This window comes from Muntiacus reevesi, chromosome 12 (genome assembly GCF_963930625.1).
Source record: "Muntiacus reevesi chromosome 12, mMunRee1.1, whole genome shotgun sequence".
NCBI classification, from domain to species: domain Eukaryota; kingdom Metazoa; phylum Chordata; class Mammalia; order Artiodactyla; family Cervidae; genus Muntiacus; species Muntiacus reevesi.
In genome coordinates, this window is record NC_089260.1 from 78481248 (window position 1) to 78625426 (window position 144179).

The window sequence follows — 144179 nt, forward strand, 5'->3', positions numbered from 1 at the left end:
TGCTTTAGTTCTCTTAACCTACCTAGATTGCACATCCTTATATATATCTATTTTCCCCTAAATATTCCTCTAGAAATGCTATACATTTTCTAATTTTAGTGCAGGAGGAAAGCGCCATATAAAATGCAGACAAGATTAGTAAATTGTGAGGAAAAAAGGAATATTTATACAAGTTTGTATGGCTATCTCTGTGTATTTTATATTTCTGTGGTATCATTTTGAGACATTAAGTTGTTTTGCTTTTGTTTGGGGACGGGTTTTTCATGACTTTCTGTGTTTTGTTTTAGTTTGGAAGGTAGTAAGGGAATGGAATGTGGAGTGATTGTGAGCATGGGAGCCTGGATATGGGTTCATAATCTGCCTCCAGGTAAAACTGCCTGGTTTGGAGCAAGTTAGTTCACCTCTCTGAGCCTCAGTTTCCTTATTTGAAAAGCAGAAATAATACCTGTACTCTCTAGGTGGGCACTAATATTATTGCCATTGCCATTTTATACATGTGAAAATCAGAGCTTAGAGAGGTAGAGTAATGTGACCACGATCCCATAGCTAATGTATGATAGAGTCAGGTTTAAACCTCAGTTAGAGATGAGTAAGAATTACTCTTGATTTTAGCATCATGGAAGGCTTCATGAAGGAAAGCATTTATGTTAGTCTATGGCAGTCAGATACTAACTTAACAGATAAAATAGAAGTGGCATTCCCAGTGGAAGAAATACTGTGAGCTAAAAGATGAGAAGCAAAAAGTGTAAGTAAAGCTGTTTAGTAAAATAGTCTTAAGCTGACTATTAGGAATTTAAGATTTGTGACATTTAGGATTTACAAGGAAAAATCCTCGAAGAAGGCACTCTTTGAACTGGCAGATAGAAATGGTGTTCGTTCATAGTACCCACCCTCACCAGGTTGTCATGAGATTTAAATAGAATAATACGTGCATAAAGCCCTTTGCACTGTGCTGATGTGAAACAAGTCGAGTAAGTGTAGCCTATTGACAGCGCTGCCGTGTCAGTGTGTGTGTGTCAGGTTCTGCCTTGATAGTTGTCTAAGGTTTATTTTCTGATGGGACTGTTCATTTGTTTACTTTTTCTTGACTGAAGTACAGTTGATTTACAGTGTCGTATTGATTTCTGCTTATATCTGTCAGCAATTTAGTTTCCACTTCTAGACTATAGATCCCTTTGACTGCTCATGATTAGTCTGACTCATCTTGGTGTTCTCCATGTCATCAAGAAGTGTTTTGCATCCTTAATTTTAGATAAATTAAACTTTCATCTGCTGTGAAGTTTCATTTAATCCTTAGTCTTATTTCATACATAGTAGTGCATAGCCACATCTGTGTTGGCTATTGGAACAGATACAATAACAGCTGAAATGTAATAAACATTACTGTGTCAAACACTGTTCTGAGCACTTTACATACATTCACTCATTTAATCTCATTTGAACCTGTGGGGAACGTATTATTATCACGACCCAGTTTACAGATAAGGAGGGCCTTGAGGCACAGAAGAGTGGTGTAACATACTCAAGGTCACTCGAGGAGTTACGAATCTTCCTTCAGGATGTACATTCTTAACTGTTGTTGTTCAGTCGTTCAGACGTGACTCTGTGACCCTGTGGACTGCAGCACGCCAGGCTTCCCTGTCCTTCACTCTCTCCCAGTTCAGCTCCGTCGCTCAGTCGTGTCCGACTCTTTGCGACCCCATGGACTGCCCAGAGTTTGCTCACATTCATGTCCATTGAGTCGATGATGTTACCTAACCATCTCATCCTCTGCCACCTTCTTCTCTTCCCACCTTCAATCTTTCCCAGCATCAGGGTCTTTTCCAGTGAGTCGGCTCTTCACATCAGGTGTCCAAAATATTGGAGCTTTAACTTCAGCATCAATCCTTCCAATGAATATTCAGGGTTGATTTCCTTTAGCACTGACTGGTTGGATCTCCTTGCAGTCCAAGGGACTCAAGAATCTTCTCCAGCACAGTTCGAAAGCATCAGTTTTTTGGCACTCAGCCCTCTTTATGGTCCAAGTCTCACATCTGTACATGACTACTGGAAAAACCATAGTTTTGACTCTACAGACCTTTGTCAGCAAAGTGAAGTTTTTGCTATTTAATATGTTGTCTAGGTTTGTCATAGCTTTTCTTCCAAGGAGCAAGCATCTTTTAATTTCATGGCTGCAGTCACCATCCACAGTGATTAACTATTATGCTATCCTGCTGCTAAGTCACTTCAGTCCTGTCCGACCCTGTGCGACCCCATAGACGGCGGCCCACCAGGCTCCCCCGTCCCTGGGATCTCAAGGCAAGAACACTGGAGTAGGTTGCCGTTTTCTTCTCCAAAATGGATGATGCCATACCACATATATTCAAGAGCAAAACTACCAACCAGTGTGGTAATTTTATTCGCCCAGTAGGTTGTGTACTAACTTAAAGCATTTATCTCATCATAAATGCCTTTATCATTTTTCTACGACTGAACAGGAAATTTTCCTTTATTGTCTCGCTTCTTGTATTTGAGAATGGTTATCCTATATGTAATTCGTTGAGAGTTCTCCAGCTTTCAGTAATTCAGTATTGGTTACAAATCATGTAATTACTAAAATACTGTATCGAATTTTTCCTTCTGAATAACTATTGTGTATATGGATAAGGCTCTTGTGAAGATCAGTTGTAAACTTGAATTTTGAGGATCATGTGATTCTGTGTAACAGTATGAAATACATTTTCCAAAAAGTTGAAATGTGGTAATATTATTCTTAAATTTATCATGTGCTGTCATTTGTATGAAAGCAAGTCCTTATAGAATCAATACAGAAGAATTATTACATGTCATTTATCATAAAACATAGTCAGTCAGTGGTACTCAGTGAGGACTGAATCACTGCCATAAAGAGACTCGTGTCCTTAATGCATAAACACAAAGACCCTGTCAGTGCAGCGGCTTCACTTTTCTGACATTTATTTTACTTTTGGTTACGTCAGGATCCTCACTGCAGCCTGTGGGCTTCTCTCTAGTTGGGGCGCTCAGGCTCAGGTCCCATGGCCTATGGGATCCCAGTTCCTGGGCTAGGGATCAGCCCTCATTCCCTGCATTGGAAGGCGGATTCTTAGCCACTAGGCTGCTAGGAAAGTCCCTCTACAGTTTTAATAGCAAAAAATTGCAAATAATCCAACTTTCCATTAGTAGTAGATGGATAAATTAAGGTGTATTCAGTATTTGCCAACAGAGTAGTGAGAATTAGTGAATTTTATCTACAAAAAATACTGCAGATGAATACCAGGAAAATAATGTCAGGTTTAAAAAAAAAAAAAGTCACAGAATATATATCATATGATTCTATTAATATAAAAGTTCAAAATAAACAGTATTTAGAGTTACAAGTGTTGTATAACTGAGAAAAAGCAAGGAAATGATCATAAAATTCTAGAGTGATTAGAGAGCAGGAAGGGAAGATTATGGTATCTAGCAGGGGCAGGATTTTAAAGGTATGTTATGTTACTTAAACTGGGCAGTGGCTACATGGATTTCATTGTACTATGATACTTGATACCTTACACATACCTTATAAATCTTATTTTATATTAGCTCAACGTTTAATTTAAAAACAAAATCAAACTCATATGTGTGTGTATATTCTTTATTGACATAGGAAAAAACCTTCACATTTGTAGATGATCTGGAGACAAAGAAGATCCAAGGTTGGTTGGATTGCTCGAGGTTCAAGCCAAGTATGTTCAGAGCTGATATTCCACACAACAGTGACCTCCCTCTCCAGAATGTTACAGATATAAATATATTTAAACATCTAAAGACCAAACACTGTCTAATGTTTCTGTTAACAGACCAAGTTTATTTTACCTGAGGTGGTATGGCTCTTATTTAAAGAAAAGGCAGATAGCAAAATACTTCTTAGAAAAGAATCTAAAAAAGTAAGCACGTCACATAACAAACTTATCTAAATAACTGGATAGAAATTTTGAGAAAGTAAGATGTACATGATTCCTATTAAAGATAAACATTGGTTAATTAATATGTCTCAGTTTATATTTGTGTTAGTATCTGTTTATTCTAAGGAATTAGAAACTAAGTTTAATACAGCTTTTCAAAATTAAATAAGATATTTTGAATGAAGAAAGAAAAGCAGTGGATGACTCTGATCAGCTACAATTTTCTAGATCTTAGAGATATGTAATATTTTGTGCTACAGATAGAATGAGAAAAGAGCAACATATGATAACTTAGAGAATATAAAGAAATGAAAAAGTGCTGAGAAAGCAAAAATGGCTATGCCAGGAAGGTTAAATATACAATGGTGTCTAGGAAGTAAGATTATTAATTCTCATAACTTTATGTTCTAGGATTCTCTGCATCTGCAAGTCCCCAATTTTAATGTACATATGAAACAACCAGGAATCTTGTTGAAATGCAGGTTTTGTATGATCTAAGACTCTGCATTTCTAGCAAGATCCCAGGTAATATCAATGCTACAGGCCTATAACCCACAGCTGAAATTGCAAAGTTTTACAGTGGTGTCAGTTCAATTCAGTCGCTCAGTCATGTCTGACTCTGCGACCCCATGGACTGCAGCACACCAGGCCTCCCTGTCCATCTCTTTTGTTTCTTTAGGTAGATATACTCCTAAGTATTTTATTCTTTTTGTTGCAATGGTGAATGGTATTGTTTCCTTAATTTCTCTTTCTATTTTTTCATTGTTAGTATATAGGAATGCAAGAGATTTCTGTTGTTAATTTTATATCCTGCAACTTTACTATATTCATTGATTAGCTCTAGTACTTTTCTGGAAGAGTCTTCAGGGTTTTCTGTGTAGAGGATCATGTCATCTGCAAACAGTGAGAGTTTCACTTCTTCTTTTCCAATCTGGATCCCTTTTACTTCCTTTTCTGCTCTGATTGCTGTGACCAAAACTTCCAACACTATGTTGAATAGTAGTGGTGAGAGTGGGCACCCTTGTCTTGTTCCTGATTTTAGGGGAAATGCTTTCAATTTTTCACCATTGAGGGTGATGCTTGCTATGGGTTTGTCATATATAGCTTTTATTATGTTGAGGTATGTTCCTTCTATTCCTGCTTTCTTGAGAGTTTTAATCATAAATGAGTGTTGAATTTTGTCAAAGGCTTTCTCTGCATCTATTGAGATAATCATATGGTTTTTATCTTTCAATTTGTTAATGTGGTGTATTACATTGATTGATTTGTGGATATTAAAGAATCCTTGCATTCCTGGGATAAAACCCACTTGGTCATGGTGTATGATTTTTTAAATATGTTGTTGGATTCTGCTTGCTAAAATTTTGTTAAGGATTTTTGCATCTATGTTCATCAGTGATATTGGCCTGTAGTTTTCTTTTTTTGTGGCATCTTTGTCTGGTTTTGGAATTAGGGTGATGGTGGCCTCATAGAATGAGTTTGGAAGTTTGCCTTCTGCAATTTTCTGGAAGAGTTTGAGTAAGATAGGTGTTAGCTCTTCTCTAAATCTTTGGTAGAATTCAGCTGTGAAGCCATCTGGTCCTGGGCTTTTGTTTGCTGGAAGATTTCTGATTACAGTTTCGATTTCCGTGCTTGTGATGGGTCTGTTAAGATCTTCTATTTCTTCCTGGTTCAGTTTTGGAAAGTTATACTTTTCTAAGAATTTGTCCATTTCTTCCAAGTTGTCCATTTTATTGGCATAGAGCTGCTGGTACTAGTCTCTTATGACCCTTTGTATTTCAGTGTTGTCTGTTGTGATCTCTCCATTTTCTTTTTTTTTTTTTATCTCTCCATTTTCATTTCTAATTTTGTTGATTTGGTTCTTCTCCCTTTGTTTCTTGATGAGTCTGGCTAACGGTTTGTCAATTTTGTTTACCTTTTCAAAAAACCAGCTTTTAGCTTTGTTGATTTTTTCTATGGTCTCTTTTGTTTCTTTTGCATTTATTTCTGCCCTAAGTTTTAAGATTTCTTTCCTTCTACTAACCCTGGGGTTCTTCATTTCTTCCTTCTCTAGTTGCTTTAGGTGTAGAGTTAGGTTAGTTATTTGACTTTTTTCTTGTTTCTTGAGGTAAGCTTGTAATGCTATGAACCTTCCCCTTAGCACTGCTTTTACAGTGTCCCATAAGTTTTGGGTTGTTGTGTTTTCATTTTCATTCGTTTCTATATCAAGAGGCCTTTTAGTTCCTCCCTGCTTTCTGCCATAAGGGTGGTGTCATCTGCATATCTGAGGTTATTGATATTTCTCCCAGCAATCTTGATTCCAGCTTGTGCTTCATCCACCCCAGCAATTCTCATGATGTACTCTGCATATAAGTTAATAAGCACAGTGACAAAATACAGCCTTGACATAGTCCTTTCCCTATTTGGAACCAGTCTGTTGTTCCATGTGTAGTTCTAACTGTTGCTTCCTGATCTGCATACAGATTTCTCAAGAGGCAGGTCAGGTGGTCTGGTATTCCCATCTCTTTCAGAATTTTCCACAGTTTATTGTTATCCACACAGTCAAAGGCTTTGGCATAGTCAATTACAATGGTGTAGGCTACATCATTCATACCTCTGAACAAATTAACATAATTTGGGGTTTTTGTTGTTGTTGTTTTGTCTTTTGGAAGACAGCTCACATGTGTGCTTGTGGCTTTAAGAGTTCTCAGCTTTTAATATTTGGCAGCACCATGATATGGTATGCTGGTATGCATAGGTGCTGAGTTGGTGTCCATCTCTTTGCAACCCCATGGGCTGTAGCCTACCAGGCTTCTCTGTCCAAGGGATTTTCCAGGCAAGAATACTGGAGTGGGTTGCCATTTCCTTCTCCAGTGCGTGAAAGTGAAAAGTGAAAGTGAAATTGCTCAGTCGTGTCCGACTCAGCGACCCCATGGACTGCAGCCTACCAGGCTCCTCTGTCCATGGGATTTTCCAGGCAAGAGTACTGGAGTGGGGTGCCATTGCCTTCTCCGAGTACTAAGTGCATTTAGGAGCAATTCATATTCTGAAAAGAGGAAGAAAAAAGACAGTGGGGCGGATGAAAAGGGGGAGAGGAATATATGAAAAAAAGGGAAATCAGGTGATAAGAAACAATGGAGAATATAGCAAGCAAGACAAACATGAGTCTATGAGCACATGTCTTGCCCAAAAAATCTTGAGAAAGCAGCTTCTCTGAGATAACATCTCGATCAATTTCACTGGCAAGATGGTGAGTCTTTCAAGAAGTTCCAGGTAGTCAGCTAGAAGAGAAGGTAGTAAAAAAGAAATTAAGAAATGGAAGGAATGTGCCTTAATCTGAATTTAAATTTGTCTCCATCTCACTTTAAACAGTTAGCCTTTCTGGATCTCCTTTCATTTCAATTATGTTGCCCTGTAACTCTCTCATAAGAGCCTATTCTTTTCCTTCATGGCACTTAACTATAATATACTACGTCTTTAGTATATCTCCCCTATATCTAAGCCTGCAGTCTTTGTGACTAGGATTATTTTGTGTAACAGTATCTGTCTAGAACATGTATGTACTTAAATATTGAGTTTAAACAGTAGAAAGTGAACAGGCAGCCTTGAATTGTTAACTCATGGAAGGAGGAAACCATTGCATGAATTTCTTTACAATTCTCTTCAATGTTTAGAGCACAACTGTATTCTTGAAAGTAAGTTGCATTAGGGCAGAATCTCTGTTCTCTGCTTGAACCTAGCACCTAATGTAACTAGATGTGGATCTCATTCTAGGTGCTGAGTGAAGGTTGTTACAAGGAAATTGGACTTACAAGATAAAGTATACTCTACTCCCAGTTTTTACCTTATACATATACAGGGTCTCCACAGTGGTATACATTCTATAAAGATTGACGAATTAAATTCATGAAGGGCCTAAATGAACAATGTCTTCTGTAGATTTCAGATATGCTCTCTTAGGGAGGCCGTGTACCTGATCTACTGTCAGCTCCTCTGGTAGACACTGTGAGCTGTGGGGTCTGCCTGCTCCTCCTGCTAACAGAGCTCTGCTTTTTACAGAGTAGGAACAGGCCAGACAAAAGTGAAACACCAAAGCTGGCATAGACTCTTGGATCCCGACCTGCTGCATATTAGAGTTGTGGAAATGTTTAAAACTCCTGATATCTGCACCCTACTCTAGCCAAATAAATATGAATCTCTGAAGATGGGGCCCAGGTTCTGAAGCCTCCCAAACCATAATGGGCAGCATGCTTGGCCTAGTCTCAGCAGGCCATGACAATCCAGCTCTCCTTTGCCTATGTTTGATTGAGGAATACATATTTGTGTAAACCCAGCTCTAGTCAGTGAGATCTAGGAGGAAGTCTGCTAAGAGATCTCGAGAGAGATTGTCCAAACTGAAAAAAAAAGAAAGTTCATAAGACATACAGGGTCTTTAGCCTCTATATCTTCTTCCTTCTTGGTATGTTGTGATAGGAGATGAGAGCCATGGCTGCTGTGATCATGAAGTAGGATTACCAGAGCCATCAAAGAAAAAGGTAAAGCATGCAATGATATATGTGTATTAAAACATGCAAGCATGTCAAAAAAATATGTATATAAGCAGAGTAGGTGCAATTGTTTGAAAATTTAGGGTATTGAATGTAATTTCTTTAATGATTATCCATATGTTACTATTAATCTTTAGAGGTTTCTATTGAATTTTCATCACACAACCATGATCCTTATGGTTTTGCAGATGATTTTAAAATACGTGCAGAGAGATCTGAGAGTTGTTTGGAAGAAATTTTGTATTGTTTTGTTAGAATATATGCATTTGCTATAGTTTAAAAGAACGCTTTATCGTGGGTTGTTTTTCTGGACCAACAGCTCTTATCTTACCTCCCAGTCTTTGCCAAGCTGTAGCTAAGCCAACATTGATCCTCTGCAACTACTTTGAGGTCAGGTTGACCAGTCAATACTGTAGCACTTAGGGAAAGAGAACTTTCTAAAAGGATTTCTACGTAGTGGAATAATACAAAATTTAATCCAAAACACCACCTGCTTTCCTAAGGCAGTTTGTAGGCCCAACCTAAATTTAAATTTGAAAAAAAAAAAATCTTGAAGTGGTTTGTATTAAAATTCACTCATTATAATTTTACTTAGCTTTTTTAAAGCCAAGTTTATTTAGCTACAGCTATAAATGAAATGAACTACATCTAACTTGTGTTCATAAAAATTCATTTCCATATTTGTTTATTCAGGAGGAATAATCTCCTGTAAGATTGCTCGAACCATAAAATTTATCACAGGGAACAGTTCTGAAAGTAGAAGAGAGCAGAGGAACAGCTAAGAGTATAATAGATGAATACTTTAACTTTTACTGATGGAGGCTGAAATTATGTGCCTCTTCCTAGGGCATCATCATTCTAAGAATTGTGATTTCTCTGCTTCTTTTCTGGGTCCTTTGTCTTAATAATTTCCTGCCTCTTAGCCTTGTCTTTGTACCATAGATTGTCTTTTCTGCCTGAAAAATTATAGTATTGCATCAGGGGATATAAAATTAATCACAATAATCTAGACATGGATTGTGTCTCTTCCCATATCACAGTAGGATCATTTGGATCCTGAAAGATTATCCATCACAGTCCCCATGCTCTGCAAAGATTAGGCAGATGATTGGTCTAACTGGGCCAATCAGACTCTCCATCTCTGCCGGGAGTGTGAATCTTGGGCAGGCGACACTGCTTGAATGAAGGTACTTAGAGTTAAATCCTCCCCGTTTCACACCAAAAGAGAACACCCATAAATGTCTTCTATAAAGATCTCCAAAGTTGCCCTTGTTTGTGATCTTCCCAAGATGAAGTGGTTCTTTTTTCTTCTGATTTTGTGAATCACCCGATATTCTTCCCATATTGCAGTCGGGGAGTAGTAGGGAGCCCTTAAGTTAGTTGAAGTTAGTTTCTGTAGCTTGCAACCGAAGATCCCCAATTAATGCAAACTAAAATATGTTTATACACAGAATCAAATAAACTGTATAAGACAATAAATGGTATTTGCCAAATGAATGATACAGACAGTGTTGTAATAGCTCAGAGGAGTTAGATGTATCTGTAGTCTGATAAAGTCAAGGAATTGAGACATGCATCATTGAGTTGCTGCCACCCACCCATTGGGCAGCACCCGTGAAGATCAGTTAACAGTGTAACCTGAGCTGAGAGTTCAGACTCTGAAGTTAGCACAGGCCTCACACCCTGCCTCTCTCGGGCTGTCTGATCTTGTGCAGGTAAGTTAGTTCTGGGCCTCAGGATCCTAATTTGTAAAAGGGAAAGAGTAGTGCTTCTCTCATAGGTTCATTGTAAGGATTAAATCAGATGGTGTTTGTAAAATGTTTAGCACGGTGCTAATAAGCATTCAATTTTAAGAAGAAATGGATCAACGACGCATTTCTGAGCAACGGTTGAGCAATCATACTCTGCTCTCCAGGGTGAGTGGATGAAATGGAGCAACATCCTTGGGCCGAAAGATGACAACAGCTTACTGGGGTCCATTCCTCACCCTGACCCAGTCACCCACCAGGCAGGCGCACCTGCGTTTTCCCAGGACAGAGGAAGTCTCTCCAGGCCTTTGTCTGCGAAGCCATTACCCACAAAGTCCTTAGAAACTTGCTAATGTTGTTTCATTAGCCTTTCCAAATCCTGTGAGGCAAAGCAGAGAAGAAGGCTTCAAGCCTCAACCAGCCTTCTGAGAAATGTTAATAAGGTTAATATCTTAGACATCTTCAACAAATTCTGCTAAATGACCTGGGAAAGAACCTCATTCACTGAACCTGAAAACTAGATATGAACTGGGTCCTGTTTCTTACTCATAACACCAGTAATCTATTCACTAGGTTGGTTTGTCTCGTCCTTCATTTTAATCAGACTGCCAACGTTATGTCTTTTTTAATTTAGAATTATGTTACTAATTTTTAAAACATTGACAAATCCAAATGATCAATCAGCGCAGTTCATTTCACTTGAGCACATTAGATAGCAGAGTATGTATTGACTATGCTTTATAACATATCGAAAGTAAAGTAAGCCATGAAAATTCTCGGCATTACTGCTACGAGATCAGATAGTCATGTAAAAACACAAAAGCCTTGATGAATTGCCTTGTCATCATCCAAACTTCTCATTCTGTTACTCAGTAGAAGGTTCCTGAAGCATCATGGGAAGCATTTGAAAGAAAACTGTAGACAAAGCATCATAATTAAATCACTATTATATTTGAATCACATGTAATCCTATGAAGAAAGTCCGAAATGTAACTAAGGTAGCCTCTTAACAAGTTTACATAACAATATATTTTAAAGATATTTCATTTACTTACATCATTTGGTAATTCATTATTCATTCATTTCTTCATTCATCAAATGCTAATCACCTGTGGGGCTACAAAGACAAGATCAAAAACTTATTGTGTAATGGTAGAGATGGGCAAGTAAAAATATCCAGCCAAAACGCTTACAGTCATTGTTTTTAGAGAAAAGTGTAAAATAGCAGAACAGAAGAAATGAAATTTTAAAATTTTTATTGGGACTTTTCTATTTGTAATCTCCTATACATTTTGAATTCCTCTACAAGCAAATACTAGTTGATAACTTTGAAAAATGGTAAAATGAAATGTTAATAAGGTTAATATCTTAGACATTATCAGCATAATTTTTCTCTTTTGCTTTTCCTAGCACATATTCTTCTATGTGTTGGCCAAAGACATCAACCAGTCTCAGGATAATAAAAGATCTATTACAGAATGAGAATATTGATTGCTTACCGGGCATCAGGCACTGCTCTAGGCAATTTACATGGAATGCAAAGAGAAAGACATAATTAACACTCAGTTTCTGACCTTAAGGGGAGTCCCAGGTGGCACTGGTGATGAAGAACCCACCAGCCATTGCAGGAGACGTAAGAGACGCCTGTTCGATCCCTGCATCGGGAAGATCCCCTGAAGAAGGAAATGGCAACCCACTCCAATATTCTTGCCTGGAGAATCCCACGGACGGAAGAGCACAGGGTCGCAAAGAGTCAGACACAACTGAAGCGACTTAGCGTGCGTGCACAACCTTCAAAATAAGATTGTGCAGCTAAATAATAGTTTAAAAGCCAGGCTATTATATTGGGAGGGGATTTTCTAAATTATTTTATCTGCTTTCATCCTCCATTCATTCGATACTAAGCCTAGATGACATGGCTCAGTCATTTCTCTCCTGGAGTGGAAGTGAGGTGTGTTACAGAAGAACAGAGAGGAAAGCCATTAATCTTCAGCCCCAGGACTGTGGGATGGAAAGAGCAACAGAGGAACAGAGCTGCCAGACACAGCCTGGGCACGTGATATGAAATTGGGGAAGACATCTAAGGTGGAAGGAAGTTCTTATCTCCACTCCCCATTTGAGACTCTGAGAAGAGGCCTCATTCTAGGCTGCTTCATATCAACCCTAGAGGGTCCAGCATGACCAGAGAGAGGGAGGTCATAAGGTTTAACTTTAGAATCGCCTATACTCTCTTCACTGGGTCCAGTGACCGAGACTCTGAGAATCTGGTGGGGATCCCCTGTGCCAGTGAGGTGGGTGAGGGCCTGTAGGAAGGGCTGGGATGAGGTGGGAGTCACAGCCAGAAGTCAGAGGAACAGGTTGTTTTGGGAGAAGCCCTGAGGAGGCAGAGAGAGTCAGAGAGGGCCAACTAGGAACAGAAAGAGACCCAGACATCACACCAGACCCAGGCGTCAGCTGCAGTGCCAGAGACACCAGGAACAGCCAGGCAGGCCTAGAAGAGGCTCCTGTGGAGCGCAGTCTTCCCTCAGCTACGAGGCCAGGCGGCCTTCCATCCCCACATGCACACATCCTGTTCCCATCGCAGAGCCCCGGGTGAGAAGTCTGACAGACTGTGCTCTTATCTTCCGAGACATTCTAACACCCCTCATGAAATGTATTTCAACCACTCGGTTAGATTTAGTTATTTGTTTTTACTTCTTACCAGCAGGTAGGGATGGGGGAAGAAGGCTGGACTAGTTAACAGTGGACCACACTTGCTCCAAACTTCTGAGGTATGATGTGAGTTAAACTCGCAGTCCTGCTAAGTAAGTCTAAAAATCAATTATAATTCAGCTCCCTATGGGAGCTCTGTGCACAGAAAAAATTAATGTATCAGATCAGACCCACAGAGTAGCCCCCCAGGACTTGGTCCTCCCAGTGAAATCAACGCATGTGTGCTGAGGGGCTGAGAGAGAGAGCATGGTTGATTTTGACTGGGCATTTCATCAACTGGAGACTTAAGGGTATTCCTTAAAATATCACTGGTTTGGCTTCCATTGATTTATAAGACTCTCCTTGAGCAGTTTTTCCCTTGACCATTTTTATACATCAAAAGAAATCTGAGCACTGAAGAATTGATGCTTTCAATCTGTGGTGCTAAAGAAGACTCTTGCGAGTCCCTTGGACAGCAAAGAGATTCAGTCAGTCAATCCTAAAGGAAATCAACCCTGAATGTTCATTGGAAAGACTGATGCTGAAGCTGAAACTCCAATACTTTGGCCACTTAATGCGAAGAACCAACTCATTGGAAAAGACTTTGATACTGGAAAGAATGAGGATAGGAGGAAAAGGAGAAGGGGACAGAGGAGAAGGGGGCGAAGAGGGTGAGATGGTTGGATGGCATCATTAACTCAATGGACGTAAACGTGAAAGTTGCTCAGTGGTGTTTGACTCTTTGCAACCCCATGGACTATATATAGAGAACCCCATGGGGTTCTCCAGGTCAGAATACTGGAGTGGGTAGCCATTCCCCTCTCCTGGGGATTTTCCCAACCCAGGGATCAAACCCAGATCTCCAGCATTGCAGGTGGATTCTTTTCCATCTGAGCCACCAGGGAAGCCCAGGAATACTGGAGTGGGTACCTTATCCCTCTCCAGAGGATCTTCCCCACCCAAGAATTGAACTGCAGTCTCCTGCATTGCAAGTGGATTCTTTATCATCTGAGCTACCAGGGAAGCCATGAGTTTGAGTAAACTCCAAGAGACAGTGAAGGACAGGAAAGCCTGGCATGCTGCAGTCCATGGGGCCGTGAAGAGTTGGACAGGACTTAGCAACTGAACAACAACAGTAACGCTTCTTTGAGGCCCTAAATCTCTGTAGAGGATATTCCTGAAAGTTCTGTTCACTATCACCCAATTTTGGTGAGTTAGGAAGAGTGAGGTAAGGCAGGTTCTCTGTGAATGAGAAACTTCCTCTTCACATGATTTTTCCTGGCTTTGAGGGGAAAAAAGCCAAAAGAAGTCGCCATGCTTATTTATATCAGAGGTTTAGATAAGAAGTATATAGTTTGCTCCAAGGGGTCAAAATATGTGTTATTTCCTCACATTCAGTTCTTCTTCTTGCCCCTGGATAATAACTGAGGCAGAACCCATGGCTTTTTTGCTGTCTGTGAAGTGGAATAAGTCCTTGGGCAGCCACTGAAATGCCTCTGGCCGTTCCCTGTCATAAGCAGAGCCCGGAACATGGCTCAGAAGTCAGTGTTCTCACTCTTTCCAGCGTGGGCTCAATGTGGGCAGAGAAAGAAGGAGAAGTGACCCTTGCTTTCTCTTTTTCCAGGCCCACTTCAACTCCTCCTCTTCCCAAACTGCCAAGGAGGGAGAGGAGGGAAGAGGCTGGGACGTTCTTATCTGATCAGCCTTTCTGGGCGCCAGCATCTGCTCTCAGGTATTTAGACCTGACTCTTTGTTGGAGACACTCCTCCCTTCCCTGAGTGCCTGTCACCTGCAGCTCGCCTGCCAGGAGTCAATGCATCTCACTGGTCTGAGCCACCAGGGAAGCCCTGTGTGGAAAAGTTTCCACAATGTCTGAGAGGGAACCCTTAACTGAGGGTTCTCTCCTTTGTTCAGAGGACACAAATTTATGTCTTTGCTCTCTTGATTTGAGATGGAGAGAGTTCTCCAAAAATTCATGGATCACTTCTAACACCTGTTCATAGAACCCTAGCTTGGTGTGAGACCACGTCACAACCGACTCACGCTTCTTTGCCAGAGACTGCTCTAGGTTGGGCCTGGAGCCCGGTTCTGGGCCATAAAGGAAACCCCACCAGTCGCTGCTGGGAGACATTTCTCTTTGATGAGAAAGAGGCCTGTGAGGAAAAAACCTTGTCATGAAATCCCTGTTGCCAGCCCTCACTTCTGGTTTTGGGCGCTGATACATGCAGACCCGTTTCTTAGACTTGCGGCAGCCATCTTGTGACCAGGGGGCAAAAGGTCCCAGGATGAAAGTCACCTCCGGGGAAGCAAGAATGGGAGCATGACGGCCGTCGGGTCCTGGATGGCTCCATGGAACTGCAAACCACACCAGGACTGGCTGCTCTGTTAAACTATCCTCGCTACTGTACAAAATGCTGTAGGTGTTTTTTTAAGTGGGCTTCCCTGGTGTCTCAGACGGTAAAGCGTCTGTCTGCAACGTGGGAGACCTGGGCTCAATCCCTAGGTCTGGAAGATCCCCTGGAGAAGGAAATGGCAACCCACTCCAGTATTCTTGCCTGGAGAATTCCATGGACAGAGGAGCCTTGTAGGCTACAGTCCATGTAGCAAAGAGTCAGACACGACTGAGCGACTTCACTTCACTTCACTTCATTTTGTCAAGCAAGACCACGAAATGCTTTTATTACCTAACCACTTCTTAGTCAGGCATTTTGACCCTTAGTCAAATGCATGTTGACTGGTGAAAAGTGAAAGTGTTAGTCACTCAGTCATGTTTGACTCTTTGTGACCCCACAAACTAATAGCCCACCAGTCTCCCCTGTCCATGGAATTTCCCAGGCAAGAATCCTAGAGTGGGTTGCCGTTCCATTCTCCAGGAGATCTTCCTAACCCAGGGGCCAAACCCTGGTCCCCTGGACTGAAGGCAGATTCTTTACTTTCTGAGCCTCCAGGGAAGCCCCTATTGATTGGTACTCAGGCTGAATCCCTGGAAGCGATGAGAGGTGACAGAGTGACAAAGAGACAGAGAGAAAGAGAGACAGATTTGGAGTCCAAGTCAGCAAGTGAGTATTTCACGTTTCTGCACAGTCAGGACTTTCCAAGCAAGTTTTACCAGAACCTGGGCTTAACAAGCATTGGAAGTTAAGTTATGACTATGACAGAATAGTTAGTGAGACGACTCTAGAAAGATTTACCTCCCTGGAGATAAGTGTTTACATTTCAAATGGGGGAAAAATCTGGAGTCAGGACCTGTAGACCAGAGAGGCTTCACTTGTCTTCCTTCCCCCAGAGACATCTATTTATATTCCAGAAGGTAAGAGCACCGGACCTTTCCCTTATCTTCCCAAGAAAATTAGTGTTAATTAGGCAGAAGAGCTTTCCCTCCCTTTCTCGTGAGATGAAGAAGGGAGCTCTTCCTCTCATGTATAAATTCTGAGGTGCTTATTGGGATAGAGACTCTGTACTCTCCTGCAGTACAGAGTCGGGAACATACAGGGGAGCATCTGATTCCATTCAGCTTACCCTGGGCAAAGAGAGCAACTGATGTAATAAAAACTGATCTCCGCTCCAGAAACCCCATATTTGCATTCAGGATAATATAAATAAATATAGATATTAAAAACCAACCAGCTGTAGAAAGAGGCTCATGCATGGTTCTTCACTGGAGACTGTGACTCAGTGATACTAGGACACATTGTAATAGGTTGAAAGTACTGTGCAGATATAGCAAAGGAGACAGATATATCTCTGGCCTCAGTCCTAATCTGATTCAATCATTTCTGGGTACATTTCAATAAGAAAACTGAGAAATTAGAGTATTTCTAATCTCAAGGAGATAGCTGGAGAAGTGATGGACTTGGAAACCATATCATGTGAGCAAAGGTGGAAGAATCTGAGTACGCTGGTAGGTCATCCCACAGATAACCGGAGATTCACTTCCTTTTGACTGCTCACATACAAGAAGAGGCATATTTTAGCATCATATAAAGAAGACTTTTTCTAACAGAGATTTCAGCAACACAATGAGCTGCTTTGAAAAGTCGTGAGTCCTCTTGTCATTGGAAATAGTCAGGTGGCAGCTGCGATGGCCATCTGTTGAAGGATTTGCAGAAGAAATTTGCATTTGATTTAGAAAGTTGGTCTGTTTGAGATTTTAGGACCCTGACAATTTTATATATCCACCAAGTTTAACTGATCATCATCTGAATATTCTTTTTCTAGCCATTATCCTGTAGACTTCTCTTCCTTGATAGTCTGCCAAATTCAGAGTTGTTTTAACTTCTGGAGTTGAAGTCAAGACTTTATCACTTACATTGTGATTTCTAGTAAATTATTTAATCTTGTCTGTAAAAGGTGGATATCAATACCTCCTATTTTATTGGGTCATTATGGTGATTAAATTAAACAATGCCTGTAAAGCATGCATAGCACTTGGAACAGAACCTAGCAAGCACTCAATACCCAATGGTTACTAGTTTATTAGCCTCTTCACTTGTCTTACTCCATCTTTCATTTAGCTACCTACTCATCCTTCACATGTCTATTGGTTTAATTTATATCTCTTACTTTCAGTGAGTCTCTCTTGTCACATGATTAAAGAACCACTTGAGCAATTGAATTTTCATACCTTTCCCATTTAAAAATTGTTTTGCTGATAAGTCTATCATGTTAGTCATTTTACTATCAATTTATAGGAGTTTTTTATATATTAGATCTATGGAAATAGTTGTAACATTTCCCCCAGCTTATCCTTTGTCTTTTGGCCATAGAACTATTGAAGATTCTTTTGAAAGTTAGAGCATGTAGAATATTTTCAAAATATATAATGTTTATCAATCTTTTTGTTCATGCAGAGCCCCCACTTTTATCTTTACTCTTACTCCAAAAGAGAATTTTTAAGTATATATATATATTTTATATTGTAGTTGACTTACAATGCTTCAGGTTCACAGCAAGGTGATTCAGTTATACAAATACACATTTACTATTTTTTAAATTATTTTCCATCATAGGTTATTACAAGATATTGACTATAGTTCCCTATGCTATACAATAAACCTTTGTTGCTTGATGCATATCTACAAAAGGGGATTAAAAGAAGTAGCTCCTTGCATTAACATTATGAAATGAGCATTCTGATGTCTTTGTAGATACATAAAATAAAGTATTCCATCATCAAGATGCTTCGGCATCATGCTTTTAAAAGGGACTCACACTTCTTGACAGTAATTTTCCCAGTGTCTCTGCTGCTAAAGAATAGCTTTTCTTAACATTCTGTAGCTAAGTCACTACAGAGGCTCACTGCAAGTCTCCAGACAGACTGGAACTATCGTAACCATTATCCTTCAGTTCAGATCAGTTGCTCAGTCGTGTCGAACTCTTTGTGATCCCATGGACTGCAGAACCCAAGGCCTCCCTGTCCATTACCAACTCCTGGAGTTTACTCAAACTCATATGCATTGAGTCAGTGATGCCATCCAACCATCTCACCCTCTGTTGCCCACTTCTCCTCCTCGCTTCAGTCTTTCCCAGCATCAGGGTCTTTTCTAATGAGTCCATTCTTTGCATCAGGTGGCCAAAGTATTGGAGTTTCAGCATCAGTTCTTCCAATGAATATTCAGGACTGATTTCCTTTAGGATTGACTGGTTTAATCTCCTTGCAGTCCAAGGAACTCTCAAGAGTCTTCTCCAACACCACAGTTCAAAAGCATCAATTCTTTGGCACTCAGCTTTCTTTGTGGTCCAACATTCACATTCATACATGTCTACTGGAAAAACCATAGCTTTGACTATATGGACCTTTGTCAACAAAGTAATATCTCTGCTTTTTAATATGCTGTCTAGGTTGGTCATAATTTTTCTTCCAAGGAGCAAGCGTCTTTTAATTTTATGGCTGCAGTCACCATGTGCAGTGATTTTGCAGACCAGAAAATTAAAGTCTCTCACTGTTTCCATTGTTCTTCCATCTATGTGCCATGAAGTGATGGGACTGGATGCCATAATCTTCATTTTTTGAATGCTGAGTTTTAAGCCAGCTTTTTCACTCTCCTCTTTCACCTTCATCAAGAGGCTCTTTAGTTCCTCTTTGCTTTTTGCCATAAGGGTGGTATCGTGTGCATATCTGAGGTTATTGACATTTCTTGTTAAATACCATTATCCTTAACTGCCAGGAAATGATCAGATTGCCAGCCAAACCTACACTTGTGGCAACAGGAAAATTAAGTCCCTGCTGTTTAAACAAAAGGACCTGAATTAGTTGGCAGCAATGCTGATATTTTTAGCCCCATCTTCAGGCCAGTCCCTGAAAGGAGGCAGCCATGCTAAATGCTGGACTTGTATCGAGGCCAGGTTCACCCAGTTCCATTCAGTTCTGTTCAATTCAATTCATAATTCCTGATCTCTCATTAGGTGCCAGACACTCTGCCTGAGTTACGGACGCAAAGAAGAACCCGTTAGTCTTCTGTATACTGTCAGGAGCCCACAGTCTAAAAGGGGAAACAGAATAATCCGTGACAACATTAGAGTCAGCAACATCCAGATATATAGAACATGTTTCGAACATATAGAGCAGAAACCTGAAAGAGAAGCCTCAGTTTACTTCTAGATTTCTCCTTAATGTTACCTGCATACAGCCAACTCTTTCCTGGTGAGTTATCTTTACTCACAACATTTTAAACACCAAATGCAACTTTGTTTTTTGGGTTTTTTTTCTCCTCCTAACATCCAAATACATGGTATCTTTTCCAAAACCACATCTCCAACTCTCTGGACACCAACTGGTCCAAAATTCAATGTCAATTTTGACATTAACTACTTGGAGTTAGTACAGACTCCACAGGTTAAGGGCTCAGTCCTACATGACAGTCCTACTTCAGATGCCTGTCACAAGTTTTGGGGCCCACATACCTCTTACTGACTAGCTATAAATTGGGGGTTCCCATAACCCCCTCAGGTTAGACAATTTATTAGAACAGAACTCAGGAAGACACATTCCTTACTATACCAGTTCATTAGCAAGGATACACTTCAGGAACAGCCAAAATGGGAAAGATGGCAAGGAAGGAGGGAAGGGGCAGGGAGAGCCCAAGGCCTCTCCAGCTCCACCCTTCCTGTTCCTGGTGTGTTCACCAACCTAGAGGCCTTCTGATTCCCGAAGTGTTGGGTTGCTACAGATTTCCAGCAGACAGGCATGATTGCTTAAATCGCTGGCTCTTGGTGGTTAAATCACTCTCCAGCCCCTCTCTCACTTTTAGAGACTAGGGGTGGTGCTGAAAATTCCAAGCGTCTAATCAAGTCTTGGCCGTTCTGGTGGTCAGCCCCATCCTGCAGCTATGGAGGGTCCTGCTGGAGTCATCTCATTCAAACAAAGTTGCTCCTGTTACCCTGTCACTCAAGAAGTTCTAAGAATTTTAGATGTCCTGTTCCAGGACTGAGGACAAAGACCAAGCATCTTCCTTATTGTGCCATGCCAGGACATTTTTTGCAATACATTGAGCCTCTTACATCCCAGACCACACTTACTATCCACCTCTTACCTCTTTCCTGCCCCAACACATTTCTTTTTATTTTTCTAAAAGATTTATTGATTTTATTTTATTTATTTTTCTTGGCTGTGGTATGTCCTTGCTGCATGAGGACTTTCTCTAGATGAGGCGAGTCAAGGCTACTCCTCATTGCAGTGGCTTCTGCTGTTGCAGCTCACGGGCTCAGAGGTTGTGGCGCACCGGCCTTGTTTGTTGCCCCACAACATTTGGGATCTTCCCAGACCAGGGAATCTAAACTGTGTGCCTTGCATTGCAAGGCAGATTCTTAACCACTAAACCACCAAGGAAGCCCCCCATCACATTTCAAGGTGGCCTCCTGACTCTGCACCCAGGGGGCTGCACAACAGCACATTCTTCAGGCTCTGAAACTCAAAACCTTAACATTTGCCTGGATTCTTTCCACTACTTCTCTTCGAGACGCTGACCCCTCACTGTGCCCTGAACGCTCTTTCTTTGTAGTATTTCTCACTTTTCCCTCAGGCCTTAATCTCATCATTAAAATAACCTCTTGTCATATTGGAAATAAAAGCAAAAATAAACAAATGGGACCTAATGAAAATTAAAAGCTTTTGCACAACAAAGGAAACTATAAGTAAGGTGAAAAGACAGCCCTCAGATTGGGAGAAAATAATAGCAAATGAAGAAACAGATAAAGGATTAATCTCAAAAATATACAAGCAACTCCTGAAGCTCAATTCCAGAAAAATAAACGACCCAATCAAAAAATGGGCCAAAGAACTAAACAGACATTTCTCCAAAGAAGACATACAGATGGCTAACAAACACATGAAAAGATGCTCAGCATCACTCATTATCAGAGAAATGCAAATCAAAACCACAATGAGGTACCATTACACACCAGTCAGGATGGCTGCTATCCAAAAGTCTACAAGCAATAAATGCTGGAGAGGGTGTGGAGAAAAGGGAACCCTCTTACACTGTTGGTGGGAATGCAAACTAGTACAGCCACTATGGAAAACAGTGTGGAGATTTCTTTAAAAGCTGGAAATAGAACAGCCATGTGACCCAGCAATACCAGTTCTGGGCATACACACTGAGGAATCCAGATCTGAAAGACACACGTGCACCCCAATATTCATCGCAGCACGGTTTATAATAGCCAGGACATGGAAGCAACCTAGATGCCCATCAGCAGATGAAGGGATAAGGAAGCTGTGGTACATATACACCATGGAATATTACTCAGCCGTTAAAAAGAATTCATTTGAATCAGTTCTAATGAGATGGATGAAACTGGAGCCCATTATACAGAGTGAAGTAAGCCTGAAAGATAAAGAACATTACAGCATACTAACACATATATATGGAATTTTGAAAGATGGTAACGATAACCCTATATGCAAAAAAGAAAAAGAGACACAGAAGTACAGAACAGACTTTTGAACTCTGTGGGAGAAGGTGAGGGTGGGATGTTTTGAAAGAACAGCATGTATATTATCTATAGTGAAACAGATCACCAGCCCAGGTGGGATGCATGAGTCAAGTGCTCGGGCCTGGTGGGCTGGGAAGACCCAGAGGAATCGGGTGGAGAGGGAGGTGGGAGGGGGGATCGGGATGGGGAATACGTGTAACTCTATGGCTGATTCATATCAATGTATGACAAAACCCACTGAAAAAAAATAATAAAAAATAATAATAATAAAAATAAATAAATAAATAAATAAAATAACCTCTTGTCCTCGATAATATTGTTCTCTGCACCATTCACCCTTCAATTTTTCTACTACTCAGATTCACTTTCCCCAGACTAATTTCATCTTGCAATTTTCAGTTTAAAACATGTTATATAATTCTCCACTGTATTCTGGATAAAATTCAAGCTCTGAAATCCATCCACAACAGTGAAATGGACAGGAAAGGTAGGAAGAATTCCATATGGATGGAGAGGAAGGGAAGCCTAAGGAAAGTACTGGCAGTCTCTGCTTTTCCATTCAGAATGGATGGAGCTGGGCCACTCGTGGCACTAAGACAGGAAGGGTGTTTAAAATATGTGTAATAGTGAAAAGATGCTTATAATGGACACCTGAACATGTATGTCCTCTAGGCTCTGTAGGACATCCTCATGGTTGATCCCAAGTGGAGCAGAGGACGGCCTCACCCAGATGGGAAGAGATGGGCTCCACCTTCAGGTAAAGGGCCCTGAGCCCCAATCCTGAGTGACCTGGTCACAGGCGGCTCACCGCACAGCTCGCCCCTTATTCTCTACAGCATCCCACCACTCTCCTGGTCCCACATGAAAATCACCTTTGGTCTGGGCTTCAGATTTTTGCTTTGCTTTGTTTTTTTTTTTTTTAACATTAAGATAGAGAGTATTTGGGGGTACACTGGAGCAAGAATGGATATTCTGTGCTAAATTCACCGGATTCTCTAATTTTGCAGTGTCCAGGGATTTTGGTTTTAAGCACTGGCAAGCACTCTCTTTGGAATTTTCATTCTGGCCAAATGACTATCCAGCATTACAGCACCTCTCTGCCAGTCTCCCACTCAGAAAGGTGACAGGGTGAGAGCTTTGGCTTTGTTTTGTTTTAATGAAAATATAGTTGATTTACAATATTTTGTTAGCTTCAGGTATACACCAAAGTTATCTGTTTTTATATATATATGAATCCACATTTCCCTAATTCTTTTGCACTATAGTTTGTTACAAGATATTGAATATAGTTCCCTGTGTTACACAATAAACCCTGCTGTTTATTTTATATATGGTAGTTAGCATCTACCAATCCCATGCTCCCAATTTATCCCCCCCCCCCCCACCTTTCCTCTTTGGTAACCGGAAGTTTCCTTTCTATGTCTGTGAGTCTGTTTCTGCTATGTAAATAAATTCATTTTTTACTATTGTTTAGATCCTGCATGTAAGTGATATTAGGGAGTGTTTGTCTCTGACTTACTTCACTTAGTATGATCATCTCTAGGTCCATCCATGTTGCTGAAAATGGAATGATTGCATTCTTTTTCATGGCTGAGTCAGGATGAGAGTTTAAATACCCCCAGGAAATGTGTTTCCGCTTAGTAACACTTTCCACGGGGGGGCATTCATATGGAATAATTTGTCAGGGCCGCACCCCAGACTGTCTGAATCGAGCCTCAAAAGACTCCTAAATCCAATCTGTGTCAGAAGAGATCCATCTCCAGAACCAGCCGAGAGGGAGGAATTTAAACTCCAGAGTTTGGGGAAGTGACATGAATGATTACTTGAAAAACCAAGAATGTGTCAGTCATCCTCAGAATCTTCAGTAAGAAGCGTCTGTGAGAGGGACTGCTTCAAGCAACTCCAATACTAGATGGAGAAGCCGGAACTAGAACCAGAAATGCCCCCAGGGTAGAAGCATTCTGAAGAACCATGACCCAACAGCTTCAAGATCTGATTTTGTCTTTTATTAAAAAGTGAGAGGAAAAATAAATAAATAAATAAAAAGTGAAAGGCAAGGGATGGGGGCGTATAATCACACTCTCTTCAAAATCCAGATAGAAATTACCCTCTTAAAGAAACAATGCTTCTTTAAAAAAAAAAAAAAATTTCTTTATTTGGCCGTGCCAGGTCTTCATTGCAGCATGTGGCATGTGAACCCTTAGTTTCAGCATGAAGCCACATGTGGAATCTCGTTCTCTGACCAGGAATTGAACCCTGGGCCCCTGTATTGGGAGTGCAAAGTCTTAGCCAATGGACCACCAGGGAAGTCCCTTAAATTTTGTGTTTTTCAATTTTTTGGCCTCACTGTGCAGCATATGGGATCTTTAGTTCCCTGACCAGGAATCCAACCCTTACCCTCTGCGTTGGAAGGACAGAGTCTTAAGCACTCAATGCTTCTTTTTTATACTTCATTTATTATCAAAGTATCGTTGAACCACAATGTATTAATTACTGTTGTACAGAAAAGTAACTCAGTCACACACACATATTCTTTCTCATATTCTTTTCCATTATGGTTTATCACAGGATATTGAATACAGTTCCCTGTGCTATACAGTAGGACTGTATTGTCCATTCATTCTATGTTTACCAGTCCTCATCTTCTAATCCCAAACTCCTACTTCTCCCCTCTCTCACCCACTTCCTCCTTGGAAACCACCAGTCTATTCTCTATGTTCTTGACTCTACTTCTCTTTCACAGACAGATTCATTTGGATCATAGTTTAGAGTTCTCATGTATGTGACATCCTAGGGTATTTGTCTTTCTCTTTCTGACTTACTTCAAAACAATGCTTCTTTAAAACAAACGCTAGCCTCTCCCAGATGTCACAGTGGGTAAGTGATTAGGTTTCACAGATTAATAAGTAGCTATGCATATGCATGCAGTCCAGAAATGCACCAGGAAGGGGAAGTTCCAAACCAGATAGAGAAAGGCAGTGGACCTTTTCTCTAAAAGGGAATGCAAACAGCCAAGACTCTTGATACCCCATGAAGCATCAGAGATGGGGAGAATGGAAAAAGATTTTCTTTCTGGGATTTGCTGCCAACACAATGAGCCCCTGACACCAGCTGCTTTGATTCAAAGCAGACATTCATTCTGCACTAGATAAACTTTGGACTTTGGGGGGAAGCCGCCAGAGCTAGCAGCCTGCTTTCTAATGGAAATGTTTGAACTGGGACAGTAAATTCTGAGAGTCCCCAAAAGCTGGTAACCCAAACAGCAAAAATAGAAAGACTATCTATTCATTTGAAAGTGCTTTAAAGATGAATTCCTGACTTGTGGAAGTTACTTTTCTTTCTTTTTTTCTTATTTTAATAAGCTGCTTCAGCAGCAGTGTTTCTTTCTTTCTTTTTTTTAGTAGCTCAGTCATGTCCGACTCTTTGTGACCCCATGGATTGGCTCCTCCGTCCACGGGATTTTCCAGGCAAGAGTACTGGAGTGGGTTGCCATTTCCTTCTCCAAGCAGTGTTTCTTATTCAAGTATTTTCTAAAGCAAGCAAGGCTATAGATAAGGCTACTATGGTAGAAGAAGCAGAGCGTCAATCCAAACAGAAGTGTCCATCTTTAGGATGTCTGAAGTCTCTAAAAACTTGGTTGGTCATGGGAGCCAGAAATACAGGAGACATACACTAAGAATGTGTTGAAACGACAGGCCTCATCTAAGTTTCTCTTGAGAATGAAGAACATATTTTCCCCAGGAAGTCCAAGGCAAGGAGGACCCACAGCGTTAACCTGCATACTGGATTTAAAGAAGCAATCAAGCACAGACAGTCATTTCTAATTCCCAGATGTTCCCTACTTTTTTGAGAAGTGGTTTCTCAGATGGGAGCACCGGCTCAAGATTGTTTAAGCTAGTGTGGCTGGAGGGACGACGTACCCAGCATTGATTCTGGTGGGGATCTGAATTCCAGATACTCTCATCTATTTTACCTGATTCTGAACTGTGAACTCTTCTTCAGCCCAGTAACCTAATAGCTAATTCGCATTTTCTCCCTCTGCATGACAATCCTGACCCCAGTTAAATCAGCGTTAGTGCTTCAGGTGTGGTGGTGCTCGGTCACTCATTGTGTCCCACCCTGTGTAAGCCCATGGACTGCAGCCCACCAGGCTCCTCTGTCCATGGGGCTTCCCAGGCAAGCATACTGGAGCGGTTGGCCGTGCTCTTCTCCCGGGGATCTCCCTGACACAGGGATCAAGCCCACGCCTCCAGTGTTTCCTGCACTGGCAGGTGGATTCTCCACCCCTGAACCACCAGGAAAGCCTGCTTCTTGTGCCTTCATATTGTCTTTTCTCTGCATGTGTCTGTTTCTCTTCACATAGTGTATTTTTTTTTCATCAGTACACCAGGCATACTGAATTAGGGGTCCATCCTATACCAAGGTGGCTTCATCTTAATCAGTGACACCTGCAATGACTCTATTTCCAAATAAGATCACACTCTGAGGGGCTTGGACTTCAACGGATGAATTTCGGGGAGGACCTAATTCAACCCATAACACTACATAGAGTTCTATCATAAAGCACTCATTTAAATTCATTGAAATGCTCTCAGCAAAGAACTATAAAAATAAGAAGAAAGGAAAAACACAATTTGAATAATCTGGGCGGTTTTGCCCACTATTTTACAATACATTATGCTACTCAGGGGAGACTGAGATGGAAGATGAGATTCTGCTGTTCACTCAGTCAGATGCAATTTCCTTTAACCTCTTGGGAACTCAGCATGAAGTCACTCAGAATATGATCTAGTGTTTAAAAATACGTATTTGATAATATGTGATATTTTTCCTAGAGGCTGGCTTTATTATTTCACTTTGGATGAGAGGCTATTTCGTATTTTGCTGGGCTGCTCTAGTTTGCTCTACAGGGATGGTAGGAAAATGCTTTTAAACTTCATTGGATTCTTTCACTTTTACCTAGACTGCCCCCTCCATCCCTCTCTCACTGCAGCCATAACTAAACAAACAAGCAAAGGTGGAAAGCTCTCAGCTTTTCAGTGAGACAAAGAGGGAGTGAAGATGGAAAAAAAGGATACAAAAAATGAAAAACCTTAATGCAAGTGTAAGGCTCTATAGGCTATATGACACAGTCTTTTGTCTTCCTGCTTACCCAGACTAAATAAAAATGTCAAAAACTAGGGGAATGTGGTGGGGTGAATGGTCGCCCCCCCCACCCCCCCACCCCTGCCAAGAGATAGGTCCACATCCTAATCCCCAGAACAAGTAAATGTTACCTTATTTGGAAAAAGGATCTTAGTAGATGTAATTAAATTAAAGACCTTGAGGTGAAGAGAGTACCTGGATTATCTGGGTGGGTCCTAAATCCAGTGATAAGTGTCTTTATAAATACCACCATTATGGCAGAAAGCAAAGAAGAACTAAAGAGCCTCTTGATGAAAGCGAAAGGTGAAAAAACTGGTTTAAAACTCAACATTCAGAAAACTAAGATCATGGCATCCGGTCCCATCAACTTCATGACAAATACATGGGGAAACAACGGAAACAGTGATAGACTTTATTTTTCTGGGCTCCAAAATCACTGCCCATGGTGACTACAGCCATGAAATTAAAAGATGCTTTCTCCTTGGAAGAAAAGCTATGACCAACCTAGACAGCATATTGAAAAGGACAGACATTACTTTGCCGATGAAGTTCTATCTAGTCAAAGCTATGGTTTTTCCAGTAGTCATGTATGGATGTGAGAGTTGGACCATAAAGAATTGATGCTGAAGAACTGATGCTTTTGAATTGTGGCGTTGGAGAAGACTCTTGAGAGTCCCTTGGACTGCAAGGAGTTTCAACCAGTCCATCCTAAAGGAAATCAGTCCTGAATATTCATTGGAAGGACTGATGATGAAGCTGAAACTCCAAAGCTGAAACTTCAGTCACCTGATGTGAAGAACTGACTCATTGGAAAAGACCCTGATGCTGGGAAAGACTGAAGGTATGAAGAGAAGGGGATGGCAGAGGATGAGATGGTTGGATGGCATCACCAACTTGATGGACATGAGTTTGAGCAATCTCATGGGAGTTGGTGATGGACAGGGAAGCCTGGCAAGCTGCAGTCCATGGGGTGGCAAAGAGTCAGACACGACTGAGCGACAAAACTAACAGAGGATTTCCCTGATGGTCCAGTGGTTAAAACTGAGCCTTCCGATGCAAGGAGTGCAGGTTCGAGCCCTGGCTGGGGAACTAAGATCCCACATGCCTCAGGGCCAAAAAACCAAAACAGAAAACAGAAACAATATTGTAACAAATTCGATAAAGACTTTAAAAATTGTCCACATCAAAAAAATTTTTTTAATCTTCTTAAAAAAAAAAAAGACACGCGGGAGATTGGAAGATACAGAGAAGAAAAGGTGGAGGCAGAAATGCGAGTGAGGTTGTCACAAACCAAGGAAGCCAGAGAATGCCAACAGCCACCATGAACTGGACGAGGGAGGGAAGGACTCCCCTCCAGAACCTCTAGAGGGAGCACACACAGCCCTGACAACATGCTGATTTCAGACATCTGCTCTCCAGACCCCTGAGAGGCTGCATTTCTGTTGTGGTAAGTCAGCTAGTTTGTGATCGTGTATGAGGGCAGCCATGGGCTTCCCAGGTGGTGCTGATGGTAAAGAAACCGCCTGCCGATGCAGGAGACACAGGAGACGTGGGTTCGATCCCTGGGTAGGGAAGATCCCCTGGAGGAGAGCGTGGCAACTCATCCAGTATTCTTGTCTGGAGAATCTCACGGGCAGAGGAGCCCGGTGAGCTACAATCCATAGAGTTGCAAAAAGTCAGACACGACTGAAGTGACTTAGCACGCTCGCATGCACATAACGGCAGCTGAGGAAGCTAATACAGGGAGTAAAAGTATGGAAGGGACAAAATGGACTTAATAGAATCAGTGTCAAAGCCCAGAGTCTAGGAAATCCCTATCTTCCACACCCCACACACCAAGCCAGCAAGAGCCATACACACCAAGCGTGTGCATCCCGTGTCTAGAAGTTTTCTCAGCCATCTTTCTCCTTACTACTTGGAGAGGCTCACAGTCAGTAAATAACTTGCTGATGTCCAGTATGAATAACGCCTGTTTGTTTTACACACAGAGTTTGCTTAGCCTGCAACTGATCCGTCCTGCTGGCAGAACGGTAATGAAGTAAGAAAGGTCAGGACGCAAAGCGTCTGCTCCAGGAGGAGGTGAAACCACACAAAAGCAGCTCCGGACGGTCTAGGGAGCAAGACAGCTGGAAGCATTCTACCAAAAACAGCTGTGCTGCTGTTAGCTCCAGCAGGGTACCCGGTGCCACCAGGCCCTGGGCCTTTGAGGTTTCTGCAGAATAGTTAGGTGGCTTCTTCACTTTCCCCACTGCTGGTTGGGATTCAAGATTTTCAAGGCTGAGAAGTCAGTTTCCTGCTGCCCATCTTCTTGCCAGCCCTGAAACTTTATTGATCTCGTCTCTACTGCTGTTCTGTTTGTTCTAAAGCCTTTTAAAAAAGTATCTCTAAAATTCCTTTATCATCATTCTAGAAGGATGAAGGAGGGAGGGATAGAGAGAAGGAAGCAATGAGGGAGGGAGGAAGGGAGAGAGGTTAAAGTTAATGTATACGTTTAATCTTCCATCTTTAACTAGAATGATGCAAATTTTTCATCTGAAGATGTGTACCTTGATTCAGTTCTGGAAGATTCTTAGCTATTATCTCTTCAAATCTTGCTTCTCTGCTGAGTTGTTTTTTCTCTTCCTACAGTAATAAGTCACATAAACATAGCAGCTTAAGACAATGCAAATTTATTATCTCATAGTTCTGTAGGTTGGAAGTCCAAGCGGGCTCTGCTGTCAAAAGCAAGGTGTCAGCAGTCTGAGTTTTTACCTGGAGGGAAGAAAACAGAGGAAGAGATCTGCTTCCTCGTCCATCCCAGTTGTCGGCAGGCACTCAGCTCCCCGTTCCTGGGGCTGAGGCTCACGGGTCCCTGCGGGCTGTTAGCCTCCTTCAGCTCTCCTGGGACCCCCGCACTCATCGCATGCACCCACCAGCCTCAGACCCCCAGCAGCTGTCAAGCCCTGTTCACATCTGTTTGCTTTTAAGGGTTTGTGCAAATACATTGGGCCCACCTGAAAAATTCAGGACAATCTGCCTATTCTTAGGCTTTTAACGACCTTAATTACATCTGTAAATTCCCCCCTGCCAAGTAATATAACATATTCATTGGTACCAGAAATTTGGGTGTGGACATCTTTGGAGGAGAGGTCTGCCTGCCATAGCTGCTATTCCCTTCTGTGCCTCTTTAGAGTCTCTCAAGCTACTATTTGTATTTCTTAATTGTGTTCTAAATGTACTTGTCTGCAAAGAAATGGGTTCTAGGTAAATTCTCTGATTCTTTTAACTATAATCTACGTTTCATTCCACTTAATAATGTAAAGTTTTTGATGACTATAATTTTAATTTCCAGATTAAAACTAATTAAATCCAAATCCAGACTGGTTCCCTCTCATATGCATCTGTTCTTGTTTCATTTAACAATTCTTGTTCTTTCTAATGGAAGTTACTTCTTCCGTCTATCTAGACCAGTGGCTCTCAACCGGGAGTGGTTTTGCCTACCAGGGGACAGTCGGCAGTATTTGGAGAGATCTTTGATTGTCACAACTTGGTGGGTGGTACTGGCATCTCGTGCACGGAAGCCAGGAATGCTACTCGACATTTCTACAGCACCTAGGACAGGCCCTCTGAAACAAAGAATTTTTCAGCCCTAAACATCCAAAAGGCCAACGTTGCAAAACTTTGATCCAGATCACCTTACACATATGCATTTTTAAAGCTTCATCAGCCTCTTCCGTCTAGAGAGAATTCATGGGTTTTTGAATTTTTATTTGTTTATTGTTGGCTATGCTGGGTCTTTGCTGCCGCGCAGACTTTTCTCTAGTTGCGGCGAGTGAGGGCTGCTCTCTAGCTGCTGTTTGCGCTTCTCGCTCAGGTGGCTTCTCCTGCTGGGGAGCACGGGCTCCAGGACACGCAGGCTTCAACAGCCAGGCACACGGGCTCAGCGGTTGCATCTCCCAGGCTCCCGAGCACAGGCTCAGCGGTTGTTGCGCGTGGGCTTAGCTGCTCTGGGGTGTGTGGAATCTCCCTGGATCGGGGACTGAACCACGTCTCCTGCCCTGGCAGGCAGATTCTTCACCACTGAGCTACCAGGGAAACCCAAGAATTCATGTTCTGATGTTTTATTGTGTTGGCTTTGTTAGCATCAGATTTCTTGATTGTTTTTGGTTTGCAAGCTCATTTTCAGTGAAAGGTTCTTTTTCTCTGGGGCTTCCCTGGTAGCTCAGCTGGTAAAGAATCCACCTGCAATGCAGGAGACTGACTCCCTCTGGATTCCTGGGTCAGGAAGTTTCCCCAGAGAAGGGATAGGCTGCCCACTCCAGTATTCATGGGCTTCCCTGGTGGCTCAGATGGCAAAGAATCTGCCTGCAATTCAGGTCCCATCTAGCTCTACCTCCTCCTAATTATCAATTTTGAGGGTAGGCCTACCAGGATTGACCCCCAATTCAGGACTCCCGTCCCCTGGTGATTTGGGGAGAGCCCAGAGCAAGCTCAGTTTCTACTTTCTTCTGCTTCCCTAGCCCTGCTGCTCCCCTAAAGCCTAGGACCTGGGTGGCAAACAGCAACAACTTTGGGTGTGCACCGGGGACCCTGACCTCAGTCCAACAGTGAACTTGCTCTGGTCTTCCATGTTACCTGGAGCAAAACTGGCCTATAACTTCAGTATCCCACTTACCTTTTAAAATTTCTTTGACTTTGATTCTTACATTTTCTAACTGCTATGCATTTGGGACAGAGTTATCTGGACTGGATGGCCACTGCATAGTCATTTTGGTGTGATTTAAAAAAAAATATTTGTTGTTCAGGAAAAAAAAAATGTATTTAAAGGTACATCTTCAAGACTACAAAAGCCATCTACAGAACCTAACTCACTTCCTCTTAGAAATGCCACAAAACAACTTTTAAAGCAGCCGGAAGGCAGACAAGACACAACGGAAACGGCTAAAACAATACATGAATGGGTACAAAGTATTCACAACCCACAAAGCAGTCAGGTAGCATGCAAAGACAATACCTTTTCAGAATGAAAGTCCTACTTGCCAGAGCAGTAATCAGAAAGGAGAAAATGAGCTCGTCTCTGATCATCTAGAAGTTTTCACGCAAGAAATAGAATTCTACAATTTGACCATGTGTTTTCGGTTTATGAACAAACTCTCTAAACCGAGTTGATTTGGATTTAATTCCATTCACAAATGTTTATTGCGGTTAGTGCCAGAGAAACATAACTGAGTAAAATAATCTCTGACTTCAAGAATTCACAACTGGGGACGGCAGGGAGAGACATACAAACAAATAATTACGTTTTGACGGGATGAGTTGTAACTCACGGGATCAAAACATCATGATGTTATATCATCATAGCGGACTGAGTATTTTATAAGGGTCTACACATCTGGGCATGGGTGTGGGAGCAACAGTTAACTGTGTTAGGGGGCTGACACGGAAAGTTGCAATTGCGCCTGTCGTTGGAGATCAGGCGAAGGCGTCCCCCGAACGGGTGAAGGCAGGCTAATCCGCGGCAGGGACCAGGGCTGGGCGGGATTTTGACCCCGCGCCGAGAAGGTCAAGCAAGGCGCGCGATCGACTTGGAGGACTCCTACCGCCGGCAGCCGCTGAGGTTAGGGGCTCGCCGGCCGCCAGGGGGCGCCGCGGCCTCGCGCCGTGCGGGCCGTTGCGTTTCCGGGCACCGGGGCCCAGCGCCGCCATCCCGGTCGGGCGCGTCCCCGCTGCGCGCGGCGAAACGTCGGCCGCTCCCGTTACCGAGGCAACCGCGGCACCTCCTCCGCGCCGGCCCTGATCGTCTCTCCGCGCCATTTTCAAACTGTCCCAGCGCTGGAGCCGGTGTCTGGGCGGAAGGAGCCAGCGAGGGAGGCGAGGCGCGAGGGGAGATGCGACCGCAGGCGGAGGGAGCGGCGGCCGGGGCTGCGGCTGAGCGCGGCGCGGGGCGGGAGGGCTGGGCAGGGCGGCGCCTCCGCCTCCAGGGCCGTCCCCGCGGGCCGGGCCCGGCAGCTGCCGGGAGGGAGGCCGCGCGGCCTCGGGAGGAAGCGGGCCCCGGGCGGCCGGGGCGCGGAGCCCTGTCGCCTCGCCGCGGACACCCCCTTCCCTTCAGCGCCCGACCGCGGAACTGCGGCCCGGAGGTCGGCCTGGGGTTGCCAGGGCTCCCGGTTCCTCCGGCCCCGCTCGCCGCGCGTCTGTGCGGTTCCAGCAGATCCGCCTCCTACCGACTGATGGGTTGATTTGAAAGTTAAAACACCCTTTCGTATAAGAATCATACAGGCTCTTTGTAAAACAAAAGTGCCCCAAAGCCTAGGACGAGTCATTTATTAACCTTTGTCCGGCACCTTAGTAAACATCCCCTCTTCCACTCTCTACTGTTTTTAGTTCAGTGAGGGAGGATTCGCGAGATAACCTAGTTAATGATGGTTTGGGGTGTTTTGTTTGTCTAGCCCTTGTGCATATTTATTATATACACAGGAGATTATACACACACACGCACAGGATACTTTTGTAAAAATAAGATGCACCGGCTTTCAGACGTGAGCTCCCTAAAGTTAAGGAAGTGGGTGGTTCCAAACACGTACGCGTGGAGGACCTCCAAACCTTCCCTTTTGTGTTGTTCTGCTGGAAAACTTTCAGTATGGCCGCAGTGTTCGGATGATGTAGACGGGCGCGTTGTGGTGGTGGTGAAGGACAGCAGCCCATGCTTGGGTGGGGGAAGCCTAATGTGTTTTTGTCCTTCCTGAGAGGATTTTAATCTTTTTCATCTGTCGTATGTGTTGATGATTTTTCTTTTTTAGTACTTACTCATACTGTCTCTCAGAAGGATGTGAGGATGTATTCTTTCCGGGTAACCAAAGTTGATACCAGACGAAAAGGAGGCATGTATGAATTGTGAGGCCCTGCTGGTTCTTGTTCTGACAGGTGCACTTCTGACTTCTTCAGGACTTTTTCTAGAACACCTGCATCAGTCAGGTCCCTCTTGTGGAAGGAACCTACAAAGAACCTAGCATAGAATGGGGACGTCATTCAGAGAAAAGGCTAACGAGAATGTGGAGAGGGAGAGATTTGTAGGAAGGAGTTATCAAGGAGTAGTCCTCACTTAGGAGTCATCTAGTAAGTTATCAAGGAGTAGTACTCACTTAGGAGTCACCTAGTAAGTTATCAAGGAGTAGTCCTCACTTAGGAGTCACCTAGTAAGTTATCAAGGAGTAGTACTCACTTAGGAGTCACCTAGTAAGTTATCAAGGAGTAGTCCTCACTTAGGAGTCACCTAGTAAGTTATCAAGGAGTAGTCCTCACTTAGGAGTCACCTAGTAAGTTATCAAGGAGTAGTCCTCACTTAGGAGTCACCTAGTAAGTTATCAAGGAGTAGTACTCACTTAGGAGTCACCTAGTAACTTATCAAGGAGTAGTCCTCACTTAGGAGTCACCTAGTAAGTTATCAAGGAGTAGTCCTCACTTAGGAGTCACATAGTAAGTTATCAAGGAGTAGTACTCACTTAGGAGTCATCTAGTAAGTTATCAAGGAGTAGTCCTCACTTAGGAGTCACCTAGTAAGTTATCAAGGAGTAGTCCTCACTTAGGAGTCATCTAGTAAGTTATCAAGGAGTAGTACTCACTTAGGAGTCACCTAGTAAGTTATCAAGGAGTAGTCCTCACTTAGGAGTCACCTAGTAAGTTATCAAGGAGTAGTACTCACTTAGGAGTCACCTAGTAAGTTATCAAGGAGTAGTACTCACTTAGGAGTCACCTAGTAAGTTATCAAGTAGTAGTACTCACTTAGGAGTCACCTAGTAAGTTATCAAGGAGTAGTCCTCACTTAGGAGTCACCTAGTAAGTTATCAAGGAGTAGTACTCACTTAGGAGTCATCTAGTAAGTTATCAAGGAGTAGTACTCACTTAGGAGTCACCTAGTAAGTTATCAAGGAGTAGTACTCACTTAGGAGTCACCTAGTAAGTTATCAAGGAGTAGTACTCACTTAGGAGTCATCTAGTACGTTGAGGCGGCATAATGCAGAAACCTGAGCGCTGGGTCAGGACTCAGGAGACCTGACTGCCCACCTGCTTGGTGACCTTGTGATTTAGAAAAAGTTCCTGTCTCTAGGCAGCCTTTCCTCATCTTTGAATGTGGAGGGTGTCCTTGACCCTTTTTCCCTCATAGTAGTTGTGAGGATCCAATTTTGCATATATCCATATCCATGCATGTTTTATATAAATTGTGAAAAGCAATACAGATGTAAAACAAAAATATTGAGTACTAGGACCACATTTACCTGGCAAAGGTTAGAAAAGAGAGCATGTTTTTTTTAAAGAAGTGATCTTTGGATAACTCCATTTTAGGGCAGTTTGATAGATGATATATTCATAGATATTTAAAAAGACAAGGATAAAAAGATGTCCAGAGTTACTTACATGTTGGGGTCTTTCTTTTTTAATCTCAGTAAACTTTACATATGCTATTTGAAAAGCTTTGATAAATGTATACATTGGTGTGATGTCTGTCCCCATTGCCACAATATTTTCATTACCTGAGAAAACTCCCTCATGCCCTTCCAGTCAGGCTCCAACTACCCCCATCACCCTAGGTGACAGCTGTTATGATTTCTATGTACATGGTTTAATTTTGCCTGTTTTGAACTTCATATAATCATGGCTTCTATTGCTCAGATGTTTTTAAATTCATCCATACTGTTGACAGGTACCAGTTCTGTTTTATTCTTGAGTGATATTACATTGTTTAAGTATAGTGTCCTTATCCTTCTTCTGTATAGGTTGTTTCCAGTTTGAAGCTATCATGAATAAAGATGCTTCAAATATTCTTGTAGAGTCTCTTTATAGATGTTTATTTTCATGTTCTTGAGTAAGTACCTTGGAGTAGAATTACACAGTCATAGGCTAGAAGTATTTTTAAATTTATGAGAAACTGCCACACTTTTTAATTTATTTTTAATTGGGGGATAATTGCTTTACGAGTTGTGTTGGCTTTGCTGTACTACAGCGTGACTCAGTTATGAGGACTTATATATCCTGTCCCTCTTGAGCCTCCCTCCCACAAACTTTTTCCACAGTGATTTCACACTCCGGTAGCAATATGAAAATTCCTGTTACTCCAAGTCCTTGAAGACATTTAGTATTGTACCTTCAATTTTAGCCATTCTAGTATGAACAAAATTATATTTCATTGTGGTTTTAATTTGTATTTCTCTGATGTCTAGTGGTGTTAAGCATCTTTTCATATGATTATTCTCATTTAAATATCTTTTGCAAATCTTAGCCTTGCATTTCTTATTGGGTTATCTTTATTATTGAATTGTAAGGGTTCTTTCTGTATTTTGTATACAAATCCTTTGTTAGATATTATGCATATGTTTCTCCTACTCTTCTAAGTTTTTGTTTTGTCAAATAAAAGGATATATTTTGATAAGCAGACATTTTTAATTTGAAGAAATCCAATTTATCAAGTTTCTCTTTTATATTTAAAAGAAAAACTTAAAAGAGGCTTCTCTAAGTATTCTCTGCCTGTCTCAGGTTTGAAAAAATATTCTTCTTTCTTTTGTCTAGAGGTTTTATTGTTTTAACTTCTGTGTATTAAGTTTATGAGGGGATATTTATTTTAATGCAGCAACATGGATATCTTTAGCATTGGATTTAAATAAATCTAAATATTCTAGAGAGCTGTCTGCCTGAAAAGAAATAAAAAAAAAATAATTGCTTCATAATAAAAGAATCCTTTTTTAAAACATTAAACAATAATAATAACTGATAATAGAATGATGTTTCACTCTTTTCTTATAGGATTTTAATTTTTGGAAGTGAATAAACCTAGTTTGGAACACAAGATGACTACAGCTGCAGAAAGAAAGTATCTTAATATTAGGAAAAGATTGGATCCGTTGGGATACCGCCAGACTTTGACAGTGGACTGTTTACCTTTGGTGGAGAAACTTTTCAGGTAAAGATGGGAACACTACTGCAAACTTGTGTGACCCTGAATCCCCTTTATCTAGTTTCTTGTTGAGCTTTGTGCTTTAGTGCAGAAATGGGTAGACTTTTAAAGTCCTTAAATCGTCTGAAGCTTCTCTCTTCTCCACGTCGCAAAACTCCAGGGTCACCGTGCAGTCTATACTGTTTAGAGTAAATGTTTCTGAGGGTTTTGTCTGTGAGTAAAATACAGTTTTTAATGTGATTTTCTGATCTAGTTAGGAGTTCTGTAGCTGCTTTATTCACTGGTTTTTATTTTATTGAAATGCAGTTGACATGATATTATGTTAGTCACTGGTCTCTAATTGCTACGCATTTATAATGCCGATCTAAGGTGGTTGATCATGACTTTAGCTGTGAACATGTTAATTTAGCTGAAAGATTCTTTGTGATTTTTACTCTTTTCCACATGAATCTTATTACTGTGATTTGAGACTAATTAGAGCAGAGAAATGGTCTAGGAAGTTTTTGCAGTAGGACTATAAGTGATAATGATGAAAAGAAGAGAGTGGATGAAAGATACTTTGTGGTCTCTAGTATGGCCTCCAGAATCCTTCATGATCTAGTTCTAGGTCAGCAATTCAGAATTATAGGGTGGGAGTATGTTTAACTTTCCAAGAAACTGACACACATTTTCCCCAGTGATTTTACATTCCCTTCATCTTCCCTGCACCAACCACCTAAGCTCCTGAAAACATGTTCGCTCTCGCCCTTGGTCTCTCCATGTGCTGTTCTGTCTGCCTGTAAAGTCTCTTTCTCCTCTCCTTCCTGCTTTGTCTTTACGCTCAGTTAGCTATATGGCCTGCAGCTCTCTGTCACATATACTGCACGTTACCTTAGCTGTTATTGTTGTTGGAAATTTGTTTTACCTTCCCATTAGAATGCAGACTTCCAAGAAACTAGAGACTGACTGTTTCACCGCCATACCTAGGACAGGCTGAACACAAGGTCGGCACTGAAATATTTATTGAGTTTATCACATAGTACCGTAACTTTTGACAAATTGTTAGTAGGATATAAGCTCCATGTCAGTGGGTTCCTTACCATGTTCCCTGCCCAGTAAATGTTGATGTAGTGAATATTCTGTTCATCTGTGTTCTTAGAGGTAGGTAACTGATCCGTGTTTGTTGCATCCCTGACACTTAACATGTAGCAGGCATTCAGTAAATGTTAAATGACCAAGTAAGATTCACAGATTCCACAGGATCAGGTGACTAATTAGACATGGGGGGTGAGTGAGATCAGGTTTAAAGATGGTTCTGCCTATATGTATATGTTTTATAACTTAATTACGACAGGAAAGTTTTGAGACCTTCTTAGTACCTTGAAAGACCTCTAGTGTTTGTTTTTGTATGTTTGATTTTCGATTTGATAGCATGTTAGTATTAACATTTAAGTCCTTTTAGAAGTCTGCTTTTAGTTATTAAAAGTTAATAGAATGTTTCCTTGTATTTGCATTTTCCATTCTTTAATGTTGGTGATCTAGTTCATACAACAGAAAGTCTTCGGAAATCAAAATTATCTGCTGTGAAAGCTGAAAAAGAGAGTGCCAATTTTGATTTTGTATTGGAACCTTATAAACTTGAAAATGCAAGGTTGAGTAAAGAAAATAATGAATTATACCTGGAATTAATGAAACTGAGAGAACAATCAGGTCAACATATTAAAGGTAAATTTTTGTGACTTTTGAAATTTTTGCCCTTTTCATTTTATATGTGGGAAATCCTACTCTACCTTTGAAACTATTGATTAGAAAATGTGATAGTCTTCCTACTGATAGTTCCTGAAATATTGTAGGGTGTGTTGAAGAATTTCCACAAGAAAAATAAATTTGCATTCCACAACTATATTCATCTTCACTGAATGTGGATTACATTTTTAGAATTAAAATTGCTGTAATGGTTGTGGTGTGCGCTCAGTTGTGTTTGACTCTTTGTGAACCTGTGAACTGTAACCCACCAATCTCCTCTGTCCATGGAATTTTCCAGGCAAGAATACTGGAGTGGGTTGCCTTTTACTTCACCAGGGGATCTTCCCAACCCAGGGATTGAACCCGCATCTCTTGTGTCTCCTGCATTGGCAGGCAGATTCTTTACCAACTGTGGCATCTGGGAAGCCCAGAAGTTGCTGTAGAAAATATTAAATGCTGGTACTGAAGAAAAATTTCCTTGTAACAACTTCTGTGTTTCTGAGAAAAAGTTGTGTGTCTATTGTTCTGATTCTTTTATACCCTGTTTTTGACCTGGAAGATAGAATGATTTCAGAGGTACTAGGCAAAGGGTAAATTATGTGGCTAACTTATTATAAAATCTTCTTGTATTTAGTAGAAAGCCCTGGCTAATGCTTGGCATGAATTGATAATCCCTTAGCTTCATATCCAATTTACTGGATCAAAAGCTCATATTAGTCTCATCACAGAAGAAAAATATAATTCCTTTTTGTGCTTAGTGACTTGTTTGCAGTTTTGTTAATCGTGGTAGAAAAGTTACAACCTTCTAACAAAGCATATAAGAATCAGGTGGAGCCTTTCAAATTATTGTGATTATTTTGTTTTATGAAATGGGAGAACTTCTTGATGTATAAAATGCTCTTTAAATCTTTTTCATTTTAAGAGTTGAAAACCACATTGAAAAAGTGCGCACATGAAACAGCTGATCTGAAATTTCTAAATAATCAATATATTCATAAACTCAAACTTATGGAGAAAGAAAGTAAAGCTAAGAATGGAAAAATTCAACAGCTTCAAGAAAAGAGTTTGCAAGCTGTAGTTCAAACTCCAGGTGAATCTGTTCCCTCTCAAAACAAATTATATACATCTAATCTTTTAAAGATGTTAAAACTGTTGACTGAAATGGGACTTTGGGTATTCATGCTTTAGACTTTAGTATTTGAAAAAATGTATTTGGATAGTCACAGAACCTTTAAAATTGATTTCTGGAGACCCAGCTTATATTCTATACATGTGCTTAGAAACTTATATAACAGTAAACTTCTTAGGTGTAAGGAGTCTATCCTCAGTGCCTAGGGTTTTCTTTCATTATTAATTTGAATTCTTTTTTCTATTATTATCACCATCATTATTAATTATAAAAATAATTCATACTCTAAAGACTTTGAAAATGATATACTTTGTTATTTCTTAGTTTATTTTAGTCTTCTTAGCCTAATGCTCAGTAGTTATCAGAGAAGGAAAAAGAAATGATGGGGCATATGCAGCGTTAGTGGTTGTCCAGGCTCAAAGTTGATGGAAGAACCCCCAGTAGTAGTAACCAGACCATGGAGGTGTCTGAACCATGAGATTAAGGTCACGGAAGTAAATGAGGGGAAGGGAGGTGCTGAATTATGAGACTTGGTAGAGACTGAGGGATTAAAGAACACGGCGAGGACCAGCAGTAATTTGGTCAGAATGAAGGCTGCCTCAGAAGAGAGCTGAAGATCTGGAAGCTGGCTCAGTTCTGTCTGGTAACACAGTCCAGGCTTAATCATGTTACTCTGTGCCTGGAGCTGAGTGAAGAGGAGACTCTAAGAACTGAAGAATTGCAAACTGGGAGGCCAGGATCAGGGAGGAATCCGTGGCAGAAAATAAGCTGGGAGAGCGAGGACCCTGAGCCAAGGGCAGAAGAGATGCCGAAATGTGGGGGAACATCTCAGAAGAAACTAAAAGATTAAGAAAACTAAAAAAGGAGGATAATTAGATTTTCTGAGAAAAGAGTGGGCCTAAATCAAGGGTGATTTAGAGGTGTAATCTCTAAAATTTAGGGATGGATAAATTTAGTAAACTTGGGATGTAGAGGAATTTCCAAATTTCTGTTTGAAGTGAATGAGTGGATGAATGAGGATATTAATACTATTTCTTTCTCTTTTTTTTTTTTGGCTGCACCATGGGGCATGTGGGATGTTAGTTCCTTAACCAGGGATCAAACCTGCGCCCCTAGTCTTAACCACAAGACCACCAAGGATGTCCTGGTACTATTTCTTAAGATAGGGAATATGGAAAACAGAACAGAAGTCCACCGTCTACAAAGGGTTCGTTGAATATGTTGTATCCACAGGACATTCACATTGAAACTCCTAGTATGCAGTGGAATATGTAGATCTGTCCTCAGAAATATGGTCCTAGATGGAGAGTCACATTTGGAAATCATTGGAATATCCTGAGAACTGAAGCTTTGACTGTGGTAGGAGTTACTAGTGAGATTATGTAGATTGGAAAGAGAGGAGAACCAAAGACAGACCCTAGGAAATTGTCTTTTAAGGCACAGATGGAAGAAGAGGGTCTCTGAGAGAAACTGAGAAGGACCAGCCGAGGAGGAAAACCAGGAGATGAGGGAAGAAGAAAGTGGTTTGCATGTTCAGGTGTGTAACTACAAGCAGGTCACCTAAATACTCTTGACCTGGTTTCTTCATCCTCAAAACAAGAGGGTAGGAGTATAGAAAACTTGTTAGGATTCTGAGGAAGACAGAGTTATGGGTTGTGTTTGTTCTTTGTGAGGTTCAGTTAGTTTTTCAAGTACGTGTCTAATCTTGACCAGGTACTGGAAAAGCTGAATTATCCTTGTGGTTTGGACCAACATGGGATATATCTAGCCATTAAAAGAAATTACTCCTGCTGGTTTTAAGGATAATTAAGAAAATTCCCCATTAATTCAGGATACATATTCTGCTATATACTGATTTTGATTCTTAAAGTTTCAGTTATCTTCTCCTTTGGCCTTGCTTAATAAACATGTTTATTTTAGTTATCATTGCCTTGAAGCTTCTCATTTGACAGTTTTCTGCTGGCGATGACTTCTTGGGCTCTGTTATGTACCACAAGGCACACTCAACTTTTAGTCTTGCCAGAGTTTGGTCCCCATCTCATGAAGGGACAGATTAAATCTGGGCATATATACCAAGCATGCAGAAAATAAAGGTTGCTTTCTAACCATGTGTTGTTGAGGTTTGCAGAAATGAGTTGTTCAGTTAAAGATCAGGTAGGTATTTATATGTAAGGGAGAAAACATTTGACCTGGCTCTTATGTAATAAGACCCAGAGACATAGTTTATAACAAAAAGGCTAGCCTTCTGAACTATTTAATTCTAAGACAGTGTTTTGTTTTCAGTTTTTTGAAATACACATTTGCTTTTTTTTTTTAGGTGGCAAGAAAAGAAATATTGCTTTCAGGCGCCAGCGCATGCAGATTGATGAACCAGTCCCTCCCTCTGAAATCAGTTCATATCCGGTTCCTCAGCCGGATGGCCCTTACATCGCAGACCTCCTGCACGTGGCTGATGACAGGTGCATTAAAGAATCCTCTGTTGGCTTTAGTTACCTCATCACTTGGTTAGCCCTAAATTTCTTGATAGTACGGTTTTGTCTTCTTAACTAGCCTATCTCTGGTGTGTAGCATAGAACTTTGCATAAGCATCCAGTAAATGCTTTCTGAATATATTCTGAATATTGAAGGTTTTCACTTGTTTTGAAATTTGATTTCAAGTAAATCATATATCTGAGGTTTCTGTCCATATTTGCTTTGAAACAGTTTAGTGCCACCTAGAGCCTATTTCAGTAGAGTTGCTTTGACATTCAGCTTTATCACCCAAGTAAATCTTCCACAGATTCTCTGTTAGTTGAGATTTTTCTCAAATGCCAGTAGCATGAGTAGACTTGTAACTGGCTGTGAAAGTCTTGCTTCATGATTCTCTAGCTCTGTATGTTGGTGTTTCCTTAACTTGGAATCAGGTGTAAATTCTATTTTAATTATAATTTCAATAAACTCTTTGGAAAAGGCTATGTAAGTGTTCTCGGGCTGTAAAGATGCAACTTTTGAGAAACTTACAACCCGGTAAGAAGGTGAGACAAGGGGAAATACACAGAATGCCATTAAGAACATGTTAGAAGGTGCAGAGGAGCAGGAGAGCGCGAGTGACAGCCTCTCAGGTCTCGGCTGCAGACGCGGTTTAGGTGCAGAACACACTAGTGGGAATGGCTAGTGCAGCCGGCTTTTTACTTGTAGATCATGTAGACAATATGAGAGAGTTTTCTACTTTATTATTAATGTCTGTAGCAATTTAAAAAAAGGACATTGATTGGGGGACTAATTAGGGTCTTCAGCTCAGTTATTCTCACACAATATTATGTACCTGTATTTATACACTTACTTGACTTTACCCATGAAATATTTTGTGTTTTTCTGGTACTTATAAATTAGGACTTAGACAATATGTTAGTATTATTTACCGAGTTTTAGACGGCTCCATATGTATTCGATTCAATGGACATGAACTTGGGCAAATTCTGGGAGATGGTGAGGAACAGTGAGGCCTGGGATGCTGCAGTCCATGGGGTCGCAGAGTTGGACACAGCTTAGTAACTGAACAACAACATGTGTATCTTTTCTGTCTCTTTCTTTGCCTTAGCATTCTTCTTTTCTGTCAAGCCATGGTAGGTAGCATCAGTCTCTTGATTATCTTACTTGTTTCACTTTGCACATGCACTGTGTTCAGTCACTCATGCGTGTGTGAGTGCGGTTGCGTGCGTGCTGCGCTCCTGCTCCTAGGTCAGTGGGCGGTGTTGGCTCTGGTAGTACTAGCAGCAGGTACACGCAGTGTTCAGTGGTGCTGTGCCGACCCTATGGAAAATCTCTCTCAAAATTAAACCTGGCTTCAGGCTTTATTTTTCCAGTATGAAAGTGATTATGTCCTGTTTTGTTAATGCTTGGCAAAGTTTGATGTAGTACAGTACATTTAGGCATTCATACAATTCAGATGATTTAGACAAATCTTGATTTTCTTGGAATTAACAAGTTCCAGGAAAGAGTAGGTTTTTTTTGCTGTAGTTACCTGGAAAATTGGTATTTCTTAGTATTTTTCTTCTCTCTAAGATTGCAAGATAATTTGTTAGAAAATACAGGGTCATGTGGGGTCAGAAAACATTTAGTCCCTTATTTCACTTAATAGTATTGTGAGTTTTAGATTTGATGCTTAGTTCCCTGAACCTAAGAATTGGCAACAGTACCCAGAAGAATTTGTCTTAAGACTCAAAATGCAGTAGGAGACATAATGATTCTGAGTTTCAGATTATTTACCACTCAGTTTTGTATCTGTTCTTATAAAATTAAATCTCTAAGATAATGTACTCTGTGCTGTGGCCTGGGAACCCTTTGGCCCAGCACCTCCTACCTCACTGAGAAACAAAAAGTTCAGGGTTTTTAAAAGAAGGCATCTAATTTCACTTTTGTAATTTTGTATTTCTTATCAAAAATATATTGAAATTACTTATAAATATGTTTCAGAATTCAAGAACTTCAACAGGAAGTGTGCCAGTTACAAGAGAAGTTAGCAGTGATGGAAAGTGGACTGAGATTATAACAAGCAGGTAGGATTTTTTATTTATCTAGTTGGGATTGAGGTGAGTGCGCTGTGACTGTAAATAGAATTGGGTTATGTTTAATATTTCTGATACCTGAGTTTTTAATACAGCTTTTCTTTTTAGTAAATTCGTTAATAGAATTAATAGATGGAATGGCTTAGATGGCTTCAGAGCCTTCAGTTCATTCCCTGCACTATGCATTGAGGTGAGTAGTAGTTTGTTTTTTTTTTAAGGTGAGTCATATATCTCCCCAAATATTATGACCATATTAACTGTTTCCATCTCAAGAGATATTTTATTGAAGTGTATTATGCTTTATGATAGTCTTTTTAAAAACTTGTTTTACCCTTTCTGTAGATTTTATCATTTTGAGTATGTCTTTGAAAGTTACTCTTCCGAGTGGCCATGCTTGTTGAATGTTTTCTCTAAAAGCACTGGTGCTCTGTAAAGAAGCAAGGGAGTGAACAGATTTGGGGTTACGTGAAAACTTTCTCTATAAGCACTGGTGCCCCATAAGATGGTTTTCTAAAGAAGCAAGGGAGTAAATAGACTCGGGGTTACATGAAAACTTTGAACAACCTTTGTTCTTTTATACTTTCTTTTTGTGTCTTGGATAAATTCTGATTTGGGTAATTATAGGCTTTCTTTCTTAATATGCTTACTGAAGTTTAAATCAGGTAGCACGTTTTTCATATTCTGCACATAACTACGTTTTTTTGGAGTAAAGAAATCTGCACATACCAGTATAGATATAACCTGTGTATTGGTATAAGTGTTAAGTTTATAAAGTACTTTGAAGATCACTTGGATAGATGGAGTTAAAAGGAATTGTAGTAATGTCATCCAAAAAACTTACTTTATGGAGAGATGTTGAACATATCAAATATGCATATGAGATGAATATTAATTGATATTTTTCAATTTATATTCAGTCATTCTTTCATCACATTTTTTTTCTAAGTACTTTATGAACATAAACTGATCAGTCTTTATTGTCTCCATGAGGTGGCTGAGGCGTTTGAAGAAAATAGCCTGACCGTTCTGATTGAAATCACCAATTTCATGTGGTTATCAGTCTTGATTGAGTCTGCTCTATCAGTTTTTTTTTTTTTTGGTGGGAGTTTGTTCTGTTCTCAGCATATATTCCAGATTTTACTGTTCTCTTCAAGCTCTTTCCATGGCCTGTAACACCCTCCTTCTTAGGACATCATCTTCTTTTTCATTTTCCTATCTCTGCCTTTAAAATGAGCAATATTCACAGGTTCTCCTTAAGACTTAATGGGTAGGATGGTATTCTTCCTGTTTTGTGTGCTTGGCCCCATTCCCTCTCTTCTCCTTAGGATATTGCTTTAATCAGTTATTCTTTAGCAAACTTATATGGCCATTTTAATGAGTATACATTTTTTCAGTACTGTGAGGAGATGCTTTTATCATCATCACTAATACCCCTTAAAAAATCTTTTAATTACCTTTCCCCTCTTGCTAACTAAGGCCTTCTTCTCCCTCATGCCTACTTCTCTGAAAGTGAAAGTGAAGTTGCTCAGTCATGTCCGACTCTTTGTGACCCCATCGTGTCTGACTCTTTGCGACCCCACGGATGGTAGCCTACCAGGCTCCGCGGTCCTTGGGATTTTCCAGGCAAGAATACTGGAGTGGGCTGCCATTTCCTTCTCCAGGGGATCTTCCCAACCCAGGGATCGAACCCGGGTCTCCTGCATTGCAGACAGATGCTTTACCGTCTGAGCCAGTCTAAAGGGTGTCTTATTCTTCTTTCTCTACTTCTTCACTTCCTGTTCACTTCTTAACCTTCTGTTGGCCTCTGTCCCCCACTGTATAAGTTGGTCTAGTTACTGTTACCATTGACATTAGTTGCCGCATCCGGAAGGATACTTTAAGTCTTCATTTTCCTGACTCACTCTGCAGTATTTGACATTATTGATCATTTCTCTTTGAAACTCTTCTGTGGCTTCATTTTCTTTTTGTTTTCCTTTTCTTGCCTTTTTTTTTTTAGCCTCTTATAATATCGTCTTTGCTCTTTTGTCTGCCTCCTCCCTAAAATATCACCAAACCCCAGGATTCTTTGACTTCTCCTCTCCATGTTTTCTCAGATAGTCTCATCTACTCTCTTAGTTTATTACCTGAATATTGGTGACTCCCCAGCCTCTCAGGCTGACACTTCTCTGCTGAGTTCTGTTCTGATATGCCCAGCTTGACACTGGCATTTCCATTTGGATGAAGGCTGTGTGTTCACATATGCCTAGTGCTGAACTTTCAGCTTCTGTCTCACATTCGTTTCTCCTTCTATATGCTCAACTTTGGTTGGAAGCTTCAGCATCCACCCAAGCCAGCATTCTGGAGTCTTTATACGTCTCATTCTCTGCCTGTCACATACCACTTGCCGAGTTCTATCAGTTCTTAAACTTACATATTCTGTTCTGTCCTGTCCCACTGTTTCTTAGGCTCTAATCATCTCTCATATGTTCCTACAGTAGGTCTCCTTGCTTCTGGCCCTATTCTTATCACATTCACCCTTTAGTCCTGAGTAATATTTCTCCCTAGTGAAGTATACAGAGCTTATCATAATTAGTTCCTGCCTAATTCTTTGGCCTCATCTCCAACTGTTAATTCCCCTTGCGTGTTGTAATTCAGTCACACTGAGTCACTTCTGCTCCTTTAAACATAGCGTGTTGCCTGTGCTTCTTTGTCACTGCCTAGAATATCCCTCCTTTCTTCTCTGCCTGGCATATTTTATAACTTTTTTGGACTTATTTGTTCCCTTGACTATTTTGGTACTATATACCTATTTCTATTATTGTATCATTGAACAACATATTAAAGCAATTATTGGTTTACTTTATTGCTTTTCCTGTAAAGCTGTGTGTTCCTGAAAGTAAGGGATCATGTTTTATTCATATTTGTATATTTAGAACTATGCTCAATAATTGTTTGTTAAATTGAATACTTGGTTTTTGTTTTCAATTTTTTTTTTGAAAACCAAAGTTTGAAAGTGTGTGTGTTTTTGTAGATTCTTGCATGTGAATTCATGGTTGGTAGGGATGTTTTTGATTGTATGTCTGTTTTTTTCTACATAATAGATAGTAAAGCAAATTCATTCCGGCCTTATATCCTTTTTAATAATGAGTTTCAATAGCAAATCACTTTCCTTTTTGTTTTATATTCATTTGTTTATCTCCCATTTATTTCACCAGGCACTGAAGTAGTTCAAACTCAGTTCCGGGACTTAGTTTCTTTTTGTATAAACATTGCCTAATCTTAGAGGAGGGAAAAAACAAAACATAAAATTAGAAAGAATCTCTTCAATAAAAATACATATGAAACCTGTGTTGACAATTCTTAGGTTGAGATTTTCTGTGTATATTTTTGCTCTGCTTAAATGGATCTCATAATACCATTTATGTGTCAGTAACATATATGAATGCTAATCTTTTGTGTACATTGTGGGACATAAGAAAAATGGAAGTATATTCAAATAAACATTTGTGCAGTGTTAATCATTTCAGTTCAAAACCATATCTTTAAAAATGATAGCACAACTTTATGTTTTCAGATTGAACTTAGAGAACGAGAGATAGAACGACTGTCGATTGCATTGGATGGGGGTCGCTCCTCTGATATCCTTTCTCTGGAGACTAGAAATAAAGCCAATGAAAAGCTTATTGCTCATTTTAATATTCAGGTAACGACTTTTATGATTATTTCACTGAGCGTATAAAGTTGTAAGTGTTTTTAACAGTCTTTGGGTTTGTAAAGGTGGAAGGGTTTTTTATTTGGGTATTATCTACAGCAGAAAAAATTACATAGAGTCAGAGTATCCAAAATTGGGTACAGCTGTTGAAAAATCCTGTTTTTATATTTAATGAGGTGTAGGAATTGATAATACCACAGTATTAGGTGTTTAAAAGAAGAGAATAAACTACAGGTAAAAAGTAATCCTCAATTTGCTTTAAAAATTGTATATGTACTTTCAGAGAGAGAAAACACTAGAACTACGCCAAAATACACTAATAAAGGTTTATCTTTGTGTGGTGAGATAGTCTTCTTTATGATTTTCTCCATTTTCAAAATTTTTATTTCTTTTATAATATTACAAATATTATTTTTAAAAATAAATATAAAAAGTAAACATAGTTTTTATTTAACTATGTAGTAGTTTGCCTTGCCATGCGTTTGACCTAAGAGTGAAAGAACAAGAGATTTCTTGAAACATGACAAATGGCCTTTAGAAATTTTTTTTAACTGAAGCACAGCTGAGTCACTGTGTGTTACTCTCTGGCGTGCAGCAAGTGACTCAGTTATCCGTATTGTATCAGTGTTGTTTTTCATATTCTTTTCCGTTGTGGCTCTTCGTTTTTAACTGCACTGGGGCTCCTGTGCTGCACGTGGGCTTTGGTTCCCACGGCCGGGGCGACTGTAGGCAGCGCACAGGCGTCTTGCGGAGGCGGCTTCTCTTCTTGCCAAGCTTGAGCTCCAGGGCCCAGTCTTTAGCAGTTGCAGCGGGCGGGCTCGGGAGTTGCATTTTTCAGGCTTAGTTGCCCCGTGGCCTGCGGGATCCTAGTTTCTGGATGAGGGTTGCGCTAGTGTCCCCTGCTTTGGCAGCTGGGATTCCTAACTACTGGACCACTAGGGAAGTCCTTCCATTATGTTTTATTACATGTTATTGAATATAGTTCCCTGTGCTATATGGTAGGACCTTGTGTATTTTATATACAACAGTTTGTATCTGCTGATCCCAGACTCCTAATTTATCCCTCCCCAATCCCCTCTCCCCTTTGGTACCCATAAATTTGTTTTCTGTGTCTTCGAGTCTGTTTCTGCTTTGTAAGTAAGTTCATTTGTATTTTTTTATTCCACACATAAGGGATATCACCTGGTATTTGTCTTCTTTCTGACTTCATTTAGTGTGATAATCTCTAGGTTTGCCCATGTGTCTGTAAATGGCTTTATTCCCTTCTTTTTATGGCTGAATAATACTCTTGTGCACGCGCGCACACACACACACACACACACACACACACACACACACACACACACACACACACACACACACACACACACACACACACACACACACACACACACACACACACACACTACATCATCTTTATCCACTCACCTGTCAAGGACATTAGGTTGTTTCCATAGGATCTTTAGAAATATAGATATCACTGCTGCCTGGACTGCAGCCAGAGTAGATTAAGTCCCAAATATTAGCATAGCTCTTGAGCAGTGCTGTTCAGTAGAAATAGGGTATGAGCCACATATGTCATTTAAAATTTCCTAGTAGTCTGATTAAAAAAAGTAAAAACAAGTGAAATTAATTTTAATAGTGTATCTACTTACATATATCCAAAATGTTATCATTTCAACATGTAGTTGGTGTTGTCAGATATCTTTGGCATATTGTACTATTTTTTTGTACTGAGTCTTTGGACTCCTCTTTGTATTTATAGCACACCTCTGGACTAGCCACATTTTAAGTGCTCAGCAGCCATATGCAGATGCTAGTGGCTACTGTATGGGACTGCACTCCAGACTAATATCATCATAGTGGTAATCTTGTCATATATTTAGAACTCTATATTGGGAAAAGGCTCACACAAATTTCTTACTTATCCTTTCCTTCCATGCTTGAAAACTGAAGACATATATATATTTTTACAAAACCACTCATCAGCAGTTTTACAAATCAAAACTATAAATTTGAAAATGTAGAATAGCTGGAGTTTTAAGTTTCAGTATTTTAAAAAACACAGTGTTTTGAAGTATTTTGAAAGTTCAGTATTTGATAATTTTCCGATTTATTGATTTATGAATTAGAAATTCCATTTAGGTTGACTTTCTTCAGCAAGCTAATAAAGACCTGGAAAAGCATATACAAGAGCTTATGGAAACCAAGGAAACAGTAACATCTGAAGTTGTTAATTTAAGTAACAAAAATGAAAAACTCTGCCAGGAATTAACTGAAATAGACCAGTTAGCACAGCAGTTGGAAAGACATAAAGAAGAAGTGCTCAAGACTGCCGACAAAGAACTTGAGGAAGCAAAGGTACGTCTCAGCTGTGGGGGCGCTCGTTAATTCTCCTGGAGTGGAGTGAGCTTGAGTTCTTTTGATATCCCATCCAGGTCTTTTGGTTTGTTTTGTAATTCAAGCTTTTTTAAAGTGTTATTTACATGCTCTAAATGTTGGCACTTTCTCCAGTTGTTCACGCATCTTTCTGAAGCACATCTATTCTTATGGCAATTCTCCAGATTCCTTCCTCTTTTCACTCAAGATTTTCATCTGTCCTTTCTCTGCATTATGAGCAGGCTTCTGAAGTTTGTCCTCTAGGTCATTATGTGCTCATGAACCCTTTAAAGGTATTTTTTGAAACTGTATATGTCCTTGTACATTTTTAAGTTGGTAGCTAACATTTTTCATCTTTAAATAGATGCAAAGGATGTAATTTCTAATCAGTTGTAAACATTGATCTCTTAAAGTTGTCATATTGTTCTTATAAATATAGCCAGTAGAATCCAAATGACCCTTCTTGAAATCCCCACAAAATTGTATCTTATTGTAACATATTTTATGCTTGAATATCTTTTTATGATAACTATCAAATGTCTGTGCAATTAAAAACACACATGAATTGAAATTTTTTTAATTTAAAAATGGCCTGTGATTGTAAGGTTCAGAATGTTAGCATTTTCCTGTAAAAAGTGTTATCATTATAATTATTAGTAGTCAATGGATCAAAGTGACAGATGTAGCACAAATGTTGGTACTTATCAGCTAAAAAAGTAAAATTGTACTGAAAAGACATCTTTTAGTAAGATATAATGGGAGAAAATAGCATCTTAATAAAAGGCTTTGACCAGCCCCAACATTTCAGGTGTTGTCTGGTACTTCAGAAGTTTTTTATATGTAGAGATATAGTATGAAATTAGAAGCTTGCTTTTCTTTTGAAAAGTGGGCAAAAGGCAATTGTGGGAGGGTAGATGAGAAAGAAGAATTCACATGATACCTAGACCACAGGTTTTCAGGTAGATAATTTTTAAGAAGGATATTTGCAAATTAGGAATCCAGATATTGATTTTGTAAAACTGTATGTATATGATAGTTTTGCATAATACTTGGATAATCTTTATATTATCCCAAGTATGAGTATAACCTATTGATAGTTTTAAGGTCACTACTTTACATCAAACTAAAATGAATTAATCTTATACAGTGTCATCTCCATTAATTAGTAGAATAGAAAGAAACTGCGTCAATAAAGGCCATATGTGAAAAGCCCACAGCTAACATCATACCCAGTGGTGAAATACTGAAACCTTTCCCTCTAAGATGAGAAACAAGACTAGGATGTCCATTCTCTCTACTTCTGTTCAACATAGTACTGGAAGTCTTGACCAGAGGAATTAGGCAAGAAAAAGAAGTAAAAGGCATTCAAATTGGAAATAAAGAAGTAAAATTTTGTTTCCAGATGAGATGATATTATGTACAGAAAACCCTAAAGATGCCAATAAAAAAAAAAGAACTAATAAATTCAGCAAACTTGCAGGATACAAAATCATTGCATAGGAATCTGGATGCATTTCTATATTAAAATCCAAAAAGAAAATTAAGAAAATAATCCTGTTTATAGTAGCGTCAAAAAGAATGAAGATCTTAGGGATAAACTTAACCAAGGAGGCAAAAGACTTATATACTGAAAACTATAGAACACTGCTGAAAGAATTTAGAGACAGAAATAAATGGAAAGATATCCTATGTTCATGGATTGGAAGACTTTATTGTTTGAATGTCCCCACTACCCAAAATAATCTGCAGATTCAGTGTGATCCCTCTCCAAATCCCAGGGATAGTTTTTTTTACAAAAATAGGAAAAAATCCAAAAATTCATATGGATCTCAAGGGACCCAGAATAGCCAAAACAACCTTGAAAATGAAGAAAACATAATTAGTGCAATTTTAAAAAATTGTTTATTTTACCAGTCTTAGTTGGCACGTGGGATCAAGTTCCCTGACCAGGGATCAAACCTGGGCCCCCTGTGTTGGGAGCATGGAGTCTTAGCCATTGAACCACCAGGGAAGTCTCGATTAGTGCAGTTTTAATTTTGCTTTTGTGACTTTGGTTTCTTTGCAGTATTTCTGTTATCTCATTGCTCTCCTTTTCTACTTTCTTTGCATATTCTCTCATGTGTGCACAACATACTGAACAGTTTCACATGTCACATGGGCAGTAGTTGAGAATGACAACTTGGCTGAGTAAAAGATTCCTGTTAGGTCATAATATTTTAACCTTGGCATTCAGCACTCTTAGTTGCCATTTAGAGGATCCAGGTTGATCGTCTCCTGGATGAGGGCATGGCAGCCCTCTTCAGTATTCTTGCCTGGAGAATTCAATGGACAGAGGAGCATGGTGGGCTGCAGTCCTCGGGGTAGCCAAGAGTTGGACACAGCTGAGCACTGAGCACAAGCCCAGGTTGATAGTAGTGGGTGGTGGAAAAGCAAATAGGGTAGGAAAGTCAGGAAATGACAGGGCCGTAAGAGGAATTCTAAACATCAAGGCTTGAGGAAAGTCCTACAAGTACACAGACAGAAGATTTTCAAGTGGCTCTCTTGTTGCACGTGTTACAAATAGGTCCCTATAAGCATTCAGGATACCAGAAATTAAAGAGAAAGCTAAACTTTGCGTCCTCTTCATGGAAACTGAGGCCTAGAGCTGGCTGAAGCTTTGGCTCTCACTGATGGCAGGGAACATGAATTACTCAAAAATGACTTGGCCTCATCTTCACTGTCACCTAGCATTAAGTATTCTTGACTTTTAGGTATGTACCTAATAAGCTTTTCATTCCTAGAAAGAGATTAAAAAAAACCTTTCTGAAATGTGGAATCTTGAAGAAACAATGGGAAAACTTCAACTGGTGAGTAGGTTTTGTATTGAATTGCTAGAATTTTCATTAAAAATTTTATGTTTTATTTTACATTTTTTTGCTAAATATAATTTACCTATCATATTTACTGTTTTAAGTGTACAGCGGTTTTGGTATAGATACAAAGTAGTACAGCCATCACTACTAATTCCAGGACATTTTAATCACTCCAGAAAGAAACCTCGTACCCATTAGCAGTCAATCCTCGTTTTCCTCTGCTCAACCTCTGACAGTTGCTAATCTGCTTTCTGTCTCTGTAATCTATAATTTGCCTATTCTAGATATTCTATGTAAATGAAATTATACAATATGTAAACCTTTTATGTGTGATTTACACTTAACCCATTGTTTTCAATGTTCATGCATATCATAGCATGTATCATTACTTCTTTTTTATGGCCAGTAATATCCCATTGTATTATATATTTGGTTTTTTATATTATTTTTATTTATTTTTATATTATTATTTTATATTTATATTATTTATATTTCTAGAAATTAAAAAAAGTTTATTGGAATAGAGTTGATTTACAATGTTGTGTTAGTTTTAGATACACAGCAAAGTGAGTCAGTTATAATATACATATATTCACTCTTTTTTACAGATTCTTTTATGTATAGAGGCCATTACAAGAGTATTCAGTAGAGTTCCTTGAGCTATACAGGGGGTCCTTGTTAATTTCCTATTTTACATACAGCAGTGTGCACATACAGGGGGTCCTTGTTAACTTCCTGTTTTACATACAGCAGTGTGTACATACAGGGGTCCTCACTAACTTCCTGGTTTACATACAGCAGTGTGTACATACAGGGGTCCTCATTAACTTCCTGGTTTACATACAGCAGTGTGCACATACAGGGGGTCCTCATTAACTTCCTGGTTTATATACAGCAGTGTGCACATACAGGGGGTCCTCATTAACTTCCTGGTTTACATACAGCAGTGTGCACATACAGGGGTCCTCATTAACTTCCTGGTTTACATACAGCAGTGTGCACATACAGGGGGTCCTCATTAACTTCCTGGTTTATATACAGCAGTGTGCACATACAGGGGGTCCTCATTAACTCCCTGGTTTACATACAGCAGTGTGCACATACAGGGGGTCCTCACTAACTTCCTGGTTTACATACAGCAGTGTGCACATACAGGGGTCCTCACTAACTTCCTGGTTTACATACAGCAGTGTGTACATACAGGGGGTCCTCATTAACTTCCTGGTTTATATACAGCAGTGTGCACATACAGGGGGTCCTCACTCACTTCCTGGTTTATATACAGCAGTGTGCACATACAGGGGGTCCTCATTAACTTCCTGGTTTACATACAGCAGTGTGCACATACAGGGATCCTCACTAACTTCCTGGTTTACATACAGCAGTGTGTACATACAGGGGGTCCTCACTCACTTCCTGGTTTACGTACAGCAGTGTGTATATACAGGGGTCCTCACTAGCTTCCTGGTTTATATACAGCAGTGTGCACATACAGGGGGTCCTCATTAACTTCCTGGTTTATATACAGCAGTGTGTACATACAGGGGGTCCTCATTAACTTCCTGGTTTACATACAGCAGTGTGCACATACAGGGGGTCCTCACTAACTTCCTGGTTTATATACAGCAGTGTGCACATACAGGGGGTCCTCACTAACTTCCTGGTTTACATACAGCAGTGTGCACATACAGGGGGTCCTCATTAACTTCCTGGTTTACATACAGCAGTGTGCACATACAGGGGTCCTCACTAACTTCCTGGTTTACATACAGCAGTGTGTACATACAGGGGGTCCTCATTAACTTCCTGGTTTACATACAGCAGTGTGCACATACAGGGGGTCCTCACTAACTTCCTGGTTTACATACAGCAGTGTGCACATACAGGGGGTCCTCACTAACTTCCTGGTTTACATACAGCAGTGTGTACATACAGGGGGTCCTCACTCACTTCCTGGTTTACGTACAGCAGTGTGTATATACAGGGGTCCTCACTAGCTTCCTGGTTTATATACAGCAGTGTGCACATACAGGGGGTCCTCACTAACTTCCTGGTTTACATACAGCAGTGTGCACATACAGGGGGTCCTCACTAACTTCCTGGTTTACATACAGCAGTGTGCACATACAGGGGTCCTCACTCACTTCCTGGTTTATATACAGCAGTGTGCACATACAGGGGGTCCTCACTAACTTCCTGGTTTACATACAGCAGTGTGCACATACAGGGGGTCCTCATTAACTTCCTGGTTTACATACAGCAGTGTGCACATACAGGGGTCCTCACTAACTTCCTGGTTTACATACAGCAGTGTGTACATACAGGGGGTCCTCATTAACTTCCTGGTTTACATACAGCAGTGTGCACATACAGGGGGTCCTCACTAACTTCCTGGTTTACATACAGCAGTGTGCACATACAGGGGGTCCTCACTAACTTCCTGGTTTACATACAGCAGTGTGTACATACAGGGGGTCCTCACTAACTTCCTGGTTTATATACAGCAGTGTGCACATACAGGGGGTCCTCACTAACTTCCTGGTTTATATACAGCAGTGTGCACATACAGGGGGTCCTCATTAACTTCCTGGTTTACATACAGCAGTGTGCACATACAGGGGGTCCTCACTAACTTCCTGGTTTACATACAGCAGTGTGCACATACAGGGGTCCTCACTAACTTCCTGGTTTACATACAGCAGTGTGTACATACAGGGGGTCCTCACTCACTTCCTGGTTTACGTACAGCAGTGTGTATATACAGGGGTCCTCACTAGCTTCCTGGTTTACACACATCAGTGTGCATGTGTCGTGCCCAGTCCCACTTTACGCCCTCTCCCTGCTTACCTCCGGCTCACCGTGGGTTTGTTTGCTGCATCTGTAACTGTACATCTGTTTTGTAGATAAATTCATTTGTACCCATTTTTTAGATTCCATATATAAGTGATACCATATGATACTTGTCTTTCTCTGACTTATTTCAGTCAGAATGTATATTTGTATACTTCTTTAATCTCATATATAATAGGTAGCAAGTTACACTCAAATTTGGAAAGCCTGTTAGGAATTTTATATTACTTAAATGACTTCATGACTCGTCATTTTACTAATATTAAATGTAAAAACTGATAATTACTTGATAAAATTGTTGACCTTTATTAAAAAGAACTCAGTTTTCTTTTAATTATTTTGCTTGGAAGTACAAACCATCTTACTAGTCATATTGTTCATTCTGGTGGTCTTCAAATGAGACAACTAGTAATCATCCCAGCATAAACCTGGATGTAACCTAACTTAGATATAATCTTATAGCCTAGAACCGGCAGAAAGAATGTCTTGTGTACAAGTAGAAATTCCTAGGTGGTCACCTGATAGATAATTGAGACTTTTTTAATAGCCTGCTAAATTGGATGAGTCTCCATTAATGTTGGAAACAAAGACTAATACTACCTTCCAAGTTCTCTCATTACTACACTCTTTTTACAGTCTAGTAGTAATACTCTGTGGCAGTCATGAGGCAAATTAAAAAGTGAAGCCTTTTGTGATACACTGGCTCATAGTAGGTGTTCAGATACTTAACTGGTTTTTCACTATGTTATGTTCATTATGAACAGTGTATCACAATGCCTTTCTGTTTTATCCAACTACTTTATCAGGTAGTCAGTTCAGCTGAACACTGAATAATTAGCTAAACCTGCTAGTTGTTGTCCACTTTTGAGTTTCATAGATACGTAAAAGTGTCCCATGAAGTCAGGAAATGTAAAGTAGATGTTTTGATGATGTTTTCACTATAGTGTAAGCTCCATGAGGACAGGGAATTTTGCTGTTTGTTCACTGCTGTTTGTAATGCACACTGTTTGCAGTTGTATGTGATTTATAATATTGTCTCAGAACTGTGACCAAGTTTCAATATTGTTGCCTGACAGCAAGATGTAGCTACTTTCTGACCTTTCTTATTTTTTCCATTGGTATTACATTTTATGTATTTTTAAGATAAAGGCTAACAGTATTATTAGCTAACATGTATTAAGTACTTGCCATGTGTTAGACACTGTACAGAGTGTTTCACACTCATAGAATCACCCATAGGTGGATCTGTAGATGAGTCATTCATAGATGACTCCTCGGTGTCCAGGTGCTGGTCTTACCCCCATTGTGTAGGTGAAACTGAGAATAACCCCGTGCTTATGTATACCCGTGGTGGTCTCAGAGCACCGTCTTCACTTACATATACCCGTGGTGGTCTCAGAGCACCATCTGCACTTAACGTATACCTGTGGTGGTCTCAGAGCACCATCTGCACTTAACGTATACCTGTGGTGGTCTCAGAGCACCGTCTTCGCTTATGTAAACCCGTGGTGATCTCGGAGCACCGTCTGCGCTTACGTATACCCGTGGTGGTCTTAGAGCACTGTCTATTTTCACTTTTCTTTAAACACAAAAACGCCTTAAAATTTTTTATTGAGCAAGTCATATTCACTTTTTTGAAAGACAATATGCTAAACAAATTAAAAGAAAATAAAATCCAATAATTCTACTACTTTAGAAGGGAGCACTGTTGAGTTTGGGTTTTATGATGCTTTTAGCCTCAATTGAGAATTAACTTTAATTGAAATGGTATATATTTGACTGACTAAAAGTGTGTGTATGTGAATTACTCTTAAATAAGTGTGCTTTCATGTTTTGTACAGTTTCTAGAAATCTTAATTTTTTTTTAAAATTTTTTAATTTTTTTAATTTTTCAGTGAGTTTTGTCATACATTGATATGAATCAGCCATAGAGTTACACATATTAGAAATCTTAATTTTAGTGTTAAAATTTTCAGGAATTAAGCTTATGTCATAAAGAACAGGAGAGGCTGAATGATGAACTCCTTAAAAAATCAGACCTGGAAACTGTTGTTCATCAGCTTGAACAAGAAAAGCAAAGACTTAACAAAAAAATTGAAAGTTTTGCAGTTACAGGTAAAATATAAAATGTTAATAACTTAAAAAGTGTGATTTCCTCTTAATGTTTTATTTTTAGTAGTAGATGGTGTTTCTTTTTCATTCATTCATTCAATAAATATTTGTTGCATGTTTGCGATGTATCAGAAACCAGACTAGGCACTGAGATACAGTAGAAAATCTCTCTCCCTCAAGGACCTTACAGGAACCTTTTATATTCTGACTAGTTGGTACAGGGAACCCCAGCTGAATATTTTCCAATGAAAATTTATCTTTCTTTGAGACACAGGATAATAGAATTAAGACTATGGGGAAGACCATTATGAAATAGTGGGAAGTTGAAGTACAGAATCTTTTTAAGTAAATGCAGTTTTATCACCTTCAGGCACACACACACACACATGCACACACTTAACATACTTGAAATAGGCTAACTTTCTACCAGGTACCTTATCCTAAATGAATTGGTTTAAGGAACTTGTAAGAATTCATTCATTCATTCATTTGACAAATGGTTATGAGCCTGTAGTGCTGGGATGTATAAAGGTAAACAAGATACACAGGCCCACTGCTCTTGTGGAGGCTTTAATATAGTTAGGGAGAAAAACTGGTAGCACATAAGTGAAGGAATTAATCTCAGATGATCAGGGTATTAGATAAAATGGGAGGGTATGCTAGAGATCATCTGATCAAAGGGCTTAGTGCTGGACACCAAGCCTTATGACAATCTGGGGCAATCTTCCAGGCAGGGGGGATGACAAGTGCAGAATCCTGGTGCCATCAAACTCCATGTGTCTGAGGAAGTGAAGGAAAGCCAGTGTGCTATTTTAAGAAGCTGCTGTATCCTAGGCTCTTCAGCATCCGTGGGGCTAATCTATCTGACCCCTTGTCTGCTTAACCAGCTGTTTGACTTGAGCATGTTCTTTAATGTTACTTCAGTTTCCCTGTCTCTGTGGTTAAGATGGCACCTAACCCAAAAGGTTGTCATGAGGATTAAATGAGTTCATATATTATTAAAGTGCTTAGGCCTACATATGAAAGTTAGCAATTTTACTTCCTTTCATGCTATGTCTATCTTGCCATTTCAGCATAATCTCTCAGATACCTGAAACTCCCTTGTTTCTTTGTGTTTTGAATGCATCCTCCTACCCAAAATCCAGCCGTGGATCAGCTAAAACATTCACACGTGAGCAGCTAAGCGCTGCTTGCCTGTGCCCCAGTTGAGTTCAGTTCAGTCACTCAGTCGTAGCCGACTCTTTGCGACCCCATGGACTGCAGCACACCAGGCCTCCCTATCCACTCCAGCTCCCAGAGTTTACTCAGACTCATGTCCATTGAGTCAGTGGTGCCATCCAGCCATCTCATCCTCTGTCGTCCCCTTCTTCTCCCGCCTTCAATCTTTCCCAGCATCAGGGGCTTTTCCAATTAGTCAGCTCTTCACATCAGGTGGCCAAAGTACTGGAGTTTCAGCTTCAGCATCAGTCCTTCCAATGAACACCCAGGACTGATCTCCTTTAGGATGGACTGGTTGGATCTCCTTGCAGTCCAAGGGACTCTCAAGGGTCTTCTCCAACACCACAGCTCAAAAGCATCAATTCTCTGGCACTCAGCTTTCTTTTTAGTCCAACTCTCACACCCATACATAACTACTGGAAAAGCCATAGTTTTGACTAAATGGACCTCTGTTGTCAAAGTAATGTCTCTGCTTTTAATATGCTGTCTAGGTTGGTCATAACTTTTCTTCCTAGGAGCAAGCGTGTGCCCCGGACGGTAGCTATAGCACTGGAAGTTACATGGCCCCGAACCACAGCGCCCCCTTCAGTGAGGTATGGAGATCTTACTCTATATTCCTTACTGCTTGATCTCCCATCCTGCGGGAACATACTCAAGTGTTTTTCATTCTCAGTAAACCCATTCTGAGTAGATGATCTTACCTCCAGTTTTCCTAAAAGAACAGAAGCCATCAGGGAGGCATTCCATGTTTCCTGTCCCCAGATCTTGAACCTGTCCATCCTTATCTTCCCTGTTAGAGTGGAGCCATTTGGCTTTTATGATGGGCCACTGCCTCCATCTGTTCTCTAGGTCCCATTCTCTCTCACTTTAAAATGCTACATATTATCTCTTTTTGATAACATTAGCTTTTGTACTGTTTTTTCCCCATTGGTATTCAAACATGCTTTTCCCTTTTCCCATTCTAAAGCAAAAACTGTGACCCATCCCTATCCAGCTACTCTTTCCTCCTCATTATAGCTTTTACATCTTGAAAAGTCATTCATCCCTGCTTTTCTGCTTGATCACCTTCTATCCTTTAGCACCTCTGCTGCTGCTGCTGCTAAGTTGCTTCAGTAGTGTCTGACTCTGTGTGACCCCATAGACGGCAGCCCACCAGGCTCCTCTGTCCACAGAGTTCTCCAGGCAAGAATACTGGGGTGGTTTGCCATTTCCTTCTTCATTTAGCACCTCAGTCCACTCCAGTTTGCTTCTGTCCTCTACTTCACCAGTACAACTGCTCTCGTTAAGGTCACCAGTCACCTCCATTGTGCCAAATACAGTGGACACTTTTCATTCATCAGTTTGACTTACCATTTAAGGCATTTGCCCATTCCTTCAGCTCTCTTACTTTCTTAACCTCTCTGGTCACTCAGAATAAATTCTGCTGTTCATCCTCTGGATTGTATTGCACACTGTTCTTTTGTGACTCTTGTCCTGCTACAGTTAGAATAATTATTTGACCTTGGACATGTTTTTCATACTGTATTCTTAGCTCATGCTGGACCTACAGTAAATTCTCAATAATTATCTGTCAAATGAATGAAAGAAGATGGTAAGTGACTTGGAATATGTCTTGAAAATCACTTCATGACTTTGAATTGTAAAGAACATCAGTTAAATTAGATTGAACTATACAAAATTGCCAATATTAGGCAACTTTTGGCTTCCCAGGTGGTCCTAGAGGTGAAGTACCTGCCTGCCAGTGCAGGAGACATGAATGATGGGGGTTCCATCCCTGGGTTGGTAAGATCCCCTGGAGGAGGGCATGGCTACCCACTCCAGGATTCTTGCCGTGGACAGAGGAGCCTGGTGGGCTACATACAGTCCATGGGGTCGCCTAGAGTCAGACACAACTGAAGTGACTTAGCATGCATGCATGCACAGGCTACTTTTGACTCCTGAAAATGTCATTTCTATGGTAAAAGTTAATAATTGTGCTTGTGTGAGGAAAGACTAGTTATTCTGTGTATACTATGTTAAATTTAAGCTTCATGTTAAAGTCACGCATATTATAACCAGTTTGAACAGGTAAATTTTCTTTTAGTGCATTTTCAGGTCATCAGAGAGTAAGTACCATGTGATAATTTATTGTTCACTGTGTAGTACTGAATAGTACCCAGACTTGTATATGACAAAAGCAGGACTTGACTTATTGGATTTTATTTAAACTTTTAATATAATTTTTTTTAAATCTTTTCCTTTCAGCATTTACCTCTTTGATATTTGGCAGTTGTAGGTGATATGCAAAACAGCTAATGATTTTTAGTAGCTTTCATTGTAAAAATTATAGTTTATTTGGCTGATTATACATTTTATATGCAACATTGTTTTAAGATTTTATGACTTTAATTTGCAGAAAGAGAACTTACTGTGGAAATTGAGAGGATGAGACTAGAACATGGAATAAAACGACGAGACAAGTCACCTTCTCGTTTAGATACGTTTCTGAAAGGTATAGAAGATGAATGAGATTTTTATAAGAAAGAACTAAAAAAACTCCAACATATAATACAGCGAAGATCTTGCTCTAGAAGTCATTCTACATGTGAAAAAATTCCAGTATTTAAAACACTAGAAAAGGTAATATCTCTTTGTGAGAGTGTTTGATAAGGCAAAAAAGAGCTTTATGAGCAAACTTTTGGTTTATTATTGTAATAATGTAATGTTATTCATACTTATTTTTAGGAAGTTTTTCTTAATTTTCATTTTTGTAGTCTTCTGTGACCATTTTGTAGTCTGTGACTTTAGGAACACTGCATTAATTAGGAAAACTACTTAAGAACAAAGTGTAAGGTACTGATTCCTGGAAATTAAGGGAGATTGAATAGCTCATTATATATCTGGGAAGAGTGCAGGGGCATCTGAGCTTCCAGAAACTGGATCCAGGAACTCATGCTGCTGGACACTTCCTCTCTTTCTAATCTTTACTTTTGGTATCATCTGCATTTTCTCTCTTTAAGTAGAATGGCTTTGTCTCCATGGCAGGCTACGTGGCTTCAGGCCATTCCCATTCTTGGACCAGTCAGAAAGGCAGGCCACATTGTACAGACCAGGCATCTTCTATGATAACTGTGCAAAAGGAAGGGGTAAAAAATGGCAGTGAGCACTGGACAGATCATCCCCTTTGTCCACTACAATCATGTTTGCAACTTGATGGTCTGAAGATGTATAAGGTTAACGATGATGAATAAAAACATGAGAATAAAAACATGTCCTCATTTTAGGTCTTAATTATTTTCAAAATTTTATGACTATCATTTGGGTTCTTTACATTTTTCTTTCTTTCTTTTTTCATTTATTTTTATTAGTTGGAGGCTAATTACTTTACAATATTGTAGTGGTTTTTGCCATACATTGACATGAATCAGCCATGGATTTACATGTGTTCCCCATCCTGATCCCACCTCCCACCTCCCTCCCCATCCCATCCCTCTGGGTCATCCCAGTATCCCATCCCAGCACTTGTTCCTGACCAGCCCTGAGCACTTGTCTCATGCATCCAACCTGGACTGCTGATCTGTTTCACACTTGATAATATACATGTTTCAATGCTATTCTCTCAGATCATCCTACCCTCGCCTTCTCCTACAGAGTCCAAAAGTCTGTTCTGTACATCTGTGTCTCTCTCTCTGTTTTGCATATAGGGTTATCATTACCATCTTTCTAAATTCCATATATATGTGTTAGTATACTGTAATGGTCTTTATCTTTCTGGCTTGCTTCACTCTGTATAACGGGCTCCAGTTTCATCCATCTCATTAGAACTGATTCAGATGAATTCTTTTTAACGGCTGGGTAATATTCCATGGTGTATATGTACCACAACTCCCTTATCCATTCGTCTGCTGATGGGCATCTAGGTTGCTTCCATGTCCTGGCTATTATAAACAGTGCTGCGATGAACATTGGGGTGCACGTGTCTCTTTCAGATCTGGTTTCCTCAGTGTGTATGCCCATAAGTGGGATTGCTGGGTCATATGGCAGTTCTATTTCCAGTTTTTTAAGAAATCTCCACACTGTTCTCCATAGTGGCTGTACTAGTTTGCATTCCCACCAACAGTGTAAGAGGGTTCCCTTTTCTCCACACCCTCTCCAGCATTTATTGCTTGTAGACTTTTGGATAGCAGCCATTCTGACTGGCGTGTACCCCTTTTGGATAGCAGCCATTCTGACTGGCGTGTACCTCATTGTGGTTTTGATTTGCATTTCTCTGATGATGAGTGATGTTGAGCCTCTTTTCATATGTTTGTTAGCCATCTGTATGTCTTCTTTGGAGAAATGTCTGTTTAGATCTTTGGCCCATTTTTTGATTGGGTCATTTATTTTTCTGGAATTGAGTTGCAGGAGTTGCTTGTATATTTTTGAGATTAATCCTTTGTCTGTTTCTTCATTTGCTGTTATTTTCTCCCATTCTGAAGTGTGTCTTTTCACTTTGCTTATAGTTTCCTTTGTTGTGCAAAAGCTTTTAAGTTTCATTAGGTCCCATTTGTTTATTTTTGCTTTTATTTCCAATATTCTGGGAGGTGGGTCATAGAGGATCTTGCTGTGATTTGTATCAGAGAGTGTTTTGCCTATGTTCTCCTCTAGGAGTTTTATAGTTTCTGGTCTTACATTTAGATCTTTAATCCATTTTCAGTTTATTTTTGTGTATGGTGTTAGAAAGTGTTCTAGTTTTATTCTTTTACAGGTGGTTGACCAGTTTTCCCAGCACCACTTGTTAAAGAGGTTGTCTTTTTTTCCATTGTATACCCTTGCCTCCTTTGTCGAAGATAAGGTGTCCATAGGTACCTGGATTTATCTCTGGGCTTTCTATTCTGTTCCATTGATCTGTATTTCTGTCTTTGTGCCAGTACCATACTGTCTTGATGACTGTGGCTTTGTAGTAGAGCCTGAAGTCAGGCAGGTTGATTCCTCCAGTTCCATTCTTCTTTCTCAAGATTGCTTTGGCTATTCAAGGTTTCTTGAATTTCCATACAAATTGTGAAACTATTTGTTCTAGTTCTGTGAAAAATACCATTGGTAGCTTGATAGGGATTGCATTGAATCTATAGATTGCTTTGGGTAGTATACTCATTTTCACAATACTGATTCTTCCAATTTATGAACATGGTCTATTTCTCCATCTGTTTATGTCCTCTTTGATTTCTTTCATCAGTGTTTTATAGTTTTCTATATATAGGTCTTTTGTTTCTTTAGGCAGATATACTCCTATGTATTTAATTCCTTTTGTTGCAATGGTGAGTGGTATTGTTTTCTTAATTTCTCTTTCTCTTTTCTCATTGGTAGTGTATAGAAATGCAAGGCATTTCTGTGTGTTAATTTTATATCCTGCTACATTACTGTATTTATTGATTAGCTCTAATAATTTTCTGGTAAAATCTTTAGGGTTTTCTATGTAGAAGATCATGTCATCTGCAAACAGTGAGAGTTTTACCTCTTCTTTTCCTATCTGGATTGCTTTTATTTCTTTTTCTGCTCTGATTGCTGTGGCCAACACTTCCAAAACTATGTTGAATAGTAATGGTGAGAGTGGGCACCCTTGACTTGTTCCTGACTTTAAGGGAAATGCTTTCAATTTTCACCATTGAGGACAATGTTTGCTGTGGGTTTGTCATATATAGCTTGTGTTATTATGTTGAGGTATGTTCCTTCTATTCCTGCTTTTTGGAGAATTTTTATCATAAATGGATGTTGAATTTTGTCAAAGGCTTTCTCTGCATCTATTGAGATAATCATGTGGTTTTTATCTTTCAATTTGTTAATGTGGTGTATTACATTGATTGATTTGCAGATATTAAAGAATCCTTGCATTCCTGGGATAAAGCCCACTTGGTCATGATGTATGATCTTTTTAATATGCTGTTGGATTCTGTTTGCTAGAATTTTGTTAAGGATTTTTGCATCTATGTTCATCAGTGATATTGGCCTGTAGTTTTCTTTTTTTGTGGCATCTTTGTCTGGTTTTGGAATTAGGGTGATGGTGGCCTCATAGAATGAGTTTGGAAGTTTGCCTTCTTCTGCAATTTTCTGGAAGAGTTTGAGTAAGATAGGTGTTAGCTCTTCTCTAAATTTTTGGTAGAATTCAGCTGTGAAGCCATCTGGTCCTGGGCTTTTGTTTGCTGGAAGATTTCTGATTACAGTTTCGATTTCCGTGCTTGTGATGGGTCTGTTAAGACTTTCTATTTCTTCCTGGTTCAATTTTGGAAAGTTATACTTCTCTAAGAATTTGTCCATTTCTTCCAAGTTGTCCATTTTATTGGCATAGAGCTGGTGGTAGTAGTCTCTTATGATCCTTCATATTTCAGTGTTGTCTGTTGTGATCTCTCCATTTTCATTTCTAATTTTGTTGATTTGGTTCTCCCTTTGTTTCTTGATGAGTCTGGCTAACGGTTTGTCAGTTTTGTTTACCTTTTCAAAAAACCAGCTTTTAGCTTTGTTGATTTTTTCTATGGTCTCTTTTGTTTCTTTTGCATTTATTTCTGCCCTAATTTTTAAGATTTCTTTCCTTCTGCTAACCCTGGGGTTCATTTCTTCCTTCTCTAGTTGCTTTATGTGTAGAGTTGGGTTGTTTATTTGACTTGTTTCTTGAGGTAAGCCTGTAATGCTATGAACCTTCCCCTTAGCACTGCTTTTACAGTGTCCAGATTCTTCTTTCTTTTAAACGTTGGAGTTAGAGGATTCCTGGAGGCTTCTATGACCCTCACATTATCTACATACTGGATAAAATTAGAGAAGTTGGAAGTACAGTCATTAAAACTCAGGACATTTGATTTTAGACTTGGCTGCATTTACCAACTCTGTCATCTTTTTCTTGAAGATCTGCCTACTGCCAAATGGTTTTGAGACATTTTCTGATTAGACTGTTTTGTAACTTCATTGGCTCCTGACTGAATTTGATTTGGAGTGTTAGTTTAAACACTGTGCTTTGTTATCTGTTAAGAGCACAATGAATGGGTGGGGACATACAGTTAAGTTAATTTATGTGTGCTGAGTTGTTTTTTAAGCTCCAAATATACTTAGGAATCAAGAAAAAGAAATCACTGAATTGATCACCTTCATTGTGTGGGACAGTCTTCTTCAAAAATGTTGATTAGTTTAATCAACTTATTAAGTAGAACTGAGTGGGTAAGTGTCTCAGTACTTTTAAATGTTGGATTTGTTTGCTTGGTGTGAATTCATGGTTGAAAGGCAAGTTGAGATATGGGTAAGTTACTGGTAAAATTAGGAGGGGCCTTCCCCCCTTCATCTTATTTAGTTTCTTGAAATGTTCTAATGACACCTGACATGATTCATTTTGTAAAGTTTAGAAAGTTGGGACCTTGGTAGCATTTTAGAGTCCAGTAGTAAATTTCAGGCGTGGTAGGGAATAATGGGTGATGTACGTGAGTGAAATGGGTGGAGTGTAAGACAGTTGTGAGTGCTGTGAACTAAGGAGTAAATTCTAGTCTAAAACTGGGTGTTTTAAGCTTGTTTAGAAACAGTTGTTGGCAGACAGCATAGACCTGTCTCAAGCTCGATTTGGTACAGGCTGTGTTTTCAACCCCTGCTTTTTATAGCAAATTGTTGGGCAGAGTTTCCTGGGATTGCTGCAACTCAGAAAATATATTGACATTTTTTTGTATCGGTAATTTTTTTTTTCATTTATTTTTATTAGTTGGAGACTAATTACTTTACATTATTGTAGTGGTTTTTGCCATACATTGACGTGAATCAGCCATGAATTTACATGTGTTTCCCATCCCAATCCCCCCTCCTGCCTCCCTCTCCACCCCATCTCTCTGGGTCTTCCCAGTGCACCAGCCCTGAGCACTTGTCCCATGCATCCAACCTTGGCTGGTGATCTGTTTCACCCTTGATAGTATACTTGTTTCAATGCTCTTCTCTCAGGACATCCCACCCTCGCCTTCTCCCACAGAGTCTAAAAGTCTGTTCTGTACATCTGTGTCTCTTTTTCTGTTTTGCATATAGGGTTTTCGTTCTCTGTTGTCTATGTAGGGACAGCGCTGGTCTCTTTGACCTTGTACTCACCAGATTTCCAAATGTGAGTTTTGGGTATAGTGTAATGGGAAATGCTTTGGAGTTGGAAACCTTATTAGAAGCTTCAACTCCAGACACTGGCTTAGACAAGTTACCTAACTCATGGCTTCCTGATTTGCAAAGTGAGGAATGTATCTACAACCTCTTATGAAGATTACATGACATAATTGTATAAGGGTCTAACATAACATCTAATTCGTAGTAAATGTTTTATTTCTTTATTATTTGCTGGTTTAAAGCACATCTGCTGCTGCTGCTAAGTTGCTTCAGTCATGTCCAACTCTGTGCGACCCCATAGACAGCAGCCCACCAGGCTTCTCCGTCCCTGGGATTCTCCAGGCAGGAATACTGGAGTGGGTTGCCGTTTCCTTCTCCCAAGCACATCAGGTGTAGATAGAAAGTTAGGTTTAATTCAGTAGATGTGTACTGAGAGCATACTATGAATGTGGCATGCAGGATACAAGATAAAGAAGACCTGTTTCCTATCCTCAGTCTAGCATTGTGGGTATGTGTACATGAGTTTGTGTATGTGTGCATGTGTGTTTAGGAAAAATGGAGTGATAAAAGGGAATTATTAGCACTCATACATACATACAAGACACATTTAGCGAAGTGGGGAATTCATTCATTTTAGAATTACATGCTAAGTACTGAAGGTGTGGTGGGAAGGACCTCCTGTGTCTCTGAGGGCACTTGCGTTTTAGTGTTGGTGGTGGTTCAGTCTGTAAGTCACGTCTGACTCTCTGCAACCCCATGGACTGCAGCACACCAGGCTTCCCTGTCCTTCACCATCTTCTTGAGCTTTCTCAAACTCATGTCTGTTGAGTCAGTGATGCCATCCAGCCATCTCGTCTTCTGTCATCCCCTTCTCCTCCTGCCTCCTGTCTTTCCCGGCATCAGGGTCTTTTCCAATGAGTTTGCTTTTCACACCAGGTGGCCAAAGTATTGGAGCTTCAGCTTCAGTATCAGTCCTTCCAGTGATTATTCAGGGTTGATTTCCTTTAGAATTGAGTGGTTGGATCTCCTTGCTGTCCAGGGGATTCTCAAGAGTCTTCTCCAGCATCACAGTCTGAAAGCATCGATTCCTGGGCTCTCAGCCCTCTTTTTGGTCCAACTCTCACATCTGTAAATGACTACTGGAAAACTGTAGCTTTGACTATACAGACCTTTGTCAGAGAAGTAATATCTCTCTTTGTAGTACTCTGTCTAGGTCTGTCATAGCTTTTCTTCCAAGGAGCAAACATCTTTTAATTTCATGGCTGCAGTCACCATCCACAGTGATTTTGGAGCCCAAGAAAATAAAATCTGTCACTCTTTCCACTTTCTCTGCATCTATTTGCTATAAAGTGATGGGACCAGATGCCATGATCTTAGTTTATTGAATGTTGAGTTTTAAGCCAGCTTTTTCACTTTCCTCTTTCACCATCATAAAGAGGCTCTTTAGTTCCTCTTCACTTTCTGCCATTAGGATGGTAACATCTGCATATCTGAGGTTGTTGATATTTCTCCTGGCAGTCTTGATTCCAGCTTGTGAGTCACCTATCCAGGTATTTTGCATGATGTACTCTGCATATAAGTTAAATAAGCAGGGTGACAATATACAAAACTTGATGTACTCCTTTCCCAATTTTGAACCAATCCGTTGTTCCATGTCCAGTTCTAACTATTGCTTCCTGACCTGCATACAGGTTTCTCAGTAGACAGGTAAGGTGTCTGGTACTCCTATCTCTTTAAGAATTTTCCACAGTTTGTTGTGATCCATATGATCCATACAGTCAAAGGCTTTAGCACAGTCAGTGAAGCAGATTCTTTTTTTTTTTTTTTATTTCTCTTGCTCTTCCTATGACCCAGTGGATGTTGGCAATTTGATCTCTGATTTTAGTGATAAAGACACACTAAACACCCAGTTGTGTAAATAACTTTATAATCTCATTTATAGTAAGTATTAATGAGGAAAGAATACAGGAAATTTTCAGAATGCTATGAGAGTATATAGAGGGAGATCTAAATTAGATTGGAGAATCTGGAAGGACTCCTTACAGAGAGTGGCGTTTAAGCTGAGACCTAGATAATAATGAAAAACAGACTGTCAAATCCTTATTCGTTGAGCTCTCCTTTTCTAAAATCTAGGCATACCACCTCCTTTCTGTAAAAATATTTTTATTTAAATATGGTTACGTCATAGGTTCTCTTTTATCGTTATTTAAATGTTAATTAAGTCCTCACCCTAATTGCTTTTATCCTGTAATACAGATGCATTTTGTCCTTCAAGGTGTCCAGATAGCTAATCTCATTCATTTTCCCTGGACTTTTCTTGCTTAACCAAGAGGATAACTTATTTCCAAGTGGCAGGTGAAGGATACTTCATGGATATTTACCATTTACCAAGTGTACTTTGGACATGGTATGTACATAGTAGATATTGAATACCATAGATCAGAATGCTTTCCAATGTAGCAAAATACCAGATTGTCACTATCTCTGGAGCTTCTGCATATAGTACTTGAACATTAATATGCCATAGACCCCAAGTGTACATTTGCCATATTTATTTTCTACAATAACTATGAAGTTAATGGGTTTTTTTTTAAGTTGTACTGAAGTAATAGGTATAATTTTGTTTTAGGAATGTTGGAAGTACTTGCTTATTCAGTGAATATCCTAATGTGCACCGTCTGGTAGAAATATTTATATTTATCTGATTGCAGAAAAAATAGAGCTCACATAGGTTTGGTGCTGGGACAGTTGGGGGCTGGTATGCCTGGGAAATTGATCTTGGATTTAGTCTCAGGAAACACTGAGGAATGTGCTAGGCTGTTAAGTTACTTGTGCTGGGTGAGCAGGTGAGCAGGTATTCACATACCCGCTTGATTCCTCCCATGGAGAGGGCTATGAACTAGTGATTCCCAGCTCCAAATGAATCAGAATCACTTGGAGGGCTTGATAAACCAGTTACTGGGCCCTGCCCCCATAGTTTCTGATTGAGTAGGTCTGGGATATACCTCAAAATTTGCATGCCTTGCATGTTCGCAGATACTGTATGCTTCCAGTCTGGGGATTATACTTTAGTTACAACAGCAGTATACACAACTGGGGTAGAGTGACACTTGAAGCATCTGATGGGGTCTCATCAAGTAGGATCAGTGGCAGCTGGGTCTCTTGCTGGGAACTCGAAGGTCTGGAAATTTGCCCCAGTATTGCCAGCATTCTCTCTCCTGCTCTCCTTATAGATTAATAATTGTGTTCCTTAATTACATTAAAGGAAGTTGTGTTCTTTTTGTCTGTTAGCATCTTTCAGTCAGTCTCATCTTCAGCATCCTTGTGCCAACCATGTGGTGATAATTCTGTCTTGAATTATCTTGAAACAATATTGTCTTGAAATGATAACTGCTGTCTTGAATTATGTTTCAGGGTGATTGCGACTCAGATATCCATCTCGTCACAAGAGAAAGAGACGAACTTCAGCGTATGCTAGAAAGATTTGAAAAGCACATGGTGGATATACAGTCCAATGTTAAATTATTGACAGCAGAAAGAGATAAACCAAGTATCTTATATAAGATATTGATTATGTAACACCAGTTAACTATAATGGAACCAGTATATATCCTTTATATTACTGTAGTATATGGATTTTAGGGATATCCCTTCATAGTTAGTAGTTTCTACTATCATCCTGTGCCCAAAGCAGAATTTTCTATTGTTTTTTCATATTTATTTTTCCTCTTTTCTAGCCTATCTATGGGTCAGGTCAGTTTGGGATAATTCCCTATTTCTCAAACTACTGAATGGGTCTTAGCCTGACTCTGAGTCAAGTGTTTGCTTGGGATTCAATCACGTTGGGTTATGTGTATCTTCCAGTGGGTAGCACTAACTAATGCTTGGATGTTAGTTGAATGTTAAGGACTTAGCTTTGAGGGATAGGGAGGGGAGATTCACTAGGTTGGACCAGTTACAAGCCTCAGTTGTCAGAAGGCAAAGTGAGTCTGAGCAAAGCATCATGTTTATCACCACAATTTGTTCTCATACCAATCTCCCATGAAATCCTATTGCTGTTTTGAAAGGAAGAGAAAGATATAGAGTTAAAAGGCCAAGTTGAAGGAGCTTTTCTTTCTTTTGAAGTTTTTTTGGGATTCTGCAGTACATATTGATCTACTTTCTGGGTTTTTCCTGCAGGTGGCTTAGATTTCAGCTTTCTTGGGTCTGCTTACTTAATTAGTAGTTGTCCATCTGCTATTTGGCTTTCAAAATTTTGTGGTTGGCACTTCTCTCCATCTTCTTGTCTTTTTGTTTTAATTATTACTATTATTGCTTGAATCCTCTTACTCTCAGTCTTTAGTATGTCATTTTATTTATAAGTTAGAATTTTTTTTATATTTCCTTAATTTTTTTCCCCATTTATTTTTATTAGATGGAGGCTAATTACTTTACAATATTGTAGTGGGTTTGGTCATACATTGACATAAATCAGCCATGGATTTACATGTGTTCCCCATCCTGATCCCCCCTCCCGCCTCCCTCTCCACCCCATCCCTCTGGGTCTTCCCAGTGCACCAGCCCTGAGCACTTGTCTCCTGCATCCAGCCTGGGCTGGTGATCTGTTTCACCCTTGATAGTATACTTGTTTCAAAGTTATTCTCTCAGAACATCCCACCCTCGCCTTCTCCCACAGAGTCTAAAAGTCTGTTCTGTACATCTGTGTGTCTTTTTCTGTTTTGCATATAGGGTTATCGTTACCATCTTTCAAAATTCCATATATATGCGTTAGTATACTGTATTGGTCTTTATCTTTCTGGCTTACTTCACTCTGTATAATGGGCTCCAGTTTCATCCATCTCATTAGAACTGATTCAAATGAATTCTTTTTAACGGCTGAGTAATATTCCATGGTGTTATGTACCACAGCTTTCTTATCCATTCGTCTGCTGATGGGCATCTAGGTTGCTTCCATGTCCTGGCTATTATAAGCAGTGCTGCAATGAACATTGGGGTGCACGTGTCTCTTTCAGATCTGGTTTCCTCGGTGTGTATGCCCAGAAGTGGTATTGCTGGGTCATATGGTAGTTCTATTTCCAGTTTTTTAAGAAATCTCCACACTGTTCTCCATAGTGGCTGTACTAGTTTGCATTCCCACCAACAGTGTAAGAGGGTTCCCTTTTCTCCACACCCTCTCCAGCATTTATTGCTTGTAGACTTTTGGATAGCAGCCATTCTGACTGGCATGTAATGGGACCTCATTGAGATTTTGATTTGCATTTCTCTGATGATGAGTGATGTTGAGCATCATGTAATGGGACCTCACTGAGGTTTTGATTTGCATTTCTCTGATGATGAGTGATGTTGAGCATCTTTTCATGTGTTTGTTAGCCATCTGTATGTCTTCTTTGGAGAAATGTCTATTTAGATCTTTGGCCCACTTTTTGATTGGGTCATTTATTTTTCTGGAATTGAGCTGCAGGAGTTGCTTGTATATTTTTGAGATTAATCCTTTGTCTGTTTCTTCATTTGCTATTATTTTCTCCCATTCTGAAGGCTGTCTTTTCACCTTGCTTATAGTTTCCTTTGTTGTGCAAAAGCTTTTAAGTTTCATTAGGTCCCATTTGTTTCTTTTTGCTTTTATTTCCAATATTCTGGGAGGTGGGTCATAGAGGCTCTTGCTGTGATTTATGTCGAGAGTGTCTTGCCTATGTTCTCCTCTAGGAGTTTTATAGTTTCTGGTCTTACATTTAGATCTTTAATCCATTTTCAGTTTATTTTTGTGTATGGTGTTAGAAAGTGTTCTAGTTTCATTCTTTTACAAGTGGTTGACCAGTTTTCCCAGCACCACTTGTTAAAGAGGCTGTCTTTTTTCCATTGTATATTCTTGCCTCCTTTGTTGAAGATAAGGTGTCCATAGGTATGTGGATTTATCTCTGGGCTTTCTATTCTGTTCCATTGATCTATATTTCTGTCTTTTAGAATTTTTTAAAAATTAATTTATTTTTAAAGGTTACACCCATTTATTGTTATTATAAAATATTGGTTATTTTCTCTCTGCTGTACAATATATCCCTATAGCTTATTTTCTACATGACAGTTTGTACCTCTTACTCTCCTACCCCTATATTGTCCCTCCCCCTTCCTTCTCCTCACTGGTAACCACTAGTTTGTTCTCTATATTTATTTCTGCTTTCTTTTTGTTGTATTCACAAGTTTGTTGTATTTTTAGATTTCACACAAAAATGCAGTATCATACAGTATTTGTCTTACCCTTTTGAAGTATCTCACTTAGCATAATACCCTCCAAATCCATCCATATTACTACAAATGACAAAATTTCATTCTTTTTAATGGCCGAGGATTATTCCTGTGGGTGTGTGTGTGTGTGTGTGTGTGTGTGTATGTATCACATCTTCTTTATCCATTCACCTGTTGGTAGACACTTATGTTGCTTCCATATCTTGACAATTGTAAATAATTTTGGTATAAACATTGGGGTGTGTTATCCTTTCAAACTGGTGTTTTTGTCTTTTTCAGATATATACGCAGGAGTATAATTGCTGGTTCTATTTTTAATTTTTTTTAAAACTTCCATTCTGTTTCCCCAGTGGTTGCATCAATTACATTCCCACAAACAATGTACAAAATTCCCTTTTCTACACATCCTTGCCAATAATTTATTATCTGTGTTCATTTTATGATAGCCATTCTGACTGGTGTGAGGTGATATCTCACTGTAGTTTCGATTTGCATTTCCTTAACATTTAGTGATGTTGAGCATCTTTTCATGTGCCTGTTGTCTACTATCTTCATGTCCCTTTGGAAAAATGTATATTCATATTTTCTGCCCACTTTTTAATTGTTTTTTTTATGTTGAGTTGTATTAATATGAGCTTTTTAATGTATGTTGGATATTAACTCCTTGTCAGTGATATCATTTGTAAATATTTTCTTCCATTGAGTAGGTTTTTTTTTTAGTCAATGGTTTCCTTTACTGTGCAAAATATTTTGGGTTTAATTAGGTCGCTTTTTATTTTTGCTTTTATTTACTTTGCTTTAGAAGACAGATCCAAAAAATATTGCTACAATTTATGTCAGAGTGTTCTGCCTACGTTTTCCTCTAGGAGTTTTATGGTTTTTGGTCTTAAATTTAGGTCTTTAATAAGCTGTTGTTGTTGTTTTTACTGAAGTCTTTAATTCATTTTGAGTTTATTGTGATATATGGTGTTAGAGAATGTTCTGATTTCATTCTCTTATGTGTAGCTGTCCAGTTTTACCAGCACCATTTATTGAGAAGACTGTCTTTTCTCCGTTATATACCCTTGCCTCCTTTGCTATAGATTAATAGACCATAAGGGCATGGGTTTATTTCTGGGCTCTCTAATCTGTTCATTGATCCGTGTGTCTGTTTCTGTGTCAATACCAGGCTGTTTTGATTACTGTAGCTTTGTGGTGTGGCCTGAAATCAGGTAGGGTGATTCTTCCAGCTGTGTTCTTTCTCGAGACTGTTTTTGCTCTGCAGGGTTAAAGCTGGAAATGTTGATGATATTATAAGTGTGCAACAATGAAATTTCATGTAACTGAATATCTTAGAATATAGAGTTGATATGTTTTATTAGGAATTTAAAGAACTGATATGAGAGTTTTGAAAATTGCTAACTATAAAGGAGGGAGTTTGCAATAACAAATATTTATATAAAATCTAACAGCTATTTTATTGTACTTGTAATGTTTCTTATTACATATTTACTTGAGGAATACATCTGCTGATAGGCCAGCATAGCCTAAAAGTATTTTGAATTTTTAGAAACTTAAAATTCAGTGTCTGATTCACATCTTCTAAAATATATGTTCTTCTGCAAATCTTCCTTTGAATGATAAGAATATAATTACAGGAAAATTTCAGATTCTTTAGGTCCTGATAGAGGATTCTGAAAAAGTATGAGGATGACTTAGTAAACTCCTAGGTATAACAATAGCCCAGATATGTATATTGTTGATATTTCCAGAAGAAGGCCAATAAGTATTGATTATTATGATCTAAAAGAAATCATAATAGTCAATTATAATTAACACTAAAGAAAGGACACTGAAGGAAACAAAATACAGGTCTAAACTAAATATATTCTCTCAGGAGGCACAAGGATAAAACAGAATTTGAGGTTGCTACTACAGGGAACTGGGGAATGAATATTCTATTTATGCATCTAAGATTCTGAATGATTCTACATCCTCAACTCATTGGTGTTTTTACCTAGAAGGACAGGAGTTTTAAGAACCAGTCCATTTTCTGTTAGTTTTGGTCTGTCTTTAGCTAGTGCTTTAAGAGAATATTATGTACCAGAGTCACCTGGAGAAGTGTTAAATGCAGAGTCCTGGGCCATATCTGGCCTGCTGACTCAGGACACAGGCAGTCTAACAAGCTCCCCAGGTGAAACTCACTGAAACTTAAGAACGTCTCAACAAATGTACTTTTCTCACTAGATAGAGGTTTAGCTAGAGGTTCAGTCCTATTAATGCCGCCAGTTTTATAGAAGTGTTACCAACAAAAACTCTAGCATTTCTTTGAGATCTTCAATTTGGACTTGATTTAGACACAGTAAGTCTAAGTTAATATGCCAATTAGTTGCAACCTCATTACAAATAGGAAGTCCTCAGACTTTTCAGGAAAGAGACTGTCAAGAAATCACTTAATTTGTTGATGATTCCACTTTGAGCATACATCTGTCCCTGTCAAATTCACAAGTGTGGGGTCACTGAGGAGCCGAGACTGCACCTCTGCTCTCAGCCAGGACATGTGGAACGCTTGTGTATTCTTAAACACCCACAACCATCTCTCCAAGGGAGATGTTGAATTAAATAGCAGTTTAAGACTAATAAAGTAGTGCCCAGATCAAGCAAAAGGTTGCCTTCTAACATTATGAGGACATTCTCCTTGTGAATTTTCAAGGATAAAATAAGAGATTGGGCATTTGATTCCTTTTCCTCCTCCTCTTCCTCCTCATAGGGAATGTCTAATTGTTTTATCTGAGTCTTATTCCCTTTGTTCTCATATTCTTTTAAAAATGCTCAGTGAAGTGCTGAATGTCTGGCAATGAGTCTATTATTCCATTCTAGTTTTTCTAGAATGTTTTAAATTATAGATGTTTAAATTCTAAATGTTTCTAGTGTATTAAACTTTCTGTTTCAGGCTTAAAGGTATTGGCAAAAAGTTAGTAGAAAGCTCATTACATTTGCAGCAGGAGTTACTTATGAAAACTGTCTAAAGGTATTAAAGAACTTGTCTCTGAATTCTCCAATGGATGGTTCCTTTCTTTGCTTATAAGACGGGATCAGCATTCAATCTGTGCTCACAGGAGGGGAGAGTTTCCAAAAGACCTTGTCTAATATACACAACTTTTCTAAATTCTTCTGATTTCTTATGCAAATTGGGGTCTTTGAATCCTATCTTTCCATTCGACTCTTTCATAACAGAACACATATGTACTATTTGATATACACTTGGGGTTACTGGATTATTGATTCCTAAAACTATTTCTAATTCCTCTGCAAATTTTATCACTTGGCTTTTTGGCTCAGTATGAGACCAGACCTTAAAACAATGCAATTTTCCCTGTTTCTGATGGTGAGGGGAGGGGTGGTTAATTTTATGAAGTAATTGCACTTTGGAGATTTTTCTAGACAGTTAGGAGGTAAAAGGAAGAAGTCAAAGGAAGTAGAGAAACTTAAGTTGGGGGAAGATAAATAATAAAAGAGCTATTTGATTTGTACTAAGACTTGGAAGATTCTAAAAGAGACCATTTTTAGTTTTTCACTTTTTGTTTGCCTTGGCGAAGACATTTAAGGGAACAATTTTGGAATCTAAATGCCTTAGATATTCCCTCAGAAACATAAAAAAAAAAAAAAAAAAAAAAGCAGAACATTGGATATTTGGGATGCTGTGCTAGTGCTAAATCACTTCAGTTGTATCCAACCCTTTGTGGACCAATGGGCTGTAAGCCTGCCAGGCTCCTCTGTCTATGGAATTCTCCAGACAAGAACACTGGAGTGGGTAGCCATTCCCTTCTCAAGAGGATATTCCTGACTCAGGGATCAAACCCAGGTCTCCTGCACTGCAGGCAGATTTTTTACCATCTTAGTCAGGGAAACAAGTGAGCTGAGGCAAAACATCCACAGGATTTTCCAAAATTCAAAAGACACTTTCTGAACTTTTCAGTCCTCAGGGTCAGTTTGAGTAATGGATTTATCTACCTTACCCACATCCCCTCGCTGTGAACTCTTCCTTTGTAAATATACAACAAAAGATGACAGCGATAGAGACAAATTGTGTTGTAAGTAATAGCACTGACTTCCACCAAAGATAAAAGTTATTTAACTGAACATATAATCAAAGGATTCCTAAAATGAGTTTCTTATTTAAAGAAGACAAAATAAACTCAGCATTTGGGGACCTTTAAAGAAAAGAAATCAGAGTTGGGACTCAATGCAAGACTTACCTCATCATCCCACTCACAGAGGCCAACAGCTTCCTGTACCAGCAAGAGGCTCAAAGGGCCAAAGAGGCAACCATGGTTCCAACTTGAGGTCCTGGACCATGGCCAAGAGAAGTTCTTGATTAGATTTTTACAGATCCCCAGTATTGTTGAACATTGGTTTCCCCCAGATGGCATCCAAACAGTCCATCAATAAGACAAATCTGAGTTTAGGTTAGAGAAGCATGGGAGAACACTATCTTGATAGTCCCTTAGAGGCAGTGGTGTGCTGAACCTAACTCCTGTTAGCCTGAGAAGGATCACCTTGGTAACTTGAAGTCAGCCATGATAGGAATACTTATACCACAGAAATCACCAAATTCCACAAATCAGGAATCCCCGCCCCCCCCCCCCCCCCCAGCCCCAGTGAGCTACTTACCTCAATAACATCTTAGGGTGTAGAAGCAAAGTTGGAATATTTAGGAGATGTTGAAGTTTGTTTTTGGGGGTTTCCCTGGTGGTTCAGATAGTAAAGAATCTGCCTGCAATGCAGGAGATGTGTGTTTGATCCTTGGGTGGGAAAGATCCCCTGGAGATGGAAATGGCAACCCATTCCAGAATGCTTGCCTCAAGAATCCCATGGATAGAAGAGCCTGGTGGGCTACAGTCCATGGGGTTGCAAGAGATTAAACATGAAGTTTGTTTAAGGCAAGTCTCTTAATCAGAAATTTTCGGTAGGATTAGGTAAAGATCATAATATAAAAGTTTAGGATTGAAGACACAACAAGGAGAGGATTTAAAGGATTTCCAAGAGTCTTGAAAATTTTGATACTCTCTGTTGAGATGTCAAACAGTTTGATGTTAATTAAAATAAGTCTTTTGATGTGTTCTTGAGACAGTAAAATTGCTTAAAACTTTTATCTTTCTGAGCAAGAGTTCCCTAGAGCAATAAAGTTGTATTGATAAAAACAATGAAATAATAAAGTTATGTTAATGTATAGAGTAAGTTATGTGGATGTGAATGGTTTTGGTTCTCACATATAATGCTTGAGTCTTCAAATTATATAAGAATTAAGGATAGGTTTCTATGGAACTATCACATCAAAAAGAAAAAGCTCATAGGAAATGTTCACTTGAAACTACTGTTCATTTTCAGCTTTAACAAAAAAACAAATAAAAAATTTTTCTGACTTCACATTCTACTAGTATCTAAAGTCTTTTTTTTTAGACTAACATCTAAAATCAGTCCATGGGGTCGCAAAGAGTCAGACATGACTGAGTGACTGAACTGAACTAAACTGAAAGTCTTTTCCAAATGTTTAGTTTTTAATATGTCACTTTATCAAATGATAATAATTTAATTTAAATATATTGCATTTGTTTATTTGGGGAACCCAATTAAGAAATTTCTTTTCAGTGTCTTTTAAGGTACAATTAATGAACAACTTCACTTCCAGTCATTTGTTTCTACAAGACAACAATGTCAGTGGACAGCTCATTTAACATATCTGAAGTAGGTATCATATATGCCTATTTGTTATCATTTCAACTGTTAAGTACAATTTGTATTATTTCTTTCTTTTGTTTAGCAGAATGACAGGGTCAGAAGTCTGCAAGGGTTCAGAAATGAATTACTTGAGAGAAGAAAGAAAAAAAATTATTTTAATTAGACAAAAGAGAATCTTTAAATCATAAAATTTGAAAGCATCATTAACTTCCCCAATTCAATCTCATCTTTGCCCTATTGTGAACATTTCTAATGGGGAATAAGGACAGTATTTCTCTTTGTGGCTTATTATTCTTAAAATATTCTCTGTATTGAGCTAAAATCTATTCCCTTCCTTGTCCCTTCATTCTTCCTTCTGGAAATATATAAAGTAAATCAACTCCCTATACAGTTTAACACACTGAAGACACAATTATTGGGTTTTGATTATTTTTAGTTTTTTAGGTGTTTTTTTTCCCCCCTAAGAAAGGCAACTTGAGTTTATTCAACCATTCCTCTGTTTCAGAGATATTCAATGTATGGACCAATACTAACCCATGGCTGTTCCTTACCCTTTGGAAACTGTAAGTTATAGATCCACATCAACATAAAGAACTGTGGCAGAATATAAATCAGCATGCTGGGACTTCCCTCATGGTCCAGTGGTTAAGAATCTGCCTGCCAATACAGAGGACAAGAGTTCAATCCCTGGTCAGGGAACTAAGATCCTACATGTCACGGGACAACTAGTTGCAGCATATGCTGCAACACATAGCCCACGTGGTACAACACAGTGTCTGCACACTGCAAGAAGACCCAGCACTGCCAAAATTTAAAAAAAGAAATCAACATATTTGCTATCATCATTGAAAAATTGTTTCTATGAAAAACTAAAGCTAGCTGAATTTAAAAGCATGTTTACTGATATAGTTGATTTACATTGTGGCATAAACTTTTTCTTCTTGTCACAACCTGATGGGTAAACAGTTGAACCAACTAGTTTGATAGCACTTGTTCCATATGACATGATTTCCAGATCCATTCTCATCATTCTTCTCGAGATCAGCCTCCAGAATACAACCAACATTTTCAGAGAAACTCTGCTGAAAATATAGTGGAAAGCATTACATCCCTGAATCTGGACATTATTTGTCTTGGAACAACCTAAGAGTTTTTAGTGAATTTTTAATCAAGTACACCCAGCTGATCAGATAAACAGAACCTCTTTCAAATTCTATGGCTATTGATAGTCCACTATTCCAAAGTAGCTACCTACTAGCTATTCTGTCCAATTTTGTGTCATTTGCTAATATGTATTATGCAACTTTTGCTGTATTAAAAAACAACCAAACACCCCCAAACTCAGTCAATTTAAACAACCACCCTTTAAAATAAATTTCTCATGAGCATGGTTCAGCTAGTCAATTATGGTGACCTTAGCTCAGATATTCTGACCATGACTTGGCTTGTTCAAACATCTGCCTTCAGCTGGTGGTTGGCTAGATGACTGGTCTAGGATGGCTTCCCTGAAACAACTCAGCTCTCTTCCACAGGATTTGGATCTGCCAGCAGGGAGGCTTGTGTTTGTTCTCATGGCTGTGACAGGGTTCCAAGAGAGAGAGGAAACACACAAGACCTCTATAAGAATCAGTCCCATCCCTGCCATAAAGTAGAGCAGAGAAGGGTGGAAAAGACCTGGAGGAGGACAAAGGTAAAATAACTATTGTGATGCCAATGTGTTCTTCCAAGTTCTCACAAAATTTGAAAATGGCACTGAAAGATACTTTTCATGGAAGACCTTATTGATAAGCTGTTTCAGAATGTATTATTTAACCAGTCATGACTACCATTGAGAGCTTTTATTCAACCCATGTTTTTCCATCATGTTTCACTGAATCCCATCATAAGGGTTCAGTGAAAAACTGTCAAACTTGCTGCTGCAGATAAGAAATCATCATAGTTTCCTGAGCACAAATGATCATCACTGCATTATTTATGATAGCAAAGTATTGAAAAGACTGCAGGAATGAATAACTTACTATGGTAATTTACATAATAACTTATTTCGTGTGGTTTTTAAATTTTAAATAACTGATGAAATAGGAAAATGCTTACAGTTTAATTTTAATTCAAAGATAAACAATGAGGCACAATACAAACAAAATTATATATCCTTTTATAGGCTTTATGCCTAATGAAGAAGCATTTCGAAATCCTAGAAACAAATACAATAAAAATACATTTATTATCTTTGGATGGCAAGATTATAGTGATTTTTGTTTTCAGCTTAAACTTTTAGATACTTTTGACATTTTCTGCAATGGACATATGTAACATCATCATCATCAAAAAAAAAAAAAAAAAGCATGCATTCAGTGGTTTTCCATTTTGTAATTTTCCTGAGAATTAAAATCAAGCTCACATTTCCCTCGCTTTGGAAAACTGTGTATTTGACCACTGCCAATTGATATTCATTGAGATAGTGAATTGAATGGTCCTAATTGAGAGGGAGATCTGGATCTTTCCCAAAATCATAGTAGCTGGATTTTAATAACTACTTCATTGTCATTTTAATTTTAAAAATATTTCTTGCTGTCATATCACTTATGGTTTCTTTTTCTAATGACTGCCAAGAATATACAGGATTTTATGACTTCATTTGGAGCATTACTTGATATCTATGCTAGAACTGATAAAAAGGGAGAAGTTCTCTGGGACAGGATAGGAAAGCAAGAGAAAAAATATCTCTCAAGCATTGATAACCATCTTTGTTGTATCGTTGGTGTGGCTGAGGAACCTTGTCAGCTAGCTGCATCTATCTTGGCACTGTCTTTTTAGCCTTTTAATTCTTACTACCACTAAAAATCATATGTCACAAGATGACATTTAAAGCATCTGGATATTCAGATGATAGAAGAAAGCCTCTGATGATGCAAAACAGATTACCCTATTCTGGTTAAGGGATGTAGTGTGAAAATGAGTAAATCACATTCCAGACACAGTGTCATCCAGAGGCATTCTGATGGAATAAAGATGGACACAAATTCTTTGATTCTCCTCCCATTGGGAAGTTGCATCTCTACCCCTCCTTTTCAGTCTAAGTGGATTCTGTCACTGGCTGACCAATAGAATATGACAGAAACAACACTGTGCTAGTTTCCAGGTTCCATCCTCAAGCTATGGGTACCTTCTATTTCCTGCCGCTTGGAACACGCACTCCTGGAAGCCAGCTGCGGGGCTGTGAGAAGTCCGAGCTGCGTGGAGAGGCCACATCTATGTGCTCCAATCAGCATCCCCAGACGAGCTCAACTGCAGGCCTGTGAATGCACCTCGGACAACCAGCAATGTCACAGGTTGAGATGCCTCCAACTGCAGCTGCTAACTGACTCCATTTATGTGAAAGACCCCCAGGAAGATCCATCCAGCTGAGCTCAGTCAACTCACACAACTGTGGAAAATAAAAATAAGTTGTTGGTTTAAGACACTGAGTTTAGGGATGATTTGTTAACTCATAGCAAAAAAAAAAAGGGAGCACTAGCCGTTGTTAGCTGGCACTGTTGCATCTGAAATAAAATTTGAAAAGTGTTACAAAAAATAGATGGTGACATCACATTTCTGTAGAGCTATCTTTCAAATTCAAATGGAGAAACACTAAGTAGAATGTACTGTTTCTTACCATTCCAAGTTATATACAGATGTGATGATCAAAGAAACCAAGAAAAAATCAACGCAGGATAGTCTTTCATGTTTGGAAATGATAAGATACTACTTTGTGCACATCACTTTACAGTTTACCACAACCCTGAGAAATATGAATAGTACCATTTCACTTTTTGTCTTTTTTATCCTCCTTCCCTCCCTCACTTCCTTGTCTCTGCCTCCATTTTCCAAGTTGTTTTCACTCCACTGCACTCACCCTCAACAGAAGCCTGTTTTATCTCCATAATCTCCCCCATTATATTTATAGTACATGAGATACAAAGGAGGCTGCTCAAGCTGGGTCCATTTGAAGTCTGTAAGCAGTCTCTAAGGTGAAAGGGTAAACCTGAGCAGAATTTCACCCAGCAATACCCTCATGTGCTACCTTTCCATGACAACAAAAATACCAGATGTATAAATCCTTGTTATTCTCAAGGACAGAGTTTAAGTATTTTCCAGTGTTTTACAACTCTGTTTTCCTTCTAGGTATCCCAAAGTTGATCACATCTGATATGGTTAAGGAAGGTGCCACTGTAATCGACGTTAGTATCAACTATATCCATGACCCAATCACAGGAAAGACAAAACTTGTTGGAGATGTGGACTTTAAAGGTAATAAACTGCATCTTTTTTGACGAGTGAAGAAAAACAGAGGTTCAACTTTGCATGTTTTGATAGTTGAAAGAGAGATTTTCTATTTGATTGGGGCATTACTTTTTATAATTTTTTTTAAGATTATTTATTTTGGCTGTGGTGGATCTTTGTTGCTTCACAGACTTTTCTCTAGTTGCCGTGAGCAGGGGCTACTCTTCATTGTGTTGCACAGGCTTCTCATTGCAGTGGTTTCTCTTGTGGAGCACGGATTCTAGGCTTGCAGGCTTCAGTAGTTGCAGCTCATGGGTTCAGCAGTTGCAGCTCACAGGCTGTAGAGCCCTAGCTCAGTAGTTGTGGCACATGGGCCTAGTTGCTTCACGGCACGTGGGATCTTCCTAGACCAGGGTTTGAACCCGTGTCCCCTGCATTGGCAGGCAGATTCTTAACCACTAGAGCATCAGGGAAGCCCTGATGATTATTATTAATCATTACATTAATCTTTCCTCTGATGGAAAAGAGTTTAATGACACTCACATATTTCCTTCCTTCTGCCTGACTCCTTTCCTTCCTACCTTCCTTCTTTCTTTCCTTCTGTCCTTCTTTTCCTCCTCTTCCTTCTTGGGAGAAAAATATAATAACATCACTAATATTTAGTTTTAAGATTAAATTCCTTGTAGTGCAGTTTTCTTAGTGAGCATTGTTTTGACTGTTGGGAGCGTATCTCTGTCCTTCATCATCCATGTTTTATACTCAGCCATTCATTCTCAGAGCCAGAAGGCGTCTTGGGATGTGTTTGCTAGCCTTCACTATATTTCAGATCTAAATAGTTCCCTGGATAATTCAAGTCGTTATCCCTCACTTGTGTTTTAAAGAGGATGAGAAAGAGGAGTTAGGTTAACATTACTATGGCCAATGAAGGAGATAAAGCAGCGAATGTCTAGAAACAAAAGAAATTCTAACCCAATGCCTTTGCTGTATAGATGAAGAAACTTAACCCTGAGATAGATATATTTTTAGATGTCTGACCCCTAATCCAATTTTACTTCCAGTATCTTTGTCAAATACTTACCTGCACTGGCCTTTTCAGTATAATCTAGGAATCTTAGCTAATAATACATGCATATAATAAAATAGAGATATTTTCATATTAGAAATATTTTATATATTGGATTACTCCTTGGAAGGAAAGTTATGACCAACCTAGATAGCATATTTAAAAGGAGAGACATTACTTTGCCAACAAAGGTCTGTCTAGTCAAGGCTATGGTTTTTCCAGTAGTCATGTATGGATGTGAGAGTTGGACTGTGAAGAAAGCTGAGCGCCAAAGAATTGATGCTTTTGAACTGTGGTGTTGGAGAACACTGTTGAGAGTCCCCTGGACTGCAAGAAGCTCCAACCAGTCCATCCTAAAGGAGATCAGTCCTGGGTGTTCATTGGAAGGACTGATGCTGAAGCTGAAACTCCAATACTTTGGCCACCTCAGGTGAAGTGTTGACTCATTGGAAAAGACCTAATGCTGAGAAGGACTGGGGGCAGAAGGAGAAGGGGACGACAGGATGAGATGGCTGGATGGCATCACTGACTCAATGGACATGGGTTTGGGTAGACTCCAGGAGTTGGTGATGGACAGGGAGGCCTGGCGTGCTGCAATTCATGGGGTCACAAAGAGTCGGACACGACTGAGCGAATGAACTGATATATTGGATTGGTCATTCTGGCCAAAAAAGCAGGGTCATGCAAGAACTTCCTTAAGTTAAAAGTGTGTCTTTACAGACAAATTGAAAGGAAAAATCATGCTCTTTCTAAAAATAATTCAAACTTCACATGTTCTGTTGGAATTTGGTCATTAGCTGATGGTTTGCCTAAAAAGAAAAGGGAAGCCTGAAGACAAAAACTCTGGAGACAGGATGATGAAGAGAGCAAAGTACAGATGAACCTTATCATCTGCTGCCCTCACAGGCTGTCATTCATGGAGCCCTGCCAACCTAGCAAGGTGGCTCTCCAAGTGAACATGTGTGTCTGTATGCATGTGTGTGTCCATACTGACCTCTTTAGGAAATGACCTCTTTTCTTTATTTAATTTTTCATGTTCAATCACTAATGTCAGGTATCAATAATATATTTGAATTTCTCAACTTGAAATTTCAAGTAAGGATAGATTTCATTTTAAAAAAGTTGACCTTATTTATTTATTTTTTTTTTACAGTCATTCTGCTTCTGGGTTACATTATAGTTACTGTGTGTTTATTGCAAAATCACCACACACTTATGATGCATCCAGATGGCATCGACAGCACATGACAACCAGCTCAATGCAAGAAAGCAGGGTGTTAAACACAGCTCACAACCTTGACTGTGCTTGTGGGGCAAGCTTACCTAGCTGGCAATTGGCAGTGTTTTATAAGACCCTTCTCCTATATGATATTTCATTTAATTCAGATTTTATGAAAAACGGTTTTAAAAAATGAGCATTTTGGGGTGGGTACATACACTGTCTCTTATAGATATACAATCTCTTGGTAGTATCTATTAAATTACAGTTATGCGTATCTAACTATATAATGAAACAAAAAAGGACATGACCATGAGAGACTAAGATATAAGGAAGAGCACTGGGCTGAGAGACTGAAGAGGTGCTCTAAGACCGAGTATTGCAACCCGTTAACTTAGCAACCTCTCTGGCCCTTGGACTGCAAGGAGATCCAACCAGTCCATCCTAAAGCAGATCAGTCCTGGGTGTTCACTGGAAGGACTGATGCTGAAGCTGAAACTCCAATACTTTGGCCACCTCATGCGAAGAGTTGACTCATTGGAAAAGATCCTGATGCTGGGAGGGATTGGGGGCAGGAGAAGGGGACGACAGAGGATGAGATGGCTGGATGGCATCACTGACTCGATGGACATGTGTCTGGGTAAACTCCAGGAGTTGGTGATGAACAGGGAGGCCTGGCGTGCTGCAGTTCATGGGGTCACAAAGAGTCGGACACGACTGAGCAACTGAACTGAACTGAACTGACTGGCAATGTTGTTATCAGTTGCAGCAATGATGGCAGTCCTTCCAGCTCTAACACTTGGTGCATCCTGGACATTCAGCTGAGTGTTGCCATGAGACTGTGTAAAAGCACAGAAACTTTCAGAAAGTCAGGTTTTTCTGATCCTAACATAAAACACGCCTATGTGATTTGTAATATTACTCTTGTCGCCCTGCTGGTTCATGGAGTCAGAGCCCTAAGACCTGGACCTAGGGTGCTGCTCTCAGCATAAAGGTGATGAACAGACTGCAAATTTATGAGCTATGACTTAAATTCGTTTATTTCCAAATTCAATTGACTACAGTATATGTGGGCCAATAATATATGAATGGGGGCTTCACTGGGGGCTCAGCGGTAAAGAATCCACCTGCCAATACAAGAGACATGGATTTGATCCCTGGGTGGGGAAGATCCCCTGGAGAAGGAAATGGTAGCTCACTCCAGTATTCTTGCCTGGGAAATCCCCTGGACAGAGGAGCCTGGTGGGCTACAGTCCACGCGGCCACAGAGTCAAACACAACTTAGCAACTAAACTACAACAACAACAAATGTATACATGACAGAAAGAACTCAACAAAGGCTCTTCGTAGATTTTGAGAGCCATCCTCTTACCAAGTAAGTCTGAACTATACTGAATTTGGCCATCTACTGGTCTGTGCTGCTTTATTCACTAAAAATTACATGTTGTAGTGAATAATACACCTCACACAGTAGCTGAAATACTCAGGAAAAATGTAAGCATTTGAAAATTTGGGGACTAGGACTAGAAACTTGCAATTACAGACCTGTTCTCTCATGTGCTTCTTAAACTTTTAACTCAGATCATCATTTCTGAACAATTCTGTCTTAATTAAATTTGTTTAAAAGACAGGTATGTGGACATATAAAAGGTGTGATGTAAAGAACACATGAAAACTGATTTTTAGTGTGGTTATTATTTAATCTAAAGGGAAAAGCCTATGTGAGTAGATTAAAAAATGTTAAGATCATAAAAATCAAAATGAAAAAAATCCATGGAGTTTTATGTAAGTCTACATGATCTCAGCAGTAAATTAAATCTCACCTACACCCTTTACCAGGTAAGATGTAACTTTTATTATGTAATCTACAGTATATGAAAATAATATGAGTTAATATATCTCATATTCAAACAATGTTTTCTAATGTTCATGTTGCCATTATACAGATTTCCTCTTTGGTCTTCATACTTACCAGGAATGAAGGTAGAAAAGATATTATCCTCATTTTAAAGATGAAGCTCAAAATTTTGAGACTTAGCCACTCTCAAACTACTACTGAGAGGAAAGTCCAGAAATCAAATCCCCATCTCTTCGCACTAAAACAAGCTTTTCTTTCTGTGTTAGATACAAATCATAAATATAAATCATCTTAAATAACGGTCATAAATTAATAGGAGAAAGGGTCCCTATCCCTTCTAATCAAGACATTTGATAATTCTAAAATATCCCAAGGAAGGCAGTGTTTCTTCTTCTTGTTGTTGTTCAGTCATTCAGTCAGGAGACTGTGACTCCATGGACTCCAGCACATTAGGCTTCCCTGTCCATCACCAACTCCTGGAGCCTGCTCAAACCTATGTCCATTGAGTTGGTGATGCCATCCAACCATCTCATCCTCTGTTGTCCTCTTCTCCTCCTGCCCTCAATCTTCCCAGCATCGGATATTTTCTAAGTCGGCTCTTTGAATCAGGGGGCCAAAGTACTGGAGTTTCGGTTTCTGCATCAGTCCTTCCAATGAATATTTAGGACTGACTTCCTTTAGGATTAACTGGTATAATATCCTTGCAGTCCAAGGGACTCTCAAGAGTCTTCTCCAACACCACAGTTTAAAAGCATCAATTTTTCAGCGCTCAGCCTTCTTTATGGTCCAGCTCTCACAACCATATGTGACTATTGAAAGAACCATAGCTTTTACTATATGGACCTTTGTTGGCAAAGTAGTGTCTCTGCTTTTTAATGTGCTGTCTAGGTTTTCCATTGCTTTTCTTCCAAGGAGCAAGCATCTTTTAATTTCAAGGCTACAGTCACCATCTGCAGTGATTTTGGAGCCCAAGAAAATAAAGTCTGTCAGTGTTTCCATTGTTTCCCCATCTTATTTCCCATGAAGTAATGGGACCAGGTGCCATGATCTTAGTTTTCTGAATGCTGAATTTTATGCCAGCTTTTTCACTCTCCTCTTTCACCTTCATCAACAGGCTCTTTAGTTCCTCTTTGCTTTGTTTCTTCTAGACCTCCACAGACAACAGTACTCTTGAATTAACTAACATATTCCTGGAGGCTCAGACAGTAAAGAATCTGCCTGCAACGCAGGAGATCCAGGTTCAATCCCTGGGTCAGGAAGATGCCCTGGAGAAGGAAATGGCAAGTCACTCCAGTCTTCCTGCCCAGAGAATCCCATGGACAGAGGATTCTGGTGGGTTATAGTCCATGGGGTTGCAGAGTCAGACATGACTGAGCAACTAACATGTTTCTTAACATACTCACAAAAGCATCAAACAGTTTACAGCAAATACTACCTTTTGTTAAATGAGTAATAGAAATAAATATATTTCATGATTTTGAATGGCTGCTACTGAAAGTCCCCTGATGTCTCATCCCTGTGGCCCGTGACTTGAAAAGAAACAATCACAAGTTTCAGTTGCACTAATTTTTTTCCTAATTGTTATAAAACATTTTTGATTCATAGAATACACTGGCAAACAACCAACCAGTGAATATCCTATACAAATGAATGGGAAAACTGGCACTATTCACTTTGTATGTGTTTTTCCCATCTATTTAATAATATGAAAAATCATTAAATCATGCCAGGAGAAAAGTTTTTAATTAAATTCATAATAGCACAATAGAACAGCTCAAGGAATGTCCTTGTAGACCATGCTTTAGAACTACAACACTGAATATATATTTCTGTGATTTATTTATAATATGTTTAACTGCCTATGGACAAAAAACAACAACAAAAAGAAAACAAACAAATTACTGGCTTATTTTCCATCCAAGGATTTTCACCTTACTGTTTAAAAGTACTTTTTTTCCACTTTCGCAATGCCTGTTGGATAAGGATAAGCTCATTAGTACAGTAAATATATTCTTTAGCTCGATTAGGTCTTTTGTCCTATGTTTTCCTCCCTCCGTATACTCCATCCCTTTTCCTACCATCATTATCACACATCTTTACCTCAGGTCATACCAATCTGTGTCCCATTGCCAAGCCCTCAGCATGAAGGTTTGCATATCTGTATTCCTGGGCAGGATTATTCTTCCATTAGTAATTTATTACTCTCTATTCTTTCACATCCTATGTATTCTTCAACATACTGATCTGTTACTACCTACTTCCTCATCACAAAATGAAATGAGACTTTTTTCTCCTCTGGTCTCCAAAGAAATATAATATCAAAAGCACTTACCTCATTAGTTTAGTTAGACGATCATGTTAGTTATTTAAATATCTCTCTTAGTTAGGACTTTGTCTAACTTAGTTAGGACTTAGTCACTCAGTCGTGTCTGACTCTTTGTGACCCTATGGACTGCAGCACACCAGGCCTCCCTGTCCATCACCAACTCCAGGAGTTTACGCAAACTCATATCCATGAGCTGGTGATGCCATCCAACCATCTCATCCTCTGTTGTCCCCTTCTCCTGCTTTCAATCTTTCTCAGCATCAGGGTCTTTTCCAATGAGTCAGTTCTTCGCATCAGGTGGCCACATATTGGAGTTTCAGCTTCAGCATCAGTCCTTCCAATGAATATTCAGGATTGACTTCCTTTCAGATGGACTGGTTGGATCTCCTTGCAATCCAAGGGACTCTCAAGAGTCTTCTCCAACACCATGGCTCAAAAGCATCAATTCTTGAGCGCTCAACTTTCTTTATAGACCAACTCTCACATCCGTACATGACTACTGGAAAAACCATAGCTTGGACTAGATGGACTTCTGTTGGCAAAGTAATGTCTCTGTTTTTTAATATGCTGTGCAGTTTGGTCATAACTTTTCTTCCAAGGAGCAAGCATCTTTTAATTTCATGGCTACAGCCACCATCTGCAGTGATTTTGGAACCCAAGAAAATAAAGTCTGTCACTGTTTCCATTGTTTCCCCATCTTATTTCCCATGAAGTGATGGAACCAGATGCCATGATCTTAGCTTTCTGAAGGTTGAATTTTAAGCCAACTTTTTCACTCTCCTCTTTCACTTTCATCTTAGGCTCTTTAGTTCTTTGCTTTCTGCCATAAGAGTAGTGTCATCTGCATATCTGAGGTTATTGATATTTCTCCCGGCAATCTTAATTCCAGCTTGTGCTTCATCCAACCCGGCATTTTACAAGATGTACTCTGCATATAAGTTAAATAAGCAGGGTGACAAAATACAGCCTTGATGTACTCCTTTCCCGATTTGCAACCTGTCTCTTGTTCCGTGTCCAATTCTAACTGTTGCTTCTTGACCTGTATACAGATTTCTCAGGAGGCAGGTCAGGTGGTCTGGTATTCCCGTCTCTTTTAGAATTTTCCACAGTTTGTTGTGATCCACACAGTCAAAGGCTTTGGCATAGTTAATAAAGTCAAAGTAGATGCTTTTCTGGAATTCTCTTGCTTTTTCAGTGATCCAACGAATGTTGGCCATTTGATCTCTGGTTCCACTGCCTTTTCTAAATCCAGCTTGAACATCTGGAAGTTCAAGGTTCATGGACTGTTGAAGCCTGGCTTGGAGAATTTTGAGCATTATTTTGGTAGCCTGTGAGGTGAGTGGAATTGTGTGGTAGTTTGAACATTCTTTGGCATTGCCTATCTTTGGGATTGGAATGAAAGCTGACCTTCTTCAGTCCTGTGGCCACTGCTGAGTTTTCCAAATTTGCTGGCATATGGAGTGCAGCACTTTCACAGCGTCATCTTTCAGGATTTGAAATAGCTCAACTGGAATTCCATCACCTCCACTAGCTTTGTTCATAGTGATGCTTCCTAAGGCTCACTTGACTTAGCATTCCAGGATGTCTGGCTCTAGGTGAGTGATCACACCACCTGATTATCTGGGTCATTAAGATCTCTTTTGTATAGTTCTTCTGTGTATTCTTGCCACCTCTTCTTAATATCTTCTGCTTCTGTTAGTTCCATACAATTTCTATCCTTTATGGTGCCCATCTTTGCATGAAATGTTCCCTTGGTATCTCTAATTTCTTCAAGAGATCTCTAGTCATTTCCATTCTATTGTTTTCCTCTATTTCTTTGCACTGATCACTGAGGAAGACTTTCTTATCTCTTCTTGCTATTCTTTAGAACTCTGCATTCAAATGGGTATATCTTTCCTTTTCTCCTTTGCTTTTCGCTTCTCTTCTTTCACAGCTATTTGTAAGGCCTCCTCAGACAACCATCTTGCCTTTTTGCATTTCTTTTTCTTGGGGATGGTCTTGATCCCTGTCTCCTATACAATGTCAGAAACCTCCATCCATAGTTCTTCAGGCACAGTGTATCGAATCTGATCCCTTTAATCTATTTCTCACTTCCACTGTATAATCATAAGGGATTTGATTTAGGTCATACCTGAATGGTATCAAACTGATTTACTCATAGCTTTCTCAGTTGATGGCAATTCCATCCTTCTGTGTTATACAGAAATCATGCTTACTTGCTAGAAAAATCTGAAGTCATTCTGAACACTTTCTTTCACACGGAATATCTAATCAACTGAAAAATCTATTGGTTCTTCCTTCACATCACATATAGCACTTCACTGGTCTCACCGTGTCTACTCTGTTTCGAGAAGCCATTATTTCTCCTGTGAATTCTTGTAACAGCTAATTCTCTAGCTAACTGTTTCTATATTTGCATCCATATAATCCGTTCTCAAAATAGCAGAGGTTTTATTTTTGAAATGCATGTCTGATCACACCACTCTCCTCAAAACCCTGCTCTTCTTGCTAGCCCTCCAACATATCAGGCGTCTCCTAGCTTGCTTATCGCTTCTTAGTCTGCCTGGAGACTTTACCAGAAAACTGTCAATTTGGCTAAATCCTTCTCTTTTTTCAAATCTTTGTTTAAATTCCACATTCTCTATAAGAGTATTCTGATCACGTTATTTCAACATTAGGTTCCATGTCTAATAATGTTGAAGTTGTTTATATTGGACCAAATTTTTCAGGGAAAACAACTATAGACCCTGGAAAAATATATTAAAAAAGAACTATCAAAGATGTATTGTACCATACAGAAAATAAAGCCAACATTTTGTAATAACTGTAAATGAAACATAAAATTTTTAAACATTTTTAAAAAACATGACTCTCTGAAAGCACTGGAGTGTTACTTGAAACAGATTTGGAAGAGAATGGACATCTGAAAGAAATGTCATTGGAAGAGTTTCCTGTTTGGGAGGTTTTCCTAGGCAGAATTTGGATAAAAATCTGTGGTCTTCTTTGCTTAAGGAATTAAAGGACAAAGTTTGGGGCTACTACAGAAGCTGGAAATTGAAGGGATATATCCAGGAAAAGAGAAAACCACAGAGGGGAGAGTCAAATTGTGTCTATAATTTCTTCCCCAAACTCTGACTGACCCATGAACAATACCCACAAGAGGCAAACCCCCAGAAGCCCCTCTGATGCTAAGAGAACTAAACAGAATGTATCTGTGGCTCAGCAAGGGCAAAGCAAAGCCTGAGGTCCTCAATGTGACGGGCATTCACACACACACACAGACTCTTACATCAAACATTATACTTAATAATGAAATATAGACTCTTTCCCCAAGATCAGAAGGTGGCAGAAGTGTCCATACCCACCATTTCTAATTCAGTATTTTATTGGAGATCCTAGTTGGTGTAATAAGAGAAGGAAAATTTAAAAAAGATGTCTAAAGATCAGAAAGGATGATGTAAAACTCTCTCACCACAGATGGCTATTTATATAGAATACTGTAAAGAATATACATGACAACAAAAGAACAAATAAAGTGAATTTAGCAAGATCACAGAATATAAAGTCAATACCCAGAAAAATAAACTGCATTTCTGTATACAAGAAACAACTAAAATTTGAAATTTTAACAAATTATTTATAATAGCTCAGATCAGAAAATACTTAGGAATAAATTTTAAAATTTAGGGTATGATTTTTATAATGAAAACTACACAATTTTGCTGACAGATGACCTAAATAAATGGAAGGTGTACTGTTCTTGGGAGTCCTGGTGGCTCAGATGGTAAAGAATCTGCCTGCAATGAAGGAGACTCAGGTTCCATTCCTGGGTCGGCAAGATCCCCTGGAGAGGGAATGGCTAGCCACTTATAGGTTGGAAGACTCAATAATATTAAGATGTTAATTCTTCCAATTTGATCTATTGATTCAACGTAATCTCAAACACAATCCTGTGAGGTTTTTTTGTAGAAGTTGACAAACTGATTCTAAAATTTATATGGCTATGCAAAGGACTTAGAACATCCAAAGAAATCTTAAAAATGAACAAAAAGGACTTAGGATACCTGACTTTAAGACTTGCTACAAAGCTACAATAATAAGCACACAGTGGGGCTGGTATGAAAGTGGAAGTGTTAGTTGCTCAGTCGTGTCCAGCTCTCTTTGACCTCATGAACTGTAGCCCACCAGGCTCCTCTGTCCATGGGATTTTCCAGGCAAGAATACTGGAGTGGGTAGCTGGTGCAGGGATAGACAAATAAATCAATGGAATAGAATAGAGAGCCCAACTTTAGACGAACACTTACACAGTCATTTGACCATTTACAAAGTTGCCAAAAGCAATTTAATGGGAGAAGGAAAGCATTTTCAACAAATAACACTTGAATAATTTGACAGTCATATAGGAAAAAAAAAAGAGGACTTCCCAACTGGTTCAGACATTAAAGCATCTGCCTACAATGTGGGAGACCCGGGTTCAATCCCTGGGTTGGGAAGATCCCCTGGAGAACAGGCAGTGGCAACCCACTCCAGTATTCTTGCCTGGAAAATCCCATAGATGGAGAATCCTGGTAGGCTACAGTCCATGGGGTTGCAAAGAGTTGGACACGACTGAGTGACTTCACTTTCTTAGGGAAAAAAACCACCACCACCACCACCAACAAAGAGACACAATCTGTGTCTTCATTCTGTGGAGGAGAAAATTTGCAATATCAAAATGTGTCTCTTTGCCATGAGGCAATTTATAATAGGTGCTTGCCAGGTTCATATGTGGGTCCTTTTTCAAGAGCAGCAGTTTATACCACATTTCTCAGATCTTGCCTGTGGAAGTTAGAGTACAGAGGTTTCCCATGGAGCTGCACGTGATGCAACACTCAGCAGTTCATGGAGTATAAGGAAAATCTTAATGCTTTATCGTTTGACATTTTAACCAAGGAAAAAACACACTTTTATAGGTTTAACTTACTGTGACATTTTCTTCTACCTCCCTTCCCCTTCAGGTATCTCCAGGGCAGCTTACTAAAAAGTATAGCTCATGCCCAACCATATTTCTAGATGACAGGACAGTCAGCCAGCCTAATCTTAGAACCACAATAAAATGGTGAATACAACTAGGTTGCCAAGGCTGAGTGGCAGACCCCCTTCATGCTGAAAGCATCCTCGCCATACATAATTTCATTCGTTTGGTTTGTCCTTTTCAGTGATCAGGTTAAGAAACTGGTGTCCACTCTATGTTGGTTTCAAGGACCTCTCAATATGAGTCTTCAGTTTCCATGTTAATCATAGAGTATATGATAGAGGGGAAAGTCAGCAAGTGAGAAATCCCAGGAAAAATGTAAACCTCATTTGATTCATTTCTATTGTTATTAAGACAATGTTGAACATAATGAGAAACAGAGGTACCTGTTTATTGTGTGTTTCTAGAAAAAAATTATTTCTTTATGAGTTGGGAGAGTCCTACAACTATGTATACTAGTTTGGAAGCTACCATTAGAAGAAGGAACAGCTTGTCCCCTACTGGCACCGAAGTGAATCTGCAGTTAAATTTAACTGAACTTGGTCAGATTTATCCCACCGTGCATTTTTTTCCTGCAATATTTCTGTAGGAAATTTTACTTCTCCTTCCTCTCCCCCAAAGAGGGGGAAAATATATCAAAACCGTTTTAAAGGGCATACTCTCAAGCTTAATTTCTCCATAGATGAAATTTGTTCAACTGAGATTTTAACTTAATAGACACATTTAATTTTGTTTTTGTTTTTTTAAAATTTTTGTTTATATATGTGTATCTCTAACACGCTGTATCAATCAAAGCAGAGAACAAAAAAAGAGATGAAATTTCAGAAACAAGGCTGTGGCCAGGCTTATACTTAAGAAGACACGAACAGTGTTACGATGACGAAAACTATTCCTCAACTTCTGGAAGCCCCTCATAGTCCACAATTGGAGATGCACAGTTCAAAACACCCTAATCATGGGAATGTTCGTTTATTTAAGAGAGAGAATTAAAAACCAAACAGGATGCAGACCTTCCTACCTCCCTTGGGGTTGTCCATGGAACATTAACTAATGTCTTCTTAGCATATGAATGTTGACTTTCCAGAACAGTTTGGGAAATGCTACTTGAAAATATTAGTATCCTTATCATTAATTTTACTTTTCTGTCTTAAAAATATAATTAGCTTATAAATTTAATTTAATTTTTAATGTGCAAGGCTTTTTATTTTTTAGCTATTCAAATGATCAGTAACTTCTAACTTTAATTAAAAACAACCAGTTCACAATCATAGTAATGTAACTTTCTTATAATATTAGTTTCGGTCAAATCGTATTTCAACAAAAACTGAGCCCCATTGCTCTTTAAAGTCCTGAGTTTTGGCACTTCTCTCGTAATCACTGAATGTTTTTATTCAGCCAAGACTCTAAATCTGTGGGTTAAAAACTACTCTCACTGTGGCTAGACTCACAGCTTCTTTTGAATTCAAAAGAGCCTGATGTTCCAGTATATAATTCAGAAGTAGTTTTAAAGATTAACCTTGCTCAGACAAGTAGGTTTCATGCTTTTTATTCTCAACCTAGTCTTAGTGTTTGGAAATACAGTAAATTTTTTTCTCATTAAGTTTTAAAAATGACCATTCACATTCATTATTGATGAAATAAAGGTTTACTGAGAAATTAATAGGGCAAATTGGCTTTTAGGAATGATTTTGAAAAATACGATAGGATTAGTTTTCATTTGGGGTAGGTGAGCCTTATTAGAATCACTTATGCAACTTTTTCAAGATGTATGTCTCTGAACACATACATGAATTCCACCTTTCCTCCCTGCCCTCAAGACACAGTCTGTGGGTCTGTCTGCCTCTCTGTCCCTGTGTCTCTTTCTCTCACACACACACCCCTTTTGACAAGCTGAGGAATGATGTGTGAGGCGTGATTTCATAGACAAAAGCATCCTGAGAGATTCTGATCTCATTCATTCCTAGACTTGGCTGCACGTTGCAGTCACCTGGGGAGCTTTAAATACAGTCCTGTTGCCCAGGTTGTACCTAATGCAGTTAAATCAGAACATTTTGAAGCAGAAGCCAGGCAGTGTTTAAAGCGTCCCGGGTAATCCAGTGTGCAGCTGACCTTGGGAACCACTCTCTGCTTTGAGGGTAGGAGAAAGAGAACTACTTCTGATAATTGGTAGAACCTTGAGTAAGTCAATTTTAAGCCTTGATTCTCTTATTTGTAAAATGGGTTAAGTATCATATTAGGTTCAGTTGCCCTTTTTATCATGTAACTTTTAATTCTGTGACTTTAAAATCAATTTGAAGAAACTTTGAAGCAGTATAGAAGTATCCATCTTTGATGCTAACAGTGTTACAGGCCTTTCTGCAAATGCTAAGATTCTATAGACCAGTTACAAAGTTCAGATTTGCCTTCTCTCTATTGAGTTTCATTTTAGATACTGAGAACAAAGGGAAGCAAATACCTTAACCAGGGAACTCCTTAATGGCCTAATACACAGCATCTGTGAGTAGCTTAGGGCTGCAGTCATGTAAGAACTACCTGAGGTCTGGCACCTGTTGGCTGGTTAGACTTTATGTAAAATAGTGTGGAGATGCCTGTCGTCAGCAGTGCCCTGTGCTGCCTTGTGCCGCCTCACAGCAGTGCTCATTTCAGGGTAACTAGGCCTATCCTCAGTTTTGTGACTGTAAAATGTTGCTATTAAATTTCCTAATAATTATGTGTGAAAGTGATTTTAAATCCATTTTATTTGATATGGAGCACTTGTATTACTTACTTTTAGAGAAATAATGGAAAATAGATGTGTTAGGGGGAATACCGAACTGAATCAACTGAAATGCAGTGCCTAACAAAAAGCCACACACACAAAATCTGTATGGCTTAAATTTAACCATGTGGATAGATGATGTAACTTGTATGGGATGAGAGATTCTGTGCAGAGAAGGACAAATGACCGGGGAAATATATAATAATTTATATATTACAATAATCAACCCAAACATGTCTTCTAAGAGCACATCTATATTTTGGGTCTCCTAATTTTGCTAAAAGCCAAAGAACCTAAAACATGGGGGATACCACCTATGGGTACTGCTTTGAATTAGGGGGTGTGGGGCCCACTGGGCATCTGGTTGGTCTTACCTCTCTGCCAACCCTTTAAAATGTCTTCAGGCCTAATGTGATAAAAACCAATTATTACAATATTTTTTTTTCCTCCACAGTGTGATCTCAGCAATATATTACCACCTAAAGAACAGGTGAACTCTTTTAAAACCTGTCTTGTTATTCCAGCTAATTAATTTACACAGTATCAAGTTTAGTGTTAATAACAATAGACAGTATTAGAGTAAGCTTTTACTGTTAGAGTGCTTTCATTACAGTATTAAAGTGAATCATTTATTTTTATTTTGGGACTCTTAATTCTTTAAGTTTTATGTGGTTTATATGGATATTTACTGTATTAGAAACTGAAATTTAAAATTTAAAAAAGTAAATCCACTGTATGTTAAAACAGGCTTTCCTTAGCACTGCTGAAGTTTTGAGCTGGATGAGGCTTTGGTGTGGGGGTGCCACCCTGTGTGTCACAGAGTATTTAGCAGCACCCCGGCCTCTGCTCTGTAGGTGCAAGTAAGGTGATCTGCTTCTCTCCACATTAGGACAGGAAAACTGTCTCCTGAGGGATGAGATCACCATCTGACTGGGGACCCCAGTGTTTAACATAAGTCATTTTTTAAATGAAAAATAACCATTTTCCACAACAAAATAGTGGAGAGAATAGTATCTCATTAATAGGAGACAGTTGATTCTCATGTCAACATTGTCTTCAGTCATTTGCTTTGAAGAAGCAATATGAAGATCCAGCTACATGCAGACATATAGTTGGGAAAAGGTGAATTTTTAAAGCCTTGAGATAATTGGACATATTCTTTGATACTGTCCCCAAAATCCACATGTGCCAGTTTATTAAATTAGTTAAGATGGAGCTCCAAGTCATTATCAGTGAACTTGAGATAGATACTATGTTAAATTAATGCCCATTGATCTGTCATGTATACTGAGTGGATCTTTTTATCTGTACATGATTTTATAATATTATACATTGTCATTTGCAAAGTATTGGTTCACATGTCTTCAGACAGTGTCAAAAACTCACTCTTGTTAGTATCACTACCAGTCTTATCGGAAAAATCTTTAAGTATTTGTAAATCAAGCTCACCATAAATAAAGCTCACACTGAAAGGTACAAATTTTCCAAAAATCCTAATATTTTTAGCTTAATGGTTTGAATTTTATCATTGGCAACAAATAGTTTAGAGTTTTCTTTGAAGTGACAGGCTCACTTTGTTCATTTTTGAAAAAATGACTGTCAATTGGTGTTTCATGAAAAAAGTGGTTTAAATGTGATGTTCTAGTGGGGAAAAAGTGACTTGGTTACCAGTAAGTTACAAGTGCTCTTCCTTAGCACAGCCATATTTCAGTACATACAAATGCTTAATGCATACTTTCCACTTACTCAGAATATGAAGAAGAAGAGTAAAGGTTTAAGAACACTTAATTTTTACTCTTTCATCATGGATGTTCTTAAGTGAAGCAGATTTTTTACATTCATTTGGCCAGGAATAAGTGAATGACTTCTAATTTAGTTTCATACCACTGCCTTGATTCACACTCAGAAATGAGCAATTTTACCCACTTTTGCTTTTATACAATCATAGTTAAGTGTCAAACAGTGTAGAGGCAGGTGATGTCTTGGTATTCTTATAAAAAAACTTTTGACCTCTTGGACTTACAGGATTTCTGAAGAGGGGCCAGGGGAGATTCCCAGAGGCTTATAGACCACATTTGCAGAACTGCTGTTTAAATGGGCACAGTGCAGAAAAGTGTGGTGGAATTTAAAAGAAAAAGCCTGGTCTCTCTTAAAAGACAATTAAAATTTTTAACTCAAACTATTTGAAAGAGACCAGAAGAAATAAACAATAAGAATATAATATGAAGAACAAAAGGGGGTGGAGACAAGAAAAAATCATGAATCTCATATTTACATTCATTGAAGTTAGAAGACTTTATTGCCCACTACTACCACTTTATAAAATGTTCTTGTATATTCCATTGTGAGGTTAGTGAAGTGGAAATGTATTGGTCTACGAACATTGCCTGTTAGAAGGGGTCTGTGTGGGTAAAGGCAGCTCTGGCTGGTTGTAGAAGAGATTTCATGCAACTTGGTGTGCTGAGTATAAAATAGGTCAGAAAACCTTTCTAAGGGCAGAATCCAGGAGAATATGTAAAACTGTTTGCTTTATTAAGGTTAAGCTTCCTCTACTCCTCTCTCTACTTTTAGCAGATATGTTACTAAGCTAGTAACTCCTGAATTAATTTTTAAAATACACATTCTTATTTTATAGTGATGCCAACAGATCTTTGGACATTTTTGATGAGAGATCACATCCACTCACAGTAAGTGTCACTTTTATTGAAGGTGTATTTTTCTCTTATTACAGTTGTGTTTATTTCATGCTGAATTGCTTTGATATTAATTACTAGAAGAAAATTATTGCCTCCGGCTCAAAGCCAAGATTGTCTTCATTTAAGTCTTCTTCCCCCACCCCATATTATGTCAAGTAATTTTACCAAAAGCATATTGTGTCAGGGGTGTGACTGATAAGAACCAAGTTACGCTTTGTATGACGAATGAGCAGGTAAGTAAACATACCCAAGTAACAGAAAATGTAGCTTTTTAAAGGATGATTTTCCATAGCATCACACAATATAAACATTTCCTAACACATATGTAAGGCCTCTAAGGAGAAAATTTAAAAACTGTTTAAATTTTAAACTAATTAAAATGACAGGGTTTAAAAACTCACTTCTTCAGGTGCTCAGTAGACACACATGACTGGTGACCGCTGTGTAAGAGCACACTCTTAGAGCCTCTGGTTACAGGACAGTGGAAAGGTGTTTCCATGGTTGACTGCAGAAAAGTATGATGACGTTCAGTGATCAGCAGGACTTTGAGCCTAAAAATAGTTTGCATTTGGTTAGAATTCTTTGGGGAAGAAGGTGAAAATACATTTTCTGAGGTTGTGCTTGCATTTTTCTTTAATGAATGGTAGTGAGTATTGAATCACTATGGTACTTTAGGATCCAATTGTTTATATTTAAAAGACTACAAGATATGTCACCTAGTCAAAATTATTTTAAGTAGCACGTGGGCCCACGTGTGAAGATTGCTATCTTGAGGGTACTTTTAAGTATTTTTCTTCAGTGGATACTTAACATTGTGTTTTTTCTTCTTTCAGCGAGAAAGGGTTCTGGAGGAGTACTTTAAGCATGATCCTGAACACAAATTCATTTACAGATTTGTTCATACTCTTTTCAGTGCCGCCCGGCTGACTGCTGAATGTGCAATAGTGACTTTGGTAATATATTTTTCTCTTAATAGAAGCATCTCTAGAAAATTTTTTCTTGTACAGAAGATATGGGCCTGTTTTTCAAATGAAAGTAGGTTCCTGAAATGATCATCAGAACTTTATTAAAGAGAAATGTATCAAAAAGAATTAAAACATACAGATTTGAGCTTTAGTAATCATCATGATTTAAAATGTTGCCATTGCTTTTCTCATCACAAAGCAGTTGATGTTAAAGGCAGCAGGAGAGACGTCTGGTTTCTCCTTCCACACCTCAGGACGCATGGGCACACAGTGCACACAGGTGCACACCGGCAAAGTGCGCTGGGTGGTGGGATGGAGGCGGTCACTGCACTTCCTGGCCCACGGCAGGTGCAGATTCAGTGTGTTTCTGAGTCTCAGGCTGTGTTGCCTAGGCAGTTGTGATGTGTGTCTTGATTGAGACCGACTGCCTTCACCTGCCTGGCCTTGGACGGCAGTGTTAACCATCTCTACTGTCCTCTGGTCCTGCGTGTGAAGGTGCCCAGGCCTGGGGTGTCAGCAGTGCTCGGAAAGGCTTACTCAGGTTAGCCTGCCAAGCTCCAGCTATGTGAGGACCTTTCTGTCATCCGTACCGAGTTCCTCTGGTAAGATTTTATCATTTCAGTAACACATCATGCTCAGCTGAGAGCTAGTGGGGATTGCCCAGCTCCTCCCTGTAGCAGATCTATAGGGGAAAGTCAGCTGCATGGTCTGAAGGGAGGGCCTGCGTCCACCGCTGCCCGCGCCTCTGCAGGCAGAGTGTGGGAGAGGAGGCTCCCCTCAGTGGGCCCCGGGTCAGACGCAGGCCTTTTCTTGGAGCTGCAAGCCAGCTACGGTGCTTAGTTAGCATGTGCTTGAGAGAGGCAGGAGTGGCGCTGGCACGTGCAGAGCTGGGAAATGCAGGCAGGAGAGAGTGTGTGGGTTGGAAGAGGGGCCTTTCTTTGTAGACAAGTTAAGCCCGATGGACCTGTGAGACAGCAGAGTGACAGTGTCTAGCAGTCATTTGACTGTATGGGATTGGAGCCTAAAGCTGAGCAAGAGGCAGGGAATTACGTGTAGCTGTTCAAATGCAGAGAAAGTACGTTAAATACAAGTTGAGGAGAAGATAGATCTGTGGGGACCATCAGCACTTAGAGGACACGTCCCCAGAGGAGTGGCTGGAGTGGGAGGAAACCCAGCAGAGACTCAGAAGAGCTGCCAGGAGAGCTTGAGGAAGGAGAGCACGGCGCACGTGCCGAGTGCTGCCAAGGAGCTCCTTAGGGCATAGACAGGCACCAGATGCCTGCCTGTGTCACGGTTCTAAGTGCTGGGCACAGAGGAGAGTCCTTGCCTTTCTGAGGTGAGCATAGCAGACATAAGGGTTTTGTTTTTCTCTAGTTTTTATGGAGTATGGCTCATTTACAGTGTGTGTAAGTATCGGGTGTACCACAGAGTGTAAGACTTTTTAAAATGAGTATTTTAAAAAGGTGACTGCTTGAAGTAGTAGTGAAAGCTAGAAAGAGAAAGCAAGGTAAAGGGATGGAGAGATTAGAGGGGCTTCCCTGGTGGCTCAGACAGGAAGCAGTCTGCCTGCAGTGCAGGAGACTTGGGTTCCATCCCTGGTTTGGGAAGATCCCCTGGAGAAGGGAGTGGCAACCCACTGCAGTATTCTTGCCTGGAGAATTCCCCATGGACAGAGGAGCCAGACGGGTCCATGGGGTCACAGAGTCAGACACGACTGAGCGACTTAACGCATGCACGCTAGAAAGACCAGGAAGAGCCTCCTTACAGAGGTGAGATCTGAACCAGGACCTGGCTGGACTGAGGAAGATGAGGGGCCTGGTAGCGCAGGCAGGGGGCAGAGCACAAGGCGCAGACAGGAACGGGTTCTGTGCTGAGGGATCAGCAAGGTGCCCCTGTGATCAGCGTAGGGAATGCGGGAAGGCACAGGCGATGAGGTCACAGAAGGACGATGGCCTCTCACACGGGGCCTCGTAACTAGCAGGCCACAGAAGTGACCTGTTTGATGGGAGAGCCCTGGCAGATGTTGAGCAGGCCCGTGAAGTGCACTTAATCTGAGAGGCTCTCCTGGCTGCTCTGGGGAGAACAGACGGTGGTTGGCGGTCAGTGGAAGCAGAGAAGTTAGGAGGCAATGGCAGTGATAGAAGCCAGAAGTGACGGACAGAAGAGCAGAGCCGGCAGGTGACCAGTGAAAGTGGAGATAAGAATTCCCAGCAGACGGCAGTGCGATAACTCAAGCGGAGGTCTTTGGTCCCAGCAGCCAGGCGTGTGGCAGTCTCTCAGCTTTGAGGGCAGGCCTGGGGAGTGGGGCGCCGTGATGAAGAGTGCTGACTGTTTGTCATGAAGGCAGCAGTGACCACGCCTCAGTAATTTCAGCGGGGCAGTGGCGGCCAGGGGCAGACTAAATGGGCTAAGGAGAGGATGGGTCATGAGGAGCCAGTGTCGGAACATTTCCTGAAGGAAGTGTTCTAAGGGGTGGTGACAGATGGGCTGAGAACATGTAAGAGAACATTGGAGAAAATCTCTGACAGAGAAGGGGGGTTGTTCAAGAAGAGATGAATTGTGGGAACAGTGTTGTGCAGAAATGAGAGGTGGGACTGACTTCATTCATAGAAGAGTTAGCTTCAGGGAAAAGAAAGAGATGTCCCTTCCACTGAGACAGGAGGGCAAGTGGTGTAAATGAGACCAGGTTTGCCTTTAGTGAAGCTGAGAGGAAGCTGAGGGACTGCCCCTAAGGTTGAACTGCCTCTATCAGTGCCATAATACAGTAGAGGGGCGGACCCTGTGGGAGACTCGTTCTTAGAGAGTACAGGCGCACGCGGAGTTCTCTGGGGAGTGGGGGGCAGAAGTTCACTAAGGGTATATAATCTCAGTAACCGTGTTTGAAACACAGTTGAGTTTGGAGAGTTTTGGCAGATCGGAGCTGTCAGTCTGATAACGGGACATTTTTCTTTTTGTCAAATGGCATATATTTTCTTCTGCAGAGGTAGCACCATCACAACTTATGTCTTTAATCTTTACTCAGCTGTTAACTTGGTCTGGTTCGTTATAGAATAGCCATTTGACACATATAAAAGAAGCCATGAAGTCATCCCACAGACTACCTGGCAGATTTAGAGGAGCCCCAGGGATTCAGACACCGGCAGCTCTTAACCACCTTAGAACCAAACAAATTGACTAAGTTGCAGAATATGTAAGACAAATGAGTTATGAAATAACGGAGATGTGAACAAAAAGCTCTTTCTGTGCACGAATCTTCCCTAAGAAGGCTGACCAAGTGTAAAGCACAGCTGCTTTGTGCTGCCTGTCCTGCTCTGCCACGCAGCAGCCACTGGGAGGCTCTCTTGACCACCAGTTATTATCTTCAGGTTCACCCTCTGAAGAGAAGATAAAGAACTGCTCAGTCTTACCAGAGTTTTACATACTCAAGCTTTATGTAAAATTGCCACGTACCCACCACCAGTATGGTAGGTACATTGCACACGGTAGGCACTCAAACATTTACTGAACATTTGAATCGATGCTGGGCTATACGTGCTGCCTTTTACAAGTGGAAAGGTAATAACACAATGCCTGTCTTTAGAATGCTGAGATGTCCTTTCATTCCTGCGACCAAAATTGGGTTGGAAATTCACATGGGCAGAGTAGAAATACCAGACTGACAGAAATATTTGCCTTACAACTGTGACCTGGCCTTTGGCCTTGGCTGGCCGAGCAGAAGTCTCTGTAGAACCAAAGAATAAAAGACATGTTAAAAACAGATGAAACCTATCATTCCTAACAATTCTATCACAGCCCTTAAACTGAACTAAAACCAAAGGTCAGTCCTCTACTTTTGCAGGTTTACTTAGAAAGGCTTTTAACTTATGCTGAGATCGACATTTGCCCCACTAACTGGAAAAGAATTGTTTTGGGAGCCATTCTTCTTGCCTCCAAGGTTTGGGACGATCAGGCTGTTTGGAATGTGGACTACTGCCAGATCCTAAAGGACATTACAGTTGAGGACATGTGAGTTTGTAAGGTTACGGTGAACTGTCTAACCATTTTCCAATACCTTATTTGCTCCCATAAAGTTTACAGCTTAAGAAATGTTACATTTTAAGAAAGGTTACATTGCGCAGAGAGCTGAATTAGGTATAAATATAAAATTAGACTTCTTTCTGTCTAGCTGTAGTATAACCATTTGTATTTCCCATCATTCATTAGTTAAATCTTGGTGTGTTACTGTTGTAATATTCTGCTTGATAAATTGAAATTACTTTTCTGGTGGTTTTTACCATTTTACAAGCTCACTACCAGAACAGCATGGTGCAGTAAATAACTTCACGTCTTTCTTAAAGCTGTCTACCAGGTCCAGTCTGTTTTTAAGAGACACATGTCTGGCCTTGGAAGTTAAGTGGTCACTGCTGAGGTCTTAGCACCTCCAGACTACTGAGGTTATAACTTCAACTTGAGTCACACATTGTATGTTTGTTTTTGCAGGTCTTTTCTTCTTTTGTAATCTGAGGTTGTCTCTAAGGTTCTGTTGTTACAGAAACCATGATGTACAGATGACCAAATAGAAAGGTTTTAGATCTCTGTGTTCTGTCTCCTCCACTGTCAGGAGTGTTCCCCCTGTTTAGAAGTAGGTCTGCCGAGTTAGGAAACTCCTTTGTCTCAGGTAGCCCGGGAAGTGTCAGTGGGGCCTCACCCGGGGCACTCAGCAACCACAGCGGTACTTGGTGGGGCCTCGAGTTAACTTGGGGGGTTCCTCACAGATGGCATGCTCCCATGGGCATGAAACATCAGGCTTGCTGTCTGGCTGCAGGGAAGGGCCCCGAGGGTGGGAGGCAGCAGGAACCAGAGAGGTATTTGCAGCAGACTCTAGAAGTGTTCACTTGACAGCAAAAATGTCCTTGTGGGTGGCATTTAGGAAAACGTAAAGGGGTACCTCTTTATTATAGTGAACAGCAGAGGTCATGGCAGGCAGTGGCAAGAGTTTGTTTTTGTTACCTTTGCCCCTGACTCTTAATTCAGATTTACCAAAGTGCATATTTACAACTGAAGCAAAGAAGCTTGTGACTAAGAGAAGGGACCAGTGATTGTTGGTAGCTGTCAAAGTGACTTTTGGTGAAAATGTCCACTTTGATGATAAAAAGTGTCATGGTGATATTGCTGGTAGCCACCTTAGTGTTACGGCAGATAATTCGAGATAAGTAGAAGTACTTTTAGAATTTGTAGAAACTAAGGTGACATTGAGCACCACTATCATCCATCTTTAAACTGGTTCCTTGAAGGAAGGAAAATGTGTAATCATAAACACCAGGTCTGCCATGATGGCAGCTGAAATTTTCTCAGAACCTGCAACTAAGCTGACGGGGGCTCTGGGTCCAGTTACAGCATCAGAGAACATGCAGGGGAAGGTGTGTGGATGTTCATAGATGTGAGCCCAATAGCACTGATGGCAGTGTCTAGCTACAGGAAGAAGCTAATTGTAAACAGCACTTTTCTGTGTACAACAGAATCACCAGGAGCTATGTTCGTAATAGGTTGCTTTTGCTTATGATCTTTGGAAACTGGAAAGCATTACAGCCAAGTGTTCAAGTCACATTTGTCTCATCCCCCTGCTGTTGGCAGCTATTTGTAATGGTCTCATTTTGAGTCTACATTGAAAAATTGGCATCTATCAGCTTTTCCTTAAAAGTTTTCTAACATCCATGTATCTTGTTTGAATATATTGAGCAGCTGCTGTTCAGAAAATTTGCTGCCCCTATAAATGGCATGCTCTTCAGTCATCTAGTCATTTAAAAAAAAAAAAAAAAAAACAACGCAGAAGCATATTCTGTAGTCCTAATGCTTTTTTCTTCAGTAAGTAAAGCTCTGTTAATAGACATGTTAATCCTATGAAGTACTGTATTTCCACACAATTAAAATATATTAGTGGAAGAGAATATAAAAGGGATAGTGAAGTGCATTTATTCCTGTAGTAAATTAAGTCCTGATTAGCTGATTATCAAAACATTTTCTGATTTATATTTCTATAGACTTATGGCCATATGAACAGGAAATTAATTTTGGAGGTAGGTTCAGTTAGGTTTAACATTCAACAAATGAGAAACCTCATTTCTGCTCACACTCTGCTCTCCACGCAGGAGAACATCAAACATTTGATGACTTACCAATGGATAAAAGATTAACAGTTTAAAACCAGGAAGCAAATATTTTGAAAAATAAGTCACTTTCATTTGTCTGGGTATTTATCATTTGTATATAATTAACTCTTTAAAATGATTGCTGTGAAAGTGGTAAGACTTACTCTGATTTTATTTACTTAAACATTAGACAAGCAAATGACTGTGTATGGTCCCACAGGAAAGATCTGCCCCCAGGACCCTACTTTCCCACTTCATTGAATTCGCCCCCTGCGTGCCTGTGCGCCTTCTGTCCTAGTCAGGGCCGGCGGACAGAGCACAGGGGGAACTGCTCCATCGGGATCATTGCTCAGGTGCATTTAGTCTAGCCAAGACGTCTCCCCTTAATCCTACTGCCTCCCATATCTTAAAAAGTGTATCCCATCCTGTCCCAGGAACACCTTCTGGTCCTACTGGGGTTAAGAGGAACAGAAACTTGCATTCTGCCCTTTGCCACAGTCCCCTGCACTGGAGCGGGGGGAGGGGATTCCCTTTCACATCGAGTGTAGCTTATTTATTTATTTATCTGAGATGAATCCTTGTTGCCTCAAGAGTCTTCTCCCCTCAGAGATAATAGCAGTGGCTCTCCATGACCCCATTTGTGCCGCGGTGATGTGCCTACTCCTTTTCTTGGTGTGTCTCTACTTCAATAAGCCCCTTCCTGTTATCGGTGAAAATGTCTGCAAGTTCTCCAGAGCTAATAAACAGCATACATCATTCCTTTCATCTGATGACTATAGCGGGGCCTTGTGAGTGAGCGTGGAGCATGAATGCCAGCTGCACTAATGGAACTCTGAAGAATGAGCTCCCGAGTCAGCAGCATGGGTGCATAAGAGGGCCGTAACCGCCCCACCTTGTCCCAAACTCCAAATGCCAGGACGCAGGAAGAACCACAAAGAGCTATACCTTGTTTGAACATTAGTGTGTTAATCCAGCTGGGGAGCCATTGTTTGTTTCCAAACTGTGTTTAGAGCTGTTGTGGCACAGAATGGGCTTCTGAAGGTAGCCCAGCTGACTAAAATTGTCCTGTGTTGGTTTGTCTTCTCCTCCCCCAGGAATGAGATGCACAGGCACTTTCTGGAGCTCCTTCAGTTTAATATTCATGTTCCCGCCAGTGTTTATGCCAAATACTACTTTGACCTTTGCTTCTTAGCAGATGACAAAAACCTGAGTTTTCTAATTGCTCCTCTTAGCAAAGAAAGAGCACAGAGCCTAGAGGTAAGACTGGGGATTCACTAACTGGGTTTTGTCAGCCACCAAAGCCAGCATCTGTGGCTGACTTACACTACGCAGTGACTAACAGTTTGAAGAGCTTATTAACCCATTGGCATCTTATTCCCTGTGTCTTTTATGGGTTAGACAGAGATCTCACATTATTTTTTTAAAAAAAATTACAGATATCTCTTATGTAACCATAATTCAGAATATTTTAAATCAGATTTAATTGTTTTTAATGGTTTTCCATTTGAATCTCCACACTTACATTTAACCATACAGGAATAATTTCTTATAATTGTATCCCTAATCATATGTACACTGATAATTACTTACCACTCTTAACTGCCTGAGCTTGTAGTGTGTGTTTGTGTGTATCACAGTTCAGCCCCATGAGTTTATTAGACCAGAAGCATCAGGGGCTAACCTGTGAGACCTATACTTGGAAATTATAATGTGGGTTCAGAAACTGGATGTAGAAAGTAGGTGGGTTTTTAATGGAAGTGGTAACATACATGGGATGAAGTAATTTGTAGTAGTGATTTGAAGAGTAATTTGAAGTAATTTGTGATTTCTGGTGGGTATACAGCAAAATTTACAACTGAAATGAATACATATAAAGTTGACACTTTTTCCAGTACCTTGGTACTTTAGAAATAAGACATTTTTCTACGATAGTTTACATGCATGTGAAATAGCACCTTGTAGTGCTTCATCACTAGGCCTTTCTTGCCTTCAGCACACACCTGCCTCATTAAAATGCTCTTAGTGCGAAGTAAATAATGAAGACTGAATAGAGGTTGAATAGCTGGGTAAACACTGATTTTGCTCAGGTGTGTTCATTATGCTTAAGGATCTAGTATGTAGTTAACATCATATTGCTGTTAGATGGGGCCTATTTTGGGAACCCAGTTTTTAAATATGTTCCTCCCTGCCCCAGCAATCTCATCATAGCCCTTGGAGAATATTATCTTCGGGAATCAGCAGTGTAGATATGAGCTATCCAAAGTAGCAGCAACTGTCAACCTAAATGAATGCAGATGTGTGGCTTATCAATGCTGCTTTCTTTACGGTTGGAACTTTTTCCCCCCAATTATACTTATGTTCTATCTGATTGACTTTTTTAGGCCATCTCCAGACTGTGTGAAGATGAATACAGCAGAGTTGCTGTGAGAAGGTCTTTCAGCGCTGATAATTTCATTGGTATTCAGCGCTCCAATGCCATCCTCTCATAAACAGAGAGAGGTGAGGGGTTGTAACATCATGAACCCCTCGTAACAAGGACTGGAGAAATACCACCTCTCCTGCTCAGAAACCAGCAAAGTTAGTATTTTCACCTAGAAGAAAGACACTAAATTCAAGAGACTTGCAGACAGCAAAGGTTATGGTCATAGGAAAAAACTGGACCTTGTCAAGGTAGCACACTCTTCTGTCCTTTTTAATGTAAACAGAGTTACAAAAACCACTCCAAAGCTAAAAGCTCCCAACCCACCCACAGATATTTGCTTACTGTGTGGGCCGATAACTGTCAACTATGTGAGGTTTTTTTTAATAGTTTAAATTTTTAGACTTTAAAGACACTATATAACTTTTACTTTTTCCTATTTTTCTCACCCATATTGCTGCATATTCCTTTAGAATCAATGCAGTATTACCATTCAAACATGGGACTCCTAACAACTCATAAAGCCACTTAGGAACAGCCTGTTGTAGCATTGTTAGGTTTTGAAGGATTCTTCCTCCCTATTTCATTGAAGCTGCTAGTCATTTTTGGCAATCAGTGTAAACCAAAAACCTGCTGAATAACACCTGTCATTCAGTCTTTTGCAAGCACTACTTACTAGCATGTTAGCATGTTTGGGATCATAAGCAGAGAAAGCATGCTGTTACCTACTTCTCTTGGGTCCGCGCTGCGTTTCTTGTTAACTCCAATGGTGCTTCTCATTTTCTGATGATTTTCCTCTTTGTTAAATACTTGTATTAAAGGATATTTTCGTAATTCCAGCCAACCTGTTAGTCCAGGAATAAGCAGATAGTGAAATAGAAAGTGTCCCAAAAGTCTTGGTGCAATTTTAAGGTTTAATACAGTGTGCTTGGACACTCCAGGACACTGCCGGAGAAGTATAAATGCTACAGACGCAAAATATCACTTGAAAGTCTACTTGAATTTCTTCTAAACTCATTTAGTTTTGTAAATCTTGGATGTTAAGCTTTTAATTTGAATTTTTTGTTTCAGTCCCTCTTGAAGATGGCAAACAATAGTCTGAAACAAAAGATTAAAATTAAGAGCTTAATGTTTAAAATTTACAAAACTAAATGAGTTTAGAAGAAATTCAAGTAAACTCTTAGGTGATGTTTTTTTAAGTTTGTAGCATTTATATTTCTACAAGTATCACAGCTTCAAATTGCACAAAGACTTCAGGAGGATATCTTGGATCTTTATAGACCTGGCCTCCTCTTTTTAAAATAGTCCTTTGCCTGACTGGGCTGTTGATCTGCTTGAGCATGGAAGTTTCTTTTTTCTAGGTTTGGTAAAGGAATTACGAACAATAACATTAGTTCTCAGTAATAAACTGAAAGGAACGGGACCCTAGTAGTGGTGACAGGAAAGTAAGCGACATGAAACAGCTTTTCTGTTCTGCGTGTTAACCTGGCTGTAGGTGTGTCACTTGAAGTTGTTACTTGAGGAAAGATAAATCTTAGGAACCCTTACCTCAGGCTTTTAAAACACAGGGTACCACTTAGCCACCAGGAAGCCCACTAAAAGACAGGAAGGTCCAGTAATCAGTCTCTTAGGAAATTGGTAATGATGTCACCTAAACTTGAAACATTTAAAAAAAAAAAAAAAGTGTTCTCAACTATGTAAAATCTTTCTCCTACCTTCTCAAACATAATCCTAGGAACTTTGCCTGTAAACAAAGCATTTCTGGGCCAGAAATATTTCCTCTCTTTATAGCAAGGCTTCACATTATATTGAGTGCCACAGGTTCCATCATTTTTAAAGGACAGAGACATAAATGATAAATAATGGATATAAAATATTACAGTCTACCACCTCAAAAAATATTGTTTATGGAGCTTGGAGATTCAAGTATCGATTGCAGTTTTATTTTGAAAAGAATGCTCCAACTTGTGTGGTTTTTCTTCCTCATGTTTATATTAAAAGAAAAGCTAATAAACTCTATTTTAATTAAAATACGTGGCTGTTGTGCACCTTCTCACTGCTCACATAACATCACGGCTCTGCTTAGTGCAAATGTTCTCAATCCGCTCTGATAGGCAGGCCTGAAAACATTTTCCGACTACGCATTCAAAAGTTGCTTTGACCTTTGCCTTTAGTTAAGAGGCATTTATTTCTTTGGCTTATGTTATTTTCAACCAGAAGATAATTTAGTACACTTAAAATCACTGGCTGTGGCGCTCAGTGGCATAGTGCATTCGATGGCACTTTGGAATTGTGTGTTATTGTACCAACAGGGGAAAAAAGCACATTGGAAGATAAAAGGTAAAACACAGGAAAGAGTTACAGAAGTACTGGTGAATCAGAACGTGAGTTACTGAGGATTTCAAGCCACTGAACAGGAAAGAAAGTGGAAGAAGAGGAGGTAGAACTGCGGTTGTTATAAAGAGGGTGACTGCTAAGCAAGCCATGTAATATACCAGATCACCATAAGGTTTCTTTAAGACCCTAGTCACTGCACTCGCACAATATTCCATCACTCCTGATAGTATTGTTGTGTCTTCATCCACCTTAATTCACTACCTAAGTTCAGATCTTTTAACTTTGTTCTTGGTAAGTTGTTGATTAGGAGAAATAATCTGAATTAGTGCAGAAGGAGAGAAAAACTATGACAAATCACTAAGATAGCTTGTACCATGTAATAATATGCCAGTTACTAAGCAGAAATGCTGTCACATCTTGAGTGGTCAAAGGTTAAAAAAAAGTGGGGGTAGGAACACTGCTTGGACACGACTGTAGCTTGAAGACAAGTTAGAATCACTAAAAATTGCTCTTTCAGTGTTAATTCTAGAGACAATTACAGCCATTTTGATAAATGGAAAACTTAAAGGTTCTCATAAGTACTATAGGGCATGAAAACTAGTTCCTAGTAGGGGCCATAGGGTAGTGTTGAGATTTTATACCTAGGAAGAGTTTATTCCCTAAAGTACTAAGACTATAAAAGAATACCTCAACTCAAATTTATTTTCATTTTTGGTTTTTGGAATATACTGACGGTGCAATTTTAACTAGAATACTGTGAACTGAACTTTATAAGGACAAGACAAAGGTTTCAAATCTATGTTTGAACCAAATGAAATTGTCATTTTTCTACATTAAATTCACGTGGTTCACCCTAAGACAACTTAGGGCCCAGTGTTTCTGAGAAGTTTTTTCCATTCTGTATCAGATTCTCCTGATCCTATTCTATCACATCTAAAGTACCCTGTATGCCCATTATTGAAATTCAACATTGCTAAATCCTGGTTTTATAACAACTCATGTTTCATTTGTTAGTTTTCCCATTTTATAAGATATACCATTACTTGATTTTTTAAAAGTGCTGATGAAGTCAGTATTTACTGGAAAATCATTCACTCTATATTTCAGGTTATGCAATGTTTGGGAAGTGTTTCCATACAGCATGTAGGTTACCTGGACTCTTTGATCACACAAGCCTTCTAACCACGTGTAGAGTGACTAGGACTGTTCCTCGCCCAGAAGCTGTGGTCTGTGAGTTCAGAGCTACTAGGTAAAGCACCTGATGGCTGGCAGAGCCTCTCTCAGGCAAGCGCTAGTTTCTGTGCAGAATCTGTTGATTATCCCTAGCATCTACCAAGGATTAGATCACCTAAGATCTCAACCGTTGGCCACTTACCACCCTGGCTAGCCTGATACTGCCAGCAAAAATAAAATCCAGGAGCCCTTCAGCAAAGTCTGGTCTCTCGTACACAGGTGCAGTCTGGTTTCTGAGGCAATTTAGTCTATTTTAAATGGGTTTGGCAGATGAGAGAACAATTTACTTAATGTGAAACAAATTTTAAGAATACCATTTTGTGGTTTAGGGAACTCTAGGATGCAGAAAGAACTAGGAAAGTGAAATAGAAATTAAGAGGAATCCAGAGTCAAATGAAAGGTGGTTAACATTCTTTAAAAAAGGCCCAGGTAAATGTGAAGGGAGCTAGTAATTTGAATATTAGAAAAATTCAGTGACAGCCTCAGAACCTAAGGTACTCAAGAATGTGTCCATATCTACTCAGATTGTTCTCCTTACTTTTTCTTAAAACATCTATTCCTTCATCCTAGCATTCTCATTTCCAACCTTTACTTCTGGCTCCCCAGACGGTGGCCTTGTATTTCCTCCCTGTGAGAACTGACTCTTCCAAGGGCAAAGGTTCAGTGTTTGGTCACCTCCCACTGGCCTCTCTCAAGAGGATCATCTCAGCTTCACCCTCTAACTTTCTGCTAGTGCCAAATGTGGCAGTGCTTGATGCTGGTTACTACTGTGATCCACTTTCAAAGCCTTAGCAGGTTCCAGGAAGTACAGGATTTATATGGCTCACAGGCTAACTGGTCCCTGTGATCCCCTTTAATCAACTACTTGGGCCCTCCTCAAGGTGCTTGTTCCCCATCTGCTGCACTCAGTCCCCTGACCTGCCCACAATTCTAGACGTATCACCTCAGGCTAAGCAGCAACCCCACGTTCCAGACTCCACAACTTGTTTCACCTGGTGTTAGGAACAGATGCCTCACTCTTAAGGTAACCCCTGTCATCCAACGGAGGCAATTCCATCCCAAGGCTTAAAATCAAACTGCTATATCCACCCCCATCCCCTCCAGAGCCTCACCGGTTTATTCCCTTCTGCTTCAAAATTGCATTCATCTTCCCAACATGAGGATAGGGCAGTTTGACCTTGTTTGGTCCTTTACGTGTCCCAGTATCTCACAAGATGTGGTCCCTAGACCATCTGCTTCTCATGGGCTGAAAACCTGTAAGAAATGAGTGGAATCCTGGAACAGATAAAGAAACATTAGTAGAAAATCTGGTGAGATCCAAATGAAGACTGGAGTTAATAGTAATATGATAATCTTGACTTCAGTTTAACAAAAGTGCTATGATAATATGTTAATATTAGGGCAAGATGTATACATTTTTGCAACTTCTGTGTAAACCTAAAGTAATTCTAAAAGTTTAAACAAGCAAACAAAACAAAAAGAACCACTTCCTGGACCCTAGACTAAACGAATCTCAGTTCCTGGAGTGAAGCCAGGAAATCTACATTTCTAATAGGAACCCCCAGTGATTCTTACACAGACACAAACTTGAAAACTAGTCTTTCAATTCTCTCCCATCCCATGCCTGAATGGCTGCTTCCTCCTCATTTTATTGATACTTACCTCAACCTGGTTTAATCCTTCAGATCCTCTCAACTCTAAAATATAAATACTATCATTATCGCCCTTTCATAGATGAGAAAGTACTAAGATGAGAGTACTAAAAGGTTAAACAATCTGTCGAGGATCAAGCAGCCCATGATTGATGGAGCTGGAATTTGAGTCCCTAGTCAGTCTAGCTCCCAAATCTATGCATAGAACAATTATACTGCCTCTCCTTCTGTTGGATGTGACCAACTAAAGAGCTGTGCAACTAAACCACTAACAATGCATTATGACCTATTTCTCTAGCCACCCAAGTCTAACAGGCCCCTTTCCTACTGGTGGGGAATAAGCAATGAGAAAGCATCAGGAAGATGTGTCAACTATGGAGACCTGTATGGGGAAGGCACAGTGGCTCTTCTACCAGGATCCAGCTCAACTGCTGTATTTTCTATTCTCTCAAATGCCCTAATGTGTACCAATCTAACAATGCTCATCTTACTTTGACACTACATTCTCTCAGGCTTGCTAAGCATCTGTCCATATTGTCAGGGAAGTGGCAACTTTAAATCAACTTACACTAGGTCCTCTGTATCCACAGGTTCTGATCAGTGGATTCAATCACCATGGGTTGGAAGTACTTGGGGAAAAAATTTAAGAAAGTTCCGAAAAACAAAACTTTAATTTGCTGCATACCACCAACCATTTGCATTATACTTAAAACGACTCCTTACTGAGGATTTGTATTAGATATTAGAAGTAATCTAGGCATGATTTAAAGTATATGGGAGGATGCAGGGGGAAGACGGAAGGACTGTGTGTAGGTCATATGGAAATATTGCACCATTTTACATAAAGGACTTGAGCATCTATGGATTTTGGTATTTGCAGGAGGGAAAGTTCCTGGAACCAGTTCTCCACAAATATAGAGGGAGAATATATATCTCCTTATCTGGGCTCCTTGACTGGTGTTTAGACCTTAATGAAAGTGAAGGTGTTAGTTGCTCAGTCATGTCCAACTCTTTGTGACCCCATGGACTATAGCCCGCCAGGCTCCTCTGTCCATGGAATTCTCCAGGCAAGAATACTGGAGTAGGTTGCCATTTCCTTCTCCAGGGGATCTTCCAGACCCAGGGATTGAACCCAGGTCTCCAGCATTGCAGGCACATAATTAACTGTCTGAGCCACCTGGGAGGCCTTAATACCAAGTTGTAAATTGAATGATCAAGTTTGGGGAGTTCATGACTGGGAAGCACACACACAGAACAGCACCGCTTCCATCCAAATTGCTTCAGCAGTCTAGACAGAGCTGACGAAACAACACAATGTCAGGCAGTGCCTCTGTTCTTGTGTATTTCCCTTCTTCAAGTGAATCATAAAACAATCACAGGATTGGCAGGAGAAACCTAAGAAGTATATTCAAGTAAAACATGTTTTCATTAGTTCTGCTTCTGTGATTGGAGTTTGCTTAATTTCATTATCAATAAAAAGGTTGCCACTCATATCTGAGAAATCTGATAATTAAGTTAGAATCCACATAGCGCCTTCAGCCAGCCCATGCTATTCATGTCCAACTCTGTGAGATGCTGTGGACTGTAGCCCACCAGGCTCCTCTGTCCTTGGAATTTTTCAGGCAAGAATACTGGAGTGGTTTGCCATTTCCTACTCCAGGGAATCACTTAGAAAGCAGTGTCTCTCTTTGTAAAAGCATGAAGAGAAAAATACTTGTGTAGCATCTTTTTACTTACTTTACCATTGCTTTAATGCACTTTAAAATTTATCTATATTAATTGGGAACAAAGAAACAAAAACAGACATTTATTGGTTTTTCATAAATAACTACTCTCCATATTTGATAAAAACCTCAAACCATTATTTTAGCTTCCCACAAATATAATACATACAGATTTTTTATCTGAAATAGTGTCAGCAAATTAAGTACCTTGAAACTAACATAACCACATACAACTGCTGTTCTACTGACTTCCAGGAACAAAACAAAAAACTTCTTATCAAGACGATCTGGATTTCCTTTTGTTAGTATTAAGAGATTCAATATTATAATCATATGCCAGTAATAATTTATAGATTTGAGTTGATTGTCTACAAATAAAATACCACTGGCATTGCTTTATGAGTTCTGGATTTGACATGACATCGACAATACCTCATGGGACAGGCAATACACATATGTGGAAATCAGAAAAAGTAGTGAATGCCCTGGGCTCAAAGTACTGACTCGGTATGTGCCTCATTTGGCTCAGTAATAAATTCACCTGCACCAAACCCGTATCAAAATCACTAAATCTCCCATATATATAAATTATTTATATACACCCACAACACATACATACTATACATACAGTTTTTAACAACATGAAGTAATATTGTCTTCAAATGATGTACCACAGACATTATCCTGGCTGAAATAAATCCTGTAGTTGTCATCAAGCTGCCAGAAGCTTTTCAGAGTTCTGAGTCGGGTTACTTAGTTACTTTCATCCTGCCTACCCTTCACCCTGCTTTCATGTCTTGGTAGCTTTTTCTTTCAGAACCACCCTCCTCAACCCAGGCAGATTTCGTTCCCAGGATCACTTGATTGGACTTTGGAGGCAAGAAAGGGCACGCAGAGGGAGCAGGCAATTCTCTTCCACTGTACCTCACACTTGCCAAGATTTGTGATGTTCTCTGTCCTGTTGGCCCCATTTGGTGTTAGAAAGCAGTGATTCAAAGCTTTGTCCGTCCTACCCCCCTTGGTCTTTCTGTAGAGCACAAAAGTGAAAGAAGCTTCCTTAGCAGGGGTGGCAGTTCATTAAAATATACAACTATGTCTCCTAGCTCTGGGGTTCCCATTCTGTACTTGAGACGGCAGGTCACGGATGCTGTTACTAATGTTCGGTGTGGGATCCATGAGGTTTTCTCCTGGCAGCCGGTGTCAGGATTAGTGCAGCCCTAGCCCAGGAGGAAAGGGCCTAATGAATACCAACTTGGAAACAGGGCTGCTGGCACATTATTTAAGCCTGTACATGCGCACAGTGGCACACAACACACACATGGGCCCATTGTTGGAAGCGACGGCAAGAAAGTATGACATAGGTTTGCAAGGATAAACCAATAAGGCACCAAGAGAACTTTCTTCCAGTCAATTTAGGCAGCTTCAGAATGTGAGGTTAATAATACATAGTAAAAAGACTTCCTAAGGTTCTTGTCAGCTGATTCACTGATAGGTCGCATGTTAGTTCCTTCTAAATCTTCACCCTCCTATCTATGCTGAGAGACATTGCTTAAAACTGAACCACGAAAGGGACAGCCCAAAGCTGTGCATGAGACTAAACGGGGCCTTAAATCCTCACTAAAATCAGAGCTGGCTGTAAAGAAGCTGGTAAGCTACCTCACAACCTTTCATTTTATCATTGCTTTCATGAGTATGGATGGTCTGCCTAATGAAAATAAAAATCAGGAGAGAACTGAGTATGAGATGGAAACAGGGGGTGAGCATAAATAGATGGGTTTCTCTGCCTGGGTAGGGGGAGGGGTGGTTGATGCAAGAATTCAGGAAGCAGGTGGGCTTAATCTTTGAGGGAAGGGAGAGCAGGGGTGAGAGAGAGAGAGACTGAAAACAGGCAACGCTAAGAACTGGGATGAACCTAAAAAACCTCCAGTGCATTACCTCTATTACTGCTGTTTGCCTTAGTATCCTTTCTCTTAACTGTCTTAAATTGTTTTTACAGTAAATTGGTTGTTCTTTTTAGGTTTGGTATGTTGCCGAAATAAAAAAATAATTGTTTTAAAAGTAAGAATTAAATCACTTCAACCACATCCTCTCACAACTTTTAGATAAATTCTGCATCATCTTTGCACTCTTCCACAAAAATAAAAGGAAAAGGAACAACCCAAATTAGACACAATGACTGAAGGCAGCAGAATAATCTCTGTACTTTCTGGGAAGAGGTCAAGGTGATCAGAAAAGGTCCTCATTTGAAAAACAGGAGAGGAACTGGCCCTCAGGCAGGGGATCTATTTCAAGGTTCTAAGCAGCTGCAAAAAAAGCAGATGAATTAGATGGGCAGAAAGTTCTGTAGCTCAGTGTACCATGTTTTGTCAAATATACTGAAATTTAATTTTGATTTAGATGAGTGTTTAAGAGCAGTGCATTTTTATAAACATGAACAGCCTTTGAAAGTTCATGAAAACTATTAACATCATGCTTCTTTCCATCAGCATAGTTATTAAATCCATTGTGGAAAATACACACTTGTTTACTTAATATCCATAAAGTAAAAGCTGACCTGGGCTTAAATCTTACTTTTCCAACTTTGGTATAAATGAAGTGCAAATCGTTATACTTGTCATTTTTCTAGAGAGGCCTTCCCAAATTTTAATTGCATTTGCCATTTTAGCTTCTTAAATTTAGTCCCCAGTATTTTACCGGAAAATGCACTGTCACTCCCTTCCCCAACTATAGCCTCACACTCTTCTTGAATGAATGGTTAAACAGATTAGAAAAGCAACAGCATTTTTAATAGTAAAGTGTGTGTGTGTAGTGTGTGTACGTGTGTATTCAACAATACGCAGGCTTTCATATATGAATGAGGGAATGGTTCAACAGATTAGAAAAGCAAACAGAATTCTCTAACAGTAAAGTGTGTGAGGGTGTGCTCACCAATATATAGGCTTTCTCAGAAGAGGAGGAAAAGAAAAATATATTGAGGTGGGGTGGGGAAAACGGCTTTCTTTTGCTACACTGATTCACGTTTCAAAAGCTTAAGCAAGTGTGTTATGGGTCTCATTTGTTGTCAGAGGCTGCAGAGAGCAGTGTCTCGCTGCTTTTGAAATATCTGGCTGTAATCTAGTCCAATGTCCAGGGACAGTCATTTTCCCTCATTGCTGCCAATATTTGTTCACAGGTAGCCAGCCTCCCTTTCAAGCACCTCATTCAAGGTTGGGTGTGGTTTCTAATCACAGCTCTCCAGGAGAGGAGGAATAAGAAAAGCAAAAGGACTGTTTAACATGATAAAGGAGGTGGGATGGGGGAGGAGCAGATAAGAGAAGTGTTGGAAATTTAGTTAATTACAGGAGGTATATCCAGTTTAGTACTTAAATGTAAAAAGGAGACCCCTTCAGCTCTATCACTAAGTACTTTCAGAAGAAGGAAGTGGGCTCATTTTTACCAAAATATAACACAAGTTTTTTTTTTGTTTTTTTTTTTAAGTAAGATCACTAGAGTCTATTAAGAACCACCCACTCCTCCAGCACAAAGCTGCCATCTTAACAGTCTGGAATTGAAGTTCAACCAATCGCCATCCCTTAGGTTAGCACTATTCCAAACATTTATTCTGGACACTTACAATGCTACCTCTAAGTCATTCAAGCAAAGCTTGCACCATTAAGAATGAGAATGATTACAAGGACTACAGAAAAGAAACTCAAGCTTGCTAAACAAAGCTAGGACACACACAGAAACTCTCAACACTTCCTAACCTTGTCACTTTCCGGAGGCGAAAACCCATTATGCTCCCCCTCCTCAGTATGACTTAGGGTGTCCCCAAAGTTAGGGAAAGGGCCAAGCAGCTCATCTTAAAGCATCTGGGACACTTTAAGCAGTGGAAGGAGAAGTAAGCTGGAGAAGCCCACGGGAAACTTCCTGCTCACAGCAACCTAAACTTTCACTGTTCACATTATTTTTAAAGACACAAGTATAGGAAATACATTTTCCAAATTGAGACCACACAGTTCACAGAACCCTGAACCAAGTGGGCCTTCATTATAATGCCAACCTCAGGATTGTAACCCCCCCAAAGCAAAGGTAAATTTTGTTGCCAAAATGCAACAAAGTTAAAAATTAAGAAAACGACATATAAATTAAAAACATGGTTCCCCTCAAAAAGGCAGGAAGATAGAGCAGACGTCAGCTGAGCCCCTCTGAGAAGTCCTGGGACAGGTGCCCCCTGGAAACAGCCCCTGCCCCTCCTCTCCAAGTTGCCCCAAGAGGGGGCGTCAGCACCATTAAGGTAAAACGGAAGTGACCTTGGCAAAGCTACCAAAGGAAAACAACCTAGCTCCCTCAACTCCCGCCCAGCTCCTGGTCCCTTGGCCGCCTCCTCCTACACGTGCGGCAGGGACACCTGCTTGTGGTAGGCGGCCGCGGCCGTGGCGCCGCCACTCTTGTGGCCCCGCCGCGGACGGCAGCAGCAGCGGCTGGTGAAGCGTCGCCACGACTCCACAGTCTTGCCGGACCAAATCCAGATGCCCGATGTGATGCCCACCACGAGGCACATAAAATACTTGAGCATGAGCACCCAGCACTCGGGCTTGGCGCACTGCTGGCCAGAGTCCGGGCCGGGCACGCGCACGTGAGCTCGGCCTCCCAGCTCTCGCGATAGTGCTGTTCGTACAGGCAGCAGGCCACCACGACGCTGGCCGGCACCGTGTAGAGCAGCGTGAAGATCCCGATGCAGATCATGAGCTTCTCCAGCTTGTCCGTCTTGCCGCCGCCCTGCTTGATGACGCTGCGGATGCGGAAGAGCGACACGAAGCCCGCCAGGAGGAAGAGCGTCCCCACCAGCAGGTAGAGCACCAGCGGGCCCAGCACGAAGCCGCGCAGCAAGTTCAGGTTCTGGTTCCCCACGTAGCAGATGCCGGCCACCGGGTCCCCGTCCACGGAGCTCAGGGCCAGCGCGGTGATGGACTTAATGCTGGGGATGAGCCACGCGGCCAGGTGGAAGTACTGCGCGTAGCCCGCGATGGCCTTGTTGCCCCACTTCATGCCGGCCGCCAAGAACCAGGTGAGTGACAGGATGACCCACCAGATGGAGCTGGCCATGCCGAAGAAGTAGACCAGCAGGAAGACGACAGTGCACAGCGCAGGCCCCGTTGTCTCGTAGTGAATGTGGCTGTGCTCGCGGCTGCAGGAGAGGCTGGCATGGCCCACCACCAGGCGCACCAGGAAGCCCAGCGACACGGAAAGGTAGCAGGCTGACAGGAAAATGATGGGGCCCTCCGGGTAGCGGAAGCGTTCCATGTCTATGAGGAAGGTGGTCGCTGTGGTGGAGGTGGAGATGAAGCACAGCACAGACCACAGGCCGACCCAGAAGGTGGCGAACGTGCGCTCCTCGGCGCTGAAGGACGGCTGGTAGCAGAGCGCCGCGCAGTTGGGTACCTGGCCCGTCCGCACCTTATTGTAAAGAGGGTGTGACTCCTTCAGAATGGGCACGAAGGGCTCGCTGCACATGAACACCGACGGCCCCCGGCGGCGCAGTCGCTCCCTGAGGCCGGCGACCCCGGCAGGTTGGAGAGGGTGGGCTTGACCGGGAAGGGCCTGGGGGGAGCCGTGGTGGCCTCGCTGCGGTTGTAATCCATGCACAGGACCTCGGCGTCGCGACCCAGCACTGGGAGGCGGTCGCAGCTCATGAGTTCTGGTCAGGCAAAGCCGTACTGGCGCATGAGTGGCGAGCAGCTGGCCTTGGCGGCTACCACATCGAGCGGCAGGGCGGCAGCGGCTTGTGGTAGTCTGGCAGGCAGATGGGCGTGTACATGGAGCACAGGAAAAACGCAGGTCCGGAGAGCAGTAGATCTCCACCAGCGGCCAAAACTGGTGCACCTCCAGGCCCGCCTCGTCCTGCGTGTCGTGGTTGAACTGGTTGGGCATGTGCATCAGGTTGTAGCCGATGCCGTGGCACATGGGCACTGTGATCTCCTGGCACGCTGGGGCCTTGGAGGCGGTGGCCGCCCGGCCCACCAGCTGCGCCAGGAAGAGCAGCAGCAGCAGCAAAAGCGGCGCGGACGGGTCAGGCCGAGCCATAGCCCCCTCCCTCCCCGCGTCTCCCGCAGCCCGCTTGGGGCCAGCTCAGGCAGGAGGAAACCGGGATCGGAGCTTCCCTCTCCGCGGACTTGTGTGGCGCCGGGGCTGGCAACCTGTTGGTTTCTTTTTCAAGAAATCCGTCCAAAGACCAACTGTTTCGGGAGGACGCTACCTCCGCAGGGAGCGCTCAGCTCTTCGCTGGACAGGGCTGGAGAGGGACGGTTAGGCTCCGATTCTGGGGAAAGTACTCTTTAAAAAAAAAAAAAAAGTGGGGAAGAAGAAAAATGGCAACCACTCCCAATTAGAGGGGCGTCAATGGTACAATCCCGCAAGCGGTCTCCAAATCTCTAAGTTAACCTCTCTCCCTTCCCTCCCCTTCACCTCCTGGAACACAACTACAGACTCCCCGTCCCTCACCCTTCCTCCCTTTTCCCTGGGCCTGCCGAGGTCATAGCGCTCAGCCCCCCAGGAAAAGGGCTGAGGGGTAGGGAAAAGAATGAGGAGAAGGGGAAGGCGGGGGCTCTCACCTCCTAGAATCCGGAGAGAAGCAGATAGTCCGTAGCCAGCCTGGGTCCCCCGTCTCTGGGACACTCCCCGTTTCTCAGAGACGGACTGGCATCGGGCAAGTTTGGCGAGAGGCTGGGTATCCGAGGCAGCAGCACATGGCAGCAGGTGGGGGCGTCTCAGAGAGGGGGTCGCCCCCTGAACGAGGTCGCCGCAGACCGGTCACTCGCCCTCTCCTCCTCCGGGGTTCCCCGCCTGATCCGGGCGGGGGCAGGGCGGGGACAGGCCGTGTGTTCCACCAGGGTCTGAGAGCTGGACAGAGGGGCGAGTGCGCCTGGTGCACCTGGGCGAGAGGAAGGCGCTTGGCGGATCCCGCCACCTCACAGCACCGCGAGCAGCCAGCGCTGGCCCTGCCGGAACTGCACGGTGCGCGCCCGCCGCCGCGTCCAGCCCGCCTGCCGCTGGCCTCCTCCCCTGCAGGGGGCTCCGCGCTCCAAGCGGACTCCTGGGGGCGGTGGCGGTGCTCCCGGGACGCGCCGGGCTCGGCTCCTCCCCCGCACTCTAACACCCTTTCGCCCACCTCCGCCCGGTATTGAACTGCACGCGGCGGCGGCGGCGGTGGCCACAGCAGAGTCACGGTCGCGGGCGGACTGGCCTCTCCCGCCCCGCCCGGGTCACCTGCTTCTAATGCCCGCCGGGAGACTCCGCCCTGGCCCCGCCCCTTCGCGCTGGGGCTCGGTTGGTGGGCCGCCCCGCCACACTCTCCGTGCATCCCCGCCCACTGCCCCGCCGGTTCGGCCTCGCCCCAGGAGCCCTCGGGTCCAGCCCTGAGCGGGTAGCCGAGGAGCGCTGGCCAATCGCCGGCCGGGAAGCTATGGGGGGGCGGGGGGGGGCGGGGGGGGCGGGGCGAATGCTAATCACGCCTTCTTGAGACCCTGAGCGGGAAACCCTAGAAGTCCCTCCAGAGTTCTCTGCTGATTCCCGCTTATGCGGGGCTCACTTTCCCGTAATGTTCTAGCTTATGAACGCTTGCTTCCAGGGCACCTACCAGATCTCTTCTCAGCAGTTAAGTATCCTTACAGTCCAGCGCTTGTTTAAAAGACTGCTCAAAGAATCACTCTTAACCGTGGCACCTGTCTCCACTCTGCAGCCACCCTCACACCCGGTGAGCTCAGATTTAGAGAGGAACAAACACTTACCAAGTCCTAACTGTGTCGGACAGCGCGTTCGTCATTCACATCTTAATACAGGATGTCTCAGATCTTTAAAATAATTCTATGAATCAGACACTCCTTACAGGTGAAGAAACAGTTTAGAAACTTGACCAAGGCAACCGAGCTAATGTTAATGCCCCCCAAGAAAACCACAACGTAGATAATCTTGTTCAGCACGGTATTCCGAGCGCCTGGCGCAGAGTAGGCGCTCAAATGGGAAACCCGGGATTCCAATCGAGAAACCCGGGATTCGAATCGAGATAGTTGGGCCGCGACATCCACAATTTCTACCACCTCTTTCCCCTCCCCCCCCCCCCCCCCCCCCCGCCTCATATTCTACTGGTTATCTCCCAGGCTTTAACCTTTACTTTTGCATTTCGTAACAAAATCTTACTGTTGCAACAAGAAAGTGATTTTCTTTCCGTCTTTGGAAGACTCCAAACATGCTAGTCCTTTATCAGTTTATCGGGTTAAAAATCCAGGCAGTTCCGAAGCTGCCTGCAGAGAAAAGCAACACTGGCTCCGGCGGTGTAATGCACGGGGCTGTACCCCCTACCCCTACCCCGCCAGCCCCGGTCGCTCCCGAGGCCTACACCGCTGGCCGCCAGGGATCCGGGGCACACGGAGCAGCGGGAGCCCACGGGAAGACCTGCTGGGAGCCCCAACCACTGGGACGCACTGTGGCGCTCTCCAGATGGGTTGTTATGCTGCAAGTTTTAAATGTCCTGAAAATGCCTCTTTTCTACGTGTTCTAATTAGGCTGGAAGACTGAGGTGTTTGGCATTCTTGAAATTCATTCACACGCTTACAAAGAGGGTTTGAATTGTTTCCCTTTCCCCAGCCCCTTCCTTCTACTGGGAAGAAGGTTGAAAAAAGGGCAGGAGGGCCTGAGTTCTCAAAATACTTAGGACTGGACTAAAGGACCGAGACACACCGCGGCTATTGTCATTCTTGTGTCCTGTATCCCACTTACATAGACTGGGAAACTAAATTGCAGAACAGTCCTCTCCTCCCTGCTTATCAACAAGACTTGTAATGAAGAATATGTGTGTTAATTCCAGCCTCAAAGTTAAATATCAATCGCTTCACAAACATCAAAACTATTAATAAATATGTTTAAAATGTATACTACTTATATTCATTCCCTGTGATTGTACCTGTGCTTATATATTTTGTTTGTTTGTTTGTTTTGGGGAACTACTTGGCAGTCAGTGTCGGCAAACATCCCAGGGGTGAAAGCAGTGGGAGTTTTCAGCTATGGAATAGCAATCCAAAAGAGAGGGAAACCCTCAGTGGAAAGTATGCACAGATTGTGAACATGCCAAGAGAGGCTGTGGCCTTTATGCAAAGTGTGTATTATTGGGGATGGACAAGTGTTGGCTAATGATAAAAATTATTTGAAGTTGGAGAATGTTAATCACTCATGCTGGAATTTAGCCAGAATACATGTGTTATTTCACTTGGTTCTGACTCAAAGGATGTTATCTCCTGGTCTGTAAGCTTTTCCCTTTTCAGTCAACAGGGTGTTATTTTTGCTTGGAGATCTCTAATAATAGTATTATAATAGTAATAACAGTGGGAAAATTTGGCCAAAAGAAAGTTATTTTGCATTGTATAGCTTTTCATGTCATTTGAATTTTTGCTTTTTCATCTATATTACCTCACTTTAAAGGCAGTTTAAAATATGCTGTTTAACATGAGTTATGTGCTACATAATTCATTTCAGTTAGCTCATTTAATCCTCACAACAATCTGATAGAATTGGCACCATAATGACTTGCTTGAAATTACATATTTAGTCCATGGAAAGGGCAGAAATCTTGATTTTTCTCCTGAGTAATAGTTACTGTTTAACAAAACTGGAAAACACATCTTTATTTTTAAAGATGCAATTTTTAAGCAACTAGAACATTGCTATGCCTTTTCACCTATTAATTCACTTATCTGTCTTCCATCTAACCATCCATTCATCTATCCATCCATCCAAAAGCATCAAATTTCTGAGTTGAAGACACTACTGCTATATTAAGCATGTTACTCCAAAGTGAAATTTATGAGATTCAACTTAAATTATTGTCCCAGGTGTACTTATTAATTGATGAAAATACGGAGGGTCATGCTAAACATTCCATCTAGTAAGCTAAACATTCCATCTAGTAACACTCCAAAAGTTTTGAAGTTATCAGTGCTGGATTTTGTATTCAGGGAATAGTTACTGCATTTCTAATCTTAAGACTTTTGTTGATTATAACTGTGTAATTATTCTGGGGAGACACTTGAGAGTTTAGTGCTATAGGGATGACTGGACGATTAGCCTCTGTTACTCTTCAATATCTTGATAACCCAGTGTGGAACAGTATGCTGCCCATAGATGCCTTCCATAAATATTTGTGAAATAAATGGATGAGTGAATGGCAACTGAGAGTAACTTTTTTAACTTTAGCAAGTGGTATTGAATTCGTGAATAAAGCTTATATTATGCGCTGTCTCTGAGGTTGACCAAGCGCTGTGAATGCAACATGCGTCCAGACCGTGGCTCTCCCTCTACTAGCTGTGCCACCTTGGACAAGTCGCCTAACAGCACCAGATCCTCTTTCTTCATCTGTAAAGTGGAGTCACAAATAGTTATTTACCTTGTAGAGCTGTAGAGAGGAGTAAATGCATTTACGTAGTAAAGGGTTAGAACCATGCCTTGCACCTTGTAACGAACGCTATGTAATTCTATTATTAGTTTCTACTGGCTTTATTGTATTTTTCTGTTTCTCCACTCTTCTTTGGGCTTCCCAGGTGGTGCTAGTGGTAAAGAACCCACCTGCCAATGCAGGAGACATAAGAGACGTGGGTTCGATCCCTGGGTCTGGAAGATCCCCTGGAGGAGGGCATGGCAACCCACTCCAGTATTCTTGCCTAGAGAATCCCATGGACAGAGGAGCCTAGCAGGCTCACAGAGCCACAAAGAGTCAGACATGACTGAAGTGAATTAGCACAGTACTCTTCTTTATTTTCTTTTTTGTGTCACTTTAAAAATGGGAAAAAAAGTTGCAGTTTTTAGATGTATAGGCATACCTCAGAGATTTTATGGGTTTGATTCCAGACTACTGCAATAAAACAAATATCACAATAAACTGAATCACACAAATTCTTTGCTTTTCCAATAGTGTCTAAACTGATGTTTATACTATTCTCCAGTCTCTTAAGTGTGCAATAGCATTATGTCTAAAAAATGCACATACCTTAATTAAAAAATATTTTCTCTCTAAATAATACTAGTAATCATCTGACAACTCAGGGTTTTCACAAACCTTCAGTTTGTAAGAAAAGCAATATCTGCGAAGCACAGTAAAATGAGGTAGGCTTGTACTTTATGTCCAAGCACACTTCCAGCTGTCACCAACTGTCTCTAGTATTTAGATATTAGCTAGATTTTATGCCAAAGCAGGGATCATTTCACTTGCTCTGGATCAAAGTACAAAGTACATTCACCTGACATCAGCAATCAGCCCAAAAGTGTGCAAGCTTGCACAGAGCTGGCACAGAACAAATACCTATAAGCCAACTGGGTATTTCCAGACTAGTTTTTTTCATGTCCTAGAGCATTTTTAATCACTCCTCTTCTCATGAGACACCTCTAAAGGAGAAACCATGACACTAACCAAAGGATTAACATGAGTCATTTATCCAAGTTCATAATAAGAATGCCTTGTTCACATTGTAAGTGGAATCATGTAACTATAATCTTTAGTCCTCTTCCCTCTGCCACTGTAGTGGAGATTATAGAAAAGTAAGAGCTGCTTTCCTCTTTCCCAGAGGCAATAGACGTACTAATCTTTTCCCCACTGAGCAGTGGCTCTCAGGTGCATTACAAGCACGTAGGGAGCCTTAAGAAATACTGATGCTTGGGCCCTATTGAATCAGAGTCTCTGGCTGAGGGACCCACACGTTGTTTCTTGCTTTTGTTTTGTTTATTTTTGTTGTGTTCTAACTCTCAAGTGATCCTGAACTTCAGGTAGGGTTGAGAACCACTGACACAAATGGTTTTTGTTTTTTCTCAGCACAGCCCCAGTCTTGTGCCTAAATGGATCTTCTGCAAAAAAGGGTTAATCACAACAGAATACAAAATGGAACATCTCGGGAGAGGATATAGAAAAGCGTATTCTAGTCTGATTGTGTGTGTGTCTGTTTGGGCTGAAGGAAAATATATGTATGCAAAGTAAAAAAATATGTAACAGAATTTTATAGTGATGGCACAGTCAAGAACAGTGGTGACCATAATAAAAGCCACTGATGGATGGGTACTGGACATTTCCAATGTTTCACACACTTTGCTAAGCACTTTACATATATAATCTCTTCTACTCCAAGAATCCTGTGAGGTTGATATTATCAACCTCATTTTATAGATGAAGAATCTGAGGTCCAGACAGGTTAATAACTTGCTACACAGGGACACATACCTTCCAACTTGGGTTTTGCTCACTCCAAAGCCTATGCCGCTAATTGCAGGCCTTGTTGTAGGCCCAGCAGTAGAAGGTCCTGAGAACCACCAGATCATAGTTCTTGAGATAAGCAGCTTCCCTTGCTCCTTATCATCCCTTTCCTGGGCACCAGGTTGGATCTTCAATTCTGGTGTGACTTCTTGTGTAGTGGGCTAAAGTATGGAATTGCTGAGGGCTCTGGATTCCTCTAGAATTGCAGTTGTAGTCTAGAATGAACTTGTCCTTTGGACTTTGCAGAACAGGCATGAGATGGGCATAATCTAAACCTTTGTCTAGATTTCAGGACCTTCCTAGTATCTTGGCAGAGGAAGTTTCAGTTCAGTAAATATTGACACTGCACGTGCTGTGAGCCAAGCACTGGTGTTGGGGTACAAAGGTGAAGAGGCATGGCTCAGCAGGAAGAGCATGGAAGGAGGACAGAGGGGGCATCTGGCCCAATCTGGTGTCTAGCAGGCTAAACGTGAATTAGGTGATCTATGAGTCAGGGTTTAGCACAGGAAACAGAAAGCACTCTAGGTATTTCAAATAGAGAAAGATTTAATACTGAGAATCAAGCAGAGGCTTACAAAATTGATGGGCTGGGGGCCAGAAGTCAGGGGGCTACTCCTGGGCTATTGAGTTCAAGGGCCCACCACAGTAGCTGTGTTCCAGAAGTCGGGATGGTGCTTCTGCAGCAACAGCTCTTCACACCCATGAAACTGGTGACTAGACCCCAAAACAGGACATGGAGTCCAACAGCATTAAATGCCTCTTAGGATTATTGCTGAAACCTTGCTTGCCAGCAGCACCAGCAGCAGAATGATACCTTCTTCTTGCATCTGTCTCCAAATCTCCCACAAGTGTACCTCATTGACTGAACTTACTTCAGAGCCAGATCCTAGCTGCAAGGGAGTCTGCAAGAAGTAGTTTCGCAATTCCCAATCTCTTTAAGTAAATTGCTAGAAGGATAGAATGGAGGCTACCCACTCCAGTGTTCTTGTCTGGAGAACCCCAGGGATGGGGGAGCCTGGTGGGCTGACATTTATGGAGTCGCACAGAGTCAGACACGACTGAAGGGACTTAGCAGCAGAATGGAGGCTAGAAAGGCAATCCCCAGTATCTACTACAGGTGAGGCAACTGGAAGGACTTCCTAGACAGAAAAATTGGTACAAATAAAAGGCACAAGGCCATGAAAGTGTATGATATAAGTGGTGAGCAGCTGGGCATGGCTAGGCCATCAGAAGCATCTGAATCAAGGTTTTTACCTGAAAGTGCACTCATGTATAATCAACGTATTTTTGACTAATTCCACTTATATATACACTCTACACATAACACTCTTTCCTTTTGATACAGCACTTGATTTATTCAACTAGTTACTTATACGGAAGGAGAAAGGAAAGGAGCAAAAAGCATGAAAAAGAATAAATAGAAACGTTAGATAATATCTGTCTACAAAGAAAACAAAACCTTAACCTTCTCCAAGGCGAAAGTTTTGGGAACTTCCATGTACGGTTGATTATATGCTAAAGAGTCACCTCTCTTTTCTTCTTCTAACTAAACCCCAATGGTTTGTTTCGTTCTTTTGGGGTGTCCACCCTTTACTGAACAGCCCTGTGTTTTAGGATAAGCAGGAACTTCCAGCACACCCCTAGGAGTAACGTGTGACTAGTCCATTTGCTCATGTTGCTCCCCTTTTTCTTATCAGTATTTGGGTGACATGTGTGCATGGGACACAATTGTGGCCAATAAAGCATGCCATGGGGGCCAGTGTGAGGTAATCTGTCAGGGGATTAAGGGAAAGATTTATTCCAAAGAAGAAACAGTCTTCTCCCCTGCTGGGTATTGTTTTGTCTGCCTGTGATGTCTACCACTGTAGGTGCCAGCTTGCAGCCGTGAAAGTACCAAGCTGACCCCATGAGGAAGGATGGCATTGAGGCTGCCTGGACCGCAGGCCTCCAGACTTCTTGTTATGTGACACAATACACTACTTATTTCTTAATCCATCTGAGTTCCTCTTTCCCTTCTCTTTCAACCAAGAACATTGTAACTACTATATGAAATCTGTATATTTAGGATGAGGATCTGCCCACTTAAACTGGGCTAATGGAAGACTCTGGAGGAGATTTAAAGACAAAAATTTATTCCTCTCCTTTTACCAGAAAAATTGTATCTATCCTTCAAAAGCATTCAAGACCCACTTAAATGCCATTTCCATCAAGCTGAGTTCTTTGTTGTTGCCTTTACTTCCTCAGTCCTTCTACTGCTTCTCTATTACAGCACTTACTCTTTCAACAAATATTTATTGAGCACCTATTTGTTGCTTGGTAATGTTTTAGGTACAGGGGTTATGGTAGGGAACTAAATGCATGGAGATTCCAATCTAGTGGAAGACAGAAAATGAATGAAAAAATTTAAATGTGATGACTCTTATAAAAGGGACCAAAAAAGAAAAAAAAAAAAAAAGGAGTCTTATAAAAGAGGGGAAATAACTACCTTGATATTTATTTTATTGTGCTGTGATTATCTCTTTATACGTCAGTTTTTCCCACTAAATTTTGTGTTCTTGCAACCTCATATCACCCAATCATTCCTTGGGAGACTGCATTTTCTAAAGATGACTGCAAAAACGTCTCCCATCCTACATATTTTTCTGCAGTTCCCCATAAGGGAGGGATGTAAAAGGTCCTAAGTCTCCTCCTTTTGAATCTCAATGGACTTGTGATGGCTTTGACTTACAGACTATGTTGGAAGTAATGCAATGGGGTTTTCACAGATAGGTAATAAAAGGCCATGTAGCTTCTACCTGGTTCCCTAGGGGCACCTGGTTTTTGGAAGTGCCTTTGATTGGGACACCCACTTGACACCTGCATAAGATGTGGCTCCAGTTGACAGTCCCAGTCGAGTGAGCTTTCAAGTCATTCCAGGTTAGGTGTCTGATATATGAGTAAAGAAGCTTCCAGATGATTCCAGCCTCCAGCCTCAAGTCACCCCCAGCTGTTCAAATCTTCCCAACTGAGGCCACAGATATCATCCATCCCTACTGTGCCCTCTGCAAATTCCTGACCCACAGTATCCAGGCACATAATAAAATGCCTGTTGTTTTACACCACTATTTTGGAGTGGTGTTACTTGGCAGCGATGCCTGGAATCCCCCCAATTCTGCCCTTGTGTGAAATCTTACTTGAGTAGATAACTTTTTTCTTTTCACCTAACCCAGTTGGTGATCAGCTTCTGCACTGAAGCTTGAGAACTTTCATCCATCTTACTTTCATCCTATTGTGTGTGGCTGTTGATGATATGCATGTGAAATGCCTAATCTTTTAAAACACAAATCTTCACCATTGATCTTAATATCCTGCTGCAGTGAGTTCCCCAGGTCACTTGTGTATAGTGGGAAAAACGTACCTCCTTTTATCCATTTTAAACATACTTCCTTTTCATCTCATCTTGTCCTCTTGTTCTTCCCCAAGTACAACGATTTCCATTTTGTGGGTGCCTAGACACAGAGAACTGAGTTGAGGTTAATTCTTTCTCTGGTCAACCAGAAGGCCTTGGGTGTGCCGTGATGGAGAGCAGTGGATTTTAGCTAGTGACTGCTCTCCATCACGGCACACCCAAGGCCTTCTGGTTGACCAGAGAAAGAATTAACCTCAACTCAGTTCTCTGTGTCTAGGCACCCACAAAATGGAAATCGTTGTAAATTTTTAAAAAGTTCTTGCATATAATGCTGATGATAAGGAAGGAGACATGAGTAATCATACATGAGGTGTCTTATTAAGGAAAGTGTGGGAGGATTCTTCTTTAGAATATTTTCAAAAAGTTCTTCTAAACACTAGCTATATATTATTTAATTACTTTCACTGCTGTTATTCTCCTACTTGTTACCTGAAGTTTTGTCTAAATCTTTATCCTCCATGAATTACAAAGACCTCAGGGGTTTTGTTGTTTTGTTTTTAACATTGCAAAGAGGTTTCTGATGAGTAGGACCTTGTCATGCTACTTGTTGCTACTGATAGAGTTTGTTAATCCAACAATGAAAGCAATCTGTTCTCCCAATGCATGGTACATCTTCAATAGTAGAAATTCTCTAATAAATTTTAAAATCAGAGATGAGAAGGCTTTCCCCCACCTGGGGTTGGAAAGTGAAAATTCAATAAGACAAAACAGAAGGCAGAGGGATTCCCCTGGTGGTCCAGTGGTTAAGATGTCATGCTCCCAATGTGGGGGCATGGGTTCAATCATTGGTTGGGGAAGTAAGACCCTGCATGCTGTATGTGTGGCCAAAAAACAAACAACAACAACAAAACCAACCGGATGCAGAGTTTAAGGAGTGGGTTTGAGTCCATGAAGTTCTAAGAATCACAGCTGTTGAAGAAATGTTAAGGAGACCAGAAAATAAGCAAAATGAGTCTAGGCTGAGTGAGACTGAATGCTTTCAGTAAAACCACATGGTAACAGCTTTTTCCTTCTACACAGAGAAAAAGGGGCTTCGCTGGTGGCTCAGACTGTAAAGAATCTACCTGCAACGCAGGAGACTCAGGTTCAGTCCCTGGGTTGGGATCATCCTCTGGAGGAGGGCATGGCAACCCAATCCAGTATTCTTGCCTGGAGAATTCCATGGACAGAGGAACCTAGTAGTTTACAGTCCATGGGGTCACAAAGAGTTGGACATGACTGAACAATTAAGACTTTCACTTTCATGGAGCAAAAGGATTGGGGAGAGATTTCAGATTTCTTGAGATTCACTTGAATGGTTCCTGCTGCATTGCTCACTGGGACAATATTCTTTTTCTTCCCCAAGGTGGCCATGCAGAGGCAGTTCACCCCATCCATTCATTCTCATTCCTTAGCATGGAGTTGTCCCCATGCAGATATCCAGTCACATCCTACCCTCACCTTCTCCCACAGAGTTCAAAAGTCTGTTCTGTACTTCTGTGTCTCTTTTCTCTGTCAGTTTTATCTTGCTGCTCTCCCTGGGTGTCTGAAGGAAGGCTCCCTGCGGCCCCTGGACTTGAAGTGGCCTGTCCAGGCTACCCTGGTTAGCAGTGGCCAGGACTGCAATCCAAAGAACCTGAGTTTACTTTCCAAGCTCTGCTGATTTTTTTTTTTTTGAAACGAAAATCTAAGTCCACGTCTAAGTCCATTGCTCCCTGGGGGCTGTCATCAGAGGGGCCTCAGCCTTTGTGCAGGAGTTGCAGTGGGCGTTAGCATCAGGCCCTTGCCTTCTCTCCTGCTCCTGCCTTTCTTATAGGTGCCAAACCATCTCCCTCCCAAGGCCAAGCCTTCAGGAGGGAGAAGGGGAAAGCGAGGGTAAGTCATTTTGACAAAATAAGAGCTAAGAGATCCAGGAGAAATTACTGTGACCAGAGCCACAGCCTGGGCCAGGTGTGGGAACCTGTAAAATCCTAAGGCTCACATCCACCTCTCTTCTTCCCACCCCACTGCCCCAAGTTCTATTTACTTTGTGTAATTTTCTGCCCTGATGATGTTTAAGATCTTGCCAGAGGCAGGAACACAGAGGGGAACTATTCCTGCCTGTAAACAAAGGGAAAATTTTCAGGGAAGGGACTTAGAATTTTGAGACTTGTATTGGAATGAGCAGCAGGAAAATCTAGAGCTCAGCAAAGAATGATCCCAGTGCTTGGTCACTCAGGGGGACAACCAACCTGAATGACCTTAAAAATGTTGTTTCAGCTTCTTTTCTTCCCAACTTGAAGTCACAAAAAGGATAGTTTGTTCATTTATTCAGTAGTCCAAGGAGGGACTTTCCTGGCAGTCCAGTGGTTAAAATTCCACACTTCCAGTCCAGGGGGTGTGGGTTTGATCCCTGGTCAGGGAACTAAGATCCTGCATGTTGTGTGTGTGCCTGCTCAGTCACTCAGTTGTGTCCAATTCTTTGTGACCCTATGGACTTTAGCCCACCGGGCACCATTGTCCATGGAATTTTCCAGGCAAGAATACTGGAGTGGGTTGCCATTTCCTTCTACAGGGGATCTTCTTAATCCAGGAATCGAACCTGTGTCTCCAGCGTCTCCTGCATTGGCAGGCAGGTTCTTTATGGCTGATGCCCCTGGGAAGCCCCCGTGCTGTGGTCGGACCAAGAAAACAAAACAGAACAAAAAGCCACAACTCAAAGGACCCTCACTATTTCCAGGGAACTTGTGGAGATACGAAGTGCAAACACAGCTCTCCAGACATCTAGGAGATCTAAGTGCAGCAGGGAAAACCAAACCCAGGAGTAACCACAGGGCCTGGTAGATAGTGATCAATGACCCCCTGGGATCCTCTCATTGCCTGCCCCCGGTCCAGGGCTAAAGGCTCACCGGCACTGCTCCCCTGGACAAGCACTAAAGGGCATTCCCCATACCTTCCTCGATCGTCCACATAGCACACCGCTCCCATCAGCACCAAGCTCATCCCACCAGAGAATTTAGATATTGGTCTGTGAAATCTGTGTTTGGATACCCTGCTCTGCTGGGTTGTGGAGGAAGGAAAAAGAGTTTCAGAAGACAGGAAATTGGTCCTGGTAAACTGTGAGCCGGAGACTGCGCAGAGCTAGACTCATCCTTCCTTCTTTCTCCCCTAGCCACATACAGAAAGTCGTGATGAACAATACCTATTCCTCATGGATGCTCACCAGTGGGGATGCTGACCATGTTTTCCCACCTCAAAGGGCAAGAGGTCTGATAATGACCCCATCCTTGCTGCATTCTTGGTGTGTCTACCTGAAAAGGTCTGCTCTTACCTTCCATCTCTAGCATTTTTGCTCCTCTTTTCCAGATGAGAAACCCAGGACCGTGAGTAATTGCTTTTGTTTTTTAAGCTCGACTGCAGCATGTGGAATCTTTGTTCCCAGACCAAGGATCAAAACTGCACCCCCTAGAGTGGAAGCTCAGAGTCTTAATGACTGGGCCACCAGGGAAGTCCCCCTGAGTTACTGATTTCCCCAAAGACGAAGAGCCAGTTTGGGGCTGAAATCAGAGGCCTCCCAAGTCACCCTCTATGCTATCTTCTGCCTTACAATGCCACATCCTCCTCATTCCAGATTTACTTTTTTCTCCCCAACTCTCTTTGCCTCCATTTCATCCTGACAGTGGCTCGTGAGGCCCTGAGTAGGAATGCATAAAACAGTCAACTTGAATCCAGCAATCCCACTCCTAGACATTTGCCTAAGAGAGAGAAAACATATGCCTTCAAAACGGCTTGGACATAAATTTTTTTTTTTGCATCTTTATTCAAAATAATAAAAAACTAAATACAACACAGGTATCCATTGCCAGATGGCTACATAAACTGTGGTTAATGTCACGGAATATTACTCACCAATACAATGTGGTTTAGTCGCTAAGTTGTGTCCAACCCCTTGTGACCCCATGGATTATAACTCGCCAGGCTTTTCTGTTCATGGTGTTTTCTAGGCAAGGAGGAATCAACTACTGATAAATTTGACCACAAATGTATCAGTATGAATAATGAATCTCAGACATTATGATGAGTGGAAGAACTCAGATACAAGAGTTCATTCTGTATGGTTCTGTTTATATGAAGTTCTAGGTCAGGTAAAACTAGAAATCAGAGTAGTGTTTGCTTGCAGAGGCTGGAAGAATAGGGGGCTAGAAGGGGTAGAGAAGAAAAGGATTAACTGGGATGGGGCATGAGGGAACTTTTGGGGGTGTTAAAAGTGTTCAATATCTCGATGCAGCTGTGGATTCCATGGGTATATGCATTTGTTAGAACAGTCTGTGTATCTGTACACTTTTACGTTGTAAGTTATATCTAAATTTAAAAAGTAGAAAACGTAGTTCATGATTGTCACAAGACTTTATCCTGAAGTAATGAAGTAAGAAAAAGCTATTCTTATATCCGAATTTTGCACCTCTGAGCTAACCACTGTTTGCTGTTTCAGGCAGTAACCTTCCATGGACTCTTTCTAGGCATACACTTCCACATAAATGGGCTCACCCTATTCACAGGGCTGTACCCTGCGTCATGGCAATGTTTAGAACCAAAGGAAGGCATTTTGTGCCTTGAACACCAAGACAGAGATGGACATTTCTGAGTGTCAGCAAATTCCTATTTTCATGTTAAATATTCTTTCCACGTGAAAGTGCTTAGAAAGATTTTGTGGGCACCACTAAGGGGAAAAAGAACACTCTGATGATATGTTTTCTAATCAGTTTTTCTCTTAAGAGTGGTACACCTTTCCATTCCACCTCATCCCAGCCTCTGTCTTCTTGATAGCTAAGATCATGCTGTTTGATCCCTATGGCTTTTTTTTTCTTCCCATGTCAGCTGTGCAAAAAACATTGTCACTTTTTGTGGGTTCGAGACCTCCTGAGGTGCATAGAGAAAGTGCTGCTCTCCTAGAGGCTAGATCAGTGGTTCCCCAGGAATAAGGACACTTTCTTAAAGTCAAAACACCCCAAAGACCTTCCCTATAATACCTTGAATATCTTTTGAATGAAACAGTACATGGAAATTAAAAGCTACTTTAAATTAAATGTATCTCTAAAGAGATTAGTGTTTTATTAATTATGACAGAATCTACAAGCATTAAATAATTATTAGCAGCTACTATTTTTCTTTTTGACCACATCTCATGGCAGGTGGGATCCCCACTAAGAACTGAACCCATGCCGCTTGCACTGGAAGCGTGGTCTTAACCACTGGACCACCAGGGAAGTCCCTAGCAGCCACTATTTATTGTGTACTTGTTATGTGCCAGGTGTTTTCCTAAGTGCTGTGTACACATTGTCTTCTGTTCATCCCACAGTCTCACAGAGTGGAAATCATTGTATAGATGAGGAAATGGAGGCTCAGAGAGGTTCAGTAACTTGTCCAAGGTCACACTCACAGATGGGAAGTGGTGGCCTAGCAACTGGAAGATTTAGTGCCACTCCATCCTGCATCTTTTATTTACTTATTCTGTGGAAAATGATTGGTGTGCCTATGAAATCTCCTGCCCCCGACTTAAACTCTGGGCCTCCTGAGAATCTCAGACCTCCAGGAGGGGGCCACAGGCTGTTTGGGGAACTACTGTGGATGTTGGGCACTCAGCTTGGAATTGAGCTTCAATTCGTTAACTAGAAATGGGCCCTCCTAACTCCAGCCTCTTTCTTTTAGCTTCTCTCAACCCTTGAGGCTCTGGTGCTTTTGTTGACTCTTCTCATCAGCTTGGCCCAGTGTCCCCAGAGGCTGGAGGGGTTAGCAGTTGAGAACCTGTTTGCAGACCATTAGAAGCAAGAATCACCTTGATGGTAACCTGATCTATCTCAAAAGAAGGGTCTTGACTCTATCAAACAGTTTGAGTGGCCTCTGTGTAAAGTGGAGGGTGGAGCAAGCCTGAATCAGCTTGCTGAAAGTGCATTTCTTTCGGGCAGTTGGAATTTGTGTGGTGACCAAGACAGGCCCAAGGGCCAATTCCTGGAGTCTCGGTGGCTGAGAATTCTGAAAACTGTATCTAGTGATCACAAGCCCCAACATCACTGCTTTCCCTGCCAGCCAGGGCGAGTAATTCTCTATTTGATGTCCACCAGACCAGGTGCATGCTCCGAATCTGTATTGTTTGCTCAAATGGACCATCTCCTTCCATCCTCACCGCTAAGCCTCATTGCTATTATGTCTGCCATTTCACAGGTAAGAGAGACAAGACTTAGAGACAGCTGTGTGCAGGAACCAGCACTGACCGGTAAACTTTAAGGAGTTTGGCAAGCTAGCAGTTACACACAACTGTTAAATATATGGGGCTGCCCTGGTGCCTCAGTGGTGAAGAATCCTGCTGCTAATGCAGGAGACACACGTTTGATCCCTGGGCCAGGAAGATCCCACATGCTGTGGAGCAATGAAGCCCGTGGGCCACAACTGTTGAACCTGTGCTCTAGACCCTGGGGGCCATAGCTACTGTGTCCATGGGCCACAACCACTGAAGCCTGCGTGCCCTAGAGCCTGTGCTCCGCAACGACAGAAGCCACCACAGTGAGAAGCCCATGCACTGCAATTAGGGAGTAGCTAGAGAAAAACTCATGCAGCAATGAAGACCCAGCGTAGCCAAAATATTAAACAATTAAACACATAAACTATAATTAAATTATATTATAAACAAAGGTAATAGCTATTCAAATTTATCACTTCCTAATTATTTTATTACTTTTCACTATCATCTGTGCTCTGGAGGTGGTATACATCTGTTGTACCCATACGAAGGAAATATTGTGTAATAATGTGTAACTTCACAGTCTCATCCCAGCTTTCCATTTTGCAACATCACGTTGGTGGCTTGCATCTACCATGGTGGAGGCAGTTATACCATAAAAATTGGCCAGTGTACAAATTAGGGCTTGAACTCTGCCCATGCCCCTACCCCCTGCCCCGTGCCCAGACTGGTTGTTAAACATTTACCAGTACCCCTGTGCTGACAGAGGTTTGACTAACTTGGTCAAGGTCACAAGGCTTGTGGTGGAGCCAAGATTCCAGAGACAGTTTACCACTATGTTCTTCTACCTCTTAAAAAATAAAAGAGGTCCCTTAACAAGTTAATTGCAAGGAATAAAAGAGTTCAAGGAATGTTAACGGTTAAAGATTAAAAGAGACTTAAAGACTTATCACATGACCATGAGACACACATCTTACTTGGATTCTGATTAAAGTAAGCAAACTAAAAAATAATTTATGACATTTATGGGGTATTTGGAGATTTGAGTTCTTACTAGATATCTAATGACATTAATGAGTTTTCATTACTTTTTTTTTTTTTGAGTTTTCATTACTTTTTAGGTATGAGAATACCATTATCTTTTAGAGCGCTGAATATTTCTGATGAAATGATACATTGTCTGAGATTGGCTTCAATAATAATAATACTGGAGGAAAAAGTGACAGGGTATAGAGATAAATGGTTCTCAAGATGTGCTTGCCTGAACAGTAGCATCAACAACACCTGGGAACTTGGAAAATCCTAACTCTGAGGTCCTACCCCAGGCTACTGGATTAGAAATCCTGAGAGGAGAGCCCAGCAATCTGTGGTTTAACAAGCTCCTCAGGTGACTCTGATGCCCACTCATGCTTGAGAACCACTGGCTTAGATGAAACAAGACCGTCCATGAGTGCATAGCTGTTGAGGCTGAAGTGGAGGGATGGGGTGGGGTTACATGTATGCCTGAAATGTTCTATAATAACAAGGTTTAGAACTAGTCAAGTATATTGGATGAAGGAGGGTCGGTCACAGCCGGGTGGCTGCTGATGAAGAAGGAGAGAAATGGGTTCTCCTGGAAGAATCCAGGCCTCGTAGCTGCACAAGTCTCTCTTGTCTTTTGGATTAAAACTCCAGGTTAGCAGCTGCCTAAGCTACCGACTTTAATGAGCCCTCTTTCTCCTCCCCACCAACCCCCGACCCCAACTCCTTGTGTTTCTCTAATCAAACTGCCCCTTCATTTGAAGCCCTATGTTAATAGGGGTTGACTCTGGAACCTCAAGGCTCCTGCTGAAGCAGCTACGTTAATTTTCAACTTTCACCTAGAGCTGTGTGACTGCAAAATAGCCACCCACTAGACCTGCTTTATCAGCTACAGCAGCGACACAATTAATTAACTTTATGCAGCCTCTCGCCACACAAGCTGCTTAACTCCGAGCCCACTGTAGTTCTGGTTTACTTAGCAGATAGGGTCTAAGAGCCTGGAACTGTTTACCTCCCTCTGGAGGGGCTGTCCTGGGCAGATGAATTCATTAGTTGGTGTTTGCCGAGCGGCAGGAAACCGAAAAAAAAAAAGCATTAGGTGAGTTTTTATTTTTACTTATTTTTTTTTTTTTTTTGTTTAAAAGATACTGAAAAGGGGAACTTTTGCCTTGGCCTGAATTCACATCCCAGCTATTTGGCTGCATCCTGTGGTCCTCAGTTTCCCTGCAACTAGGGAGTAGCTAGAGAAAAATCCACGTAGCAGTGAAGACCCAGAGTAGCCAAATAAATATTAAACAAATATATAAGCTATAATTAAATAAATTATATTAAAAACAAACCCCCGACCCCCACTATCCTGCCCTCTCTTCCTCCAGCCTGTTTTTTTTTTTTTTTTTCTTTTTCCTGTATCTCTCATTTCCCCTATTATCCCAACTGGAAAACTCTGAATTTTATCCCAGAGGATAGAAAGGGTCTGTCTGCCCCATTACATGGGATATGTAAGGATTTTTAGTCTTTTTGGTTTAAATATCAAAAGTTGGAAATCCTCTGCTTCCTCCTCCCACTCCATCTCCAAGAAACTGTCTTTTTTCCTCCCTTCTTTCCCCACTCCCCTTCCCTCCTCTTCCTTTTCTTTTAGAAACTGTCCTGTTGAGACTTTGTGAAGAAATAGCAAAGGTATCTTTTCTAGAAATTGTACTTCCTAAAACTCTGGAGAAGGGAGAAGAAAGGAAGTGCTCACTTTCTTATAGCGAAGGAGGGGAGGACAGAGTAGGGAAAAGAACATTCTGGTGAAGAACTCTGCCCCACCGTTTTCAAGAACAGGGTTTCTTACCTTTGTTTCATGCATCACTGTAGGTAAATTGCAGATTCTGGGGTCACAACTGGATCACAGTTCCTAAGTATGGGCTCTGGGAATCTGGTTTTGTTTTTCAGGTTTATTTTCTTTCTTTTGGCTGCAAGGTTTATAGCATCTTTGTTCTCTGATCAAGAATTGAACCTTCACCCTAACATGTATATTATCATATGTGAAATAGATCGCCAGTCCAGGTTCGATGTCTGAGACAGGGCACTCAGGGCTGGTGCACTGGGATGACCCTTAGGGATGGGATGGGGAGGGAGGTGGGAGGGGGGTTCAGGATTGGGGATACATGTACACCCATGGCAGGTTCTTGTCGATGCATGGCAAAAACCACTACAAAATTTAAAGTAGTTAGCCTGCAATTAAATAAATTAACTAAAAAAAAAAAAAAAAAGAATTGAACCTTCACCCTTGGCATTGAAAGCATAGAGTCATAACCACTGCACTGCCAGGGAATAACCCCTGGGAATCTGTATTTTTAGCAAGCTCCTCAGGTCATTTGGATGCCCACTGAGGTTTGTGAACCAAAGGTCCTGTGGGTGAAGCACAGGGTTATATTTATTGATTGTCTTCCAAATGTGACTTCCCTGCTGGCTCATACAGTAGAAAATCTGCCTGTAGTGCAGGACACTGGGTTTGGCCCCTGGGTTGGAAAGATCCTGGAGAAGGGAATGGCAACTCACTCGAGTATTCTTGTCTGGAGAATTCCATGGACATGTGAGCCTGGCAGGCTGTACCACATGGAGTTGCAAAGAGTCAGATAAGACTAGGAGACTAACACTTCTAATGCCAGCTACTGGGAAAGGGAGAGAAATAGCTTTGACTTTGGGTTTTGAGAGGTCAAAACTTTAAATTTAACAATACATGAACTGTGAACTTCCAGATGTTCAAGTTGGTTTTAGAAAAGGCAGAGGAACCACAGATCAAATTGCCAGCATCCACTGGATCATTGAAAAAGGCAAGAGAGTTCCAGAAAAACATCTATTTCTGGTTTATTGACTATACCAAAGCCTTTGACTGTGTGGATCACAATAAACTGTGGAAAATTTTGAAAGAGATAGGAATACCAGACCACCTGACCTGCCTCTTGAGAAACCTATGTGCAGGTCAGGAAGCAACAACTACAACTGGACATGGAACAACAGACTGGTTCCAAATAGGAAAAGGAGCACGTCAACGCTGTATATTGTCACCCTGCTTATTTAACTTATATACAAAGTACATCATGAGAAACACTGGGCTGGAAGAAGCACAAGCTGGAGTCAAGACGGCCAGGAGAAATATCAATAACCTCAGATATGCAGATGACACCACCCTCATGGCAGAAAGTGAAGAAGAACTAAAGAACCTCTTGATGAAGGTGAACGAGGAGAGTGGAAAAAGTTGGCTTAAAGCTCACCATTCAGAAAACTAAGATCATGACATCTGGTCTCATCACTTCATGGCAAATAGATGGGGAAACAGTGGCTAACTTTATTTTTGGGGACCCCCAAATCACTGCAGATGGTGACTGTGGCCATGAAACTAAAAGATGGCTGCTCCTTGGAAAGAAAGTTATGACCAACCTAGACAGCATATTAAGAAGCAGAGACATTACTTTGCCAACAAAGGTCCATCTAGTCAACGCTATGGTTTCCCCAGTAGTCATGTATGGATGTGAGATTTGGACTATAAAAAAAGCTGAATGCCGAAGAATTGATGCCTTTGAACTGTGGTGTTGGAGAAAACTCTTGAGAGTTCCTTAGACTGCAAGGAGATCCAACCCATTCATCTTAAAGGAAATCAGTCCTGAATGTTCATTGAAAGCACTGATGTTGAAGCTGAAACTCCATTACTTTGACCTCCTGATGCAAAGAGCTGACTCATTTGAAAAGACCCTGATGCTGGGAAAGATTGAAGGCAAGAGGAGAAGGGGATGACAAAAGATGAGATGGTTGGATGACATCACCAACTCGATGGACATGAGTTTGAATAAACTCTGGGAGTTGGTGATGGACAGGGAGCCCTGGCGTGCTGCAGTCCATGAGGTCGCAAAGAGTCGGACATGACTGAACAACTGTACTAAACTGAACTCTAAATATTCTTTTAGAGAAATGAGAACTCATTATTTTATATCAATGGTACTTATTGGGTGCTTGGTATATACCAGATGCTTTGTAATCCTCACCTCCTTCCCAAATCTATATTTTTGTTATAACCATTTTACAGGTGAGAAAACTGATGCTTGAAGAGGTTAAGTAAGGTTGCTTACCTCATACCAATAAAATGTGTATTTATG

The 144179-nt window shown here is 40.8% G+C and overlaps 3 protein-coding genes, 1 long non-coding RNA gene and 1 pseudogene across 6 annotated transcripts in view; 4 read left to right on the top strand and 1 right to left on the bottom strand.

The window, feature by feature from the left end:
* The window catches only part of LOC136145151 (exocyst complex component 1-like), a 39071-nt gene extending 16540 nt beyond the window's left edge, over positions 1–22531 (top strand). The window contains exon 9 of one of the 3 annotated variants that reach the window (XR_010658701.1): positions 22516–22531. The gene's annotated coding sequence lies outside the window, so the exon portion shown is untranslated. Of the gene's footprint in view, positions 1–3646; positions 3917–14533; positions 17149–22515 lie in introns of those variants that run through there. The other 2 variants (XR_010658702.1, XR_010658700.1) reach the window with 2 other exon arrangements.
* Positions 22532–33485: 10954 nt separating this feature from the next.
* Positions 33486–71077, top strand: LOC136144768 (centrosomal protein of 135 kDa-like). Its single transcript, XM_065902619.1, is given in 13 exon segments — positions 33486–33675; positions 33765–33845; positions 38435–38617; positions 39561–39728; positions 42085–42226; positions 44223–44288; positions 44290–44305; positions 47868–47996; positions 50151–50366; positions 53165–53230; positions 58063–58201; positions 61812–62035; positions 70904–71077. Coding segments are annotated over 13 exon segments (1785 nt in total). The 3' UTR covers positions 71069–71077.
* An 11337-nt stretch (positions 71078–82414) lies between these two features.
* On the top strand, positions 82415–86032 carry LOC136145155 (uncharacterized). The gene is made up of 3 exons (XR_010658705.1): positions 82415–82782; positions 83615–83740; positions 85930–86032. It is a non-coding gene; the product is annotated as an uncharacterized lncRNA (long non-coding RNA).
* A 3963-nt stretch (positions 86033–89995) lies between these two features.
* LOC136144769 (cyclin-Y-like protein 1) lies at positions 89996–112190 on the top strand. Its single transcript, XM_065902620.1, has 7 exons — positions 89996–90001; positions 95177–95277; positions 100587–100638; positions 101481–101600; positions 105451–105617; positions 108835–108997; positions 110122–112190. Exons 1-7 carry the CDS (start codon positions 89996–89998, stop codon positions 110227–110229), a joined length of 717 nt encoding a protein of 238 aa, XP_065758692.1. The 3' UTR covers positions 110230–112190.
* Positions 112191–117174: 4984 nt separating this feature from the next.
* LOC136145241 (frizzled-5-like) lies at positions 117175–124501 on the bottom strand (annotated as a pseudogene).
* Positions 124502–144179: the final 19678 nt, after the last annotated feature.

Bases quoted from the DNA above. Each gene is read 5' to 3' on its own strand.
- LOC136144769 (XM_065902620.1), top strand. The intron at 95,278-100,586 runs GTGAATACAACT...CTTATTTTATAG, and splicing joins CTTAGAACCACAATAAAATG to TGATGCCAACAGATCTTTGG. The intron at 105,618-108,834 runs GTGAGTTTGTAA...CTCCTCCCCCAG, and splicing joins GACATTACAGTTGAGGACAT to GAATGAGATGCACAGGCACT.